Source organism: Myotis nattereri, assembly GCF_964212035.1.
Source record: "Myotis nattereri genome assembly, chromosome: 15".
NCBI classification, from domain to species: Eukaryota; Metazoa; Chordata; class Mammalia; order Chiroptera; family Vespertilionidae; genus Myotis; species Myotis nattereri.
In genome coordinates, this window is record NC_138090.1 from 55,624,727 (window position 1) to 55,759,187 (window position 134,461).

General features: G+C 62.5%; 14 protein-coding genes across 19 annotated transcripts in view; 5 read left to right on the plus strand and 9 right to left on the minus strand.

Annotated features, from left to right (window-relative positions):
* Positions 1–1,863, minus strand: part of GARIN5B (golgi associated RAB2 interactor family member 5B) — a gene marked incomplete at both ends in the record, with an annotated part of 3,980 nt that extends 2,117 nt beyond the window's left edge. The window contains 3 exons of the mRNA XM_081107416.1: positions 438–696; positions 1,395–1,549; positions 1,714–1,863. Coding sequence (XP_080963542.1) covers positions 438–696; positions 1,395–1,549; positions 1,714–1,863 — 564 coding nt within the window. The remainder of the gene's footprint in view (positions 1–437; positions 697–1,394; positions 1,550–1,713) is intronic.
* Positions 1,864–3,727: 1,864 nt separating this feature from the next.
* Positions 3,728–6,414, minus strand: IL11 (interleukin 11; the record flags this gene model as incomplete). Its single annotated transcript, XM_081108307.1, has 3 exons — positions 3,728–3,898; positions 6,125–6,286; positions 6,385–6,414. The coding sequence occupies 3 exons, from the start codon at positions 6,412–6,414 to the stop codon at positions 3,728–3,730; spliced, it is 363 nt and encodes a 120-aa protein (XP_080964433.1).
* An 8,128-nt stretch (positions 6,415–14,542) lies between these two features.
* On the plus strand, positions 14,543–16,089 carry TMEM190 (transmembrane protein 190; the record flags this gene model as incomplete). Its single annotated transcript, XM_081107417.1, has 5 exons — positions 14,543–14,630; positions 14,719–14,754; positions 15,355–15,480; positions 15,572–15,656; positions 15,891–16,089. The coding sequence occupies exons 1-5, from the start codon at positions 14,573–14,575 to the stop codon at positions 16,087–16,089; spliced, it is 504 nt and encodes a 167-aa protein (XP_080963543.1). The 5' UTR covers positions 14,543–14,572.
* Positions 16,090–17,085: 996 nt separating this feature from the next.
* On the minus strand, positions 17,086–21,530 carry TMEM238 (transmembrane protein 238). The gene is made up of 2 exons (XM_081107181.1): positions 20,928–21,530; positions 17,086–17,200 (listed from the first exon to the last, which is right to left on the minus strand). Exon 1 carries the CDS (start codon positions 21,475–21,477, stop codon positions 20,935–20,937), a length of 543 nt encoding a protein of 180 aa, XP_080963307.1. The 5' UTR covers positions 21,478–21,530; the 3' UTR covers positions 17,086–17,200; positions 20,928–20,934.
* A 418-nt stretch (positions 21,531–21,948) lies between these two features.
* RPL28 (ribosomal protein L28) lies at positions 21,949–25,837 on the plus strand. The gene is made up of 4 exons (XM_081108632.1): positions 21,949–23,246; positions 23,592–23,680; positions 23,791–23,914; positions 25,585–25,837. Exons 2-4 carry the CDS (start codon positions 23,600–23,602, stop codon positions 25,791–25,793), a joined length of 414 nt encoding a protein of 137 aa, XP_080964758.1. The 5' UTR covers positions 21,949–23,246; positions 23,592–23,599; the 3' UTR covers positions 25,794–25,837.
* A 3,650-nt stretch (positions 25,838–29,487) lies between these two features.
* Positions 29,488–34,190, minus strand: UBE2S (ubiquitin conjugating enzyme E2 S). Its single transcript, XM_081106803.1, has 4 exons — positions 33,994–34,190; positions 33,241–33,388; positions 31,786–31,976; positions 29,488–30,756 (listed from the first exon to the last, which is right to left on the minus strand). Exons 1-4 carry the CDS (start codon positions 33,994–33,996, stop codon positions 30,427–30,429), a joined length of 672 nt encoding a protein of 223 aa, XP_080962929.1. The 5' UTR covers positions 33,997–34,190; the 3' UTR covers positions 29,488–30,426.
* A 10,556-nt stretch (positions 34,191–44,746) lies between these two features.
* Positions 44,747–54,946, minus strand: SHISA7 (shisa family member 7; the record flags this gene model as incomplete). 2 transcript variants are annotated; one of them, XM_081108465.1, is made up of 5 exons in its annotated part: positions 44,747–45,378; positions 47,572–47,721; positions 51,221–51,286; positions 52,461–52,615; positions 54,252–54,946. In XM_081108465.1, 5 exons carry the CDS (start codon positions 54,929–54,931, stop codon positions 44,747–44,749), a joined length of 1,683 nt encoding a protein of 560 aa, XP_080964591.1. The 2 variants fall into 2 exon arrangements, with proteins under 2 accessions (XP_080964591.1, XP_080964592.1); XM_081108466.1 differs by lacking the exon at positions 51,221–51,286 and having other exon boundaries at positions 54,252–54,931.
* Positions 54,947–59,237: 4,291 nt separating this feature from the next.
* ISOC2 (isochorismatase domain containing 2) lies at positions 59,238–66,875 on the minus strand. 4 transcript variants are annotated; one of them, XM_081108468.1, is made up of 6 exons: positions 66,798–66,875; positions 63,640–63,777; positions 62,082–62,291; positions 61,689–61,759; positions 61,484–61,568; positions 59,238–59,643 (listed from the first exon to the last, which is right to left on the minus strand). In XM_081108468.1, the coding sequence occupies exons 1-6, from the start codon at positions 66,855–66,857 to the stop codon at positions 59,563–59,565; spliced, it is 645 nt and encodes a 214-aa protein (XP_080964594.1). In that variant the 5' UTR covers positions 66,858–66,875; the 3' UTR covers positions 59,238–59,562. The 4 variants fall into 4 exon arrangements, with proteins under 4 accessions (XP_080964594.1, XP_080964593.1, XP_080964596.1 ...); XM_081108467.1 differs by having other exon boundaries at positions 61,451–61,568; XM_081108470.1 differs by having other exon boundaries at positions 66,688–66,809.
* Positions 66,876–69,011: 2,136 nt separating this feature from the next.
* Positions 69,012–72,267, minus strand: LOC308531341 (uncharacterized protein C19orf85; the record flags this gene model as incomplete). The annotated part of the gene is made up of 3 exons (XM_081108308.1): positions 69,012–69,375; positions 69,493–69,857; positions 72,095–72,267. 3 exons carry the CDS (start codon positions 72,265–72,267, stop codon positions 69,266–69,268), a joined length of 648 nt encoding a protein of 215 aa, XP_080964434.1. The 3' UTR covers positions 69,012–69,265.
* Positions 72,268–80,924: 8,657 nt separating this feature from the next.
* Positions 80,925–84,071, plus strand: ZNF628 (zinc finger protein 628; the record flags this gene model as incomplete). The annotated part of the gene is made up of 1 exon (XM_081107418.1): positions 80,925–84,071. The coding sequence occupies one exon, from the start codon at positions 80,925–80,927 to the stop codon at positions 84,069–84,071; it is 3,147 nt and encodes a 1,048-aa protein (XP_080963544.1).
* Positions 84,072–84,394: 323 nt separating this feature from the next.
* On the plus strand, positions 84,395–87,089 carry NAT14 (N-acetyltransferase 14 (putative)). 2 transcript variants are annotated; one of them, XM_081108737.1, is made up of 3 exons: positions 84,395–84,622; positions 85,205–85,316; positions 85,937–87,089. In XM_081108737.1, exons 2-3 carry the CDS (start codon positions 85,245–85,247, stop codon positions 86,483–86,485), a joined length of 621 nt encoding a protein of 206 aa, XP_080964863.1. In that variant the 5' UTR covers positions 84,395–84,622; positions 85,205–85,244; the 3' UTR covers positions 86,486–87,089. The 2 variants fall into 2 exon arrangements, with proteins under 2 accessions (XP_080964863.1, XP_080964862.1); XM_081108736.1 differs by having other exon boundaries at positions 84,616–84,905.
* Positions 87,090–88,026: 937 nt separating this feature from the next.
* On the plus strand, positions 88,027–104,725 carry SSC5D (scavenger receptor cysteine rich family member with 5 domains; the record flags this gene model as incomplete). The annotated part of the gene is made up of 14 exons (XM_081106804.1): positions 88,027–88,051; positions 88,538–88,564; positions 88,888–89,196; positions 89,315–89,434; positions 89,607–89,720; positions 90,173–90,481; positions 91,613–91,930; positions 92,464–92,640; positions 93,510–93,827; positions 94,415–94,948; positions 95,022–95,336; positions 95,419–95,586; positions 99,100–99,264; positions 103,084–104,725. 14 exons carry the CDS (start codon positions 88,027–88,029, stop codon positions 104,652–104,654), a joined length of 4,470 nt encoding a protein of 1,489 aa, XP_080962930.1. The 3' UTR covers positions 104,655–104,725.
* An 8,291-nt stretch (positions 104,726–113,016) lies between these two features.
* Positions 113,017–117,426, minus strand: SBK2 (SH3 domain binding kinase family member 2; the record flags this gene model as incomplete). The annotated part of the gene is made up of 3 exons (XM_081108028.1): positions 113,017–113,613; positions 114,792–114,994; positions 117,168–117,426. The coding sequence occupies 3 exons, from the start codon at positions 117,424–117,426 to the stop codon at positions 113,017–113,019; spliced, it is 1,059 nt and encodes a 352-aa protein (XP_080964154.1).
* Positions 117,427–122,123: 4,697 nt separating this feature from the next.
* On the minus strand, positions 122,124–126,370 carry SBK3 (SH3 domain binding kinase family member 3; the record flags this gene model as incomplete). The annotated part of the gene is given in 5 exon segments (XM_081107172.1): positions 122,124–122,828; positions 125,441–125,643; positions 125,890–126,040; positions 126,193–126,351; positions 126,353–126,370. Coding segments are annotated over 5 exon segments (1,236 nt in total).
* Between the last annotated feature and the right edge of the window lie 8,091 nt (positions 126,371–134,461).

Genomic DNA, 134,461 nt, shown 5'->3' on the forward strand with positions numbered 1-134,461 from the left:
CCAGCCCCCAGCCCCTCCTCCCTCAGACCCAGGGGTCCAGCCCCCAGCCCCTCCTCCCTCAGACCCAGGAGTCCAGCCCCCAGCCCCTCCTCCTTCAGACCCAGGAGTCCAGCCCCCAGCCTCCTCCCTCAGACCCAGGAGTCCAGCCTCCAGCCCCTCCTCCCTCAGACCCAGGAGTCCAGACCCCCAGCCTCCTCCCTCAGACCCAGGACTCCAGGCCCCCAGCCGCCTCCCTCAGACCCAGGACTCCAGGCCCCCAGCCGCCTCCCTCAGACCCAGGAGCCCAGGCCCCCAGCCTCCTCCCTCAGACTCGCTGACCCAGCCCACACCCCCTCCCCCGCCCCATTTCTGGGGATCCTGGACTCCTGGCTCCTGGTCCATGCTCCCTTTGGACTCCAGACCCACACCTGCCTCCGGGGTCTGGGGCATGGCCCCACCTGGAGGAGCCAGGTGGAGGCAGGAGGGGCCACGTGGGCCAGGTCGGAGAGGGGTGTGTGCAGGGTCCGGGGGGCCCAGTAGGCGGTGGGCTCCTGTAGCAGGTTGATGAGGCGGATCCAGCGGTCAAACAGAAAGGCCATCTCCCTGTCGGGGGCGTTCAGCTCCAGGTAGTAGTAGCGGCCTGTGAGCAAGCGCAGCTTCAGGCACCGGCCCGGCCGGTTGTGGACACAGAGGCGAACCAGGTCCAGCGGGATCATCCTGGGGGCAGGAGAGAGAAGGTAGAGGGGGAGGGGGAGGAGGCAGAGGGGAGAGGGAGGAGGCAGAGGGGAGATGGGGGAGGTAGAGGGGAGATGGGGGAGGCAGAGGGGGAGGAGGGAGGAGGCAGAGGGGAGAGGGAGGAGGTAGAGGGGAGATGGGGGAGGCAGAGGGGGAGGAGGGAGGAGGCAGAGGGGAGAGGGAGGAGGTAGAGGGGAGATGGAGGAGGTAGAGGGGGAGGAGGAAGGAGGCAGAGGGGAGAGGGAGGAGGTAGAGGGGAGAGGGAGGAGGCAGAGGGGGAAGAGGTAGAGGGGGAGATAGAGGGGAGATGGGGGAGGTAGAGGGGAGATGGGGGAGGTAGAGGGGAGGTGGAGGAGGCAGGAGGGAGGAGGTAGAGGGGAAGGGGGAGAAGGCAGAAGGGAGGGGGAGGTGGTAGAGGGGAGATGGAGGAGGCAGAGGGGGAGGGGGAGGAGGTAGAGGGGAAGGGGGAGGAGGCAGAAGGGAGGGGAGGAGGCAGAGGGGAGATGGAGGAGGCAGAGGGGAGGTGGAGGAGGCAAAGGGGAAGGGGAGGAGGCAGAGGGGGAGGAGGCAGAGGGGAGATGGAGGAGGTAGAGGGGAGGAGGGAGGTAGAGGGGGGAGGGAAGGGGAGGAGGAGGAACAGGCAGAGGGGGAGGGGAGGAGGTAGCTGGGGCTGGGGGCACCTGGTGAGGATGAGGTTGGAGCAGTCCCGGCTCTCAGAGGGCCTGGCGATGAGCAGGAGGTCGGGCAGCACCGGGCCAGGCAGCGAGGCGGCCACACCCATGGTCAGATGGTTGGTTCTGTGGTGCACGTACACAGGGGCCCCTCGACTGGTCACCTGGGGCACGGGGAGAGGGGCTGGGGCCAGTCCTCCCTGCGGTGCCCCTGAGGCATCCCCAGCCCCCGCCCCAGCCCCCTGAGCGTCCAGCTGCCCCCGACCCCCCCAGCCCAGGGGCCCTGGCCCTGCCCCGCTCCGCCCGCGGGGCTCAGGGAGCTGGGAACCTGCACAAAGTTACTCTCGAACATGGGCAGCGGGCGGAGGGGCAGGTAGTCGCCCATCTGCAGGGTCCTCTGCAGCTGGCCCAGGATGGGGACCCACGTCGGGGGGCCTGGCAGGGGGTCCACGCGCCTCATGTTCCAAAGCCTGTTCATGGCGGCTGCAGAAAGGGGGGTGCCCCGGGGCTCCGAGTCAGGGACCCGCACCCTCCAGCCCACCGGCCTGGGCCCCCAGCTCAGCGGCTGCAGAAGGTGGGGCTCCCCAGGGCTGGGCCATGGCCCTGCGGGTGCTCTGCCCGGCCTGGGGGAGGAGCCTTCCGTGGAGGGGCTTTGTGACCTCATCGGACACACAGAGGGCTCTTCCTGGGAAGTCTCCCCGGCCACGGCTCCCCTCTCCCCTGGGGACGGGGCCTGAGGACGGACAGGGAGCTGGGGGTGAACCCCAAGGCCCTGCCCCAGGCTCCACCTGGAGACAAGACAGGACCCCCTGGGAGAGTCTGTCTGTGATGTTGCAAATGGACAGTGAACCAAAGGGTTTCTTTTATTTTCAATATATTTTTATTGATTTCAGAGAAGAAGAGAGAGGGAGATGGAGAGAAACATCCATAATGAGAGAGAATCATGGATCGGCTGCCTCCTGCACGCCCCACACTGGGGATCGACTGCAACCCGGGCCTGTGCCCTGACGAGGTGGGGGGAATGGAACTGTGACCTCCTGGTTCATAGGTCGACGCTTAACCACTGAGCCACACCGGCCATGGGCCACCAAAGGGTTTCTGACCCTTAAGAGGAGAGTCCGGAATACGGCCCCACTCACAATGGACCCTTCTCTGGAGCCTGAGTAAGACCCAGGCTCCCACCCAGCCTAGGTTTCCCCGTGTGGAACGCACTTGTGTCTGTGGTCACGGTTGCTGTGTATTGACTTACAAGGAAAGGGACCCAGCCTTTGCGATGAGCCAGAGCTGTGGCAGGGCCACCCGTTGTCTCTCTAGCTGCGTGACCTTGAACAACGGGCCCCCAGCCTCAATTTCCCTCACCCGTGAAATGGGTGCGTTAGGACCCAAGGGGTCAGAGTAAAACCCTGCCCCTGGGGCCCAGCCCAGAGCGGGTCCTCCTGGGGATGGAGCCCGCGACCTGGGCATGTGCCTTTGACTGGGAATTGAACCAGGACCCTTCAGTCTGCAGGCCAATGCTCTATCCGCTGAGCTAAACCAGCTAGGGCTGTTTTTATTGATTTCAGAGAGGGAGGGGGAGGGAGAGAGGGAGAGAAACATCGATTGGCTGCCTCCTGCACGTCCCCCGCTGGGGATCAAGCCCACCATCAGGGCATGTGCTCTGACCGGGAATCAGCCAGCGGCCCTTGGGTGCACAGGGATGATGCTCAACCAACTGAGCCACCGGCCAGGGTCTCCCATTCAGTATTTATTGGATGAACTTCGAAGTGCCGGGCACCAAGGGAAGCTCAAGCCCCTGCCCCTCAGGGTTGAGGGTCGCTGATGGTCTCCCCTCCGCGGCCTTGGCCTGGCACACTCAGGGTCCCCCCCTCTCCCCGCCCGGGGCCCCCGGCGTCCAGCCCCCAGCCATCAGCCCCATAGAAACAGCCTCCGAGTGGGTGTGTATGACATTTAATTCTCCCTTCTCCAGCTCACAAAGGCATCTCACCTGTTTGTACAAAAACCCAGGCCTCCTCTCCCGCTCCCTCCCCACCCCGTCGCAAAAAGGAATAGTTTAATAAATAACATACGCCCCTGCTCAGGCCCAGAGGAGTGGGGGCCAGACCTGGGGATCCAAGAACCCCGGGACCCCAGGCCCCTCCCGCTGGGGACCCCCGAGTCCACCTGCCTCCCACCCACCCCCGGAAATAAATAAGTATAAATAAGGCACGGGTGTCCCCTGGAGGGACCCTCTCTAAATAGGGGAGATGCGGGAGGGGTCCTCTGGCTGCCACGCCCCCAGTCCCGAAATAAATAAATAAATAAGGTCTGGCGGTGAAGGGCGAGGTGGCTTCCGGGGCCGAGCGTCACAGCCTGGTCTTGAGCAGCAGCAGGCCCCGCACGGCCCAGTCCAGCGTCAGGTGCAGGCCCCCCAGGATGGCATGGGCCGCCCGGATGCCTCCCCAGGCCGAGGCCGGCGGGGCCAGTGGGGGCGCCGGCGGGTCCGGGGGCGCCTGGGGCAGGGCCAGGCGGGCCATCTGTTGGGAGAGGAGGGTTAGGGGCAGGCCAGGGGTGCAGCGGGGGGCCAGGGAGGGGTGCTTGCAGCCCCCGCTGAATCAGGTTGGGGGTCCAGGCTGCGTATGTGCAGGGTGTCTGTGGCCTCCGGGGCGGGGGTGTGGGTAGGGTATATTTTTTCTAGGATTGCCTTTTTTTTTTTTAATCCTCGCCCGAGGATATTTTTCCATTGATTTTTCTTTTTAAATATATTTTTATAGATTTCAGAGAGAGGAAGGGAGAGGGAAAGAGAGATTGAAGCATCAGTGATGAGAGAGAATCATTGATCAGCTGCCTCCCGCACACCCCTCACTGGGGATCAAGCTCACAGCCCCAGCATGTGCCCTTCACCGGAATCGACCCAGGACCCTTCAGTTCACAGGCCAATGCTCTATCCACTGAGCTAAACCAGCTAGGGCTTTTTCCGTTGAGTTTTAGGGAGAGTGGAAGAGAGAGAGAGAGACAGACAGACAGACAGACATTGATATGAGAGAAACACATCGATTGGTTGCCTCCTGCATGAGCCCTGACCAGAGCCTGGGCTGGGGAGGAGCCTGCAACCAAGGTAGGTGCCCTTGACCAGAATCAAACCCGGGACCCTTTGGTCCACAGGTTGGTGCTCTATCCACTGAGCAAAACCAGCTAGGGCTCTAGGATTTTTTTTTTTAATATTTTTAAATTGATTTTTAGAAAGAGAGGAAGGGAGAGGGAGAGAGAGAAACATCGACGTGAGAGCATAACAGTCATTGGCTGCCTCCTGCATGCCAGGGACTTCCCAGGGACTGAGCCTCCAAACTGGGAATGTTGGGTTCAGAAAGCAACCAGAGGCTGAGCCCAGGAGGTGGGGATCTTAAGGCCGAGGGTCCAGGGCTACGTCCAGGGGGGTGGGGACCAGGTCCGGAGAGTCAGGGTGGACCCTGGTGCTGGGTGGGGTGGGCGCTGCGGCCTCACATGGGGGCCGGGCCTGGGTCTGAGGCTGGGGTCTTAGATCTCAGGACTCTGGGGTGAGGGCTGGGCCTCGATGGGTCTCAGACCTGGGAGCTGGAGTTTGGGGTCCAAGGTGTTGGGGCTGAGGCCCAGGGCCCTTAGGGTCTTAGGTCTGTGGCTTTAAAAGACCCTCAGGGTCTGGGGGTCTCAAGGGCTCACAACCAGGATTAGAAGTCCCAGTGGCTCAGGGCTCAAGGCCTGGGGTCTTTTGTTGTTAATCCTCACTCCAGTATATTTTCCCATTGATTATTAGAGTGGGAGAGAGAGGGAAAGACAGAGCATTGATGTGAGAGAAACACATCAATTGGTCGCCTCCTGCACGCCCCCTGACCAGGGCCCAGGCTGGGAAGGACCTGCAACTAAAGTACATGCCCTTGCCCTGGCTGGTGTGGTTCAGTGGGTAGAGCGTTGGCCTGTGGACTGAAGGGTCCCGGGTTCGATTCCGGTTGAGGGCACATGCCCTGGTTTCGGGCTCGATCCCCAGTGGGGGGCGTGCAGGAGGCAGCCGATCAATGATTCTCTTCATTGATGTTTCTTTCTCTCCCTCTCCCTTCCTCTCTGAAATCAGTAAAAATATATTTAAAAAAAATAAATAGCCCTGACCGGTTTGGCTCAGTGGGTAGAGCGTCAGCCTGTGGACTGAAGGGTCCCAGGTTTGATTCCGGTCAAGGGCATGCACCTTGGTTGCGGGCACATCCCCAGTAGGGGGTGTGCAGGAGGCAGCTGATTGATATTTCTCTCTCATTTATGTTTCTAACTCTCTATCCCTCTCCCTCTCTGTAAAAAAATCAAGAAAATATTTAATAAATAAATAAATAAATAAAGTATGTGCCCTGGACCGGAATCGAACCCGGGACCCTTTGGTCCGCAGGCCGACGCTCTATCCACTGAGCCACAGCGGCCAGGGCGAGGCCTGTGGTCTTACAGTCTCTGACCTCAGAGCCCAGCTGCATGGGGCCTGGGGTTTGCCAAGATAGTGCCTCTTGCCCGGGACCTGGGAATTTCGGGGGTGGGGGCTCAGTTTCAGGGGCTCGGCGTCTGGATTGCGGTGTCTTGGGCCAGGGGTCTGCCCCGTCTTAGGGCTTCAGGGTGGGGGTTTTGGGGTCCCCAGTTCCCGGACTCTCTGTTTCAGGGGCAGGATTTGGGAGTCTGGGCCTCGGGGGTCTCGGGCCCCCAGGGTCTTGGGGGTTCAGGGGGAGGGCCTCCGAGCAGGGGCGCCCTACCAGGAGCTGCAGCCGCCGCAGCAGCCGGTCCAGCCGGGCCTGCAGGGCCCCCAGCTCGGGCTCCAGGGTCCGCAGGGACGGGCCGCCCGCCCGGCGCAGCCACTGCACGTGCCTCAGGTAGGAGAACAGGTCGGCCCGCAGCCGCGTCAGCACGCCGGGGAGCTGGGGGACAGGCCGGGAGTGGGGGGTCAGGAGCGCCGGGCCCATGCCCGCCCCGGTTCCCCGGGACCCCCTCACCCCTTCCCTCTCCCGGCTCCTACCTGCAGGGCTCCCAGCGCGCCTGCGCTCATGGCCAAGGTGGGGAGAGAGTCCAGGTTGTGGTCTCCGTCGGCTGGGAACTTGTCTCTCTGCGGGGTGGGGGAAGCTATGAGGGGGGCCCTGCCCAGCTCTGGGGGTCCCCTCGCCCCCCACCACGGGCCTCAGACGCCCCCTCCCCTGTCTGTGCCCCGTTGGAGGCCCCGGTAGCATCCCCCCTGTGCTCGTCTCTCCTACCAGCTGCGCGGCCAGCTGCCGGGTGTCGGCCAGCAGCGCGCGCGTCAGCAGGATGGCGCTGTCCAGCTCGGCCCGCGGGTCCGGGGAGGCCCTTGGGGGGCCGGGGGGCGGCCCTGGCGCGGCGGCTCGGTCTGGCCACAGGCTCAGCGCGGCCAGGACCAGGCAGCAAACACCTGCGGGCGGGAGAGGGCGGGGGGCTCAGGCCCGAGGGGTGGTCGGAGGGAGGAGGACCGGGGGGCGGGGGTGGGGAGGTCGTGCGCCCCGAGGCGGAGGGCGCGGGGCCGGTGGCCGCCGGCGCGGGCTTCCCGCTCCCTCTCCGGCTCTGGCTGCCCCGCCCGTCGGAGCAGACGCGGCCCCGGGCGGGGAGACGGGCCGGGCGTCTCCCGTCCGCCCCCGGACGCCGGAATCTGGGCCCCGGGGCGGGGCGTGAGGGGGCGGCACAGGCCAGGACCTGCCCCCTCCCCGGGCCCGGGCACCGGGCGCACTGAGCGCCGGGGAGGGAGCGCGGGCCGGAGACGCGGGGGCCCCCGGGGAGACGCCCCCGGTGGGCGCGGATGGCCCCGCGCACCTGGGCGGGAGAGCGGGACCCCGCCGCGCCGCGCCCCGGGCTGGGGCCCAGGCCTCCGGGCAGCCCATCCCCCTCCGGGCCCACCCCCCGCTGCCCGCAGCCAATCAGCGCCCCCCGAGCCGCCCGGCTCCCGCCGCACACCCCCAGCGCGCCCCCGGGTGCTCCCGCCGCTGTCTGTCCGTCCATCCATCCGTCCGGCTCCCCCGTTTCTGTCTGCACCCCTGCCTCTCCCCTCTTCCTCCTCCCCCCTCCTCCTCCTCCTCCTTCTGGCTCTCACCTCCTTGGGGTCCCTGCCTCAGTTTCCCTGGGCGTCCTGGGCCCTCAGGGGTCACCTCGCTGCACGGGTCCGTCTGTGCGTCCCCATGTCTCCGCGCCTCGGAGTGTCCGTCCTTCCATCCCTCCGTCTGCCCGTCCCACCCCAGGCCCCCGGCTTCCCCGGACTCTCTCCTCCCGCCTCTGCCTCCCCATCGCGCCCTCCGGCTCCTGTGTGTCCGTTCCAGTCCGCTGTCTGTCTGTCTGTCTGTCTGCTCCACACCCTCCCGTCGACGGTCCCTCCCTCCTCCCTCCGCGGCTCCCCCCCACCCCCCGCCTCCTCCCGCCCGCCCGCCCCGTAACTTGAACCAACTTACTGTTCATGTCCCCGCCGGGTCGGGGTTCCCCGGGGCAGAGGGCAGGGAGCTGGGGGCCTCGAGCCGGTCCCTGTCCACTGCCGGGGCCCCAGGGGTCAGCTGGGCCGGGGCCGGGGCCGGGGCGGCATGTGCGGCGCAGCCGGGCCTGGCAGTGCGGCGGTGCGTTCGCCTAGGGGGTTATATAGGGGGCCCGGCGGGGCGGGCGGGGGGCAGGCGGCAGGGGAGGCGGCCTGACACATCCTGACTCACCTCCCGGCTGCCTTTTCCATTCAGACGGAGCCGGCCGCCTCGCAGGGCTCCGCCGGCTGCTCCGAGGAGGGCACGGAACGAGAAGTTGGAAAAGTTGAAAGGGAAAGGGGGGCGGGGGGGTCGGAGAGGGGCTGGTGAGGTCATTGGCGTCCCCTCCCTCCGCCGCCCAGGCCGCCGCCGCCCGCGGGGCAGACACACGAGGCTCAGGAGCCGGGGGCCCCGCTGTGGGCGGGGTGGGGGGTCCCCGCTAGACCCCCCGACAGGCAGCGAGCTGGGGAGGCAGGGGGGAGGGGTGACGGGGCTACCGAGGGAGCCAGGGGGCGGGCCCGGGGAAATGAAGGCTCTGGGGGGGCCTGATGGAGACAGACAGACAGACAGACAGAGATGGAGACACTGAGACCCAGGCAGGCACACAGGGGACACACGGACATAGGGGGTCGCTGGGGCGATGCAGAGTCTAAGACAGATGGAGAGAGAGAGAGAGAGAGAGAGAGAGAGAGAGAGAGAGAGAGAGACCACAGAGAGATGGAGGCAGCCGGGATGCACTGCAGGAGCAAACTGGACCAGGGCCACTCAGCCATCAGGGAAGGCAGGCAGCCCCAGAGGTTTGGGGTTCCCCTAGGGACCCCTTGAGGAAGAGAGACAGACACAGGGCGACTCAGAGAGAGGGGAGCAGGGGCCAGCAGACAGCGGGGAGCCACCAAGGCAGGCTGGGGAGTCAGCAGTGGAGGGGGGGGAAGAGCCTGTCTCCAGGTGACAGGCGGGGACAGGGGAGGTGAGAGCGACCTGGAGGCACCCAGCCGAGGTGGGGCCTCGGGCACGTGGCTTCCCCCCTCGGGGCCACAGCTTCCCTGTGCAGCTGGGGGGGGGGGGCGTGTGCCCCTGCAGCCCCCACCCGCCTCGGTGTGGACAGAAGTGAACTCGCTCGTGTAACGCGTGCGCGCACACACACACACACACACACACACACACACACACGCTCAGCTCCGCAAAGGCGAGCCTGTGCTGGGTTGGTGGGTTTTATTAACACATTGGAGGGGGGCAGGGGGTGAGAGAGAATAAGATGGAACCACTGGGAGACCCCGATGGGGCCGTGAGCGAGGCGGAGGGGACGGGGTGCCGCGGGGCTGGGGAGGAGCCGGGAGCACCGACGGCAGGGAGGGCGCCTGCGGAGATGAGCACGCGCTGCAGAGCGAGGCGACTCGGGGACAGCGATGCTGACAGGCGCGCAGGCGGGAGCGCCAGGTGTGCGGCCAGAGGTGGTCCCGGGTTCCAGGCAGAGCCAGTGAGGGACCCAGCTAGCGGCCAGGTCCCGGGGGCACCCCACCTCCCAGGGCGGCAGAGAAAGACGAGGCGGGAGGGAGAAGTCAGAGGTGACAAGTATTTTCAAAGGGCTCCCGCCGGCCCCCCCCTGGGCCGCAGACTGTGCAGAGCCGGCAGGGGGCTCGGGGTGATGGCAGCTGGAGTCATCCCCCACCTTTGGGGGGGCAACTCCCCCGTCCCCGGGGAGGTGAGGTCACAGCCCCCCACGGTGGGACATGACCTCATCGCCTCAGGTAGGCAAGCGCGCTCTTTCTCCTCGGCCATGGCCACCCCTGCGCGCCCCCCGGGGGCCTCCCAGCCCCTGACCACCAGGCCTCCACCCCTCAGGGGGCCTACTTCCGGCTGAGTCAGCGTGGGGGGCCCAAGGCTGCGTCAGTGAGGGGAGAACTGACGTAGCCCCCCCGGACCGGCGGGGGCCAGCCAAGGTGACTCAGGCCACCAGCCTGGGGGGTGGACGGGCCTGAGGGGATGGGGACTGGGCCTGGGGCCAGCCTGCGAGCAACAATAGGGACCTGGTCACAGCAGCCTCCTGCCCTACAGGGAGCCTGGGGTGACAGCCCCCCACCCCACAATTCAACCCAGGAGTCCAGGCCCCCAGCCTCCTCCCTCAGACCCAGGAGTCCAGGCCCCCAGCCTCCTCCCTCAGACCCAGGAGTCCAGGGCCCCTGCCTCCTCCCTCAGACCCAGGAGCCCAGACCCCCAGCCCCTCCTCCCTCAGACCCTGGAGTCCAGGCCCCCAGCCTCCTCCTTCAGACCCAGGAGCCCAGGCCCCCAGCCCCTCCTCCCTCAGACCCAGGAGTCCAGGTCCCCAGCCTCTCCTCCCTCAGACCCAGGAGCCCAGGCCCCCAGCCTCCTCCCTCTGACCCAGGAGCCCAGGCCTCCAGCCCCTCCTCCCTCTGACCCAGGAGCCCAGGCCCCCAGCCCCTCCTCCCTCAGACCCAGGAGCCCAGACCCCCAGCCCCTCCTCCCTCAGACCCTGGAGTCCAGGCCCCCAGCCTCCTCCTTCAGACCCAGGAGCCCAGGCCCCCAGCCCCTCCTCCCTCAGACCCAGGAGTCCAGGCCCCCAGCCCCTCCTTCCTCACACCCAGGAGTCCAGGTCCCCAGCCCCTCCTCCCTCAGACCCAGGAGCCCAGGCCCCCAGCCTCCTCCCTCTGACCCAGGAGCCCAGGCCCCCAGCCCCTCCTCCCTCAGACCCAGGAGTCCAGGCCCCCAGCCTCCTCCCTCAGACCCAGGAGCCCAGCCCCCAGCCCCTCCTCCCTCAGACCCAGGAGCCCAGGCCCCCAGCCCCTCACCCTCAGACCCAGGAGTCCAGGCCCCCAGCCCCACCTCCCTCAGACCAGGAGCCCAGCCCCCAGCCCTCCTCCCTCAGACCCAGGAGCCCAGGCCCCCAGCCCTCCTCCCTCAGACCCAGGAGCCCAGGCCCCCAGCCCTCCTCCCTCAGACCCAGGTGTCAGAATCCAGGCCCTAAACCCTAGTGTCCAGAAAGGCGGAGGAAGGTGCTACCACAGGGCAGTCTGGGGGATGCTCTGTCGGGGGGGGGGGGTGCAGGGCTGGAGTCTGGGCAGGTCAGTGGTCCCTGGCTGAAGACTGGTTTCCTCATCTGCCTCAACCCTCAGCCTGGGCTGTGGAGTCTTCTTCTCCCAGGTGCCCGCAGGAGGCGGAAGGAGACGGGGCGGGTGCAGGACAAGAGGGGGTGTGTGGTTCGGGACTCCTGGCCTCCCCCGGGGTGGGGGACACTGGGGCTACCTCTGCGGAAAGGAGGGCAAGAATGGCCGGCGTGGCTCAGTGGTGGGGCGTCAACCTATGAACCAGGAGGTCATAGTTCCATTCCCGGTCAGGGCACAGGCCCGGGTGACGGCTCGATCCCCAGGAGGGGGCGTGCGGGAGGCAGCGGATCCATGATTCTCTCTCATCATTGATGTTTCGCTCTCCCTCTCTGAAATCTATAAAAATATGTTTAAAAAAAATACAGCCCTGCTGCTGTGGCTCAGCATTTGAGCATCGACCCCAAGAGGTCGTTGGTTAGATTCCCGGTCAGGGCACATGCCTGGGTTGCAGGCTTGATCCCCAGCTGGGGGTGCGCTGGAGGCAGCTGATCCATGATTCTCTCTCATCATTGATGTTTCTATCTCTTTCCCTCTCCCTTCCTCTCTCTCTAAAGGTCAAGAAAGCCCTGACCAGTTTGGCTCAGTGGATAGAGCATCGGCCTGCGGACTGAAAGGTCCCGGGTTCTATTCCGGTCAAGGGCATGTACCTGGGTTGTGGGCACATCCCCAGTAGGGTGTGTGCAGGAGGTGGCTGATTGATGTTTCTCTCTCATCGATGTTTCTAACTCTCTATCCCTCTCCTTTCTGTAAAAAATCAATAAAATATTAAAAAAAAATAAAAGTCAATAAAAAACCATATTTTATTTGTTTAAATTTCTTTATTGATTAAGGTATTACATATGTGTCCTTAACCCCCCGCTACCCCCCCATCCCCGTACTCATGCCCTCACCCCCCTGTTGTCTGTGTCCACTGGTTAAGCTTCCATGAAAAAACACATTTTAAAAAATACAGTAAGGAGGGCAAGGAGGAGGGAGGCAGGACGGGGGAGTCCCAGGCAGGAATGGAGACAGAGTCCAGAGTGAGAAGAAGGCAGATGCAGAACCAAGGAACCCTAGAGTCACAGGGACCAGCTGGGAGGCTGGGGGCCAGGCACAGGGGGAGGCCCGGGGCTGAGGCTGAGGGTGGTCCTCGCCAGAGGCCAGGGAGCCCTCAGGGCGGTCTCGGGGGTCCCTGCTCCTGTGCTGGCCCCCAGGCCCCGGGCCAGGCGGGGCTGGCTGGTGTGAGGTCAGCAGGTCCGAGGCTGTGTGAGTGTGTGTGTGTGTCCGTCTGTCTGTCCCTGGGGGGTCCTGTCTGGCCTCTGGGGGGTGACGGGGCAGGCGGGCCGCAGAGGCAGCCCAAACCTGTCATTAGCGGTGAGGGCCGTGACGGTGGGGCCCCCCCAGTCCCCAGCCGCGGTCCCGGGCCGGCAGCCCCGCCCCCCACCCCCTCCTTGATCCCTGAGGAATCCCGGGAATTGGAAGTGGGTCCAGATGATGTTGACACAGGAAATGGTCAGCAGCTGCCCGGCCTCGGCCCCGCAACCCCTCTGACCCCCACCCCCGGCCCCCTGCCGAGCCCCCTCTGACCTGTGTCATCTCTGACGGAGGCAGCGCGGGGCCCACTCAGCTCCCCGCAGGATGTTTATAGAGGCCGGGACAGTCAGCCTCCGGGGCTTCCCCAGAAACGGCCGGGGCTCCTGGGCAGTTGCCCTCAGACCCACTCCCTGGCCCCCCAACCCCGGCCTCAGATCCAGGAACCCAGGCCCCCAGCCGCCCCCTTCAGACCCAGGAGCCCAGACCCCCAGCCTCTGCCCTCAGACCCAGGAGCCCAGGCCCCCAGCCCCTCCTCCCTCAGACCCCGGAGTCCAGACCCCCAGCCCCTCCTCCCTCAGACCCCGGAGTCCAGACCCCCAGCCCCTCCTCCCTCAGACCCAGGAGCCCAGGCCCCCAGCCTCCTCCACCTTCAGATCCAGGAGCCCAGACCCCCAGCCCCTCCTCCCTCAGACCCCGGAGTCCAGACCCCCAGCCCCTCCTCCCTCAGACCCAGGAGTCCAGGCCCCCAGCCCCTCCTCCCTCAGACCCAGGAGTCCAGGCCCCCAGCCCCTCCTCCCTCAGACCCCGGAGTCCAGGCCCCCAGCCCCTCCTCCCTCAGACCCAGGAGTCCAGGCCCCCAGCCCCTCCTCCCTCAGACCCAGGAGCCCAGGCCCCCAGCCCCTCCTCCCTCAGACCCAGGAGTCCAGGCCCCCAGCCTCCCCCTTCAGACCCAGGAGCCCAGGCCCCCAGCCTCCCCCTTCAGACCCAGGAGCCCAGGCTCCCAGCCTCCCCCTTCAGACCCAGGAGCCCAGGCCCCCAGCCCCTCCTCCCTCAGACCCAGGAGCCCAGAACCCCAACCCCTCCTCCCTCAGACCCAGGAGTCCAGGCCCCCAGACCCTCCTCCCTCAGACCCAGGAGCCCAGGCCCCCAGCCCCTCCTCCCTCAGACCCAGGAGTCCAGGCCCCCAGCCTCCCCCTTCAGACCCAGGAGCCCAGGCCCCCAGCCTCCCCCTTCAGACCCAGGAGCCCAGGCTCCCAGCCTCCCCCTTCAGACCCAGGAGCCCAGGCCCCCAGCCCCTCCTCCCTCAGACCCAGGAGCCCAGGCCCCCAGCCTCTGCCCTCAGACCCAGGAGCCCAGGCCCCCAGCCTCCTCCCCCTTCAGACCCAGGAGCCCAGGCCCCCAGCCTCCTCCCTCAGACCCAGGAGACCAGGCCCCCCTACCTTGTAACCCAGGTGTCCTGAGCCCAGGTCCCTCTTCCCTGCTCTGGACACACACACTCGCTACCTAGGAGAGGTGAGTGCCCCCCACTCCCTGCCTCCACTGGGCTGCAGAGCTGGGCAGAGGTTCACTGGGATGAACTGGGACTATGTCCCGCCCCAGCCCCGACATGGGCCCACCACTGCCTCACCAGAGACCAAACCAAGAGTGAGGACCTTCCATGCCCCCCCTCCGGTGTGCAGGTGGGGAGACAGGCCGAGGCTGGCAAAGGGTCTCCAGGCCCGTGATCCAGGAGCCAACCTCAGCCCTGGGCCCCGAGAGCCACCTGCCAGGCGTGGCCCAACCATGCTGCTTACCTATTCCTCCCAGGGGCCCTGAGTGCCACTGAGGCAGGGGCTCCTGAGCAAGCGGCCGACCCCAGGGGCTCCTGGCCGTCTTCGGACCCCGGGGCCACCTGGATCCCAGGCAGAAATGATGACAGAGCCCGGGCACTCAGACCCCGGCCTCGCGTTACTAACCAAGGGGCTCTCTGGCGAGGGCCCTGGTAGGTAAGGACGAGAGGCTTACACCCCAACCACCCCCTCTCCACCGGGTGCCAAGGGGGCTCCTAGCCAGACCCCGCCCCACCCCAGGGCCCCTTCCACCTGCTTCTCAGGCAGCAGCTCTCCAGCACGCAGGCGTGACCGGGCTACTGTGACACCCCTTCCTTCACTCCCAGGGCTAAGGGGCCCCCTGGCAACAGAACTTAGAACCCTGGGCGCTGGGCGGGCGGGCAGGCGGGGCCCGCTGGTTGCTGGGGGATGGCCTTCAGGGTCTCTCACCAGAGGCCCCAGGAGTCTGGGGAGGAGACATGGTGGGCTGGGGGATCCCAGCCTTGAGCCTCTTCCTGCTGATGCAGGGCTCAGTAGGTGAGGGGCCCGGGGAGAGGGTCAGAGGGCTGAGCGGGGGCCGCCTCAGCCTCCACAGGCGCCTGAAGCCGTCTATTTTCCTTCACAGATGGGAATGGAATCCAGGGATTCTTCTATCCATGGAGTGAGCAGTGGAAGGCTCCAGGGTCCCCAAGAACGGGGGCTGGGGGCCTGGGCTCCTGGGTCTGAGGGAGGAGGGGCTGGGGGCCTGGACTCCTGGGTCTGAGGGAGGAGGGGCTGGGGCCTGGGCTCCTGGGTCTGAGGGAGGAGGGGCTGGGGGCCTGGACTCCTGGGTCTGAGGGAGGAGGGGCTGGGGGCCTGGGCTCCTGGGTCTGAGGGAGGAGGGGCTGGGGGCCTGGACTCCTGGGTCTGAGGGAGGAGGGGCTGGGGGCCTGGGCTCCTGGGTCTGAGGGAGGAGGGGCTGGGGGCCTGGGCTCCTGGGTCTGAGGGAGGAGGGGCTGGGGGCCTGGGCTCCTGGGTCTGAGGGAGGAGGCTGGAGGCCTGGTCTCCTGGTCTGAGGGAGGAGGCTGGAGGCCTGGGCTCCTGGTCTGAGGGAGGAGGCTGGAGGCCTGGGCTCCTGGTCTGAGGGAGGAGGCTGGAGGCCTGGACTCCCGGGTCCACGCAGAGCCTGCACTAGGCAGTGAGCCGGGGAGTCCGGCCTTGGATCCTGCTGCCCCGTGGTCCTGGGCGCGGCCTCTGACACAGCCCCCCGTGCCTGGCCCAGGCTGTGAGGGAGACGCGTGGAACCGGGAGAGCTGTGGGGGTCAGGCGGCCATCGAGAACCCCAATCTGTGTCTGCGTCTGCGATGCTGCTACCGAGATGGCATCTGCTACCACCAGCGGCCGGACGGTGAGTGCCCGCGAGCCGGAGGGCCTGGGGCGGCGGCTGGCCGCCTGGCCGCCAGAACCCCGGGGTCTCACAGGGTCCCCGCTTTGTCCAGAGAACATGCGGCTGAAGCACCTGTGGGTGCTGAGCTGGACATGCGCAGGGCTGCTCTTCGTCATCTTCAGCGTCTTCCTGTACTGGCGAGTGGGGCTGGGCCGGGTGGGCTGCCTGGCAGGAGGAGGAGGAGGAGGGGGAGGAGGAGGAGGAGGAGGAGGAGGAGGAGGAGGGGGAGGAGGAGGAGGGGGGGGAGGAGGAGGGGGAGGAGGAGGAGGAGGAGGGGGAGGAGGAGGGGGAGGAGGAGGAGGAGGGGGAGGAGGGGGAGGAGGAGGCGGCAGTGGCCAGGGGCTGGGGCTGAGCGTGCTCCCTCCCGGCAGGTGGGTCAAGAGCCAGGACCTGCTGCACTTCTCCTGCTTCAGGCAATCCAAGCGGCGCTCCATGCCCTCCACCTCTCAGAGCTCCCAGGCGAGGAAGAAGTCCTCGGGCAGCCAGTCCGTCGCCGCCAGCCAGCCTTTGAAGGGCGCCCTGGAGGCCTCGGGGACCGAAGCAGAAGAAACAGGAGGGGAGGAGGACTAGGGGCACCCCGAGGGGCACCCCTCAATAAAGGTATAGCTTCCAGCCCTGGCCAGTGTGGCTGTGTGGTTGAGCGTCATTGACCTATGAACCAGGAGGCCACGGTTCGAATCCCCATCAGGGCACAGGCCCGGGTTGCGGGATCGATCCCCAGTGTCGGGGGGTGCAGGAGGCAGCCGATCCATGATTCTCTCTCGTCATGGATGTTTCTCTCTCTCTCTCCCTTCCTCTCTCAAATCGATAAAAATATTTAGAAAAAAGAAGAAAGATACAGGATACAGGCACCTGGTCTCTTTGCTGAGAGCCATGGGAGGTGGAGGTGGATGAGGCCTGGAGGCAGGGTGTGTGTGTGCGTGTGTGTGTGTGTGTGTGTGTGTGTGTGTGTGGTGGGGGGGGGGGTGAGTGGCAGGGCTTGGGCTGTGGCAGGGGGTCTGAGATGAGGGAATTGGGGGTGGTCTGAACCAGGCTGAGGGGGCTGTACCCTTCAACATTCTTCCTGACACCCCAGCTCCCCGCCATGGTATCCTGTGACCCTCCTAGCATTTCCCAGGCTTCCCACCGAGCACAGTGGGGGTCCCTGCAGGATGTGAGCGCCCCCCCCCCCCAGCGGACAACCTGACCTCTCAGCCCCCCGTGGTCCAGCAGAAGTTTTCTGGGACATGCGGTTCAGTTCAAGACCCACCTGAACCCTGACCCTCCTCCCTCCCTCCCCCCTCTCCTTCCTCGGTGCCAGAGCCATGTCAACCTCCCCTCCCTGTGTTTCCCCCAGTAAACATCATTGCAAGTCTAATCTGCCCCTCGGTCTGCTTCTGGGAGCGGCCCAAACTAACAGAGGGGCCTGGGAGGGGGGCGTCTGGGCGGGGAGGGTGGGTCAGGGCTGGAGAACCGGTGTCCCCAGGGGCCTGGGATCCTCAGTGCATGTGGATGTGACCTTGTCCACTCGGGCCCCCCCGCCCCCGGCCCCAGAGGCGCCCCTCTCCCAGACAGACAAGCAGAGATAGGAAGCAGTCATTTATGCGGGTGACAAAGGAGTGCAGGGGGCATCCCGGCGGCCAGGTGATGTGGGGACGGCTGCATCCCAGTCGGGTCCTCTCAGGTGCATCCTTGGCTTCGTCTGCAGGAGGGAGGGGGGTGTTAGCAGCCGCTGGGGACCCCATAGCCCTGCGCTCTCCGCACCCACCACCCAGCGGCCTCAGGGACACCGGGGAAGCCCTTTCCACCGGCTTCAGCCCCTCACCCACGCCTGACACAGTGCCCACGGTCTCCGCAGCCCTCCACGCCCTGATCGGCTGCAGCGAGCATGTGACTTTAACTCATCGGAACATAGTGGTCCAGGTGGGGAAAGAGGCCGGGAGAGACAGGTGCAGGGGCGAACAGAGATGTGGGGGAGAGAGAGAGAGAGAGAGAGAGAGAGAGAGAGAGAGAGAGAGAGAGACAGGCAGAGACTGAGGAAGAAGATAAGGAGAAAGTGACAAAGGGCGGGTGCACGGCCACTCAACTCGTTTTGGTCCCAGAGTGGGAGGAGAGGCACTGGAGCCAGGGCCTGTGGGTCCTTCTGTTAAAATTCAAGTTCTCTGTCCTTCATGTGTTGGGAGTACCTCACCTTTCCCATTGAGGAGGAGTTCTATGTCTGGATCCCATCCACCCATCCACGCATCCACCCATTCATCCACTTATCCATCCATCCACCATCCATCCATCCATCAATCCATCCAACCATGCATCCATCCATCCATCTATCCATCCATCCATCCACCTTCCCATCCATCCACTCATCCATTTATCCATCCATCCATCCATCCATCCATCCATCCATCCATCCTTCCACCCATTCATTCATCCATCCATCCATCTACCACCCATATCTCTATCCAACCATATACACTCATTCCTTCGTGGCCTACACAAAAGTCAGCTTGGCCAGTTTCTGGCAGTGGCTCCTTCAGTGGAGGTCTACCAGCTGTGAGACTTCTGGGTAAAGGATTTCCAGGGGTAATTGTACCCACAGGTGGCGGTTTCTGCATTATATGCCACATCTGTGCTAGCTCCTGCTTCACCTATTGCACAGCTGTTCATCCTCTCTTAGAATGGTTTCCTCACCTGAACCATAGAACTAGAGTGACTACTTTCTCAATTCTCAGAGAGAAGGGTACATGACTAGCATCATTCTGGATGCATAAAACATAAGTTAGTTCATGACTTATAGAGAATCTTAGGGTATCAGATTTCAATTGTGTTATGGAATCCTCATTTGAGAAAATGATTCAGTTACTCATCCATTCATTTGTTCTATTCACCATTTAAAAAACCCAACCATCCACTTATCCATGTGCCTACCCATCTCTCAAACTATCCAACCAGCCACCCATTCACCCATCCACCTATCTAATCATATCCATCCATCCACACATCTATCAACCAATTCATCCACCGATCCATATCCACCCATCAACCAACCCATTCGAGCCACCCATCCACCCATCAACTAATCCGTCCATCCACCCATCGATTCAACTATCCATTTGTTCATCCATGCATCCACCAACTAATCCATTCATCTCCTAACCAACCATCTATCCACCCACCCACCCACCCACCCACCCATCCACTCAATTACCCATTTGTTCACCCATCCAGCCACCCACCCGGGGAATCACGAATCTCTGATTTCTTGGGTTCACTTTTTTGCTGGGAAGTGCTAAGCACGTAGACACCAGGGACCCAGGCCTCCCCCACAAGGGGCTCCCTGATGGCTGGGAGTGGCAGTACCAGCACACAGAGATGCAACACAGGATGATACAAACAACAGTGGGGAACTCACAATATGAAGACCCAGAGAAAGGCAGTGAGGTTGAGTTGGACCTTAAAGGACGCATGGGAAGTGTTCTGTGGAGCAGGGCCAGTCCTGCGGCAGGGAGAGCAGGGCCAGACGCCAACGGGCGTGAGAGCCCGGCTGTCGTGGTCTGAGGGATGTTGTCATGACCGCAGGGAAGGCAGGAGATGTGGCGCGGAGACAGAGCGGGCCCACGTGTCCGTGACTGGAGTGGGTGTCACCAGAGGGTGACGGGGACCCACAGCAGGTCTTCGGGGACAGGAGTGCAGGCTGGAGAGTGTGTTTAGGAAAGGGAATAGGAGGGAGAGGAGGAATAAAGCGGAGGGAAGGACACTTCCCGTGTCTTGGTCTGTGTCACCGTCACTCTCCTGCTTGGTGGGTCATTCCCAGTTTTACCCCCTCTCTCTTTAGACTTCCTTTTTCTTTTTTTAAAATATATTTTATTGATTGTTTACAGAGAGGAAGGGAGAGAGATAGAGAGTTAGAAACATCGATGAGAGAGAAACATCGATCAGCTGCACATCTCCTACTGGGGACATGCCCGCAACCCAGGTACATGCCCCTGACCGGAATCGAACCTGGGACCTTTCAGTCCGCAGGCCGACGCTCTATCCACTGAGCCAAACCGGTTTTGGCCCTTTTTCTTTTCTTTTTTAAAATCCTCATCCAAGAATATTTTTCCATTGATTTTTAGAGAGAGTGGAAGAGAGAGGGAAAGACAGAGAAAGGTCGATGTGAGAGAAACACATTGATTGGTTGCCTGCTGCATGAGCCTCAACCAGGGCGGGGGCCAGGGAGGAGCCGGCAACCGAGGTCCGGGCCCTTGACCAGAATCGAACCCACGTAGAACCCAGGACCCTTTGTTTTGCAGGCCGACGCTCTATCCACTGAGCCAAACCAGCCAGGGCTAGACTTTCTTTCTTTTTTAATATAATGTATTCTTTTTTTTTTTTTTTTATTGATTTCAGAGAGGAAGGGAGAGGGAGAGAAGGAGAAACATTCTCATCATTGATCAGCTGTCTCTTGCACGCCCCCTACTGGGGACTGAGCCTGCAACCCGGGCATGTGCCCTGGAGCGGAAGCTAACGGGGACCCTTCAATCCGCAGGACAACACTCTATCCACTGAGCGAGCCACACCAGCTTGGGCTCTCCTTACACTTTCTGCCAGGAGAATCCGGGCTGTGTACCCTTGGGCAAGAGGTGGCACCGTTTGGGGCCTCAGCGCCCTCCGCTGGGGTGGGGCTGGGAGACTCAGGTCCGCTGAGGATTAAGTGGGACCTGATGCACCTGGGGCTGGAGCGCAGGGAGGGCCCACCAAGCTACAGGGACTCCCCTCATCTCCTGGGGGCAGCGGGGGAGCAGAGTCTCACGGCGCCTCCCAAGTCTGCGCTCCTCCCCGCCCGCTCTCTCCATCCTCGGGGTCTCTGCTGCTCTCTGGGCCTGGGCCTGAGTCTCTCTCGCTCCATTGTCTCTCTCTCTCCATCTTTCCCTGGGTCTCTCTAATTCAGTGGTTCTCAACCTTCCTCATGCCGCGACCCTTTCATACAGCTCCTCATGTGGTGGGGACCCCCAACCATAAAGTTATTTTCGTGGCTACTTCATCACTGTAGTTTTGCTACTGTGATGAATCGTCATGTAAATATCTGCTATGCAGGATGTATTTTCAGTGTTGCAAATTGAACATAATGAAAGCATCGTGATTCATCACAAAAACAATATGAAATTATATATGTGTTTTCCGATGGTCTTAGGCGACCCCTGTGAAAGGGTCGTTCGACCCCCAAAGGGGTCGCGACCCACAGGTTGAGAACCGCTGCTCTAATTCCATCTCCCCCGAAGCCCCGCCCTCTTTCCCTTTTGCCCCGCCCCCCCTCCCTTAGGCCTCTCCATCGCTCCCAGCGTCCCTCCCCTCGGTCCCTCCCTCTCTCCCCTCGGTCTCTCCATCTCTCCATCGCTCCCAGCGTCCCTCCCCTCGGCTTCTCCCCGCCCCGCCTCCCGGCCCCTCACCTCGGGCTCACTCGCTGCCGGTGCCCGGCGCCCCGGGCGCGGCCTCGAGCGTGGCGAGCTGTAAGCGCACGCGGCGGGAGCCGGCGCCGGGCTGGGGCGCGCGCGGGGCCCGGCAGGCTCCCCGGGCTCCGGGCGCGGCGCGCTGGCCGCCGGCGGCGGAGGAGGCGGGCGCCGACCAGCGGCGGGACAGCTTGCGCGCCAGGCGGGCGAGCGCCGAGGGCCGCAGGCCGTAGTCGCGCTCGAGCTCCTGGCGGGAGATCTCGATGTTGCCCGTGTACCAGAGGATCCAGCCCAGCAGGCTCATGAAGACGAGCAGCGCGCCCGAGTAGATGAGCAGGTCGCCGAAGTCGCGGCCGCGCACCTGCAGCTGCGCGAACACGCCGGTCAGCAGCGCCGCCATGCCCGCCACGTCCAGCGCCACGGCCAGCAGCAGCGCCACGCGGCAGCGGCCCAGGCCCGACGAGGGCGCGGGCGCGGCGGCCGGCGGGGACGCGGCCCCGGGCGGGGGGCCCTGCGAGACGCACACGGCCGGCGCCGCCGCCATGGCCATGCTTCGCCGCGCTGGCTCCGGCGGACAGTTTTCCGGGTACCGCCCGGCCAGGGGCGGGGTTGGGGACGGCGCCAGGTGTGCCCCGCAAGCCATCCGGTCATCTGAGCTGGGCGGCTGCGGGCCGGGCCTGGCCGGGGTTTCCGTGCAGGGCCTGGGGCTGAGGCATTAGGGGGGCCCAGGGCCCCTGCACCCCAAGAGGCAGAAGCAACACATGGTCAACATTGAGGACGCTGTAATGGAGCCAGCGCAGGGCAGGGCAGGGCAGGGCAGGGCAGGGCAGGGCGCGGGGGAAGCCTGGGCCCTGTTCCGCTCCGCCCGCCTCCAGGCGCCCCCGGTGCACGCACGGTGAGGTCAGGTGCGGTCAAAAGCAAGGCTCAGACCAGGCCCTCAACCCCAAGGAGCTGGGGGACGCGGGCTCACGCATGGCCCGTCCCCTGGAGCCTCCTGGGGGCCACTCCCAGCGGAAGGCACAGAGGGTGGACCGTTCACAGGACTCTGACCCCACCGTCGGGTTCATGAACCTTATGTTCATGGCGGTGACAGAAGGCATGGTCGCTGCTTTTGTTCAGCAGCGGTTCTGCCAGGTCCTGTGACTGAGGACTGAGAGACATCAGGCAAGGCTCCTGCCCCTTCAAGATGACCTTGAAAACAAACAGGAGGATCGAAAGGAACAGAAAGTGGACTCCCAGGAAGTTTAATGGGGTGGAACCTAGTGGACTTACAGGCAGAATGGGGAGGGGGCTGAGCGGACAGGTATGGGACCCCCTGCAGTGGTTCTCAACCTTCTGGCCCTTTAAATACAGTTCCTCATGTTGTGACCCCCCAACCATAAAATTATGTTCGTTGCTACTTCGTAACTGTAATGTTGCTACCGTTATGAGCCGTCATGCAAATATCTGATATGCAGGATGGTCTTAGGCGACCCCTGTGGAAGGGTCGTTCGACCGCCAAAGGGGTCGCGACCCACGGGTTGAGAACCGCTGCAAAGGAACGAACCCAGGGCTTTCCCAGGCCAATCTCTGTTCCTCCAAACAATTCGCCCTTAGAGGAAACCCACGCTCCCCTGCGGGGCAATCTGCCACGAGTCAGGTCTAGCTTCTCTCTCTAGACCCAGAACTTAAAGACTTTATTCCAAAAGAACCCTGGAGAGGGGAAATGAGGAGCCTGCCGGGGTTCGGAAGGGTTCCCAACGTGCCGGAACAGCCCCGAACCGGCAGGGGCCAATAAGAAAGGCTGCCACCGTTTCCGAAGAGCATTTCCGGAGAGTTCCGAAGGCGCCCGAGCGAGCCTTCGTCGGCAATAGCCGAGAGCTTACGGAGAAGGCCGGAAGCACCGGGGCTAGGCTTAAAGAGTTCACGCACTCAACATGTTCATTCATAAACATAAACCCTAAAACAAATGTCTACTGAGCGCCCATCCTGTGCGAAGCGCTGGGTGAGCAGTCCTAGGGGAGAGGCCGCTGACGAAAGGGCTGTACCCAGTTGGCAATCCAGTCGTAAAGTTCCGGAAACAAACGAGCGGTCCCGGAACGGTGCAGCTCCGCGTCTGAGAACCCGCCTTCGGGTCCCCGGCCGAAGAGTTCCGAAGGCTCCGAACGGTGTGCGACGGGAAGGCGGAAACAGCCGAACGTTGCCGAGCCGCCTCGGAGGCGGGGACGGGAGGCGACGTGCGCGTTCCCAGAGAGGAAGCGGAAATGCGTATCGGTATTAAAGGCGTCGCCCCGCCTCTTGCGTGCCTCTTTCCGTCTCCGGCTGCCGCAGAGTGAGGAGGTAAGCGGAGGCCTGGCGCCCGCCCGCGTGGCCGCGTCTTGCGCCTTCTGCCCCGTGTTTGCCCCCCTCGGCCTTTCTGATTGCGCCCCTCGCGTCCTTGGCTCGCCCCCCCGGCCCCGCCACCGGAAGACGCGGTGGATTCTCACGTTCCCCCCCGCAGTCAGTCTCGGCGCCGAAGTTCAGTCCCCTCCGCCTTAGGTCGCCCAGCCCCGGCCTGGCAGGTTCCTGGGCTCTGCCTGCCTCCAGGGTGCCCGCTTCCGCCCGGTTCCGGCTCGCATCCTCCCTCGGTTGTCCTGCTGGGGCCCGGCGTCGGCTTGACACCTCCCCGCGCCCCTCTCCCCGCAGCTGCCGCCATGTCTGCCCACCTGCAGTGGATGATCGTGCGGAACTGCTCCAGCTTCCTGATCAAGAGGAACAAGCAGACGTACAGCACCGTACGTGGGGCTGGGACTCCTGGGTCGGAGGGAGGCGCTTTCTCGGGCTCCGGGACCCCCTCCGCCCCCGGCCCACCTCTTCACGACCCCCATGCGTCCTCCCTTCCCAGGAACCCAATAACCTGAAAGCCCGCAACTCCTTCCGCTACAACGGGCTGATTCACCGCAAGACGGTGGGCGTGGAGCCGGCGCCCGACGGCAAAGGGGTGGTGGTCATCATGAAGCGGAGATCCGGTGAGCGTTCCCCCGGCTCGGCCCGGGTCGGGGCAGGGAGCTGTGGGCGGTCAGCGTTGGGCGAGGGGAGTCATGCTGCCCCTGGGACTCCTGGGGTCAGGGTACTCCCTCTGGGCAGCTGCTCCCCCCTTGGCCATCCCGCCCTCGGTGGGCGCCGGCCGGGCCTTTTTTACTTGTTTCCTCCTCTGCAAAGTGGAGGAATTAACAAGATCTGCGCTCTATGTGCTGGTGCTGGTGGTTAGGATGAAATTACAGGGTTGCCCAGGAGCCAGTGTTTTAAGGTTAAAGCCTTCAAACCGCCCAGCTGGGGGTGGGTGTCTCCATCTCCCCTGCTGGTGGGAAAATTTAGGCGAATCGGTGAGCCTCCCGCTAGCTCCCACTTGCAGGTGACAGGCTGGGTTGGAAGCAGTTTGAAATACTCCCCTTGCCCCCCCCATTCCTCTGTGGGCTCAAGGAGAGCATCCGCCCCCCTAAACTGCACCTGTAGGCATTTGGGTGTCTTGGAGGAGCTCTGGGAGTTCTGAGTCATGGGCATCGGACTGCCACCACTTCTGTTCTTTGCGGTGGTTTTTAAGAGGAATGCGCTTTTTCCGGGACCCTGGCGAGGCCAGGTTCCATTGGGTCAGGTTTCAGCGCCCTGTTCAGTGTCAGCGTGGCCTTGGCCTGCCAGCTCCTGATGGCACAGACTCCTGCCCGCCCTGCAGGAGGAGGTTCCCTTCTCGGGGTCCCACCCCCTGGCGCCAGGGGGCTTCTCGGTGTCCACGCTCCTCATTCGGGTGTGTCGGGTCCTAAAAACTTGCCCCTCTTGGATGGCGAGTGGCCTTTCCCAGACTGTCAGGAACTAGACCGACCTGGGCAGTTACTGTGGGCCCTGCTCCGGGGCCAGTGACTCCGCCATACCCCTGGCATGGAGGCGGGTCCTGGGCTGAATTCTGGGCAGCGGAGTCCGGACTCCCCCTGTGCACCAGGCTCCCCCCTCGGGCCCACGGTGACTCCCCGTCAGGGCCAGGCCTTGGCTCGGCCTTTCAGACCCTTGTTCAGAGTGGGTGCCTTGGGCCCGGGAGGGTGGGGCCGGGAGAGGAGGCAGCTACTGTGCTTGGAGGGTCACTAACGGGCCAGCACGGTGCCGAGTGCCCGCCTCACCTCTGTGCCCAGACTCGGGCGGCCTGGATTCCGGGCGCTGCGGTGTGTGTGTGACGTTGGACAGAAGTGCTCGTCCTGTGTCTGCTCAAGTGAGATGGTGGGGGTTGCTGTGTCTCAGACACAGAGGGGAGGTGCCTGTACAGTCCTGTGGCCTGGCCCTGTGGAGTGTCCCGGGAATCTTTTTCTTTTTAAATATATTTTTACTGATTTTGAGAGGAAGGGAGATAGAAACATCAATGATGAGAGAGAGCCATTGATTGGCTGCCTCCTGCACGTCCCCTACTGGGGGGTCGAGCCCACACCATGGGCCCATTCCCTTAACTGGAATCGAATCAGTGACCCTTCAGTCTGTAGGCCAGCGCTCTATCCACTGAGCAAACCAGCCAGGGCTGTCCCAGGAATCTGTGGAGATGGAGCTGGCTGCCTACCAGGCACTGGCACGCGGGTTCTCAGGATGCCATTGTGCCCTCGCACCTGGGAGTGCATTAAAGGCCCAGGCCACCTGACTGACCCTTCGCCCCCACTAGGCCAGCGGAAGCCTGCCACCTCCTACGTGCGCACCACCATCAACAAGAACGCCCGGGCCACCCTGAGCAGCATCCGGCACATGATCCGCAGGAACAAGTACCGCCCGGACCTGCGCATGGCCGCCATCCGCAGGGCCAGCGCCATCCTGCGCAGCCAGAAGCCCGTGATGGTGAAGAGGAAGCGGGCCCGCCCCACCAAGAGCTCCTGAGCCCCCTCCCCCTGAAGCAATAAAGCATCAGCCGGCTCTCCTCACCTCGCCTGGCCTCAGTGTGTGGGACCCAGGCCCTGCCGCCAGAACTGTCAGCTCGTCTCTGGGGGCTCCCGCACCCACGGGTACTGAACAAAAGTGTTGGCACTGAGGGGCCAGGTCTGGGGCAGGGAGACCCTAGCAAGTAACTAGCCCTCTAGTGACTGGCTGGCCCAGCATCCGGGCTCCCAGGGGAGGCTGGGGGCTGGTGCAAATTCCTACATTCAGTGCATCAGGTGACCACAGTGCATCAAATCAGAAAGTGCAGATTGAACAAGGAAAGTCCTCAGATCCCACACTGCTAGGAGGGCTTGACCGCTTCAAGACCTTACATGGTTTTCCATCCCTGAACATTTAGAGTGCGTTTCCTAAGGGCTGTGGGTCTGGCCTGAGCCACACACTGGGTTGGTCCGCTCGCTGCACCTCAGCTCCAGCCCTGTGGCCAGCGGAGGTTGGAGTGGTTACCATCCCAGTCTTTTTAATTGATTTCAGGGAGAGAGAAATATTGATGAGAAAGAATCATGGATCGGCTGCCTCCTGCACGCCACCTCCTGGGCATGGAGCCTGGCACCCAGGCATGTACCCTGACCAGGAGTCAAACCAGTGACCTGCCCAGCGTGGGGCATGTAGGAGGCAGCCGATTGATGATTCTCGTTATTGATATTTCTCCCTCTGAAATAAAAAATAAATTAAAAAAAAAGATTCTCCTAGCCTGTGGTCGGCAAACTGCGGCTCTTTGGCCCCTTGAGTGTGGCTCTTCCTAAGCCTTAGGAGGACCCTAATTAAGTTAATAACAATGTACCTACTATGTAGTTTAAAAAATTTGGCTCTCAAAATAATCGAACTGTTGATACTTGGCTCTGTTGACTAATGAGTTTGCCGACCACTGTCCTAGCCTCTCACCCTCTTACCCCCTGGCTGGGTGCCTCTAGTCTCTGGGTATTTATCAACCTGTGATCGATCACAGGTGTCACCCACCACCTCTGCCTCTGTGTGTCCTCGGGCAAGTAACCAGACCTGCATCTTGTCAGAATTCAGGGGGTTAAAGAACAGTGCTGAGGCCGAAACCGGTTTGGCTCAGTGGATAGAGCGTCGGCCTGCGGACTGAAAGGTCCCGGGTTCGATTCCGGTCAGGGGCATGTACCTGGGTTGCGGGCATATCCCAGTGGGACATGTGCAGGAGGCGGCTGATCGATGTTTCTCTCTCATCGATGTTTCTAACTCTCTCTCTCTCTCTCTTCCTCTCTGTGAGAAAATCAGTAAAATATATTTAAAAAAAAAAAAAAAAAAAAAGAACAGTGCTGAGACCAGAGCCTGCACACAGCAAGTTCTCCGTCATTCAGTGGAGAAAATAACCCCTGTGAGCAGCTGGACTGCTCTTTCATACATGCCCTGTGCGTGTACACATACATACATGCATGTGCGGAATGGCCACTTCTCATTCAAATGCCCCAGACAGCCCCAAAGCAGGTGGCATCCCCACTTCACAGATACAGAAACAGGTCCTGACACGTGTTTTTCCTACCTCCTCTGTGCCAGCCACTGTGCCAGGGGCCAAGGGTCTAGCATCAAGGAGACCCCCATCCCTGCCCTCGGGGACCTGTGCTCCTGTCCCACTCACAGCTTTGGTCCAGGGCCTCTGAGGACCCCTGCTGGGCTCCGGGCCCAAAGCCCTGCCTCCAGGGGCTGACTCCATGCAGAGGCAGAGTTCCTCCTGGCCGCTCCACCCCCCCAGTGAGTGCATGTGACCCTGCCCACTTCTTGCCAGAACCTTTGTCTGGCCTGTGACCTTGCCCCGAACCCTCCCGCAGCTCCCATACCTGCCAGTGAAAGGCAGACCCGTCGGTGCCATGCCTGCCTCACCTCCCTGCACCCAGATGCCCTGGCATCTGCGCTGGCGAAGGTTACACATGACAGCATGGTCAGGGGTCCGGGATGCGTGATGGGAAGGATAGCACACCGTGAGGCACACCTCTGGGTGTCAGGCAGAGGCGGCTAGGGCACGGACGGGCTGCCGTGCTGATGGGGATAGACTTCCAGGGGTGGCGTGCTGGGTACCGGACCCTGCTAGTTGCTTAGAATATGTATATACCGGTATATAACATGTATGTGTAAATGTGTGTGTGTGTGTGTGTGTGTGTGTGTGTGTGTGTCCATCCCAAGGGCCATGGTGCAGCAGACCACCTGCTGGGAGGCCAGAGAGTTCAGACACCACTATGCTCGCCTTTGCCTTAACTCGGAGATGGTGGCCCTGAGTGAGCTGGACTTGGCGGTGAGGGCTCACTCGGGGGCCGTGCCCAGTCCCTGCAGGCCGAGTATATAATTTTTTTAACAGGAAGAGAGAGAAACATCAGTTTGCTGTTCCACCCATTTATGCATTCACTGGTTGATTTTTTTTTTTAAACGTCATTTTATTGGAACTACCTTTTTTTAAAAAAATACATATTTTATTGAATTTTTTACAGAGAGGGAGAGGGATAGAGTTAGAAACATTGATGAGAAACATCGATCAGCCGCCTCCTGCACACCCACTGGGGATGTGCCCGCAACCAACGTACATGCCCTTGACCGGAATTGAACACGGGACCCTTGAGTCCGCAGGCCGATGCTCTATCCACTGAGCCAAACCGGTTAGGGCTAAATATGTATTTTTATTTATTTCAGAGAGGAAGGGAGAGGGAGAGAGAGAAATATCAATGATGAGAATCATAGATCGCCTGCCTCCTGCACGCCCCCTACTGGGGACCTAGCCTGCAACCCTGGGCATGTGCCCTTTACCAGAATCGTAAAGTCCACAGGCCCATGCTCTATATCCACCAAGCCAAACTGGCTAGGGCAAGGGAGCCATTTCTTAGTAGAAACCTTGCCCTTAAAATTAAAAATTCTTTGCTTTTTTTATTTTAGGGAGGGAGGGAGGGAGGGAGGGAGGAGAGAAACATCGATGTGAGAAACATTGATTGGTTACCTCCTGTATGTGCCCCCACCAAGGGTCAAGCCCACAACCTATCTATGTGCCCTTACCACAGCCTTCCACTGCTGGGAGCCATGCTCCAAGCAAGGGAACCATACTGGCCAGGGCTATCTTTGCCTTAAGAAAAGACATCCCTATGTATATACCGGGAATCAAACCCTGACCTCCTGGTTCATAAGTTGACACTCAACCACTGGACCATACTGGGCCAGGCTATAGTTAGGTGAGTTTTGAATTTGTGCATCCATGGGACCATCATAACAAGACTTGGAATAGCGCTGGCTGGTTTCGCTCAGTGGATAGAGTGGTGGCCTGGGGACTGAAGGGTCCCAGGTTTGATTCTGGTCAAAGGCACATGCCCAGGGTTGCAGGCTCTATCCTCAGTGGGGAGCGTGCAACCAATGATTCTTATCAGTGATGTTTCTATCTCTCCCCTCTTCTCTGAAATTAAAAAGATATATATATTTTTAAAGACTTGCAAAAAAAAAAAACAAAAAAAAAACCTTGCAATATGCTCACCTCCCCCCAAAAAACTTTCCCATGTCCCTGATTTGAACCTCCCTGATCCCAGACTGCCAGTGATTTGCTTTCAGCCGTAAGTGATTAGTTGGGCCTGTTCTAGAATTTCATACGAATAGAATTGAATGTTTTACACTTTTCAGCCCGTTAATAGTTTTTTTTTTTAAATATATATTTTATTGATTTTTTACAGAGAGGAAGGGAGAGGGACAGAGAGAAACATCGATGAGAGAGGAACACCGATCAGCTGCCTCCTGCACGTGGGGGATGTGCCCGCAACCCAGGTACATGCCCTTGACCGGAATCGAACCTGGGACCTTTCAGTCCGCAGGCCGACGCTCTATCCACTGAGCCAAACCGGTTTCGGCCCGTTAATAGTTTTGAGACTCATCCATGTTTTCTGTATCAATACTTTGCTGAGTGAGATTGCATCGTATGAATTCACAATTCCTTCTCTCATTCAACTATTGAACATTTGGGTCATTTCCAGTTTTTTCATTTTATGAGTTTTTTTAAAATCCTCACCCGAGGGTGTTTTTAAAATTGATTTTAGAGAAAGGGAAGAGGAAAACTCAGATCAGCAATCTCCTGTATGCCCTGACTGGGGATGGAACCTGCAACTTTTAGTGCATGGGATGGTGTTCATATCAACTGAGCCACCTGGCCAGGGATTATGATAATTTTTGACCCTGTGCCAACCAAACGATGGATAATGGACAAGGAACTGAGGCAGGGCCGGCGGAAAGCTCCCATGCCCTCCCCTCCCCTGGAGAGGGGCAGAACCTTAAATATTGGGTTCCTGCAGTCACGTCATCGCCTGGTTAATCCAGAGCACGCCTCATCAGCCGAGACCAGAGGTGGCCCAGAGCTCCATGAGGGGCCCCGTGCGGTGGGACTGCGTGTGGACCTGAGGGGGGGAGGCCAGCTGCTCTGAGCCCCGGCAGAGGCTGGTCTGGGCACTAACAGGCACCATAGCTGCTTGCTTTTCCAACTTTATTTAGAAAAACAAATCCGGGTCCCACTGCCCCCCTCCCCCACCCCAGCCATAACTTAAATAACTTAGAGACAGAGTTGAGGGTCGGGCAGGTGTGGAGGAAGCACCCACTACAGCCGCCGCAGAGCCCGCTTCTTGTCCGTCTTCTTCTTGGCCGCCAGCTTCTTGTCCCGCTCGCCTGCGTGCTTCTTGGCCATGGGCCCCTCAGCCCCGCCCGGGCCCCCAGGGGCCGCGGGGTCGGTGGAGGAGGCCGAGGCTGCACTGGCCGGGGAGCGGCTGGCCTCAGGCCTCCCGCCGCTGGGCCCACCGGCTCCCCCGTGGATCTCCGTGAGCAGGCGGGCGCGGGCCGCGTACTCCTCGTAGTTCTCCAAGAGCAGGCGGCCCGCCTCCTCGTTGAGGGCGGACTCGGGGTTGGGGTGGATCAGCAGGCACTTGATGGTCTGTGGGGAGAGAGCCCAGGGTCAGGGGGGCCAGACGCCAAAACGCCGTGATTGAGGAAGGGGCTTCCCCAACCTGAGTGATGGGGACAGTTCAGGACCCACACCTGGACCTGTTGGACTCAAGCTCCTTCTACAAAATCATAGAAAGGTGGGTGAACCAGAGCTGTCACTGGGTGAGCAGGAACCCCAAGTGCAGCACCACACCCGACAGGCACCAGGATGTACGGGGCCCCTCCACCTCCCTAAAAGGGAGCAGGTGCCCTGACCTGTCTGGCCTGTCATGGGGCCAGCACCTGGCCCAGCAGTCATCACTGCCACAAGCAGGCCCCCAGGCCTGACCCTCATCTGACCACTGCGCCCCAAGCCCGAGGCCCTGGTGGCTGCCTCCAGCCAAGCCTGACCCTGGCAGTCACCAGTGTCCCCTGGCAGCCAGCACTGACACCAGGGAGGAGGGAAGGGCTGGAGGTCTGTTTACCTTGGAGCTCACTCCTCCCGCAAGCCCTGCAGGAACCCAACTCCCTGTCCTCCCAACCACCTGCCCCAGGGGCTCATTAAATTCATTTTCAAATTCTTCGGCTTGAGGGGTAGGGAGGCAGCAGGCCTGCGAGGCCCTGGGAGCAGGGTGCAGTCCAGGGCGCCTCCATCTTGGCCTGCCTGTCGCTGCCCGCCCCCCCCACACTCCATGATTACACAGGTCCCCAGAGGGGCACCCCTGGCTGAGAAAGGATGTTCGGTGAGAACATTCTGGAATGACAGGCGACTGCACAAACTTTGTGGCTACTGAACAGCCAGCCAACTGTGCCCTGCAGAACAGTCACATCTCGTCCCTCACCACCACCGTTCGCCGCGGAGTGCCCGGGGCCTGAACACCCTGTACCGCGTCCGCAGTGTCCTGGGCCCACCGGGCAGGGCCAACGCCTCACTTTTCCAGAAAAGCTGGAACCTGGGTTTCCCCTGTGGGCCCCCCACTACCAGAGCCGACTTCAGAGGAGAAGCCATGCTCGGCCATCACGGGCGCCCGCGACTCACCAGCAGCACGTGCCGGATGCCCAGCTCAGCCGTCCAGTCCCTCTTGAGCACGTTGACGCAGATCTCGCCGTTGGCGCCCACGTTCGGGTGGAAGATCTTGGTCAGGAAGTAGCCCTTGGGCGGGGAGGCAGGAAAGTCCTTCCCCAGCAGGAGTTTCATTCGGAACAGGCCTCCGGCGTACGGGGTCCCCTCTGTGTGCGGGGAGGGGGCCGGGTCAGGGGGCACAGGACTCCCAGCACCCGCAAACCCCCAAAGCCCTGTCTCCACGTTCCGGCTGTAATGCAAGTCCCCTGCCGCCTCCTCCAGACTGGGGAGCAGGACGGGCTAGGCTCCCCGGGGTCCGCAGGCACCCTTGTGCGGTAGCCCCTGACCGTGGCCCCACTGGCATCACCCCAAGTCCTGGTCTGCACCCTGGACACCTCTCCTCTCCCAGGTGAAGCCCCAGCCCCACTCCCTTCCCAAGAGGCAGCGACACACCCACTTATGCTCCTAGGAAAACATCTACCTGGAAGCCCTGAGGGCAAATGACAGACAAGGCTCTCACGGCCTCGCACTTGACCAGCCAAAAAGCCGTGGGTGTTGGAGACCCAGGGCCTTCCTGTGCCCAGTCCCAACATCTGACCCCTCCGCACCGGTCAGCTCGCCTCCAGGGCCACCCACTGTCCCCACCACCGGGTCCCGCAGTGGTCGCCCGCCTCCAGCTTCTACCCCCCCCCCCCCCCCACTGGTCACAGTGAGCTCTGCAGGGACCGTCACACCTGCTTCACACCCACCAACAGCTTCCTCTCCGAATCCCTACAGAAGCCCTAAAAGGTCTGCTCCCTGAATGCTTCACGGGTTCTTCTTTGCTTCTAGGAAGTGCCCACTGCCCCCCACTCATGAAGCACATCAGGGATCACCTCCACTGTGGCCCCCGTCCCCCACCCCCAGTCCCCATTCCCAACTGGACGCTTCACCACCTTCTTGCAGTGCCTCAGCTTCCCCTGTGGAAGTTAGTAACAGAAAGGCAGTGCACCTGGAACACCATGGCAGGTCTGCACGATGGACCATTACGTGCACCACCGGATACTACTGTGATCTCCCCACGCCTGTCCCCGACGTGGACAGCAGCATGGAATCAGGCCCCAGCCAAGCCCACCCTCCAGACTGTGCTGCTGGCTCACCCCCCTGAAGGTCCCAGGGAGCCTTGCCTGCCAGCCTTGCCCCTCCCCAGGTAAGGCCCCCCTCGAATGCGCCCGTGGCCACCAGGCCGTCTCCCCGGCTTACAGAAGAGCACACGGTTGGTTACTTGTCACCTGTGATGCTCTGCCCTGCAGAGGAAGAGGCCTGCCTGTCCGTCTGCCCTTAGGTCCCCAGCAGCTGGCAGAGTCCAGTGCATATTGGGAGCTTCCTACCCTTGTCCCACAGGAGAAAAGTCTAGCAAGCGCGCCCCTCCCTGCTCCATCCCACACTCACCAGGGCCCTCGATGGTGACCTGCAGGTCCGTGAGGTCCTCTTCGTTGGGAAAGACCTTGATGCCATCGGGAGGGTCCGTGGTCAGCGTGGTCACCTCCTTGTACACCAGGCGGATGATGTGGGGGGGCAGGTTCTCCACGTTGGAGTTCTGAGCACAGAGAGGAGGAGGTGAGAGTCCGGCAGAACCGGGCCCTGCAGGACGCTGTCCCAGGCTGTCAACCACCCCGGGCTCGCAGGCCCCCTCCTGGGGTGCTGCACCCGGCCGCCCCAGGCTGAGCGCCCTCCGCAGACGAGGCCGGTTCTCCGAGGGGGGTGGCGGGTGGCTCCATGCCCCCCAGGAGCCCTCGAAGCCCGTCCGTTGCCCCGCACGGGCCGCCAATGATTCCGGATTAAGCCGAGGCCTACCCTGTCCCCCTTCCCCCTCTAATCTTGGTAAAACAGCCCTGCAAACCCAGGATCGGGCCTGGAGACGGCAGCGGAGCGTCCTTGCTCCCAGAATACCCACGGACGGGCCACAAAGCCCGGGCAGATGCCCCCCATCGCCCCACGGCTCAGCCGGGCCTTCCCTCCAAGGAACCTGCGGGCCGCCCCGGCTCCTGCCCCACCTACAGGGAGGCCTGTGGGCACATCCCCGGCCCAGGACCCCCAGGCAGGCCCTCCTACCCCCCGGCCGCCCGCGAAGGGCTCCCGAGACCCCGCCTCCTCCTCCAGGGGGCCTCCCACCGCCCCTCCGGGCCTGGCCGCGGAGCTCACCATGACTGCGACCGGCCGGGGGCGGGTCCCCCCGGCCCCCTTCCTGCGTTCTCTGGGCCGCCGGCCGGGGCGGGGGGCCCAACTGCTGCCGCTGCGGCCCTAGCGAGGCCCCGGCGGCTCCTCTCCGCTCCCCGCCGCCTCCGACGCCGCCGCGCACTTCGCCCGCAGGTACGCTCGCCCCAGGTGCCGGCCGCACTGAACCGGCCGCGCGCGCAGCCGCCCTTTTATAGCAGCCCGAGGCGACGCCCCCTCGCGGACCCGGTGGGCGGGGACTCGGCCCGTGACGTCAGCACGCACGGTCCTCGGCGTTAGGCGCGCTCGCCCCCTTTCCGTAAGTTTAGAGCGGAAGCGGGAGACGTTGGGGAGAGGGCCGGGAGCGGACCGGCCAACTGGGATGTGGGGGGTCAGAATGGGGACCCCCAGGATATAGAGGAAACGAAAAGGGGTAGAAGAGGTGAAAAGAACGCGAGAGGTGACGCGACCGCTGATTGGCCCGTTTGAATGCGACGCCGCCAGGGCCGGCGTACGCACGCATGCCCTTACGCTCGGGAGATTGCGCACGCGACTAACGGTCGGCCGGGGTTTCCGGGCAGGGCGAGGGCAGGCGGTTCTCGGGGGGTTTAAAACGGATGATGGACGGCGCTCTGGCCAATAGGAACGAGCAATCCTGGGATGGCGTCACGAGGCTCACACCGGCCAATTCTCGTAGGAAAAGGCGGTGCCAGGGGGGCGGGGAGGTTGGAGAGCGACCAATGAGGCCCTGCCTAGCGCGGACCAAGCCGTTTTTTTATATATGCAAATGAGGTGCGCGCAGGGGCCGCCTGCGCCGCCGCCTCCTCAGCCCGCGGAGGGGGTGGGCGCTGGGATGGATCTACATCCTTCCCGGAGGCGCCATTTTGTGCTGGGGATGACCTGTGACCTGCGTCGCGTGTTGTGGAGACCAGTCAGGGCGGCCTCAAAGCCTTGGAAGCCTGTCCTTCCGGTGTGTGACCCCTGACCCTGGCCAGGCCTCAGTCACGCACGACGCCAGGCCTCAGTTACCCCACGTGGGAAACGCGCCGGCGAACCCTCGCGAAGCTGAAGGAAGCGGCAGCGTTCCCGGGCCTCGGAGGGCACGGCCGCCCGCCTCCGGGTCTGCACCAGGACTCGCCTTCCCTGCCCCGGAAGTGGACGCGCAGTGGCCGGGACAGGGGAGCACCTCCAGGCCTCAGTGAACAAAATGGCCGCAGCGGTGGAAAAGGGGGGCCTGTGCTGACGCGGGGAGACGAGGCCCAAGTGGCTTCACTGGTTCATCAGAACATGGCGGCCGGGGTGCCCACGCCAGGGCCTCTCAGCGCAGCACAGCCTGGCTGAAGAGACCAATGGCGACCAGATTCCGGACAAGGAGGCAGGAAGGCCCAGGGCCACTCGCCAGGCCCCTCGGGCCCATTGAACAGACAGGGACACTGAGGAGCTGCCTGTGACCAGTCCACCCGCCCCGCCCCAGTCACGCCTGGGCAGAGGCAGTAGCTCGCAAATGCCACCACGGTCACAGGATGGGGATGAGGACAGTGGCTGCGGCCCTGGCTGGCATTGCTCAGTGGTTAGAGAGGCTGCCCGTGCATGGAAGGGCCGTGGGTGCCATTCTCGCCAAGGGCAGGCATCCAGGTTGCAGGTCAGACCTGTGTGAGGAGGATGTGTCCCACATCAGTGTTTCTATCTCAACCCCCCTCTCTGACAAGCAATGGGAAAAATATCCTCAGGTGAAGATTAACAGCAAAAATAATTGATAATAATAAAAGCATAATATGCAAATCGGCCGAATGACCGAACAGCAGAACAACCGTCCAGTATGCAAATCAGCCAAATGACTGAACAGCAGAACCGTCCAGTATGCAAATCAGCCAAATGACTGAACAGCAGAACAACCCTCCAGACGACCATACGGGGACCACGCTATGACACGCACTGGCACCAGCCCAGCCAAGGCAGGTGCTATGCAATTGGTCGGGGGGCCCTGCCATCGCCCCAGGATGGTCCTGCAGAGGGAGGCCCAGGCCAGCCCTGATAGGCCCTGATTGCCAGCCAGGCCTAGGGACCCTACCCGAGGGGTCCAAGATTGTGAGAGGGCGCAGGCCGAGCTGAAGGACCCTCCCACCCCTGTGCATGTATTTCGTGCACCAGGCCTCTAGTAATAATAATAATTGACTGTATGCTTGCCATGTGCCAAGTCTCTTCTAAATCCTTGGCGTAAAAAAACAAAAAACAAAAAAAAAAACAACAAAAAAACGAAATAAAAAAAAATTAAAAAAAGAAAAAAAAAAAACAAAGAAACAAAAAAAGAAAGAAAAAATAAAAATAAAAATAAATAAAAATAAATCCTTGGCGTGCTTGATCTGTAGCATCCTGTCCGGCACGTTTTTTATGATTCCCCTCTGGACATCTGCAGTCATTCAAAAAAAGTTTTTTTTTAAAATATATTAATTTTAAAAATTTATTTTCTAAATTTATTTTTTTAATATTTTTTATTGATTTCAGAGAAGAAAGGAGAAGGAGAGATAGGAACATCAATGAGAGAACTGATCGACTGCCTTCTGCACGCCCCGCACCAGGGATGGAGCCTGCAGCACGGGCATGTGCCCTGACCAGGAATCGAACCGCAACCTCCTGGTTCCTAGAACGATGCTCACCCACTGAGCCACGCTGGCAGGGCGATACGCTTTTTGTGAGCACCTGTCGGATGCTGTGGGGATATGGCAGAGAGTCAGTGAAGCTGCATCATGGCGAGGGAGCCAGGCAGTGAGCGAGTAGGAACATACCGTCATGTGGGCGCGTGGTAAGGGCTGAAGGATGATAGGGTCGGGGGATGGGGATGGAGGGGGCAGGGGGGGCGCTATTTGAGCTTGGCCAGGCAGAGAAGGCCTCTCTGAGAAAGGCCTGTGGGCTACAGGACGGTCTATGGGAAAAGCATTTTGACGAGAGGGCCCAGCAGGTGCAATAGCCCCGGGAGGGGTTCCTGCCTGGTGTGTTTGGGGGCAACACCACGAAGCCAGCGAGGCAGGGTCAGAGTGAGCTGGGCGGGTGCAGGGCCCCGAGGTCTGAGAGGGGAGGGGCAGCAGTATGTCCTTCTCTTCCAAGCACTGGGGAGCCATGGAGGTTTGACAGTGTGACTCCACCTGACTTTCAGGCGGGAACAGAGAAGCCAGTGATGTGAGGGAGCAATTTGTTGAGGGACCTGGCCAGTGTGGCTCAGTAGTTCAGCATCGACCTAGGAACCAGGAAGTCATAGTTTGATTGCCGGTCAGGGCACATGTCTGGGTTTCCGGCTCAATTCCCACTGGGGTGTGTGCAGGAGGCAGCCAATGAATGATTCTCTTTCATCATTGATGTTTCGCTCTCTCTCCCTTCCTCTATGAAATCAATTTTAAAGTATTTTAAAAAAACAACACAGTAAGGCCTGGCTGGGTAGCTCGGTTGATTAGAGCGCTGTCTGGATGCCCCAAGGTTTCGGGTTTGATCCCCGGTCAGGGCACATGCAAGAATCAACCAAAGAATGCATTTATAAGTGGAACAACAAATTGAGCTCTCTTTAAAAAATAAAAGATAAGTGTTGGGAGGATGTGGAAGAGCTGGAACCCGCACACACAGCTGGTTTGAAAAAGAGCCTGCGGGTTCCTCAAATGGCTAACAGTCACCGCCTGGTCCGGCAGTCCCGCCGGCAGGGATGCGTCCTGGAGAGATGAGCTAAGGGGGGTGGGCACGCAGGGCCAGGCTCTGCAGGCCAAGGGGGAGCTCACCGGAGCCCCAGGGAGCCAGGGAGGGGTTCGGACCCGGAGGCGTGAGTGGCTGTGCTGCTCCCAGTGAGACCCCAGCTCTGGCTGCCGGGCCCAGCTTGGACCAGGGGCCCAGGGAGAGGCAGTTGGTTGAGGCTTAGGCTATGCTGGTGGCCATGGTGGCTGGAGAGGAGGGAGGGCGTCTGGGAGCTGCTCCGTGGTGGGCCTTCTGAGTGGGTTTGGGGGACTGGAATTGACCGGGGTGGGGCGAGATGGGGAGGGGAAGGCGGCGGAATATCAGCGACTCACAGTCTTACTTTTGTGCAATGAAAGCCAGTTGCCCCAGCGGCTGGAATGCTAGCTTCAGAAATTAATCTTCACTTTTTCTGTTCATCTGTGTGAAATTACAAAGGGGAAGTCCCGCCCCCATCACTGAAGAGCCAGAAGAGAAAGGGGGAGTTTGGGCTCCAGTCCTCCTCGGCCCGCGTGCCCCTCAGGTGCCCGCATCTGGACAATTACACAGGCTCCTTTGCCTGCATCCCCACGCGCTGCCTCCGTGCGTGCAGATGAGCAGCTGAGCTGCTCACAGGACTGCGCCCAGCTTTCCAGCATTCGCTCCCCGCCTTCCCGCCAGCCCTGGGTGCGGCTGGAGGCTGGCAGCACGCGAGAGCTTTTCCAGAGGAGAGGTTCCTAGAAGTGGAATCGGGGATCAGAGAGTCTGTGGTTCTGTGAGCAGCCCTTGGCAGGGTTCTGCTGATTTGCATAGCCTGCCGCGGGTGCCCACGGCCTCAGTCAGTGTAAGCCTGGGACCGTCCCAGGGAGAGAAGGGATGACATCAAAAGATGTTCATTATGATCAGAATTGAAGCAGGGTCGGGGGGCTGGGGACTCTGGGGGCGAGGATTGTAGCTGGGCGGCCAGGGTGGGCCGCCATCAGGTAGGAGACAATCAAGATATAAAGGAAGCCAGTGGTTGAGCATCAGCCTGTGACCAGGAGGTCGAGATTCAGTTCCCAGTCAGGGCACATGCCAGGGTTGTGGGCTGGATCCCCAGTAGGGGGCGTGCAGGAGGCAGCCGATCCATGATTCTCTCTTATCATTGATGCTTCTCTCTCTCCATTCCTCTCTGAAATCAATAAAAAATATATATATTTTAAAGTGGAATAACAAATTGATGTTTTTTTCCCCCCCTCGCTCTCTAAAAAAATCAAAAACTGATGTTATAAAACAATATATATAATGTTTAAAAAGAAGTGGAGCCCTGTCCGGCTGGTGTGGCTCAGTGGTTGAGCATCGACCTATGAACCAGGCGATCACAGTTTGAGTCTAGGTCTGGGCACAGGCCTGGGTTTGGGGCTGGATCCTCAGTAGGGGGCGTGCAGGAGGCAGCTGATCGGTGTTTCTCTCATTGATGTTTCTGTCTATCCCTCTCCCTTCCTCTCTCTCTAAAAATAAATAAAAAAAAATTTTTGAAAAGGTAAAGCAAAAATTCAGAACTGCAAAATATTTAAAAAATAAAATGAATTTTTTCCCTCTCTCTCTCTCTCTCTCTCTCTCTCTCTCTCTCTCTCTCTCTCTCTCTTCGTTTCTGGCTCTCTGGAGAACCCTGAATGATACATGGCAAAATCGACTATTTGGGAAGCAAGCATTTGCTAGAGAGGAAGGTTTTTGTTTGATTGCTTTTTTGTTAATCCCCACCTGAGGCTATCTTTTCCATTGATTTTTTTTTTTTTTATTGATTTCAGAGAGGAAGGGAGAGGTAGAGATAGAAACATCAATGATGAGAGAGAATCATTGCTCGGCTGCCTCCTGCACGCCCCCAACTGGGGATCAAGTCCACAATTTAGGCATGTGCCCTTGACCGGAATCGTGGGACCCTTCAGTCTGAAGGCTGACACTCTATCCACTGAACCAAACGGGCTAGGGCTCCATTGATTTTTTTTTTAGAGAGAGTGTAAGGGAGGGAGAAACATAAATGCAAGACACACAAATTGATTGGTTGCCTCCCTTGCGCCCCCCAGAGCCCCTTCCAGGTCAGGGTGGAACCCACCACCCAGGTACTCTCCCTGCCCTTGACCTGGAACGGAACCTGAGCCCCTTCAGTGCGGGGCCGGCGCTCTAACCACTGACCCACCGGTCAGGGTGCCGAAATGCACTGCACACATGAGCCACACGCGGCAGGCTCTGATGCAAGGCAGCAGGCTGCAGGTTACACACACACAGTCGGATGCCCCCCCCCCCCCCACCTGGGCCGCACAGGGGATCCCCGGGAACCATAAACACGCAGGTGGAAATCCAAACCTTCCCAACAGACACTGTGAGCCTGGGAATCAGGAAAACATCTGTTTATTCCAAAAATACCAACTTGCAGCTCAGCCGGCTGTCCTCACCAAGGAACTGGGCGGGGGAGTCCGGTGCCGGTTGGGGGAGGGGTCGGGGGGGGGGCAGAGCTGGGGAGGGTCTTCTGGTCCAGACTGTGTATGTTCCTGTCTCTGCACCGCCCCCACCGCCCACGATCGGGAGGGCGGGGTGCGTGTGCGTGTGGGTGCGCGTGTGTGCATGGGAGCGGGGAAGACTCAGATGGTGAGGCCCCGGCTCCAGAGGCTTGGGGGGATTTGGCGGGGCTCGCCCACTTCCTCGCCTCCTCGGACCTTTCACTATGGCTTATTTGAGACAAGAGGCCAAAGCGCCAGAGTTGGGGCGAAATAACGAGTCCAGAAGAGAGCAAGTCGAGGGGGGCATACAAAAGCTGGAGGGCCCAGACCCCCAGTGCGGGGGCTGGCGAAAGCCGAGGGCTCGGTGGGGGTGGTGAGCAGAGGGGCAGCTCGGGGAGGGGCAGGGGCTCAAGCTGGCTCTTTTGGGGGGAAGTCACAGTCTGCTCAGGGCCCTGGGCATGGGCGGGCCCTGGAGGGACAGGGGGGTCCGCGGGAGCAGCTGTAAGCATGGCGTTGAAAACTGGCGCTGGGCCTAGGGAGGTGGGGTCCCGCTCCCTGTGTTCCCTCAGTGTTTGTGGGAGCCAAAGGCTGGTAGGGATGAACTGAGGTGCCAGTATTGGGGGCAAGGGGAGACAGAAGGAGGGAACGACCCAGAGGAGGGAAAATAGCCCCTCCCAGCTCGCCCTGGGGGCTGGGGAGGGGACGTGTAGCCCTTTAAGAGTAGGGGAATGGCTGCTCCCCCACAGCATGGCTATGTACAAAGAAAATTGGGGGCAAATTGTGCATTGGGTGTTGGTAAGTCCCCGAAAGCCCTGGGGGCTGTCCGGGGTGCGTGGGGGAGATGAAGGAGAGGACGCTGCTTCTCCAATTGGGATGATGAGCACGCCCCCCACAGATGGCCTTGGTGTGGGCAATGGCATGGCTGTCCAGCTGCGCCTGCCCAGGCTCAGGCCGGCAGAGGACATCACTGAAGGCCCCGGGGAAGTTAGCAGCTGTCGCCCAGCCCACAGGAGTCTCTGAGGGTGGTGTGGCCCACGCCAGCGGAGTGCTGCTTCCAGTGGAGGACAGGTAAGGGTCTGGGCAAGGGGCAGAGACCTTACCCAAGGGCCGGGAAGCTCACCCGCTCTGGTGAGAAGAGGCCTCCATGTTGACCCTGTCACCGAACAGATAGTTGGGTGAAGGAAGGTCAATGAGTTATCAGGAGGGGCCTGGATGTCCTCACCAGAAGGGTAATGGGGCACGGGGGGGGGGGGGGGGGGGGGCGGGGCGGCAGTCAAGGCCAAGTCTGGAGTGAGGCAGTGACATCATCAAGAAGGGCCAGAGTGGGGATGGTGTCATCGGAGGGGGTCCCTACCCTATTCTTGAGGCAATGGCAGAATGGCGCGTGTTGTGCCTGGTTCCCTATGGGAACAGCGGTAGGTGCCACGTGACCCAGAAGACAATTGAAATACAGCTGTTGCAGTTCTCGACTCCCAAGATGAGGGATCCTGGAAGACGACCCAAGGGTGAAGTGCATCCTGGTAAATGATGACACCAGTGGGGGTCCTGGTTCCTGGGAGATGATGTCATGGCTGTGGTGGATCCTGGGAGATGATGTCAGGGTTGTGGTGGATCCTGGGAGATGATGCCATGGCTGTGGTGGATCCTGGGAGATGATGGCATGGCTGTGGTGGATCCTGGGAGATGATGTCATGGTTGTGGTGGATCCTGGGAGATGATGTCAGGGCTGTGGTGGATCCTGGGAGATGATGTCAGGGTTGTGGTGGATCCTGGGAGATGATGCCATGGCTGTGGTGGATCTGGGAGATGATGCCATGGCTGTGGTGGATCCTGGGAGATGATGTCAGGGTTGTGATGGATCCTGGGAGATGATGCCATGGTTGTGGTGGATCCTGGGAGATGATGGCATGGCTGTGGTGGATCCTGGGAGATGATGCCATGGCTGTGGTGGATCCTGGGAGATGATGGCATGGCTGTGGTGGATCCTGGGAGATGATGGCATGGCTGTGGTGGATCCTGGGAGATGATGCCATGGTTGTGGTGGATCCTGGGAGATGATGCCATGGTTGTGGTCAATCCTGGGAGATGATGTCATGGCTGTGGTGGATCCTGGGAGATGATGTCAGGGCTGTGGTGGATCCTGGGAGATGATGTCAGGGCTGTGGTGGATCCTGGGAGATGATGGTATGGTTGTGGTGGATCCTGGGAGATGATGTCAGGGTTGTGGTGGATCCTGGGAGATGATGCCATGGCTGTGGTGGATCCTGGGAGATGATGCCATGGTTGTGGTGGATCCTGGGAGATGATGGCATGGTTGTGGTGGATCCTGGGAGATGATGTCAGGGTTGTGGTGGATCCTGGGAGATGATGTCAGGGTTGTGGTAGATCCTGGGAGATGATGTCAGGGTTGTGGTGGATCCTGGGAGATGATGTCAGGGTTGTGGTGGATCCTGGGAAGTGATGACACCATTGGGCTTTCTGGATCCTGTGAAAGGGTGTCATGATTATGGTGGATCCCAGTAAATGATGACACCGTGGTTGAAATGGGTCCTGGGAGATGACACTATTGGGGGTCATGGGTCCTGGGACACCCCTGACTCTCACGGTGCTGTGGGGGTGACACCATGACTGCAGTGTATCCTGGGAGGTGGTGACACCATGGCTAGGGTGGGTTCTAGGGCATGAAGACATCATGGTTGATGTGGATCCTGCAAGTTGGTGACACCACAACTATGGGGACTATGGGGAATGGTGGCATCATCAGTCCTAGCGGGTCTTGGTAGAGGATGCTGCCATCAGCCACAGTGGATTCTGGAAGGCAATGACGTCACTGGTCATGGTGAACTCTTGGAGGTGACGACCCCAGCAGCCGTGGTGAATCCGCGGGGATGATGACACAGTGGTTGTGGAGAATCATGGAAGATGGTGACACCACTGGCCATGGGCAAGCTGTGGGGAAGGTGACCCTACACGGTCATGGTAAATCCTGGAAGAGGATGATACCATAGGTGTGGTGCATCCTGGGAGATGAAGAGACCATAGGTCACAGGGAATGCTGTCATCATCAGGCACGGTGCGCACTGGACCCCAGGCGCAATGCCATCATGAGTAGGGGAGTCCTGTGGTGCGATGATGTCATTAGTAAGATAAGTAGCAGGCACCCCCCACCTGCCCCGGCCCCAGCAGGAGGCCAGGACCTGTTGACAGAAGCTGTGATGTCTCTAGGGTGGCAGAGAGGGTGACACCGGCCTTTGGGACACCTCTGAGTCTCCGGACTCCAAGAGGCTGGGGGCCAGAGGAGCCTCCTTGAGAGCAGAAGCCAGCCTGGGGGTGCCGGCCTCCGGGAATCACACAGGAGGTGACATCACTGCGCAAGGCTGGGACCCCAGCCCAGCCACCCTTTAGCGGGAGCGTCTGGTGGGGACCCCGCAGCGCATGTCACAGGGGCCCGGGGAAGTCACGGTGGGACAAGGCAGAGACTGGTGACACCATCACAAGTGATGGCCCTCCAGAGCGGGCAGTGTCTCTGGTGATGACATCATCGCATTGGGACCGGCCTCAGGCGGGAGTGGGGGTCCTCACTGTAAACCGCCTATAGACAGACCATCACCTCTGGGGAGACCTCTAGCTGGGCAGCCTCCCCAGCAACGGCATGCCCTCTGGTGACGTCTCAGGACAGGGCACTTTCTCCCGGACTCGGGGCACGCCCTGCCTTCTCGTGACGTGGCAGCAGCAGTGGCCCCTCAGAGCCGGCGGGGTCTGGTGGTGACCTCGCCGAAGGGCTCTCAGCTCTGGTGACGGACCCCCTGGGAGAGGCACGGTCCCTCAGATGATGTCATCGGGCAAGGCACCTTCTCTGGTGATAGCATCACAGGAAGGAGGCGGAGTCCCTGTGAGGATGTCGCGGAAAGGAGGCCTTCTGTCGAGGGAGGACACACTTGGCGAGGCTTTCCCCGCAGCGCGTCCCAGCAAGATGGCTTTGTCTGCAGGGATGACATCGTGGACAGAGGCCTCTTCTCTGGAGGGAAGGATTTTCCTGCGGATGATGGTGATGTCAAAAGAGGCCTTTGGGTGCCAGAGATGATGTCATAAGGGCGAGACTTGTCTCTGAATTGATATCACAGGAAGGAATCGTTGTCTCCAGGGATGACGCCATAGGACAAGGCATTGTCTCTGCCAGGACATCAGGAGAAGGAAGTCTGTGATGACATCAGGAATATGGCCTCTAGCGATGACCTCGGGCCGGGCCTCTTCCCCTGTGACGGCCTCCTGGGAAGGTTTGGCCCCGGTGTTGACATTGTGGCCAGTGACGACCTCACCGGCAAGCCTCTTCCTCCGTGATGACGTCATGGGAAGGAGGTCTTGCCTCAAACAGTGACGTAGGCGGAGGGATCTCTCTGTGACATTCTAGGCCTGGTCTCCGGGACGAGTTCATTCAAAGCAGTGTCATCAGAGGCAGCCGCCTGGGCCGCAGGCGGATCTGGTCCGGGCCCCTGGGGTGTGTCGGGGATCCAGGCCGAGGGGGGGAGGGGAGGGCCCCCGCCAGACCTCACCCCGCCCGCCCGGCCTCAGACTGTCACCTCGTTCTTGCTGGCCGTGCGCAGGTGCTGCGGCAGGTGGTGGCCGGGGATGAACTGCAGCTGCTCCAGGGTGCCCTGGCGCTGGAAGGGCGGCCGGCCGGCCAGCGCGCCCCCGCCGCCCGCGTCCGCCAGCCAGGCGGGCTGCGCCGCGTGCAGGTGGTGGTGGTGCGCGTGCAGGCCGGGCGGCGGCAGCCCGTGCAGCGGCGTGGGGGGCCCCCCGGGCCCCAGCAGCAGGTTGGAGTGCGAGGCGGCCAGGCCGGCGCGGGCGGCGGGCTCGGGGGGCAGCCCGGGGCTGCGCGGCGGCGACAGCAGGTGCTCGCGGCTCTGGCGCAGGGCCTCGGGCGACGACAGCAGCAGGTGCTCCTGCGACACCAGGCGCGCGCGCGGCAGCGTGAACTCGTAGCGCGAGCGGCCGCCGTCGCCCAGCAGGTGCTCCTGGGACATGACCCGCCGCGGGTGGGGCGCGGGCGCCAGGCCCAGCTCCTCGGCGCCGCCCCAGCCGTCCAGGCGGTAGCCGCCGCCGGTGCCCGGGCGCCGCAGCGTGTGCAGGGGCAGCGTCCCGCGGGGCACCTCCCCCAGGTGCCAGCGCTTCAGGTACGCCTCGTCCAGGTCCTTCTCGGCTGGGAGCGGGAGAAGGGCAGGGGCCCAGGTCAGCCCAGCCCGCCCGGCGCCTCCCCTCCCTCCCCTGCCTGGCTTCCCTCCATCCTACCCGCGCTGCGCCCGCACCCCACCCCCACCCCCGCGGGGACCCTCGGCATCACTCGGGTCATTAGCCAGGGCAGGGGCGCAACTGAATCAGAACAACCCGCTAGCGATGTGGCCAAAGCACAGATTCCCCGCCCCTCCTCCCATGCGGGGCGGGCTGATATGGGGACTTTTATTTTGCCTCCCAGTAGCTCTTTCTGGAGCAGAACGCAACTCCTGCTTTGGAGGGAGCACTTCCCCTCCCTCCCATCGTGTAGCGGTGCTTTCTGAGAAGTCAATTTTTTTTTTTCTGTGAAGTCAATTTTATGGGTAGCGACCAACGTTTTGATAAATGAAATAGCGCCCTGGACAGGGAGCTCAGTGGTTAGAGCTTTGGCCAGCCCCCAGTTGAGGTGCGTGCGGGAGACAACCAATCGATGTGTCTCTCTCACACCAATGTTTCTCTCTCCCCCCTCCCGTCCACTCTCTCTGAAAATCAACGGGGGAAAAAACCCTCATTCCGAGGGCGAGGACTGAAAAGCAGAGAAAATGCTATTCACCAGAAGGCACCCCCCATCAAAAGCGAGTGAGGGTGAGTGCTGGCTCACATGTTTTTTTCCGTTGTGTGTGTGATACTGAAATGTTAGCGGATGAAGTGACACAAACCCTGAGACTTGCTTTAAAATGATCCACGGAAAGATGGGATGGAGGGAGGACAGGATAACCAAGTGTTGCTCATTGTTCAAGCTGGATGACGGGAATGTGGAGGTTCACTTGACAATCTTCTCTCCTCTTGGGTATGTTTGAAATGTTCTTGTATAAAGAGAATGTTAAGCCCTAGCGGGTGTGGCTCAGTGGATAGAGTGTCACGACCTGTGGACTGAAGGGTCCTGGGTTCGATTTTGGTCAAGGGCACATGCCTGGGTTTTGGGCTCAATCACCAGCGTGAGGCGTGCAGGAGGCAGCCAATTGGTGCCTCTCTCTCATCATTGATGTTTCTGCCTCTCTTTCCCTCTCCCTTCCACTCTGAGATCTATAAAAATTTATTAATAAATAAAGAGAATTTTAATAAAAAGTTATTTGAGCCAGAGGATACATCTAGAAGCAAGATCTCAACAGACTGAGATAAATTCTTCCAAAAATGTTCTTAATAACAAGTTCCAACAGTTTCCTGTATTTAAAAATGTGCAAATATACATGCATCTCATGGGCCATAATGTTAAAAGCATTTCTTACTTGGCTCTCAGTTTAAAATGTTTGAAGGGTTGGGCCAGAAATATCCAGTAGAGTCGCAATGAATAGATCAGGGATGAGTGTGTGACATTATTTGGGCTGATGGGACCCACGCCTGGGATTGTTGCTGGAATCATTGGAGACTTTTTTTTTTAATCCTCACCGGAGGATATTTTTCCATTGATTTTTTAAGAGAGAGTGGAAGAGAGAGGGAAAGACAGAAACATCCATGTGAGAAAACACATCGATTGGTTGCCTCCTGCACAAGCCCTGACCAGGGCCCAGGCCAGAGAGGAGCCTGCAACCGAGGTACGTGGCCTTGACTGGAATCGAACCCAGGACCCTTTGCTCTATCCACTGAGCCACACCGGCTTGGGCTGGAGGGGACTCTTTTCTGCTGGTTGAATGGCAACCTGGAAATTCTCAGGTCCCTGTTTGCAGCCATGGGGGGATATCTGTCTGAAAAAGAAGCCAGCCCCCTGTTTAGCAGAGCTGAGAGATGTAGAATCCTGGAGATAGCTCCTGAGCACCTGGATCCAGCCACACCTGAAGCTCCCAGCCCATTCTCAAGCTCACTTAGTTACGTGTGTGTGTGTGTGTGTGTGTGTGTGTGTGTGTGAGAGAGAGAGAGAGAGAGAGAGAGAGAGAGAGAGAGAATATGCATGAGTCTTATTTCTGTTCATTGAAAATGCAAGTCCTGATAAATACAGTAGACCCAGGGGAGGTACACCAGGAATTTGCATTTTAAAAACCACCCCAGGTAATTCTGATACAAATGTGCTTCCGGAACAGACTTGTAGGGGGAAGCTCTAAATAAGCCCTTAGAAAGCTGTTGGGCCACTGTCCGCGGTCCTGAACCTGGGCCCTGGCCCTGACCCCGCCGTTCCGGGACTCACCCAGCCTCTTGAGGGAGGAGTAGCGGTTGAGTTCGGATTTCACAGCAGCCTCGTAGGACGGGGGCAGATGCGAGAGGTTGTGGAAAGACCGAGAGCAGGACAGCGTGGAGTAATGCAAGTTGGGGCTGGGAGGTGGGGCGGCCCTCCAGTCTGGGGCAGAGAGCACAGCCCGGGTCAGTCCAGCCCCTCCTCCCTCAGCCCCCAGCCTCCTCCCCCAGCCCCTCCTCCCTCAGCCCCTCCTCCCTCAGCCCCCAGCCTCCTCCCCCAGCCCCTCCTCCCTCAGCCCCTCCTCCCTCAGCCCCCAGCCTCCTCCCTCAGCCCCCAGCCCCTCCTCCCCCAGCCCCTCCTCCCTCAGCCCCTCCTCCCTCAGCCCCCAGCCTCCTCCCTCAGACCCCAGCCTCCTCCCTCAGACCCCAGCCTCCTCCCTCAGCCCCCAGCCTCCTCCCTCAGCCCCCAGCCTCCTCCCTCAGACCCCAGCCCCACCTCCCTCAGACCCAGGAGCCCAGCCCCTCCTCCCTCAGCCCCTCCTCCCTCAGCCCCTCCTCCCTCAGCCCCTCCTCCCCCAGCCCCTCCTCCCCCAGCCCCTCCTCCCTCAGCCCCTCCTCCCCCAGCCCCTCCTCCCTCAGCCCCTCCTCCCCCAGCCCCCAGCCCCTCCTCCCTCAGCCCCTCCTCCCCCAGCCCCTTCTCCCTCAGCCCCTCCTCCCTCAGCCCCCAGCCTCCTCCCTCAGCCCCTCCTCCCTCAGCCCCCAGCCTCCTCCCTCAGCCCCTCCTCCCTCAGCCCCTCCTCCCTCAGCCCCTCCTCCCTCAGCCCCTCCTCCCTCAGACCCCAGCCCCTCCTCCCTCAGCCCCTCCTCCCTCAGCCCTTCCTCCCTCAGCCCCCAGCCCCTCCTCCCTCAGCCCCTCCTCCCTCAGCCCCTCCTCCCCCAGCCCCCAGCCCCTCCTCCCTCAGCCCCCAGCCTCCTCCCTCAGCCCCTCCTCCCTCAGCCCTTCCTCCCTCAGCCCTTCCTCCCTCAGCCCCCAGCCCCTCCTCCCTCAGCCCCCAGCCCCTCCTCCCTCAGCCCCCAGCCTCCTCCCTCAGCCCCTCCTCCCTCAGCCCCTCCTCCCCCAGCCCCCAGCCCCTCCTCCCTCAGACCCCAGCCCCTCCTCCCTCAGCCCCTCCTCCCTCAGCCCCTCCTCCCCCAGCCCCCAGCCCCTCCTCCCTCAGACCCCAGCCCCTCCTCCCTCAGCCCCTCCTCCCTCAGCCCTTCCTCCCTCAGCCCCCAGCCCCTCCTCCCTCAGCCCCTCCTCCCTCAGCCCCTCCTCCCCCAGCCCCCAGCCCCTCCTCCCTCAGACCCCAGCCCCTCCTCCCTCAGCCCCTCCTCCCTCAGCCCCTCCTCCCTCAGCCCCTCCTCCCTCAGCCCCCAGCCCCTCCTCCCTCAGCCCCTCCTCCCTCAGCCCCTCCTCCCCCAGCCCCCAGCCCCTCCTCCCTCAGACCCCAGCCCCTCCTCCCTCAGCCCCCAGCCCCTCCTCCCTCAGCCCCTCCTCCCTCAGCCCTTCCTCCCTCAGCCCCCAGCCCCTCCTCCCTCAGCCCCTCCTCCCTCAGCCCCTCCTCCCTCAGCCCCTCCTCCCTCAGCCCCTCCTCCCTCAGCCCTTCCTCCCTCAGCCACCAGCCCCTCCTCCCTCAGCCCCTCCTCCCTCAGCCCCTCCTCCCTCAGCCCCCAGCCTCCTCCCTCAGACCCAGGAGTCCAGCCCCCCAGCCCCTCCTCCCTCAGCCCCCAGCCCCTCCTCCCTCAGCCCCTCCTCCCTCAGCCCCTCCTCCCTCAGCCCCCAGCCCCTCCTCCCTCAGCCCCTCCTCCCTCAGCCCTTCCTCCCTCAGCCCCCAGCCCCTCCTCCCTCAGCCCCTCCTCCCTCAGCCCTTCCTCCCTCAGCCCCTCCTCCCTCAGCCCCTCCTCCCTCAGCCCTTCCTCCCTCAGCCCCCAGCCCCTCCTCCCTCAGCCCCTCCTCCCTCAGCCCCTCCTCCCCCAGCCCCCAGCCCCTCCTCCCTCAGCCCCCAGCCTCCTCCCTCAGCCCCTCCTCCCTCAGCCCTTCCTCCCTCAGCCCTTCCTCCCTCAGCCCCCAGCCCCTCCTCCCTCAGCCCCCAGCCCCTCCTCCCTCAGCCCCCAGCCTCCTCCCTCAGCCCCTCCTCCCTCAGCCCCTCCTCCCTCAGCCCCTCCTCCCCCAGCCCCCAGCCCCTCCTCCCTCAGACCCCAGCCCCTCCTCCCTCAGCCCCTCCTCCCTCAGCCCCTCCTCCCCCAGCCCCCAGCCCCTCCTCCCTCAGACCCCAGCCCCTCCTCCCTCAGCCCCTCCTCCCTCAGCCCTTCCTCCCTCAGCCCCCAGCCCCTCCTCCCTCAGCCCCTCCTCCCTCAGCCCCTCCTCCCCCAGCCCTCAGCCCCTCCTCCCTCAGACCCCAGCCCCTCCTCCCTCAGCCCCTCCTCCCTCAGCCCCTCCTCCCTCAGCCCCTCCTCCCTCAGCCCCCAGCCCCTCCTCCCTCAGCCCCTCCTCCCCCAGCCCCCAGCCCCTCCTCCCTCAGACCCCAGCCCCTCCTCCCTCAGCCCCCAGCCCCTCCTCCCTCAGCCCCTCCTCCCTCAGCCCTTCCTCCCTCAGCCCCCAGCCCCTCCTCCCTCAGCCCCTCCTCCCTCAGCCCCTCCTCCCTCAGCCCCTCCTCCCTCAGCCCCCAGCCCCTCCTCCCTCAGCCCCTCCTCCCTCAGCCCCTCCTCCCTCAGCCCCTCCTCCCTCAGCCCTTCCTCCCTCAGCCCCCAGCCCCTCCTCCCTCAGCCCCTCCTCCCTCAGCCCCTCCTCCCTCAGCCCCCAGCCTCCTCCCTCAGACCCAGGAGTCCAGCCCCCCAGCCCCTCCTCCCTCAGCCCCCAGCCCCTCCTCCCTCAGCCCCTCCTCCCTCAGCCCCCAGCCCCTCCTCCCTCAGCCCCTCCTCCCTCAGCCCCCAGCCCCTCCTCCCTCAGCCCCTCCTCCCTCAGACCCAGGAGCCCAGGCCCCCAGCCCCTCCTCCCTCAGACCCAGGAGCCCAGCCCCCAGCCCCTCCTCCCTCAGACCCAGGAGTCCAGGCCCCCAGCCCCTCCTCCCTCAGACCCAGGAGCCCAGGCCCCCAGCCCCTCCTCCCTCAGACCCAGGAGCCCAGGCCCCCAGCCCCTCCTCCCTCAGCCCCCAGCCCCTCCTCCCTCAGACCCAGGAGCCCAGCCCCCAGCCCCTCCTCCCTCAGACCCAGGAGCCCAGCCCCCACCCCCCAGCCCCTTAGGGAGTTATATATCTGGGATCCAAGCCCCTCAGAGCTCCCGCTGTCCAGGCTGTCTCTGCCCACGCCATGAGACAGGCTCTTTGCTGGGGAAGGAGGAACATCACAGGAGGAGGGGCAACGGGCCCTGGCTCAGCACCTGCTGGGTGCCCTGCCCCAGGCCAGGGTGGGGGGGTGGACTCCTGCATCTCCCACCAACTCGGGTGGGACAGAGACGCCACTTCCGGTGTCCAAGTGGGAAGCGGAGGTTCGCTCGGTTACCTGGCTGGACGTGAGGACAGGCTCACGGGGCCTCCCACCTGCTCTGCCCCAGGCCCCCCCTGGGGTGCTCTCAGGAGCGGAGGAGAGGGGCCCTGTGTCCCCTGCCCAACCCTGGCGCGTACCCAGCGTGGTGGCGTGGTGCTTGGGGCTGTTGACGTTGAGGTGCAGGTAGTTGTGGTGCAGGTTATCTGTGGGGACCAAGGAGGGAGGTGGCATCACCGCGATTGCCCACTCCCAGCGGGCACTGCTGTGCCCAGCTCTGGCCCTGCCTGCCTCCTGGATCATCACACCAGCCTTCTGGCCCCTGGCCAGCCATGTCCAAGGTCAGCCCCACCACAGGACCCCTACACCCCACCTGCCCGTCCGCTGCCCGACACTCTTCCCACATCTCCGCACCACTCGCCCCCTCCTCTCAGGCCACCCTTCTCTCTGGCGCCTGCCTGAGTCCTCTCAGGCCCACCACAGGGCCTTTGCACCTGCTGTTCTCTCTGCCTTGAAACCCTGCCTCCCCTCCTTTGCCTGCAGAACTCCTACTCATCCCCCAAGATCCAGCTCAATGTCTCTTATTACTGCTCCTCAGACCCAGCTCAGGCCTGGACTGTCCTCCCAGCCTCTCCCCTCCACAGAACAGAGCTCCCCCCACTTCTGACTTTGCTCTAAACTCCTCTGTGGCTACCCATGGCCCTCAGCGACCCTTATGACCACTCAGCAGATTGGCTGGTTGACCGGTAGTTATGACACACACTGACCATCTAGGGGGCAGACGCTCAATGCAGGAGCTGCCCCCTGGTGGTCAGTGCGCTCCCACAGCCAACCTCCGGAGGCCCCTCCCGGCCAGGCCAAGGGACCCCGCCCATGCACGAATTCGTGCACCGGGCCTCTAGCGTAAGAACAGCAGCAGCTTACAGTGACACAGCGCGTGTTCTGAGCCAGGCACAGCTCTGAGACCCTCACGACAGACCTACAGGGAGCGCTGTGTGCTCCCCACCTTGTGGGTGAGGCACGGGCTTCCCAGGTCACACAGCAGCAGAGCCAGGATGCCAACCCCAGTGGTCTGCTCCCTTCACCCCCCCCCCCCCCCCCCCCCGCCGAATTCTAATTCAACAGTTAGGCGCCTCCTGGTGTGTTGTCAGCTGTCGGGTGGTCTGATGCTGAGTTTGTCCAGCTCAGGGGCTGAGAGTGTCTAAGTCACCGTGGTGTCCATGCTCCCACCCAGGGTGTCCACAGGAGGCAGGGCGGCGGTTCTCACTGCCCGTCTCATCTTGGAGGCTGTGGCTGGGGGCGGGGCCAGCCGGATGGGGCGGGGACACAGGGATGGGGGCGTGGTCAGAGGCCCCGCCACAGCTCCCAGGTCCCACTCACCTAGATTGGAGGGCTTCATGGTGTTGTAGAGGTTCTTGGGTGTCCTTGGGGCCATACTGTCGGGACCCCCGACCCCCGGGGTCAAGGAGCTGCTCCGTGCCCGGTCCGGGCGGGTCCCGGGTCCCGCCTGATGCCTCAGGATGTCCACCAGAGCCCTAGGGGGGTGCAGAGGGGCGGTCAGGGGCCTGAAGTCGGGGGCGCGGGAGGGGGGACCCGGCTTCTTTCCCCTCCCTGTCCTCACCTTTGGGGGTATCTGTCAAGTCGGCGAGGTTGGGCTTCTCGCCTTTGGCCACGCCCCTCGCTAAGGGCACTCTGAGCTCTGCCCGCCCAGAGGTTCCTGGGACCACACTTCCTGCCTGAGGCCCCGCCCCATCCATGGGGACCCGCCCACGGCTCCGCCCCATGGCCCCCGCCACGGCCTGGGAGCTCAATCCTGTTTCTTCTGCAGCTTCCCCAGGGGATAAAGGGCGCCCCATTCACCCAGCTCTGCAGACCCCAAATCTTAGGACCACCCTGGGGTTCTCTTTCCCTCACGTTCCTCAGCAAGTTTGCAGATTCGACCTCCAAAGTAGCTCCCACATGGGACTACTACTCACCACCTCCGCTGTTCCCAGCTCTCTCTCTCTCTCTCTCTCTCTCTCTCTCTCTCTCTCTCTCTCTCTCCCCCGGACCCTTGCTACAATCTGCTTCCGCCCTTGTCCTGTGCAGCCTCGTCTCCCCGCACAGCCTGAGCTCAGGGCCCTCCGTGGCTCCCCCATCGCCCCGGAATTGACCTGGCCTCCGCCTGCTTCTCTCTACCTCCTCTCGGCTCTGCCGGCTCCTATGCTGTCCTGCAACCACCACCCCAGGGCCTTTGCACGTGCTGTTCCCTCTGTCTGGGATGCTCCTTTCCTCCAAGTCTGCTCAGAGCGGCCTTTCCCGGCCAGGTCTTATAAAACACCCCCGCCCCCCCCCCAAACCCAACCCCTCATTCTGCTTTATTTAGTTACCAGTCTCTAGATTCCAGTGGTTCTCAACCTTCCTCATGCCGCGACCCTTTAATACAGTTCCTCATGTTGTGGTGACCCCCAACCATAAAATTATTTTCGTTGCTATGTCATAACTGTAGTTTTGCTACTGTTATGAATCCTAATGTAAATATCTGATATGCAGGATGTATTTTCATTGTTACAAACTGAACATAATGAGAGCATCGTGATTAATCACAAAAACAATATGTAATTATATATGTGTTTTCCGATGGTCTTAGGCGACCCCTGTGAAAGGCTCGTTCGACCCCCAAAGGGGTCGTGACCCACAGGTTGAGAACCGCTGCTCTAGAAAGCTATTGCATATGTGTTTGCTTGCTCACTGTCTCGGGCACTAAATTTTATGACAACGGTAGCCAACGTTTACTGAGGGCTTTCCGTGTGCCAGGCCTCGACGTGAATCAACCCAGTTCATCTTCATTACAGTCCGAATGGGTGGGGAGCATTGATTAGCCCCACTGTGCAGACGAGGAAACTGAGGCACAGACGGGTTAAGCAAATTGCCCGGCGCCACACAGCCCACTGGCAGCAGGCCTGGGGTGGGGAGCCAGGCTTACCCATCGGGTATCGTTCACTCGTGTATCCCCAGGTCCTGGCCCGCAGAAAGCGCTCAAGGAACATTTGTTGAATGAATGAGGCGTGAGCCTCCCTCACTCCTGGGCCTCTGACCACGCCCCCACCCGCAGCCCCGCCCCCCGGCCCCACCTGCCGTTGCCCAGGCCCCGCCCCAGGCTCCTACCCTTCTGCCGGATCTCGCACACACCTGGGCACGTTGATATCCCGGTGCGCCCTGGGCGCGCGGGACGCCTTGCTGAAGGCCACTTTGGCTCCGACGCCCACGGCCAGGGCGAAGCTGATGACCCCGCACACAACGTAGGCCGTGCTGCCCCCGGGGCCCTCGCCCCCACGCATCCCGTTGCCCCCTGCCCGGCCCCCTTCCAGCCACCCGGCCTGGCCGGGCCCGGGGCCCCCGCCCGCACCCCCGGCGCCCCCGGCGCCCCCGCCCATGGGCGGCGGCGTGGTGGCCCAGCGCGGCGTGTCGTAGTTGGAGCAGGAGGCTTGCGCCAGGCGCATGTGGCGGTGCTCGCAGCAGAAGCGGTAGTGGCAGGTGCCGCAGCAGAAGCGGTAGGAGCCGGTGCTGCAGTTGAAGGTGGCGTCGTACTGGCCCATGACGTCGTAGTAGCCGTGGCAGAGCTCGGCCGGAGGGGGCGCCCGCGCCGCCGCGCCCGCGCCGCCCGCGGGGCTCGTCCTCGTGCCATTGGCGCCCGCGCCCGCCGCGCCCCCGCCGCCCGTCAAGGCCCCGGTCAGGCGCCGCAGGTGCGCCAGCAGGGCCGGCAGCGGGCCCGGGGGCTCGGCGCTCGTGGCGTTGGACGGGCGCGCCCTGGCCTGGCCGGCGGCGGAGGCCAGGAGCAGGAGGGTCCCGAGGAGCAGGAGGGCCGGCATGGGGTGCGCAGGAGGCTGGACGGGGCCGCCAGGCTGAGCGGGGAACCGAGGCTGGAGCGGAGGGCGGGAGAGAGAGGTCCAAGGTGGGCAAGTATGGAGACGGGTGGCCAGAAAGGATGAGGAAGGAGGGCGAGGGGAGGTTGACAGAAAGGATGAGTGGAGGGGAGAGGCATGGGCCCAAGGTTGGGGGACCCACCGGGCAGTGGAGGTGGGGCGCACCGGGCAGTGGAGGTGGGGCGCACCAGGCAGTGGAGGTAGGGCGCACCGGGCAGTGAAGGTGGGGCGCACCGGGCAGTGAAGGTGGGGCGCACCGGGCAGTGGAGGTGGGGCGCACCAGGCAGTGAAGGGGGGGAGGGGGAGAGGCGAACAGAATGATAAATGATAAGGGTGGGTGGAAAGGATCCACGGGAGTGATGGATGGGAGAAAAGATTGGGAAGGAGGCATCAGACGGTGGGAAGAAACAGGACGGATATGACGGGAGTGAGTGATGGCGAGTAAGAGGGCAGATGGGGTGAGAGAGAGGAGGGGGGAGTTGGGGGGCGGGGATGAGGGAGGCAGGAGAGAGAGGTGTGGGTGGGGGAGGCGGGGGAGAGAGAGAGATTGCAGTTGAGAAGCCGAGTTTGTAGACCAGCAGGTGGGGAGAGGGGGTGGGTTCTTGGGTGGGTGCCGCTGGCCTACGGGGCCTGCTGTTCAGCCCCCGCTAGGCGCCCGGACGGACAAGATGCCTCCAGGCACCGCCAGATGTCGCGGGCACAGCTGTCCCCGCGGAGAACCACTGGCTTAGACCCCGTGGTCCCCAGTCGCCCCGCAGCTTGGTTCTTTCTCTTATCTGGACCTAGTAATCAAGGCATGTCAGTGCGCGTGCGTGTGCGTGTGTATGCACCTCTCTCTCTCTCACACACACACACACACACACACACTTCAAACGAGACACCAGCGTCCCAACAGGTCCCTCCTTTGCCTGAGCCCCGGCGCCCAGGCAGTGGGCACGGCCTGGAGCTCCGGCCTCAGGGTTCACCACCCACAGGACGCGGAGGACTTAATCCCACGCAGAGGAGCCCGCCAGCAGCGCCACGTGCACACAGCAGCGTGGGTCCTCCACTGGCTGCGGGCTGCCGCCTGTGGTCGGGTGAGGGTGCGGGTGAGGGTGAGGGTGTGTGCAAGGGGCTGGCTGGAGCCCAGAGGGGCTCCCCTCCCTCAGGTGTGCCGATTGGGCTGCGAGCATCCGGGGAAGGAGCATCCTTTTCAGGCTCAGGCAAGGGTGCCATCTACCTGCCCCACCACAGCCGCGGGGGCTGCTGGGGAGCCGCATGGGGCGGGGCAAATGCCCCACCTGTAAGAAGGCTCCAGAAGGGCCAGCAGGGCCTGCTCAGGCCCCCTGCTGTGCCCCGCCCCCTGGCTCCATGGACACACATTCCCCCTCTGCTGACAGCATCCCCCACTGCACATCGGTGCACACACTCAGGGGACACAGCTCCAGGCCACTGACAACTCTGGGGGGGGGGGAGCGGGGAGCAGCAACACAGCCCCTCAAACCCAGACACCCCCCTCCACACACAACACACACACACATGCACACACACATGCACACACACAGCCTCATGCCTCCCAATGCGACGCAGGGCAGCACCTACTGGTGAGAAGGGGACACGCACCCAGGGGCAGACAGAGTGGCCCATCAGACCCAGGATACAGGGGACCCAGTCTGTCCCTTAGTTCACACAACGAACTCACACACACAGCGTCCCAGACACAACCTGCAAGGACACCCGTGCAGCCGCCTCCCCACACACCCAGCCCCACGTGGACACAGCCCCCAGCACGCAAGACCCGGACACAACTCAGACACAACCATGACACACTGGGGCCATGCACAGCTCAGGAACACGGGCAAGGACCGGCCCAAGCCAGCTACACACGGATGGACATGCAACCACACACATCACAGCCCCAAGTCATGCAAGCTTGTGGTGCACACACACCCTCACCCAGTGGAGGAGGTTTTGGAAGCAGGCATGTGACACCCCCGCACACACACAGCTGCACCCCTGCCCCCACCCCTGCTCACTCACACACACACTTTTCTCCTCCACAGGTGGAGAGGAGGGGGGGCCCCCAGCCCCATCTCCCCACTCCCTGCACCGTGCATGCCCAGCGGCTCAGGGCCAGAGGTCTGCTGGGCCCCCCCCCCCCAGCCCTAAGAGACACAGATGGATGGACAGAGATTAGGGGAGCCAGCTGGAGGATAGGGGTGTCCCCCAGCAGGCTCCACTGGTCCTCGCGCTCCTGGAAACCCCCCTCCTCCTCCTGCAACCCTGCACTGCACTTTGCCCCAACCTCTGGCCCCTCCCCCTCCTGCCCCTGCCTGCTGGAGGTGGGAGTCAGGGCTGGGAGTGGGGGGGGGGGGGGCAGGTGAGTTGGCTGGGAGGAGCCTGGAGGCAGTGATTAGAGATGAAGCAGGATGGGGAGGACAGGGAGAAGGACGGGGGTGGGGGGGGGGCAGAGACCCAGAGAAAAAGTGCGCCCCGGCCCTGGGGAGCTGGGCGCTGGAGGGGTCTGCGGGGGCAGCGGGGGGGGGGGTGCTGAGGAAGAGGCGGGGCAGGCGGACGAAGCACAAGGGGTCCGCAAGCCGAGGGGGGCGGGGTGGGGAGGCTGGTTTGGGGCTGGGAGGTGGAAAGCTGCCAAGAGGAGGCGGACCGGCAGGTGGGGGAAGTGGAGGGGTCCTGGGGGAGTGTCGGGGGGGGGGATCCGGCTTGCCGCCCCCACTTCCCCCACTCCCACCCGCTGCGGCCGCCGGGAGGCGGGGACTGAGGGAGAGCCGTGAACTCCGATGCGCACAGCGCTCCGGCGGCCCAGACCCCGTCCCTGCGGCCCCCGGGTCCCTAGGCCCTCGGGTGGCCGTGCCCCCCGTCCATCCCCCTCGCGGGGCGGCCTCTGGTCTCTAAGGGGAGGTGCCCTGGGTCTTGGTGTCTCTCTGCGGGTGTCCAGACGCGTCTCCTCGCCCGCATCTCTGCGTCTGTCTCCGTCCCGCGGCTGCGCCTCTCGCCGCCCCTTCCCCGAGTCTCGGTTTTCTGGCCGCCGGCATCCCCCGCCCGCTGCTCCCTCCTGTCCGTCTTTCTGTCCCGTCTGTGTCTCCGGGTCCGCACACGCCCATCGCTGTGCCTCTGATCCCACGTCCGTCTCTCTCCCAGGTTTGCTGTCTACAGAGCTCTGTCCCTGTGCATGTCTCTGTGTCCGACCCCCGGACCCCCAATCTCCCTCCCGGTCCCCCTACTCTCTCTCGGCTGAGTTTGGAGGAGCGGGTAGGGGGGCGCTGCAGAGCAAGCTGTGCTCCTAGCGCAAAATAGACTCCTGTTGCCATGGCGACGCGAGCGCGGCCTCCCGGACGCGAAGCTTCTGCCTGCGGGGTGAGGAGGGGGGGACACCTGGATCCGGAAGGCGGGGACCAGGGGCGCCAACGCCGGGTCCCAGGGGCTCCCGGAGGAAGGAGCTGGGACTCCTAGGTCCCTGGGGAGAGGGTCGCTGGGTGTTCTGATGCGCGCTCCCAGCCTTCTGCGGGGGGGCGGGGGTCTGGGGTTCGGGGTTGGTGGGCTCTGGTTGCCCAGTGGGGGCGGACTGACTGTGAGCTCTGATGCCTGGATTCTTGGGGGACTCAGAGGTTGCCTTCTTAGGTCCCCAAGGTTGGGGGTGGATGGGGAACAAGGACTGCGAGTCTCAAGGGGTAGAGGGGCCTTGATGGGGGGGGCGGTATTGGGGGGGGATCAGTAGAATCCCGACTCCCACATTTCTAAGAGCTGCAGAATTCTGGGAGCCCCCATGTGGATCCCCTGCCCGCTGCGTCTTAGGGCGCAGGGACCACTCAGATAAAGGTGTCCGTCCTTCTTCCCATCCATTCATCCGCATGCCAGTCTCTTCCTTCCTCCCGTCCCCACGACCCCGTGCCTCAGTTTCCCCCTCCGCACCGGGTGCGGTCGCGCTCACCTCACTTTCCGATGCGGGACCCTTGGGGATTCTGGGGTGGCGGCGGCGTGGGGGGCCGGCCGGGGGAGGCAGCGCGAGCGCGTGTCTGCAGCCGCCGGGCTGGGCGTGCGCGCTGGCGGGGGGGGCGGCTGGCGGCGCGCGGGCGACCCTGCCGGCACTTCTTTCCCGAGCAGCTGTGATGGGGCCAGCCCTCGCCTTTTCCTGGCGCCCGCTGGCAGCTGAGAAGAGGCACCTCCCCCTCTCCACCTGCTGGGGACCCCTCTCCCCGCCACCCGCAGCCCCCCGTCGCCCCTGGGGCACCCCCCAGACCCAAGAATGGTTCGGTCCACAGCCACATCGGTGTTTATTCCGCGAGCCCAGGTCCCACACAGTCCCTGACACTCCTTCCCCCGCCCCTTCGCAACCCTTGAAGGGGCCCGGGGCCGAGCCCCGCCCCCAGCTCAGCCCAGCCAACGGCCATCGGCTGCCAGGAGCTCATTTGCATTTCCGGGAGCTGCCGCCCAATAGCAAGGCAGCACCCGCCTCCCCTCCCGAGGGGCGGCGCTCCCGGTGGACTGCACCACTCTAGGGACCCAAGGACGGGGGAAAGCGCTTCCCCCGAGGCCGGTGACAGGCAGGAGGGAGGTCTCCCCTCGGGGCCGAGCGGGGTTCAGCGGAGGAGGGGGTTCTGGCCTTGGAAGAGGCCGAGCAGCCCGCTGTCCGGGGCGGGCTCCTTGATGATCTTCTGGATCTGCAGAGGGAGAAGGGCGTCAGGGAGGACCCGGGGCCCCCATTTGCGGGGCAGACCGGAGGGGCACTGCTCCCTCTGCTCCTTTGCCCTCTTGGCAGCAAATGGCCACGCCAACCGCTCCCTCTCCTCAGGACCTTTCCCGGGGCCTCGCCCTCACTGCCCACCCGAGTTAGCTCCGATCACCGGCCATTCGCCTGCTTTGCTGGCCTGGGCTGCTAAGAGTGATGGGCTTGACCCCAGCTGGTGTGGCTCAGTGGTTAGAGCACCAGGCGGCGGACAGAAGGGTCCTGGGTTCGAGTCCAGTCAAGGGCACGTACCTCAGTTACAGGCTCTATCCCCGGAGCATGTGCAGGAGGCAACCAATCACTGTGTCTCTCTCACATCGGTATTTCTCTCTGTCTCTGCCCCTCCCTTCCATTCTCTCTAAAAATCAATGGACAAATATCCTTTGCTTGGGATTAACAGAAAGAGTGATGGGCTTTGTCCTGGGGCGTGTCCATACTTTCTTCTTCTCTCCCAACTCCCAAATCCAGCCCACACCTTGCCCCTCCACTCCAGGCTCATTTATCCACCTGCCTCTTGGATGCTGGCTGCCCCCTGACCTCTCTAACTCTCAGTTCAGCCCTTCCCCTTCGGTAGGTACCAGCCTGGAGCCCCTCTCTGGGTGCCTTCTCCCAAAGCCCCACCTTGCACCCACCAGTGAGCCCCAATAGCCTGCAGAAAGCAAACAAAAATACACAGAGCCCGCATCCTCACCGCCTCCATGTTGGTGTCCCTGGGTCCTGACACCCCCCGCCCCCTACTGCGACTCCCTTGTCCGAGTCCCCGTGGCTGCCCTCGCTAAAATCCCAAGGCCTTGAGGTCACGGCCTGGCTCCCCCGGCCTCCCCTCCTCCACACTCGCCAGCACTCAGGGCCTGATACCGTCCCTGGAACGAGGCAAGTCCAGTCCCCCCCCCCCCCCCCCCGCCAGGCCTGTGCCCCAGCTGGTCCCTCTGCCAGAAGCACTTTCTGGATGACTGGCTGCCCCTCCCCAGGCAGGTCTCCACTTCAAGGCCTCCCCCCGCCCCCCAAGGGCCGCCCTGCTGCTTACTGTCTTGTTTCTCACACTCTCTGCATGTCCCCTTCCCACTCCAGGCCACAGTGTGTAACGGGTTACTGACTGGCTTTTGCTGTTGCCCCAGGACCCGTCCCAGCGGCTGGCACACAGTAGGTGCTCAGTAAAGGCCCAGCAGAACGAAGAGAGGAAAGGGCAGAGCTCCGAGGGCCAGGAATGTCAAATCTGGGCACATCCTGCGCTCCTGCAGGCCAAGGGTGGGCACAGTGGGAGCCACCTGGTCAGGCCTGTGTGCTGGGGAAGCCACTGGGGGTGGCGCGGGGGCCAGACCTGCGAGGCAGTGACCGGAGGAGGGGAGCAGTGGAGGGTCCCAGGGCCCCACCTCCAGGGCCCTTGCTGGACGGTTCTTTCCTGTGTCTGCCTGGCGCCCTCCAGGCCTCAGTCACCTCCTCCCAGGTTTCCTAGACCACCCTGTGCAAGCCCCTCGCTGCCTTCTCCCTCCCTCTCCCTCTCTCCTCCCCCCCCCCCTCCTTCTCTCTCTCTCCGCAGTCCTCACTGCCCACCAGCAGCAGCTTCTCTTATTGATTTATGGTTGACGGGGTGTCTCCCCACGAGAACTGAGCCCCTCTGGAGGCGGCAGCCTTCTGTGTTCCAGGATGTGTATGTTCCCGGATGTATTCCGAAAAGACGTGGTGGGCGCCGAGGAGACATTTGCCAGGTGCATGGAAGGTGGGGGACTGGGAGCCAGTACCTCCTTGAACTGGGGGTGCGCGGAGTCACCCACCAGTTGCAGAATGAGGCCTTCGCTGGTGGAGAGGAAGGCGCCGCTCTGTCGCATCCGGGCAAGTGCCACCAGGCGGTCCACCTGGCTGCAGGGGAGAGGGGGTGTCAGCCCTGCGGCCCGAGCCCCGGGCCCCTGGCAAACAGGGCTCTTCCTGGGAGCCCCGTCCACACCCCATGTGCAGCCACCCCTCGGGGGACCCCCTCACCTGCGGGAGGAGCAGGCGTCCACCACCACGTGGACCTGCAGCCCCCGATCCAGAAGGTCCAGGGTTGTGTTCTGGGGGCAGAGAGAGGTCAGGGCCAACCCCAGCCAGGAACGGAGGTCCCGGGTGGGGGACTGGGATACTGGGATGGGATGAGAGAGCCAGAGCAGGGCAGAAGCCCCCCTCCCCCCCCCACAACGGGGTCCTAGAGCAGCATGGGCGCCCCAGGGGAGAGGAGTCCTGAGTGAGGGTCGCGTCTCAGCTCAGGAGGGGTCAGGGGTCAGGAAAGGTGTCAGGCGGGGAGCATGGAGGGTTCAGGGTGGGCACAGGCTGTCCCTTCGAGGATGGGGAGGTTTCAGATGAGCGGGGTTCCCGGGGGGCGGCTGGGGGTCTCACCAGGATGCAGGCCTGAGCCTCGATGCCGCAGAGCAGCACAGAGCGCAGCTGCGGCCGCGCGTCCAGCTCCTGCCGCGCCACGGGCACCATGCTGAAGCAGGTCTTGGGCAGGGGCTGCAGGCCCGCCGCCCCCAGCTCGGGCACCGTGGGGCCCAGGCCCTGCGGGTACTGCTCCGTCAGCACAGTTGGCACCTCCAGCAGTCGGGCCACCTGTGCCGGGAGGGGGGACAAAGGCCTGACCTGAGGGAGGGGCTGGACCCCCTGGTCTGAGGGAGGAGGGGGCTGGAGCCCTGGTCTGAGGGAGGAGGGGGCTGGACCCCCTGGTCTGAGGGAGGAGGGGGCTGGAGCCCTGGTCTGAGGGAGGAGGGGGCTGGATCCCTGGTCTGAGGGAGGAGGGGGCTGGATCCCTGGTCTGAGGGAGGAGGGGGCTGAATCCCTGGTCTGAGGGAGGGGAGGGCTGGATCCCTGGTCTGAGGGAGGAGGGGACTGGAGCCCTGGTCTGAGGGAGGAGGGGGCTGGATCCCTGGTCTGAGGGAGGAGGGGGCTGGATCCCTGGTCTGAGGGAGGAGGGGGCTGGAGCCCTGGTCTGAGGGAGGAGGGGGCTGGAGCCCTGGTCTGAGGGAGGAGGGGGCTGGATCCCTGGTCTGAGGGAGGAGGGGGCTGGAGCCCTGGTCTGAGGGAGGAAGGGGCTGGAGGCCAGGTCTGAGGGAGGAGGGGGCTGGAGGCCAGGTCTGAGGGAGGAGGGGGCTGGAGCCCTGGTCTGAGGGAGGAGGGGGCTGGAGGCCAGGTCTGAGGGAGGAGGGGGCTGGAGGCCAGGTCTGAGGGAGGAGGGGGCTGGAGCCCTGGTCTGAGGGAGGAGGGGGTTGGAGCCCGGTCTGAGGGAGGAAGGGGCTGGAGGCCAGGTCTGAGGGAGGAGGGGGCTGGAGGCCAGGTCTGAGGGAGGAGGGGGCTGGAGGCCAGGTCTGAGGGAGGAGGGGCCTGGAGGCCAGGTCTGAGGGAGGAGGGGCCTGGAGGCCAGGTCTGAGGGAGGAGGGGGCTGGAGGCCAGGTCTGAGGGAGGAGGGGCTGGAGCCCTGGTCTGAGGGAGGAGGGGGCTGGAGCCCTGGTCTGAGGGAGGAGGGGTTTGGAGCCCGGTTTGAGGGAGGAAGGGGCTGGAGGCCAGGTCTGAGGGAGGAGGGGGCTGGATCCCCTGTTCTGAGGGAGGAGGGGGCTGGAGCCCTGGTCTGAGGGAGGAGGGGGTTGGAGCCTGGTCTGAGGGAGGAGGGGGCTGGAGGCCAGGTCTGAGGGAGGAGGGGGTGGATCCCAGGTCTGAGGGAGGAGGGGGCTGGAGGCCAGGTCTGAGGGAGGAGGGGCCTGGAGGCCAGGTCTGAGGGAGGAGGGGGTGGATCCCAGGTCTGAGGGAGGAGGGGGTGGATCCCAGGTCTGAGGGAGGAGGGGGTGGATCCCAGGTCTGAGGGAGGAGGGGGCTGGAGGCCAGGTCTGAGGGAGGAGGGGCCTGGAGGCCAGGTCTGAGGGAGGAGGGGCCTGGAGGCCAGGTCTGAGGGAGGAGGGACCAGTACCTTGAGCATGCGGGCGGCCACAGAGACGATCTGGGGGAAGTAGGCGACGTGGCGGAACTTCTCCTGCATGTCACACAGGAAGAGGATGGACGACCCAGGGAGGACCCGGCCCAGGCTGGGCTTTGCAGCCGCCATGTCCTGAGGGAGGGCAGGGGGGGCAGCGGCCGGGGTCAGGCGGGGGGTGGTTTCTCTGCCCGCCCAGGGTCCCTGCACCTAGACCTTGCACCGAATCCCGCTCTCCACCCGCAGTTCGCACCTGCTGCTCCCAGGTCTGGAACACGCTTTTTTATTGTTTAAAATATTTTTACTGATTTCAGAGAGGAAGGGAGAGGGAGAGAGACAGACAGAAGCATCAATGATGAGAGAGAACATGGATCGGCCGCCTCCTGCACACCCCACACGGGGGATCGAGCCCGCAACCCGGGCCTGTGCCCTGACCGGGAATTGAATCGTGACCTCCTGGGTCCTAGGTCGACACTCAACCACTGAGCCAGGCCGATGGGGCCACTTGCTTTTTAACGTGTGTGTCCTCTTCAGCCAGGAGTCACGTTCCCACTCCTGGGAAGTCTCCTCAGACCCTGTCCATCCCCGAGATCCCAGACTCGCTCCCCCGGAGGCTCCCCCGGGCAGCCTCCTGCCCTCTGGGCGGGTGTGAGGGTGCCTGCATCCCCATTACCGACTGTGCCAGCAGACCTCAGGCTCCAAGGGTGACCCTCACCTATCCCTGCGCCCACTGCCGGGAGCACAGGGGGCGGGATGTGATTCTGAGAGAGAAGAGCCTGGCCTCCTGGGCTGCCCCCTCCCGCCTCGAGACCCGGTGGGCAGAGGGGCGGTGCTCTGGGAGCCTTCCGGGCGGCTCCCCACCCGCGCTGGCCTCGGAAACTCAGCCCCCCCAGGAGGAACAGCCAGCTGAACTCCTCCCGGGTCTTGGAAAGCAAGGCCGGTGTGGCTCAGTGATTGAACGTCAACCTACGAACCAGGAGGTCCCGGTTCGATTCCCCATCAGGGCACATGAGTGGGTGGGGGGCTCGCTCCCCAGAGGGCAGGAGGCAGCCGATCCACGATTCTCTGGCATCGCTGATGTCTCTCTCCCTCTCCCTTCCTCTCTGAAGTCCATAAAAATATATTTTAATAAAACAAGCAGTGAAAGGGTGCAAATGGCAGATCTGATGCCATGTGAGTTTTATCTCAAGAAAACACAGTGGGATGGAGACGCCCTCCAAAACCAACCACAGCCAGTTCACGAACGGCACAGTCACAGCCATGCCCGGTGCTGGGGTGCCCGGGGAACCTGGCCAGTCCTGGGGGGTCGGGAAGGGGCTCCGAGAGAGTGAACAGAGAAAGGGAACAATCTTTCTGAAAAGACAAAGCTGACCCTGGGACCCTCCAGTCTCCGTGGCTCCCTGACACCAGGGACCACCACACCCTGCCTGGCCTGGCCCACGCGGCTCCCTCCACTCAGAGTCGCTCTAACCGTCCGAGATGAGGGTACGGTTATGTAAGCTATGGCACATCCACGCTGTGGGGTTCTGAGCAGCCAGGACAGATGACAAGGAAGCTCTTTAAGTAACAAGAGGAAAGGTGTTCAAAGATGGTGGGGGGGGGGGGGGGGGGCGCAGAACAGCCTGTACACCGATGCTCCCATTTGTGTCCCCAAAAAAGAAGGGGAAAGGTATGTGTCCCGCTGCTATCTATAGCTGCTCCCGGCAGGCAGGAGGCGGCAGGGACTGGGGGGGGGGGGGACAGGTCACCGAGGGACAGTGTGGGCCCGATTCTCGCTGCGCTGAGCTGTCCCTTTTGAGTGCTGGACAGTGTGTAACAGGTTGTGCAGCCGGGAAAGAATAAATGGGCGCAGGAAGAGACCCACATAGAGTGAGAACTCGGCCAAACCTGCCCATGGCGTTAAAGTTACGATGATGCTGGGGGGGGGGGGGGGGGCGGGCAGTGGCCGAGGGGTATGGGGGCTCCCGGGGGGTGGGGGGTGCTGGACTTGTCAATCTGGCGACTGTACACCTGCGTGCTCACTCTGCGTGAAGTGACCTCAGCTGTGTGTCTGTGACTTGGCCATTGCCGTGCATATGTGGTGCACTTCCATTTAAAGCCGTTAGACCAGCGGTTCTCAACCTTCCTCACGCCGGGACCCTTTCATACAGTTCCTCATGTTGGGGTGACCCCCGATTTCATTGTTACAAATGGAACATAGTGAAAGCCTAGTGATTCATCACAAAAACAATATGGAATTATACATGTGTTTTCCGATGGTCTTAGGCGACCCCTGTGAAAGGGTCGTTCGACCCCCAAAGGGGTCGCGACCCACAGGTTGAGAACCGCTGCTTTAGACAGCATGTAAAATAAAATGGGGGGGGGGGATAAAGTAAAATAAAATGGGGAGGCCCCGCTGGCTGCTGGGGGGCTGGACTGGAGGCCGAGGCCCGGGAGGAAACTGGGGCTGGGACCCCGGGGGCAAGGGTGAGGGGAGACGTCACCCCGGTTTCTGGCCCACGGCTGGCAGGGCCTGCGGATTAAACTGGGGACCTGGACAGGGAGACTGGTTTGGGGGAGAAGATGAAAAATTGGGGGAGGGTGTGTGTGTGTGTGAATGTGGGGAGATCGGAGCTGGAGGCAGATCTGGGGGTGCCGTGGGGGTGCCGCGGGGGAGGGATGGGACGGTCCAGAACGGACCTCTACGCGGGGGGGCGTCCAAGGCTGGAAGAGGCGGGGCGGCCCGAGGAGGGGCAGCAACTTAGGGGGGCAGATGGGGGGCTGCTTAGATCCCCGCGAGCCCTCGGGGGACCCCCGCCCCGCAGGCGGACTTTCGGGCTGGGTGACTTGGGGCAAGTGTCACGCTCTGTCTGCACCTCCGTTTCCTTCGCGGGGAAAGGGGGTCCACCCCACCCACTCGGCGGGGACGGGGGGAAACGTGTCCCGGGACGCGGAGGGCGGGGCGGCCCGCGGAGGGTCCGAGAGCCCGGCCAGCCCGCGGGGCAGGAGGCCTCCCCGGCCGCGCGCCCTGGGCAGGGGGCGTCCAGGCTCAGCCCCGGTTCCCACCTGCGAGGAGGCGGGAAGCGCGGTCTCCCGCGGGCCGGGCGGGCCCTTCCCGGAGGCGCTGGGTTCGAGCCCGGCCCGCCGCCCTCCGCAGGTGGGTCGGGGTCACTCACCTTCCAGCGCCCGGACTTGCGCCACCAGGGCCTCCCCCCGGCGCCCAGCCCGCTCACCATTGGCAGGGTCGCGTCACGTGGCCCAGCCCCGCGGCATCGCGTCCCGCCCCCTCTGGCCCAGCCGCCCAATCGGCGTTCTCCGAGCTCTGCCCGCGCCCCCGCGCCTGGCCAATCCGTAGGCGCCGCTGGTTTTCAGTCCTGAAAGTGTGATTGGCCTACGCCGAGGGGCGGGGAGCCAGGATCTGACCAATGGGTGTATAGCTAGGACGTGAGTGGCGGGTGCGGGGCGGAGCAGCGCGCGGAGGGCGGAGTAGGCGGACTCCAGCTGGGAGGTGGGTGGCGGCGGCCAAAGCTGGGTACAGACCAGACGCCCCCCCCCGCCCCCCCCCGCCCCGAGGCTGGGAGAGGAGGGGGCGCCCTGCCCAGGGGAGGGAGGGCCTGGGGCTCCAACCCCCGAATTCTTGTCTGGACAGAAACTTACAGCGACCCAAGCACTTTCCAGGAAAAGGGTAAAGGCACGATGAAGCCTGGAGCTGAAGATCCTTCCCACCCCTGGCCGGTGGCTCAGTGGTTAGAGCCTTGGTCCCAGCACTGAAGGGTCTCGGGTTCGACTCCAGGTCACGGGCACCTATCTAGGTTGCAGGCTCAATCCCCGGCCCCGGTCGTGGCACGTGGCGGGGGGAGGGGGGTTACCAGTCTCCCAGCGGTTCTCAACCTGTGGGTCGCGACCCCTTTGGGGGTTGAACGACCCTTTCACAGGGGTCGCCTAAGACCATTGGAAAACACATAATATTATTACATATTGTTTTTGTGATTAATCACTAAGCTTTAATTATGTTCAATTTGTAACAATGAAATCGGGGGTCACCACAACGTGAGGAACTGTATTAAAGGGTCGCGGTGTTAGGAAGGTTGAGAACCACTGCGTCTCACTCTAACCAGTCTCTCTCACATGATTGTTCCTCTCTCTCCCTCTCCCTTCTTCCTCCCCCCTTTCCACTCTAAAAGCAATGGAAAAAAATATCCTCAGGTGAGGATTAAAAAACAAACAAAAAAGATCCTCCCCACCCCTCTCCCCCTCAATCTGTGTTCTCCGCAGCCTCAGGCTCCCCATCTGTACAGTACCTGCCTCCTAGGGTGGTGGTCACAGTATGTAGACTATTTGCTTGGGAATGGGGTTGAGAGGGACAGAGAGAGAACTTCCCTTCATTCTTGGAATGAAATCCAAATGACTCCTAGTTCATGGCCTGCCTCTGTCGACCTCTTCCACCTCCCCTCTCCCCGCCTCGCCCCCTGCTCCTCAGCTCCAGCCACCCTGGCCCCACTGCTGTTCCCAAGGCTCCACCCCAGGGCCTTTGCACGTGCTGTTCCCTCTGCCTGGAACCCCAGACCTTCGAATAACCAGCTTCTTCTGTCTTTCAAGGCTTTCCCTGACCACCCGGTGTCAGATACCGCTCAGTAAGGTCGAAGTTCTATCCTCTTCAGACCACTGATTCCAACCTGAAATTGGAAATTAATCTCGTGCTTAAAGATGTATGCATAGCCCTAGCTGGTTTGGCTCAGTGGATAGAGCATCGGCCGGCAGACTGAAGAATCCTGGGTTTTTTTTTGTTTTTTTTTTAAATCTTTTTTTTTTTAAAATATATTTTATTGATTTTTCACAGAGAGGAAGAGAGAGATATAGAGAGAGTTAGAAACATCGATGAGAGAGAAACATCGATCAGCTGCCTCCTGCACATCCCCCACTGGGGATGTGCCCGCAACCCAGACACATGCCCCTGACCGGAATCGAACCCGGGACCTCTCAGTCCGCAGGCCGACGCTCTATCCACTGAGCCAAACCGGTCTCGGCATGAAGAATCCTGGGTTTGATTCTGGTCACATGCCCAGGTTGTGGGCTAGATCCCCAGTAGGGGGCATGCAGGAGGCAGCCCATCAGTGATTTTCTCTCATCATTGATTTTTCTCTCTATATATATCTCTCTCTCCTTCTCCCTTCCTCTCTGACATTAATTAAAAAATACATTTTTAAAAAGTATGCATGTTTTCATTTTTTGTCAGCCCCCCGATCTGCCTCCCCCGAGACGTGAACGCCACAAACGCAGAGACCTCGCTTATTTTATTCACTGCTGAATCCCCGGCACATAGGTGCTCAATGCATCTCTGCGAATAAATGAGATGAGCCCAGACATCAGGCAGAGATGAGCCAGGGCGACAGGGGGCTGCAGTGAGGACTTGCAGAGCTGGGGATGGGTAGAAAGAAGGGCAAAGGTGGAGGGCAGAGAGAGCAGGAGGGGGCCTGCCTGGAAGAGGCAGAGGTGAGGTGGGGTCTGGCCTTGGGCCATTTTCCCAGAAGTTGCCAGGAGAGGAGTGGGAGGGTGGGGGGCTCCTGGCCGACGGTGGGGGCTCCAGAGCTGTCATGGGGGTCCCTCTGGCTGGTCCAGGGCCTGAGCTGGGCTGTGACCGCGCTCATGGGAAGCAGGCCCCCCAGCCCTCGGGGACCCCCTGAGAATGGTGAGCACAAGGCATCACCTCCCACCTGCCCACCCAGGCGCCCTCGGGGGCCAGAAGCTCGGCCCCTGCCCCCAGGCCAGGCAGGGGGAGGGGGTCACAGGGAGGCAGGCGCAGGGGGTCGCAGGGAGGCAGAGGCAGGCGCAGGGGGTCGCAGGGAGGCAGGGGCAGGGGCAGGGGGTCACAGGGTGGCAGGGGCAGGCTCAGGGGGTCACAGGGAGGCAGGGGCAGGGGGTCACAGGGTTGCAGGGCCTGCCTGGGGTCTGGCTGGCCCTCTGCGTGGTGGGAAAGGTCGGCGGGCACCGAGGGCGGCTCCGGGGAGAGCGCGATGCTCCGGATGAGGTCCAGGCTGGAGGCCTCCAGCGCGGCCAGGCTCACGCGGGGGCCAGCCCGGGGCGCCTGGGTGGGGGCCACCGCGCGGGCCACGCCCAGGAAGGGGGACGGAGGCGGCGGGGGCGGGCTCCGGGGCGCCGGTCTCCGGGGAGGCGCCTCCTGGGACAGGATGGACAGGGCCAGGCGCTGGGTGGCAGCCTCAATCCTGGCAAACTGCCTGCGGAGAGAGGGGCATTGGCTGGGCGAGCGCAGCAGGGAGCCCAGGAGCAGGGGGGTCCCTGCTCGCCCCGTCCTTCTCCTCCCGGTGCTGCCTCCCTGCCCCGGGTCCCTTCTCTGGGTCGGGCAGTTCCAGATGTGGGAGCCCATGGGGAGGGGAGCTCTGAGCAGCGTGTCTCCTCCGGCACCGGGGCCTGCGCGCTTTGCACATTTAGATGTGCGGTGACCAGGGTCCAACAGGTAAAAGCAAACGATGGCACCCAGGCCGGTGGTCCACTGGTTAGAGCATCAGCAAGGGCACTACCTCCGTGTCAGGCTCAACCCTTGGCCCCGATGATCGGGATGCGCGCGGGAGGCAACCAATCAATGTGCGTGGAGAGCGGCTACAGCAGTGGTTCTCAACCTTGGCTGCACATGAGAATCCCCTGGGAATCTTTTTAAAAAAATATATATTTTATTGATTTTTTACAGAGAGGAAGGGAGAGAGATAGAGAGTTAGAAACATTGATGAGAGAGAAACATCAATCAGCTGCCTCCTGCACATCTCCCACTGGGGATGTGCCCGCAACCAAGGCACATGCCCTTGAGCGGAATCGAACCTAGGACCCTTCAGTCGCAGGCCGACGCTCTATCCACTGAGCCAAACCGGTTAGGACACCTGGGAATCTTTTTAAAATCCTGATTTCCGGGCCTCATCCTCCGGAAATTCTGTTTCTCTGTTACTAATGTTGTGGCCCCACCCCATAAACAAAGAAACAGAATTTCCGGAGGATGAGCCCGGAAATCAGGATTTTAAAAAGATTCCTCCCAGGGGATTCTCATGTGCAGCCGAGGTTGAGAACCACTGGGCTACAGGGTTTGGACAGGTCCAAGCCTCGGACTGATGAGAGGGCACAGTCCCCTCGTGGCCACGTGCAAGTCCCAGCTTGGAGGGCAGGGCCCTCCCAGCACAGCGACAGCCAACAGCTGTGGTTGTGAGCTTGACCCTGTGGTCCGAACATGTGGCCCCACGTGCCTGAGTGATGTGGGCTCGATAGAGTTCAGGTGCATGTAACTGAGTAGGATTAAAACCCAGGAGAATGTTGTAAACATCTTGACCACGCCCTTGCTTTGCCTCCTGGAATCTGGCTATAAAATAAAGACGAGGACAGTGTCCCACCCAGATCCAGCCTTTTTCTCTTGTCTGTCTTTTCTAATCCTTCACCGCCCACTCCCAGGCTGACCCTGGGCCGTGCTGGCGCCGCACAAATGCGTCTCTCCCCCTCCCTTCCACTCTCTCTAGAAACCAATGGAGAAAATATCCTCACTCCTCCGGCGATTTTTTTCTAAAAAAAAGTAAAAAAAGTTTTGCCCTGACCAGTTTGGTTCAGTGGATAGAGTGTCAGTCTGCGGACTGAAGGGTCCCGGGTTCGATTCCGGTCAAGGGCATGTACCTTGGTTGCAGGCACATCCCAGTAGGGAACGTGCAGGAGGCAGCCGGTCCATGATTCTCTCTCATCATTGATGTTTTTATCTTTCTCTCCCTTCCTCTCTGAAATCAATAAACAATATATGTAAAAACATAAAAATGGAACCCACATGCACATCACTTAAAACGAGCCATTTCAGAGCGCACAGTCCAATGGCATTCACGCCTCTGCGATGCTGTGCACCCGCCACCTCTAATGAGTCCTGGAGCTGTTCATTGCCCTGAAAGCAAGCCCCGTCCCCACCAGCAAGCGCACCGCTGCCTCCCGTGGCCCTGCCAGCGCCCATCTGCTTCCCCCGGCTGTGGGTCCACCTGCTCTTGTTTGCAAGGTTTGTCTGCATGGGAGCCTCGCGCCCATCATCCACCCGCTGCTCCCGCTCTGGACACGCTCCCATGAAGGCAGCGTGTTCCCTGCTGGGTCTCTGGGGCTAGGCACACAGTTGGTGCTCAATAAATGCACGAGCCCAGCCGGCCTGGCTCAGTGATGGAGTATGGACAGGAGTTAGGAGGTCAGGGTCCGATTCCTGGTCAGGGCACAGGCCCAGGTTGCGGGCTTGATCCCCAGGAGGGGGTGTGCAGAAGGCGGCTGATCCATGAGTCTCTCTCATCATGGATGTTTCTCTCTCTCTCTCTCCCTGTCTCCCTTCCTCTCTGAAATCAATAAAAATATAAATAAATTCATGAGTGTTGATTGCACCCAGCCCCAGGGGCCACTTCTCTCCCCAGACTCAGGGCCCCAGCCTCTCCCCGCTCCCCCCCGGCCCCCTCACCTGCAGATCTGATTGTGCAGGAACCGCCTGTGGTTGGGCCTCCTCTTGGGGGGCCGGGTCCGCCGGGGGTGCAGGGCGCGCAGCATGTGGGCGGCCGCCCCGCTCACAAAGGCACACAGCTCCCGGGGGCTGGGCTCCGAAACTCCAGGGGCTGTGGGGGCCCCGGGGTGCATGGCCTGGGTGATCTGGGGGTGACTGTCCACTGTGTCCCCGTGGATCAGAAAGCACCCCCAAACCTGTGAGGAGGGGGGGCAGCCAGGGCTTGGGCTCAGGCTGCGGAGGACTGGCAGGGATGGCCTGGGGAGGGGCCCTGGACCCTGGACAGCAGGGGGTGGGGGGGTGGGGCCCAGGCAATGAGGACGGGGCGTCCCTCCTGTGCCCTCCTGCTCCCTGTGTCCTGGGAGCTGGACCCGAGGTTTGAGGGGCAGTAGGTGGGGGGCTGATATAGGAAGGCCGGGCTGATTCGGGAGGGGGCGTCCTGTGCGCCCCCACGGGCCCAATTAGCACATAGCTGGCCCTGGGATATGGACAGGTGGTGTGGGTGGGCGCAGAGCAGGGCGCCTGGAGATGCCAATTAAGGTGACAAAGGGCTCGCTTGGCGGGAGGCAAGGCCAGGAGCCGAGTCAACCGCAGCGGTTAGTGTTGAGGGCCCTTAATTGGAGGAGGGAGGGTGGGAGGCTGGGGTGCAGGCGGGGAGGGAGGGGGTGGGAGGCTGGGGTGCAGGCTGGGAGGGAGGAGGGGGGTGGGAGGCTGGGGTGCAGGCGGGGAGGGAGGGGGTGGGAGGCTGGGGTGCAGGCTGGGAGGGAGGGGGGTGGGAGGTTGGGAGGGAGGGGGGTGGGAGGCTGGGGTGCAGGCTGGGAGGGAGGGGGTGGGAGGGGTGGGAGGCTGGGGTGCAGGCTGGGAGGGAGTGGGTGGGAGGGGTGGGAGGCTGGGGTGAAGGCTGGGAGGGAGGGGGTGGGAGGCTGGGGTGCAGGGTAGGAGGGGGGTGGGAGGCTGGGGTGCAGGCTGGGAGGGTGTGGGAGGTTGGCGTGCAGGCTGGGGGGAGGGGGCAGTGGGAGGCTCAGGGCCCGTGTTTGGGGAGGCATAGAGTGGCTGGGGCTGGCAGGAGGTGGGGCTGCTGCCCCCCCCCCCCCCCCCCGCGCTAGAATAATAGTGGCGTCCTCATTAAAAAAACAACAGCAAACCCAACAACATACCTTTATTGACATCAGAGGGGAAGGGAGAGGGAGAGGGAGGGAGAGAAACATCAGTGATGAGAGGGAATCATGGATCGGCTGCCTCCTGCACGCCCCACACCGGGGGCCAGGCTTGCAACCCGGGCAGGTGCCCTGACGGAGAATCGAACCGTGACCCCCTGGTTCATAGGTCGCCGCTCAACCACTGAGCCACCCGGCCGGGCAGGAATGGGTCCTCTTGTCTCTGGGCGGGCTGGCCCAGTGTGGGGCGGGCGGGCGGCCGTCCGCTGTTGCTCTGAGAGGGGTCAGGGGTGTGAGCCCGTGGCTGCTGCAGCGCCCCTGGGGGCTCGGCGCACGCTCACTCCCTCTCCGTTCTCAGGTCAGGAGCCCTGGGTGGGTCTCACGGGCTGAAATCCAGGTGTTTTTCTGGAGGCACCCAGGGGAGCCCGCGTGCCCTTGCTTCTTCGGCTTCTAAAGGCGCCCCCTTCCATGGCTCATGGCCCTTCCTGCACCTTTTTTGTTTTAATCTATTTTTATTGATTACAGAGAGGAAGGGAGCGGGAGAGAGAGAGAAACATCAATGATGAGAGAATCACTGATCAGCTGCCTCTGCACGCCCCCCACGGGGACCGAGCCTGAACCCAGGCGTGTGAGCCTCGCCGTGGGCTTTCCTCTCCCTCTGACCCAGCTCTCACCATCGCCGGCTTCCCGGCCCCTCTCAACGCCTGCTTCACGTTTCTGTTCCTCTCTCCCTGTGCGTGCGTCCCTGTCTCCTTTTCAGGCAGGTGGTGTGTGTGTGTGGTGTCTGCATGGTGTGTGTGTGTGTCTGCATTTCTGTGTGTGTGTGTGTGTGTGTGTGTGTGTGTGTGGTGTATGTGTGTGGTGTGTGGTGTGTGTAGTCCTACTGGTCTCAGGTCCAGAAGGGAAGGTCCGGTTCCCTTGGCAACGGGCTGGGGGAGTGGACTGGTCTCTGGAGGATGGGGGGGGGGTCAGGCCCTGGGGACAGGCAAGGGGTCGACCCCCGGGGCTCAGGGGGGCTCCCATCCGCCAGCAGGAGCCAAGGGCAACATCCGCTGGGCAGCTCCGTGACCTGCCCGGCCTGGCCTGGAACACGCTCAGGACCCCGGGGCTGCAGGCCCTGACCTGCCTGGGACGCCCTGCCAGGAGGGCGCCAACACCCCGGCTGGCGCTGGGGGGGCCCCTCTCCTACCTGGGGTGGTGAAGGATCACCATCGCTGGGCGGCCCCCGCCTGGTGTCTGTGCACCTGCCCTTGCGGGTGGTGGGAGGTATTCCCAGGCTCCTTCCCGTGTCCCAGTCATTCAATCAATATTCACATAGCGCCTCCTGTGTGCGGAGGCTGAGGGTGCAGCCCTGAGCAAGAGAAGTCCCATCATTCCCTGGGAGGGAGTCCTTGCACAAGAAAATTCCAGCTGGGGATGGGCTGTGGAGGGGCTAAGACTGCGCACAGTAGGTCGGCGGGTGGATGGGGGAGGGGTGCTGCTTCAGGTAGAAAAGCCCGCTCTGAGGAGGTGTCCATTGTCCTGCAAGCAGAGCAGGAGAGGTGGCAGCCAGGAGCCCCCCAGAGGGCAGAGGGCACGGTGTGTGCAAAGGTCCTGAGGCAGCCTTGACTGGAGTGAGAGATGGAGCCATGCAAAAAGGTGAGGGTAGAGAAGTGAAAAGGGGCCAGACCCATAGGGCTTTGTAGACCAGGTAGGAGTTTGGTTATGAGGGCCAGAGTGAAGGGGAGCCGTGGGGGTGTGGGGCAGAGATAGTGGCCCAGAGAGGGCCCTGCCCCCGGCCTCCTTTATAGGCCTCCCTGCACCTGGGATGGGAGACCCCACCCCTCCATCCCCTTCCAATCTGGGGAGGGGGAAGCCCAGGTGTCAGGACCAGCCGGACGCCCAGACCAGGCTTGTCCCTCCCGCCTCCACCCTGCTTCTCTGCCGCGTCTCTCGCCCGGTCCCAGACAGACTTCGTTTTCTAAAAACGTACAGATGGCAGATTCCTGTTGTCCCCAGCGCAGAACGCAGAGGGGCCAGCCCTGTCGGATTTGTTTCCCATCTTTTCTTCCCGCACAGAATGCCCCTGTGTTTGGAGCGAAGGTCTTTAAAGAGGCAGTTAAGCCCTAGCCAGTTTGGCTCAGTGGATAGAGTGTCAGTCTGGGAACTGAAAGGTCCCGGGTTCGATTCCAGGTCAGGAGGGCACATGCCCGGGTTGTGGGCTCGATCCCCAGTGGGGGAGCGTGCAGGAGGCAGCCAATCCATGATTCTCTCTCATTATTGATGTTTCTCTCTCTCTCCCTCTTCCTTCCTCTCTGAAATCAATAAAAATATATCTAATAAAATAAAATAAAAATAAAATAATAAAATAAAATAAAATAAAGAGGCAGTTAAGGGGAAATGAGGTTGTTAGAGTGGGACCTGGTCCAGTCTGCCTGGCATCCTTATAATATAAGAAGAGATTAGTGACCTGCCCGGCACCCAAGGATCTCAGGTTTGATTCCTGGTCAAGGGCACGCACCTGGCTTGCAGGTATGATCTCGCCCCCCCTTCAGGGCCTGTGCAGGAGGCAACCCTTGGAGTTGGTCTGTCCCAAAAGCTGGGACACATCGCCTGTGCAGGGCAGGGCTGGCTGGTAGACCTGGCCTAGCAAGGGCCTAACGAGGGCCTAATGAGGGCGGGTTCTGAGGCCCTGCCTCTCCCGCCTCCCCCATGACACCTGGCTGGGCTCCGTTCATACTGCAGGGCCCTGGTGGGGTGGCCCGAGGCAAGGGGTGGGTGTGGGCTCTGTACCTCTGGGAAGAGGCCAGGGGCCACAGCCCACTGAGCAGCACATTCCACATCCACAGGGACTGTGGGCTCCTCCCTCCATCTGGAAGCCAAGGGTAGGGGCACGGGGCCTGGTGCGTTTGGCAGCCCCAGATGTCGGTGGGGTCAGACCCCAGGGGCCAGGGGTCTCGCTCCCTGCTCCTCCCCTGGTGCCGGCCTCTCCCCTTCACCCTCAGGAGCTCAGGTGTCCCTCCCAGGGCCTCCAGCAGCCTCCCTCCTGGCGGGGGAGGGAGGAGCAGAAGGGAAAGGAAGGGAAAGTCTGGGCTGAGCTGGCAGCCAAGGGTTTTACGGACACGAATCCACTGGGGCTTGGGAAGGCCACGCGGGAACAGGTCCAGATCCGCTCAGGTGGGGACCGAGTTGCAGCCGGCCCGGGGGCCTCAGGGAACGGCAGAGCGGGCTGAGAAAATGCATCCATGCAGCAGGGTACCGCGGCTTCTGCTCGGGCCCTGGCTGGTCGTCGAGGACACTCGGGTGGCAGAGACAGAGGAGTCCCCCTGAGCATGTGAGGGGGCCCCCACCTGGCATCATTGCAGTGGAGAAGGGATGGGCTAGGGGTAGGAGGGCCTTTGGGTCTAAGGGACAGTGTGTGGCGGGGCCCTCTGGCTGAGCGGAAGGCCGGGGAGCAGTGGCTGTCATCAGGGGCCACACGGCCATGGCTGGCGACAGCTGTCAGGTGTGAGACAGGGGCCCTGACCGGTGTGGCTCAGTGGATAGAGCATCGGCCTGCGGACTCAAGGGTCCCAGGTTCGATTCCGGTCAAGGGCATGTACCTTGGTTGCGGGCACATCCCTGGTGGGGAGTGTGCAGGAGGCAGTTGATCGATGTTTCCCTCTCATCGATGTTTCTAACTCTCTATCCCTCTCCCTCTCTGTAAAAAAAAAAAATAAATCTATAAAATATATTTAAAAACAAAAACAAACAAAAAACCCAATTATGTAATTATATGTGTTTTCCGATGGTCTTAGGCGATCCCTGTGAAAAGGTCGTTCGACCCCCAAAGGGGCCGCGACCCACAGGTTGAGAACCGCCGCCCTGTTGCCTGAACCGCAGAAAAGTCCGTGTGGCTGGAAGCCGAGGCCAGCGGGGGGCCGAGCGGGGAAAGCAGGGCGAAGGCTGGGACTCGGACCCGGAGCCTGGGCAGTCCCTGCTCTGCAGGGCGCGGGTTCCCGCACGACCGCATGCGCGTCCACAGCAGGAGGCCGGAACCTTGAACTCGCGTGACCCCCGCGGGCGGCAATCCCTGCGCTGGACTCAGGTCCGGGAAAGGGAGCCCCAGGGCCTGGGCGTGGCGACCAGGCCACAAGTGACCACACCCCGGGGGGGGGGGGCGAGGCCTGCCCGATCCACACCGCGGAAGAGGGTCTCCGTCCCAGACGAGAAGGGGCAATACTGATAAAGGGGGGCGTCTGATGCTGCACCCAGACCCTGCTTGTTCCGGCCCGGCGCTGACCCCCCACGACCCCTCGGTGGGGTTCGGAGAACTACAACTCCCAAGATGCCTCGCGCTCTGGAAGCCCGGGGAAGCGCCGCCAAGGCCAGAAGCCAATGGGAGGGGCGAGGATGAGGCTTCGGTGCACGTGGCGTCGTGACGCACCGACGGCGACGTCGGGGTTTGTGTGCGCGAGCGGCCGCCGATAAAGGTTGGGTGCCTCGCGCCGGGGGCCGTTGGGAGGGCGCGCGCCCCCGCCCCCCTCCCCGGCCCCCGCTCCTGCACTGCCGCCGCCGGGGCTCCGCCTTCCCGTCGGCCCCCGCGGGAGGTCTCTGGGTCTCCGCTCGTTCCCCGGGTCCGGACCGCAGGTGAGAGACCGGAGGGGTGGGGTGGGGGGAGGGACCGGAGGGCGGGGACGTTGGGGAAGCGGCGAGCGTGAAACCGGAAGGGATGCTTTAAAGGGAAGGGCGCTACTTCACCTCCGACTTTTATCGGCAGGGCCGGCTCCGCCCTCTTAAAGGGCAAGGGGCTGCTTTTAAAGGGGGCGGGACAGATCCTTAGCTTCCTGCTTTCACCACCCCCCTCTCCCCCCAAGAAAGGATTATCAGAGGCCGGTGACAGTGGCGCAGACATTTTCAGAAAAAGCTTGTGAATCCAGGTGGCTTCAAAGCAGCCCCTAGTTTAGCTCAACAAAGATGGAGATTGGGGTGCAGTAGGAGCACCCTCTTAAAGGGGAAGTCGGGCGTGGTCCGGCCTTTTGCAAGGGGCGCTCTTTATTGGATAAGAGAGGTCTCGGCCCTTCCCGAGCTGGATGCCTCTCGTTTAAGGCAGGCCGGGCCTTCTGAGCGGCACGTGCAGCTTCCGGGGAGAACTGTCTCTTAAAAGGACGCACTTACATTTTATTTTTTTAAATATACTTTTATTGATTTCAGGGAGGGAGAGGGAGAGAGACATCAATGATGAGAGGGAATCATTGATCGGCTGCCTCCTGCACGCCCCCTACTGGGGTTTGAGCCCGCAACCCGGGCATGTTCCCTTGACCTGAATCGAACCCAAGACCCTTCAGTCCTCAGGCTGAGGCTCTATCCACTGAGCCACACCAGCTAGGGCCACGCGCTTACATTTTAAAGGGGACGCTCATCTGTTTAATTTAATGGCCTGTCCAAAGGGGACCCCCGGACTTTGTTCAGTCAGAATACTGAGTTCTCACTCTGTGCTGGGAGTCATTCTAGGTGCTGGGACGCAGCAGCGAGTAAGATGCTGCCGGGGTCTAGTGGGCAGGGGTCGGGGGTGTTGCTAAACACCCTACAGGGCACAGTATAACCCCCCCATCCCACCCTCTGACACTGGAACAGCCCCAGGCCACAACAGTGCTGAGGCTGGGAAACCCTGATTGGAAAGCCGGTGAGAAGGGGATAAATGCTGTGCAGACAGCAAGAAGGCGGGTGCAGGTGGGCAGGAGGCCTGCTCGCCAGGTCCGAGGTGGGAAGCTGTGGGTATTGACAGCAGGTTTGAGTTGCTTTGCTGCCAAGGGGTGGAGAGAAACGAGGCTGTAGCTGGAGGGAGAGGTGGGATGAAGGTGTTTTTTTTTAATCCTCACCCGAGGACATTTTTCCATTGGTTTTTAGGGAGAGTGGAAGAGAGAGGGAAAGACAGAGAGAAACACATCGATTGGTTGCCTTCTGCCTGCCCCTGACCAGGTCCTGGGCCGGGGAGGAGCCTGCAACAAAGTACGTGCCCTTGACTAGAATCGAACCCGGATCCTTTGATCTGCAGGCCAGTGCTCTATCCACTGAGCCAGGCGAGGGCTGAAGGGTTTTTCTTTTTTTTAAACAAAACAAAACATATTTGTATTGATTCCAGAGAGGAAGGGAGAGTTAGAAACATCAATGATGAGAGAGAATCACCGATCCCCTGTCCTCTGGACGCCCCCCACTGGCAATTGAGCCTGCAACCCCGGGCATGTGCCCCGACTGGGAATCGAACTGTGACCTCCTGGTTCATAGGTCGACGCTCAGCCGTTGAGCCACACAAGCTGGGCAAGGGGTGAAGGTTTTAAAAGATGAGAGACAGCCAGCCAGTGTGGCTCAGTGCTTGAGCATCCACCTATGAACCAGGAGGTCACGGCTGGATTCCAGGTCAGGGCACATGCCTGGGTTTCAGACTTGATCTCTAGTTGGGGGGAGGGGGGCGTGCAGGAGGCAGCCGGTCGATAATTCTCTCCCATCATTGATGTTTCTATCCCTCTCTCCCTCTCCTTCCTCTCTGAAATCCGTACAGATATCTAGTTTTGAAAAAGATGAGGGACAGCTGTGGTGACACTGATGGGAGGGCCCAGGCCATGAGGAACGTTGCTGTAGGTGGGGACTCAGGGTCGCTGTGGGGGGAGCAGCTAGTGCGGGTTTCCCAGCCCCAGCCCCAGCCCCTCTGGCATTGGACCCCAGCACTCCGCCGTGGGGCCCGGGCCGGGCGCTGTGGGGTGCACTGCAGCATCCCTGGGCTCCCCCTCTAGCTGCCGGGAGCACCTTCTCCGGTCAACACCCTCACAACCAGACCCTCTCCAGGCACTGCCCATGTCCCCTGGGCCAGGCCCGTGGAGGGGGTCTCAGTCGGCCCACGGAGAACCCTCGGTGCCGGGCTTGGAGCGTGGCAACGTCTCTCCCGATTGCTTTCCTTTTCCCAATGCCGAGGCCCATGGCGGGGTCCCCTGGTGAGAGCAGGAGGGGAACGGAGAGGTTTGAGGGGGAGAGAAACGTGCAGGTGTCAGCCAGGGGGCGAATGGACCCGAGGGATGCAGACTAGCAGTCCAAGGGCATGATTGCAAGGAGCCCGCAGCCCTTATGCTGGGAAAGGGGCAGGGAGGCCTCGGTGGGGCGGAGGCACAGCCTGCAGGGCAGTGGATGGGAGAGCTCGTGGGGTTGAGGGAATTTGTGGCCGGGCACCACCAGGGCGTGTGCTGAGCGGGGGGCGGTGGTGGAGGGGGGGGAGCGCACAGGGGCCTCAGCTGCAGCAGGTGTTGAGGGCCCTGCAGTGTTGGGGGGGGGGCGGGAAAGGAGTCCTTTCAGGGAGAGGGACCAGCGGTCTGAAGCCAGGGCGCTGGGGAGACCCTGGCCTGTAAGGACACTGCGCACAGCCCTGCAGGCCAGGCCCAGCCTCCGGAGATGGCTGCCCTCAGGCTGGGACCCCCTGGTCCCACTCTGCCGGAAGTTGAGCACCGGAAGTCTTGCTTCCTGGGGCAGACGCGGAGGGGGGCCCTGGGTGGGAGGTGCCCTGCCTCTGAGCGGGCAGCACAGGTTGGAGTGGAGAGGACGCCAGGTGGAGGGGCACCGCCCTCCCCTGATCCAGAATCCCCCCCCCCCCACCCCCAGGTGTGATGGTCGGCTCCCACGCTGACATGGCGCCGGCCTCCACCGCCGAGGGCACCGGGGAGAAGCCGGGCCCCGCCGCCCCGGCCGCGGCTGCCCAGTACGAGTGTGGGGAGTGCGGCAAGTCCTTCCGCTGGTCCTCGCGGCTCCTGCACCACCAGCGCACGCACACGGGCGAGCGGCCCTACAAGTGCCCCGACTGCCCCAAGGCCTTCAAGGGCTCGTCAGCCCTGCTCTACCACCAGCGGGGCCACACGGGCGAGCGGCCCTACCAGTGCCCCGACTGCCCCAAGGCCTTCAAGCGCTCGTCGCTGCTGCAGATCCACCGCAGCGTGCACACGGGCCTGCGCGCCTTCACCTGCGGCCAGTGCGGCCTGGCCTTCAAGTGGTCGTCGCACTACCAGTACCACCTGCGCCAGCACACGGGCGAGCGGCCCTACCCGTGCCCCGACTGCCCCAAGGCCTTCAAGAACTCGTCCAGCCTGCGGCGCCACCGCCACGTGCACACGGGCGAGCGGCCCTACTCCTGCGGCGTCTGCGGCAAGAGCTTCACCCAGAGCACCAACCTGCGGCAGCACCAGCGCGTGCACACGGGCGAGCGGCCCTTCCGCTGCCCGCTGTGCCCCAAGACCTTCACGCACTCCTCCAACCTGCAGCTGCACCAGCGCACCCACGGGGCCGCCCCCGCCGCCGCGCCCGCGCCCGCGCCCCCACCGGCCAAGGTCTTCCCGGACGCCTACCTGCAGCCGCCCCTGCAGGCGCCCAGCCCGCCCGCGCCCCCGCCGCCCGCGCCCCCGCCCGTGGTGCCCGAGCTCTTCCTGGCCGCGGCCGAAACCACGGTGGAGCTGGTGTACCGCTGCGACGGCTGCGAGCTGGGCTTCGGCAGCGAGGACCTGCTGCTGGAGCACCAGCCCTGCCCGGGGCCCGACGCGGCGCCCGCGCCCCCGGACGCACCCCCAGAGACGCCCAAGGCGGTCCCGTCGGCCGCAGCCCCGCAACCGCAGCCCCCTCCCGCTGCCGCCGCCCCCAGCTTCGCCTGCCTGCCCTGTGGGAAGTCCTTCCGGACCGTGGCCGGGCTCTCCCGCCACCAGCACAGCCACGGGGCGGCGGGCGGGCAAGCGTTCCGCTGCGGCAGCTGCGACGGCGCCTTCCCGCAGCTGGCCAGCCTCCTGGCGCACCAGCAGTGCCACGTGGAGGAGGCGGCGGCGGGGCGCCCGCCCCCCCAGGCCGAGGCCGCCGAGGTCACCTGCCCGCAGGAGCCGCTGGCCCCTGCCGCGCCCGCCCCGCAGCCCCCCGCCCCGGCGCCGGCGCCCGCGTCCGCCTCCGCGTCCACCGAGCGGCCCTACAAGTGTGCCGAGTGCGGCAAGGCCTTCAAGGGCTCCTCGGGGCTGCGCTACCACCTCCGGGACCACACGGGCGAGCGGCCCTACCAGTGCGGCGAGTGCGGCAAGGCCTTCAAGCGCTCCTCGCTGCTGGCCATCCACCAGCGCGTGCACACGGGCCTGCGCGCCTTCACCTGCGGCCAGTGCGGCCTCACCTTCAAGTGGTCCTCGCACTACCAGTACCACCTGCGGCTGCACACCGGGGAGCGGCCGTACGCGTGCGGGGAGTGCGGCAAGGCCTTCCGCAACACCTCGTGCCTGCGGCGCCACCGCCACGTGCACACGGGCGAGCGGCCGCACTCCTGCGGCGTCTGCGGCAAGAGCTTCGCGCAGACCTCCAACCTGCGGCAGCACCAGCGCGTGCACACGGGCGAGCGGCCCTTCCGCTGCCCGCTGTGCCCCAAGACCTTCACGCACTCCTCCAACCTGCTGCTGCACCAGCGCACCCACTCGGCCGAGCGCCCCTTCTCCTGCCCCATCTGCAGCCGCAGCTTCGTCATGGCCGCCTACCTGCAGCGGCACCTGAGGACGCACGCCCCGGCCGCCCCCGCCGCCGGCCCCCCCGCCCCCGCCCCTCTGGCTGCCGCTCCCGCCCCACCGGCCACCCAAGATGTCCACGTGCTCCCCCACCTCCAGGCCACACTCTCCCTAGAGGTGGCAGGGGGCCCGGGGCAGGCCCCGACCCTGGGCCCAGCAGCCCCCAACTCCCAGACGTTCCTCCTGGTGCAGACCGCCCAGGGCCTGCAGCTCATCCCCAGCAGCGTGCAGCCCCCCACGCCCCCGCCCCCGCCCCCACCCCCCAAGCTCATTCTGTTGCCCTCCTCCAGTACGGGGGCTGGGGGTGGCCAGGCACGGCAGGGCCTGCGGGCAGTGGGCAAGGCCGGGCAGGGGCCTGGGGTAGTCTGGCTGCCCGGCCCTGGGGGGCTGGGGGTGCAGGGAGGGGGCAACGTGGGGGCTAACGGGGCAGGGCAGAGCCTCCTCATCCTGCAGAACGTGGGCGGTGGGGAGGGCGGGCCGCCGGAAGTGAGTGGGGTCCAGCTCCAGCCCCTGCGGCCAGCCCCGGAAGTGACCACCGTCCAGCTCCAGCCGGCCCCGGAAGTGACCACCGTCCAGCTCCAGCCGGCCCAGGAGGTGACCACGGTGCAGCTCCAGCCGGCACAGGAGGTGACCACGGTGCAGCTGCAGCCGGCACAGGAGGTGACCACGGTCCAGCTGCAGCCGGTGGCGGGCCAGCTGCCTAATCCCAGTGGTGGAGCCGTGACCACGGAGGCCCCCAACCTGCTGGTGGTCCAGAGTGGGGCAGCCGAGGACTTGCTGGCGGGCCCGGGGCCCGGGGACCCGGGTGAGGGCGAGGCCGCGGCGGGGGTGGTGCAGGACGTGCTCTTTGAGACGCTGCAGACGGACGAGGGCTTGCAGAGCGTCCTGGTGCTGAGCGGGGCGGACGGCGAGCAGACCCAGCTGTGTGTGCAGGAGGTGGAGACCCTCCCCTCGGGGCTGGCCGAGCCGCCGGCTCCCGGGCCTCCGGGCCAGAAACTGCTCATCATCCGCAGCGCCCCGGCCGCCGAGCTGCTGGAGAACAGCGGCGTGGGGGGCGGGGCGACCACGCTGCAGCTGCTGGCCCCGCCGCCGCCCAGCCCGGCCTCGGCCCCCGCCGGCATGCCCGCGGCTCCCGCCTCCCAGATGGTACAGGTGGTGCCCTCGGGAGCCGCGCCGGGGGGCATGGCCGCGCAGGGCCTCCCCTCCATCCAGATCGTCCAGACTCTGCCCGCGGTCCAGCTGGTGCACACATTTTAAGTAGAACCACTGGCCTCTTCCCGCCTCTCACACCGACCCGTCACGCTGCCTGGGCTGGGCCGGGGCAGGAGAGCCGCGGCCGGGCTTGCTAATAAAGACCAGAGTCTCCTCGCCTGCGCTTTGTTTTATTGGGGGGCGGGGGGGGGGTATGTCACGGCCATAGCCACCGCCTGGGAGCCCGGAGGCGCATCTCCTGCATGCCGCTCGCAGGTGACTTGCGAACTCTGTTTACCCTTAAAAGGCTGCAGTGTCCCTAGAATGGGGGAGGGTGGCGGGCTCTAGAATGCGGGTCCGCCTGCCCGTCACCCACACCTCCCCTCTCTGAGCAGCGGGTGGAGGATGCTTGTCCCGAAGGGCCCTGAGCACGGAGGGCGGGGACGGAGGGCCCTAGGGTGGGCGAGTTTGGGAGCCAGTGAGCTCGGGAGGGTGACGCAGCCCGTCGGGCTAGAGCCCAGGGACCAATGAGCATCGATCCACTCCCTCCAGCGCCAGACACCACGCGCAGGTTGCTTAGCAACCCGGAGAGAGCGTGCGAACCCCCTCCACGGCCGGTAAGTACCGCTCCCCGCCGGTGTCCGCCCCCATCGCCCTACGGGTCCCGGTTCTCCATCGCTCCTTCTCCCCGACCCCATCCCGGCGGAGGCTGTGCGCCCGGCCTTAGCCCTTCCGCTGCTCACACGTGCCGGGGAGCTTGGCAACAGTTGCTAAGGCCTTTAGGTACCGCTCCGCCCCCAACGTGAGCGAGTCTGACGTCACTTCCGCCAGCGATCCCCCTTCTCGACCCTGCACCCCTACACCTTAAAGGATCAGAGCGACTCGCGGGGGTGTTTGCAGGTCCTCGTCCTGCGGCGACTGGGGGAGGGGCTCCGGGGCGCGGGGAGCGCGGTCCTCGCCCGGGCAGTGGGCGGGGGTTCGCTGACCCCCCGCAGGGCAGCCCCGCAGCCCAGGAGGGAGCCCCGTGTTGGCGTCCACGTGGCGTGTCATTTGGGGGGAGATCGCTGAGCACCACGACCTCTGGGTGGGCGGGTGCAGGATCCCAGGAGATCGGACCTCGCTTGGGGGTCCCCCGAGCGTCCTCATCGGGGGCGCTTGGGGACCAGAGGGCCTTCCTGATGCTGACTTGTTCTCACCAGGTGCGCGCCTGCTCCCCGGGGCGCGGGGCGCGGGGCTGCCATGGCCCCCAGCCACCTGTCGGTGCGGGAGATGAGGGAGGATGAGAAGGCGCTGGTGCTGGAGATGCTGAAGGTGAGGGCGGCTGAGCCCCAGCCCCAGCCCCGGAGAGGTGGAGAGGCGCGCTCCTCCCGAGTCGCTTCTGGCGCGGCCCCCTCTCCCTCTAGCGCCTCCCTTCCCTCGGGGTCCGAAGATTTTCACACCCGGACTCTGGGGGACTCCGCCTACCACCCCACACTCTTCAGACCAATCGCAGGGGCCTCAGCCCTGTAATCCCCGCTCCCCGCCGGTGTCCTCTGCGGCGTCCGGAGCAAGCACAGTTTCTGGCCCCGGGGCAGGCCCCCGTCCAGTTGTCCTGTTCTGGCCTGCCTCCTGCTTGTCCCTCCCCTGAAGTGGATGTCCCCAGAGCTCCCAGCTCATCCCCTCGCTCACTCACGCCAAGCCCAGTGTGCCAGGTGTGGTGCTGGCGGGTGCCTAGAGCAGGTGGTCCTACTGTGTGCGTGACCACCTACTGTGCGCGGGCTCCTCTGCCCGTCCCTCTGCCACAGGGCCCCCCACACGCCTTCCTTTCCCCTTTGGGTCCCCCCTAGGTCCCTCCTGGCCAGGGCCCCCCTCTCCCAGTCCCCGGTGTCCACAGGGGCCCTGGTGTCATGGAAGGCCAGGCCCCTGGCTCTGACTACCCCTCCCCCCCACAGGCTGGTGTGAAGGACACGGAGAACCGAGTGGCCCTGCACGCCCTGACACGGCCGCCCACCCTGCTGCTCCTGGCGGCGGCCAGCAGCGGCCTGCGCTTCGTCCTGGCCTCCTTTGCTCTGGCCCTCCTCCTGCCGGTGCTCCTGGCCGTGGTGGCCCTGAAGCTGGGCCTGCGGGCCCGGTGGGGCTCGCTGCCTCCGCCGGGCGGCCTAGGGGGGCCCTGGGTGGCAGTGCGGGGCTCAGGGGATGTGTGCGGGGTCCTGGCCCTGGCTCCCGGCTCCCACACTGGGGACGGGGCCCGGGTCACCCGCCTCTCCGTCTCCCGCTGGCACCGCCGCCAAGGTGTGGGTAGGCGGCTGCTGGCCTTTGCAGAGTCCCGGGCACGTGCCTGGGCAGGGAGCGTGGGGGAGCCCCGAGCCCGCCTCGTGGTCCCCGTGGCTGTGGCGGCCTGGGGCGTGGCAGGGATGCTGGAGGGCTGTGGCTACCAGGCAGAGGGGGGCTGGGGCTGCATGGGCTACACACTGGTGAGGGAGTTCAGCAAGGACCTGTGACTCCAACCTGAGCACCTACTGTGTGCGTGACCACCTACTGTGCGCGGGCACATCCCCATCCTCCCTGTGCGAATCCCCAGCCCACCCAGGGCCCAGGGACTCAGGCCTGCCGAGGCTGAGACACGCCAGCCACTGCAGGCTGAGGCCCATGTGTGGTGTGTGAACTTCTCAGAGAGGGCGGCCTGCCCCGCCTCCGGCCTCCCTCTGCGCTGAGAGACCTCCCGCCTGTCTCTCGCTGCAGGTCTGCACCTCCCGAGCTCCCGCCTGGCCTGGGAGCGACTCCCTCCCAGGAGGAGAGGGGGCTGACCAAGTTTGACGCCCAAGGGTTAGGACTCCGGACAAGGGCCCCCCCACATAGGGCTGAGGCCCCTGCGAACGGGGTGGGGTTTGATGCCTATGCGTGAAGGGGGTGAGTCTGGAGCCAGGCGCTGAGCGGAGCCTTGTAGGGGAGCTGTCTCCTGGAGAAGCCGTGAGGAGGAGGAGGAGGCGGACACAGCGCAGACCGGCGCCCCCCCCCCCCGCCCCCCGGGGAAGGTGGGAGCCCAGGGCCGCCAGACCCATCTGGTTTTTTACACCCGGTTGTTAATAAAGCCTGAAACCGCTGTGGCCGGCTCCCTCTCTCTGATGCCTTTTCCAGGCTGTCTCTGCACCCCCTTCCGTCTGGCTCCTCCTTCCTCTGAGTTGACATTAATTGTCGGCGGGGGTGCTGGCCTGGGAGAAGGGGAGGTGATGAGCTCACAGCGGCCCGCTCCTAGCCAGCCGGCTGACTCACGCTCCCCATTACCCAAGTTTTCCGCCTCCCGCCGCCTGCTGCGGGGCGTGAGTGTGTGTGTGAGTGCGGCCGCCTCCCCGCCCAGGCCTCGACCTTCCTCCGTCTGCCACCCACCACCCTGCTCCCCTGGACGGGGGGAGGGTGGGACATAGAGGCTCCCCCGCTTCCCCCTGCGATGGGGGCTGTGCATCCCGGCGGAGTGGGGAGGGTGTCTCAGGCTCCTCTCCCGGCTCAGGAAGTCCCTCCTGGTGTCTGGCTGGAAGCCCTCTTGCTGCTGAACCGTGACTCCCAAGCCCAGCAAACCCCTGTGAATCCAGCCTCCGGCCCCTCCGCCAGGGTCCCCCCACGCTTCCCTGGCTGGAGAGGAGAGCAGGCAGACGGGTGGGCGCCCTGACCACGCGGCCTCCACGTGCGCCCTGTCTGTCCGTCCATCCCTTCCCTGCAGCCAGCCGGCCCCTGATCATCCCTGCGCCCTCCCGGGAGCTGGCGGCTGTGTGGGTGTTTGCAGCTGGACACCCTCCCTCCCGCCCCGCAACCCCCCTTCTCCCCAGGCCGCGGCCGCGGCCAGCCCCCTCCCCGCCCCCTCCTGTCCCCTGCTGCCTCCTCGGCAGCCTCTCTTGCTCCTGCCAAAGCATCCGGCTCCTGCCTGCTCCTCCCGGGTCCAGGGCGCCTCCGCGGGCGCGTCCCCGTCCCGTCCTCCCGTGGCCGCGGCCCTCCCCTCGCTGCTCCCACCCCCTCGCACCCCATCCCTGCCCCGGACTCTGCAGACATGAGGGTCTTGGCCTGCCTCCTGGGTGAGTGACCCCCTCCTCCTCGGGGACTCAGGGGCCTGGGCCCCGCCCTCTGACCCCTGAGCTCATCACTGGAGAGACTCAGACTTCCGGGGCCCATTCCTGGTGCCTGGGGATGCAGGACACGTGCCTCCCCGCCTGACCTCCAGGGACCCAGCCTTCTGCGCCCCGAGTCCCACCGTCTGAGGAGCCCCAGGGACCTGCTTGCCTCCCATCACGCCCCCAGCAGCCCTGACCCTTGTGGGGGTTTACCCACCATTCGACCTTTAGCCAGGTCTCTGGGGAGCACAGGGCCTGGTCCCCAGCCCTGACCTGTGACGTCTGGGCCCTGCCTTGGCCCAGAGTCCTGTGCGGGAGGGTGTTGGTTCAGAGGTGTGTGTGTGTGTCTGTGTGTGTGTGTGTGTGTGTGTGTGTGTGGCCAGGGCCCTGTGCTGAGAGAGGACCCTGGGCCTGCCCCTCACTGTGTCGCGCCCTCACCCTCCCTTCCAGCGGCTCTGATGGGGATCCAGGCGGTTGGTAAGTAACCCCCCTCCCTCCTGGCCTTGCCCAGCTCCAAGCCCACACCATTCCTGGCCTTGCCCTCCCACGGGATCCTGCCCCCTTCCCCCCCCCCCCCCCCCCCCGCATCTGGCTGTGACCTCAGGCCCTTTCCCCTCAGCACTACCCAGGCACCCGCCACCCGCCATCCACTTGCAACAGGGACCAGGGTCTCACCCTGCTCTCCTGGGCCCCAGGGATGGGGGTCCCCACAGCAGCCAGGCGCCGGCCTGCAGCCCCACCCTGAGCACAGCCCGGCCCCAGAGCCCTCCGGAGATCACAGCCTCTCCTCCGCCCCCCAGAGCGGCTGCGCCTGGCCGACGGCCCCCACGGGTGCGCGGGCCGCCTGGAGGTGTGGCACGGCGGGCGCTGGGGGACCGTGTGCGACGACGGCTGGGACCTGCGGGACGCGGCGGTGGCCTGCCGGGAGCTGGGCTGTGGGGCCGCGCTGGCCGCCCCCCCGGGCGCCTTCTTCGGGGAGGGCGCCGGGCCCGTGTGGCTGAGCGAGCTGGCCTGCCGGGGCGGCGAGGGGCAGCTGGGCCTGTGCCCACACCGGGGCTGGAAGGCCCATGTCTGCTCCCATGAGGAGGATGCGGGGGTCGTCTGCGCAGGTGAGGACCCCAAGTCCTCAGCCCCGTCACTCGAGGGGCCGGGGCTTTCCCTCCAGGATCCAGGGGCCGGCCCGGCCTCTCTGGGGCCAGCCCCCCATAGACCCACGGCTCTCCGCAGGTCAGCGTGTGGCCAACTCCAGGGACACGGATGGCCCCCCTTTGATCCTGGTTGGGAACCCCTGGCCGGGGCTGCCCGGGGAGCTGGGCCCCAGCTCTGAGGAGCCCCCAGTGACACATGGTGAGCCGCCCGCCCGAACCCGCTTCTGCTCAGCCAGGGGAGGGGCCTTCCCGGATGGCCCTGGGGACGGACAGATGCCCGGGCCTCCCCAACCCCGAGGGGCCCTCACAGCCCCCAGGCAGGAGGAGGGGGGAGTGGCTTCTGACCTCCCTCCCTCCTGTCTCCCTCCCAGCCCCCCGCCCAGCTGGGACCCCCCAGAGCAGCTCGCGGAGAAAGAGCCCCCGGCCGCCCAAGCAGGCCAAGTCCACCAGGGCCCCGCTGCTGACGTCCGGAGCCCCCCGCCAGGGTGAGTCCCCACAGACCCAGATGGGGGGCAGGTGTCCTGCTAACCTGCGGCCTCGAGCCCTGGCCGGGCTGACCCAGGGGTGGGCATCATCCCGTGACCCCAGGGGTTGCCAGTTGGATTCCCACACAGGGCACATGACTGGGTTGCGGCTGGATGGTACAGGAGGCAGCCAATCATGTTGCTGTCTCTCTCCCTCTCTCTTCCTCTTTTTCTAAAATTCAATTTAAAAACGACTAAAAGCAAACAATCAAAAAACCTGTGTCCCTCAGGACTCAGTCAGGCCGGCCCCCTACTGACCCGATCAAGGCCCCCAGGTGTCTGCTCCCGGCACCCAGGCCCCCCCATCAGATTCCCACTCTCCCTTGCGGCCTGGCTGTGGGGGGGGGGGTTGGGGGGGGTCTCAGACCAGCACCCTCCCGGCTGCCTCACCCAGGCCCCTGTCTGTCCCCCAGAGCGGCTGCGCCTGGCCTCGGGCCCCCACGGGTGCGCCGGCCGCCTGGAGGTGTGGCACGGGGGGCGCTGGGGGACGGTGTGCGACGACGGCTGGGACCTGCGCGACGCGGCGGTGGCCTGCCGGGAGCTGGGCTGTGGGGGGGCGCTGGCCGCCCCTGGGGGGGCCAGATTCGGCCCCGGCTCAGGGCCCGTGTGGATGGACGACGTGGGCTGCGGAGGGGGAGAGCAAGCCCTGCGGGACTGTCCCCGGAGCCCCTGGGGCCGGAGCAACTGTGACCACAGCGAGGACGCGGGGCTGGTCTGCACAGGTGCGTCCGCGGCTGGGAGCCTGGGTTCTCCCACCCCCACCCCCCAGGTCTCCCCTTGTCTGGTGCATCGTGGATGGCGGGGATGGTGGGGACCAAGGCCAGCCGGACAGGCCTGGACACAGGGTCGGGGGCTGGCGGATGAGAGGTCCCTCCACCTGCCCAGGGTGGGAAACAGGGGGCCCCGGAGAGGGGGAGGGGAGTCGAGGCTTCAGCTATGCTGTCGGGGAGAAGAGAGCTACAGGTGCCTTAACACCTCCAATTCTCAGACGCTGCAAGGAGCGCCTGCCCATAGGAGGGGCGGCAGGCAGGCGTTCTCTGCCCTGGAGCACTGAGTGGGGGTGACGCCCCCCCCCATATTTATATATATATATATATATATATATATATATATATATATATATATATATTTTTGTCTTTACTATCAAAGTTTTTTTTATATATTTTATTGATTTTAGAGAAGAAGGGAGAGGGAGAGGGAGATAGAAACATCAATGATGAGAGAGAATCATTGATTGGCTGTCTCCTGCACACCCCTTACTGGGGATCAAGCCCGCAACCCAGGCATGTGCCCTTGGCCGGAATCGAACCTGGGACCCTTCAGTCTGAAGGCCGATGCTCTATCCATTGAGCAAAACCAGCTAGGCCCCCCCCCCCCATATTGGCAGGTAGGGATGAACTGCGCCCCCCAGTGGCGTGCAGCTCTAACCCCAACATAAATGCTCCCTAGAACCAGAGGTTACTGTCGGGACCAGTGGTTAGTTCTCAGTGAGATGGGGGCGAAGCGGGGCGGGGGAGGGGGGGGGGGTGCGGGACATGATTGCCCCAGGGCCATCAGCCGGGTCTGCAGGCATCTTTGCTTCACAGCTGTGCGTGCCCCGCACCTGGGCGCCGGGCTGCTGGGCAGATGTGCTGGAGGGGGCCCAGGCTGCGCCCTCAGACGGGGATGGCCCCCAGCGGTGGGGGTGGGAGCCGGGCCCGGGAGGAGAATGGTGTGGCCGGGCCAGCCTCCCGCGCCCCCCTGGGCAGGCCGGGGCGGGGGCTGGACGCTCAGCGAGGGACCTCCCGGCTCCGTGGAGCCTTTTCCTCGCGTCCAGCCTCACGCTTCGTCTCTGTTCTCGCTCCCGCGTCCAGGCCCCGCCCCGCGGCTGCGCCTGGCCGACGGCCCCCACGGGTGCGCGGGCCGCCTGGAGGTGTGGCACGGCGGGCTCTGGGGCTCCGTGTGCGACGACGCCTGGGACCTGCGCGACGCGGCGGTGGCCTGCCGCGAGCTGGGCTGCGGGGGGGCGCTGGCCGCCCCCGGGGGCGCCTTCTTCGGGGAGGGCGCCGGGCCCATCCTCCTGGACGATCTGCGGTGCCGGGGGAACGAGACGGCGCTGCGCTTCTGCGCGTCCAGGCCCTGGGGCCAGCACGACTGTCACCACCGGGAGGACGCGGGGGCCGTGTGCGACGGTGAGGGGCTCCCGCGGGTGCAGGGCACCGCGTGGGGGGCTGCGTGTTTCCCTCGGGACCCCCTGCCCCCACTTCCTCGGTTCACACTTCCTACCTGCCCGGTCCCACCGGTGAAACTGCATCACCCTGGGTGGCCTGTGGCGGGGCGGGGCCATGCGGAGGGGCGGGGCCTTCTATGGAGGGCGGGGCCTGTGGCGGGGGCGGGGCCTGTAGCGGGACCGTCGGTGGAGGGCAGGGCGAGGCCTGAGGTGGAGGGCGGGGCCTTGGAAGAGGGGGCGGGGCGGGGCCTGCGGTGGAGGGCGGGGCCCTGTGGCGGAGGGGAAGTGTCCTGTGGCGGAGAAGGGCGGGGTCTGCGGTGGAGGAGGGCGGGGCCTGTGGCGGAGGGGCTGGACCGTAGGTGGGGCCGGGGCCTTGGTGGAGGGGCGTGGCCTGTGGCGGAGAAGGGCGGGGTCTGCGGCGGAGGGGGCGGGGCGCGGGCAGCTGGGGAGGTGGGTGGTGACCCCTCCTCCCCGCCCCGCCCCCGCCCCGCCCAGGTATGCCTCTTGCCTATGTCCCTCCCACCGCCTCCGCTGCGGACAGCAACACCACCAAGTCCAGGGCCGCCTCCTCCAGGCCCCCGCCCCCCACGGCGCGCCCCGCCTCGAGGACCGCAGACATCTCCCCGCCGCTGGCCTCCCCCACGGCCCCTTGGGAGCCTGGGCCGGAAGCTGGTGAGTCGGTTCTGCTCCCCAAAACGGGGTCTTAGCTTCTGTTTGCTCCCCCCCCCCACTCCGCCCCCTGGGACGCAGTGCCTTCCCCTCTGCTCAGAGGCCGTCTCAGGAGGCAGGGAGGAGGGGCAGGTGACAGGCCTGGTGCGCAGAGGCCTCGCCGCGTTACGGCCCTGCGGTCCGGTCTTGAAATGCACGATGCTTTCTGAAGACCGCCTCCTGCTCACAGATCCTGGAAGGACTGGGTCAACCATGGCTGTTTGGAAATCTAGGCATTATTATTATTATTAATTTTATTGATTTTTAGAGAGATAGAAACATCAATGATGAGAGAATCATTGATCGCCTGACTCCTGCACACCCCCTAGTGGGGATCAGCCTGCAACCTGGGCATGTGCCTTTGACCGGAATTGAACCCGGGACCCTTCAGTCCGCAGGCCAATGCTGTATCTGCTGAGCCACACCAGCCAGGGCTCCTTCCTTTTTCATGGCTGCGTAATATTCCATTGCACTGATCGCCAGGTTTTGTGTGTCCATTTACCCGTGGGTGGGATTTTAGGGCTTCCCCAGCCTCTGGCTTTGTGAATAGAGCTGCTGTGGACCTCTGCGTTCCGGGGTCTGTTTGAAAACCACACTCCCCTGTGGGGTGGGTCCCTAGGAGTGGGATGTCTGGCTCCCATGGTGATTCTGTGTTGAGCTCCCCAGGAACCACACACTGCCTGGCCCTTGATCTCTGTGCCAGTGCCAATGGCACAGCACTGGCTCCGGAAATGCTTGCTGCCCAGAGGAAGGATGGAGGGAGGGCAGGGGGAGGAGGGCGCAGAGAGCAGAGGCCTCCTCAACCCTAATTCTCTGGGTCTCTCCTGCCTCAGGCTCCCCGCAGCTGCGGCTGGTGGCCGGGCCCAGCAGGTGCTCAGGCCGGCTGGAGGTGTGGCATGCTGGGCGCTGGGGCACCGTGTGCGACGACAGCTGGGACCCGCGGGACTCCGCTGTGGTCTGCCGGGAGCTGGGCTGCGGCGGGGCTCGGCAGCCGGACCCCTCTGCAGGCCGCTTCGGCTGGGGCTCCGGCCCCATCTGGCTGGACGACGTGGCATGTGTGGGGACCGAGGCATCGCTCCTTGATTGCCCTGCCGCTCCCTGGGGGAAGCACAACTGCGCTCACAATGAGGACGTTGGCGTCATGTGCACTGGTAAGGAGCCCTTGCCAGCCATCGGCTCCCGGAGGGCTTCCTGGAGGAGGGAGCAGGAACTAGCATCCACACTAATGTCCACGGAGCACCTGCCTCCTGTGCCCACGCCCTGGGCTGGGTGTTTTCCCACCCGTGATTGCATTCACACCTCACAGTAAGGCCGGGTTGGAGGGTGCTATGTCTGGTTTACTGATGAAGATTGTGAAGCACAGAGTGGTTGAGTAACTAGCCCAAGGTCACACAGCAACCAAGTGGCAGAGTTGTCCGAGTCAGGGAGGTCTCCCACGCAGAGCGAGCTTCGTCCTCCCCAAGATGAGAGGAAGGGGACGCAGGGGCACGGACACAGGGAGAGAAGCCAGAGGAAGGTCCGAGGCAGGAAACTCTCTCCCTCTCCCTTCCTCTCTGAAATCAATACAAATATATTTTAAAAACTATGAAAAGGAAAATAAGAGAATGAATGGATGAATGAATGAATGGGAGCCTGGTGACTGACTGGGGAGGGGAGAGGAGAGGAAGGGAGGGGCATGGTGGACAACCTTGGCACCTCGAGGTCTGCCACTGCTCCCGTCTTCCCTTCCTCCTTCCAGGGACCCCCGGCCTGGACTCCATCGCAGACCCCTTCAGCTGGAGCTGGCTCCCCGGCCTGGGCAGAGACCCGGACGCCTGGCTCCCGGGGGAGCCGGCCACCAAGCCCCCCGCAGGGCTGAGCCCCAGTGCCCCCGAGAGAACCACCCAGGCCCCCGGGAAGATGCCCAAGAGCACCAAGAAGTGGGTGACCAAGCACCCAAAGAGGCCGGCCACTCCGGCCCCCGGGACGCCGACCACTAAACACTCCAGGAGCCCGGGCACGCGGGGCCCCCCTGAACTGACCTCCCGGACCACCGCAGCCCTGACCTCCGAGGCCCCCGGCAAGCTGACCTCACATACCAGCACAACGCCGCCCCCCCGAACCCCCTGGGAGCGAGCCTCTGAGACTGTGACAATGACGACCGCTCAAGATCCCGGAGAGGTAACCTCTCTGTCCCCGGTGGAGCCATCAGCCAAGACCCCAGCGGAAGGCCCTTCAGAGTCATCCAAAGACCCAGCCCCCTCCCCCACTGGGGGCTCCCCCGGGGGATCAGGTGAGTGGAGGGCACGTGAAGGGGCGAGGCTGACCCCAGGTGACCCCTCCTGACCCGGGGCCTCCCACTGCAGGCCCCTTCCGGGTTCGTCTGGCCGATGGGCCTAACCGGTGTGCCGGCCGGCTGGAGGTGTGGCACGCTGGACTCTGGGGGACAGTGTGCGATGACAAGTGGGACCTGCGGGACAGCACCGTGGCCTGCGGGGAGCTGGGCTGTGGACGCGTCCGGCCCCGCGTGGGCAAAACCCACTACGGTCCCGGGCCCGGGCCCATCTGGCTGGACGACGTGGGCTGCAAAGGGACGGAGGCCTCGCTGAGCGACTGCCCCGCGGGGCCCTGGGGACAGCACAACTGCGACCACCAGGAGGACGTAGTGCTGAGCTGCACTGGTACTGGGGCGGCGGGCGCCCCGGGACGCTGCGGGGGCACCTCCAGGCCGCACCGGGCCACACCTCTCCGATTTCTCCCAAGGCCACGCCGACGAGGAGGACTACCCCGCCTGGACCTGGGACCCCCCCTCCGGAGAGGACCTGGCCCAGGGCACCCCCGCTGCAGGGGCGCCTGGACACACTGCCTCCTGGGGCAGCACCCGGAGCCCTGGGGTCCCCTCCCCAGCGATGAGGCGCCTCCCGGGCCCAGGTGAGGAGCATGGCCAGCGGCGGCGGGGCCTCCATGCACCCCCGGCAGGGGTTCCACAAAGACCCTCCGGCTGAGTTGGCCTGGGCCGCAGGGTTGCAGACATCCCGGGCATGCTTCCTGGGCTCCAGGGACCCTAAAACCCTTCCCCCCCCCGGCTCTCCTCCAGAGCCTGGGAGAGGGGACCCTGTGCCCACGTGATCATCCCAGCCTTGGCTCCCTCAAACCCCTTCGCCAAGTGCATGCTGTGCTCGGGGTGGGGCTGTGGCTCAGAGGCGGGGGGACACCTGCATGGAGGGTGTGTCCCCAGCCTGACCCCTGCCCTGGCCAGCAGGGCCCCCCGTCTCCCCGTCTCTCGCCCTCCATCTCTGCGGCTGCACATCTCTCCGCCTCCCGCTCATTTCGTCCCCGGTCGCCCGCCTCGCACCCTCCCCATGCCTCGCAGGTGGCTTCCTCCCCGGTTCCCGGAGGACCACGCCCCTCGGGCCTTTCCCGCCTTTCCCACCACCCAGCACGCATGCGCACACTGCAGCCCGGCGCCAGAGGGGCGGGGCGGAGGATAGAGGGGTGGGAGGAGCTAGCGTCCATCGGCCTCGCGTCTTCTGACGTCACTGGCGCGCTGCGCCTCTGATTGGCCGGTTGGCCACACCCGCGGCAATAAAAACACGGGGTTAGCGCGTAGCGCGCTGTGGCCCCGCGGCGTGACTGTGGGTGTCGGGGAAAGGGGGAGAGGAGTAGGCCCTGGAGGCTCTGCCATTTGTGCGGGGAGGAGAGCGGGGCAAGTCGTGAGTTAGGGTGTATATTGTCCAGTTTCTGGAGGTGCTGCTGCGCGGTGCAGCGTGGCCTGGATTGCAGGCCCTTTGTTCTCTGCCTCCTTATCCCACGGCGCCCCCTCGTGGCGGAGACGGCCAGGTGCCGGGCGCGTGCGGCTGCGCAGGAGGCCGGTTCGGGCGGGCGGGCGGGAGTCCCTTTCCCTCCTGGAGGGAGAAGGCAGCGCTGAGCGCAGATCCGTGCAGAGCTGCACCCCGCGCAGGGAAACCCCGGACAGTCCCACCTGCGAGCTGAGGAACGGGGAGACTGGTGGGAGGGGCGGGGCGGTGTGGGGTGGCGAGTGGGAGGGACAGCTGACATGAATTCCAGCCTCACGAGGTGATCTTGAAAGGTGACTCCAGCTGAACCCCCATGAGTTGGATTGCAGAGCTCACGTGTGTGTGTGTGTGTGGGGGAGATCTGGGGGGACCCCCAGACCCCTAGCCAGTGAGCAGGGTGACCTTGAAAAATAGGACTCTGCGTCTTTGGGCCTCGGTTTCTGCTTCTGAAAGAAGCAGCTCCGGGGTCCCCGTGGGGAGTCCAGGAGAGCTCGCTGACTCCGGGGCATGCGGGTTCCCGCAACGGGGTGACGTAGCTCCTGTCCTGACGCCCAGGTTTCAGGTGGGGGGACACAGCGAGGCTCAGAGAAGGTAAACTTGAACTCAGGCGCCAAGCTTGGGATCCAGTTTGTTTTTAAAAAATACTAGAGGCCAACCCTAGCCGGTTTGGCTCAGTGGATAGAGCGTTGGCCCGCAGACTGAAGGGTCCCGGGTTCGATTCCAGTCAAGGGCATGTACCTTGGTTGCGGGCACATACCTGGGGTGTGTGTGTGTGTGTGTGCAGAAGGCAGCTGATGGATGTTTCTCTCTCATCGACGTTTCTAACTCTCTACCCTCTCTCTCCCTTCCTCTCTGTAAAAAATCAATAAAATATATTAAAAAAAATATTAGAGGCCTGATGCACGAAATTTGTGCAAGAGTAGGCCTTCCTTCCCCCGGCTGCCGGCACCAGCTTCCCTCACAGCCCCAGCTTTGTCCGGAAGGTTGTCCGGAAGGACGTCCAGTCTAATTAGCATATTATGCTTTTATTATTATAGATTTTTATTGATTGCAGAGAGGAAGGGAGAGGAAGAGAGAGATGGAAACATCAGTGATGAGAGAGAATTATTCATCAGCTGCCTCCTGCACGCCCCACACTGGGGATCAAGCCCGTAACCTGGGCGTGTGCCCTGACCAGGAATCCAACTGTGACCTCCTGGTTCACAGGTCCAGGTGTAACCATTGAGCCACGCTGGCCGGGCTTGAGATTCGTTTAAAACGATTTCACAAGCATTTAGCTCCTTGGACTGGGAAAGATTACCGAATCACTGAAGTAATTACACACGTGAGCTCTGCAGTCCAACTCACGGGGGTTCAGCTGTGGCTCCCCCGGGATTAGAACTTGGGGGGAGGGGGGGCTCCAGGTCCCAAGCCAGTGAGCAAACTGTGTGTGAAATTGTGGAAAGCCGCAAGCCACTGGTTGTTAGTGATTTACCGTAAATGAGCAACAGCTGCGGGTCCGGGGGAGGGTGATGGTTTAGCTGGGCAATCAGGGGAACCTCACGCTGGAGATGTAGGGTTTGCACCGTGGACACCGGCAGGGAGGGCGCTCCCAGGGGAGCAGAGGCGGCAGCTGGACGGCGGCCCTGCCGGCCCAGGACGCTGTCCTCTCCCCCAGACGCAGCTCGGCCTGTGTTTTGCTGGTCGGTGCCTGTGGCTGCGGCACCCCCTGCCCCCCCCCCCCATGCATAGTGGCTGCACACAGCGCCAGCTCATTCTGTGGGTCTGTGGGTCCGAGGCCCTGAGCCTCGCGGGGCTGCATCCCTGCGGGGGCTCCGGGGAGACGGCTCCCTTGCCTCCTCTCTCGTCCGGAAGCCACCGCACGCCTTGGGCCATGGCCCTTCCTCTGTCCGCGACTTGCCTCTCTGTCTTGCCCTCCTTCTGTCTTCACGTCTTCCTCTGTCACTACAGCTGGGGGAGTTCTCCAGGTTTAAGGCTGTGTGTGATTACATGGGGTCCACTTGGTTACTGTTATTATTATTATTTTGGGGGGGGTTAATCCTCACCCGAGGATATTTTCCATTGATCTTTTTTTTAGAGAGAGTGGAAGGGAGGGGGACACCCAGCTCTCCATCCTGGGGGGACCCAGCTCTCCATTCAGGGAGGACACCCAGCTCTCCATCCTGGGGGGGCTCAGCCCTCCATCCAGAGGGGGATCCAGCTCTCCATCCGGGGGGGGGGACTCAGCTCTCCATCCAGGGGGGACCCAGTTCTCCATCCAGGGGGGGACCCAGCTCTCCATCCTGGGGGGACCCAGCTCTCCATCCTGGGGGGGACTCGGCTCTCCATCCAGGGGAGATACCCAGCTCTCCATCCAGGGGGGACCCAGCTCTCCATCCTGGGGGTACTCAGCTCTCCATCCAGGGGAGATACCCAGCTCTCCATCCTGGGGGGACCCAGCTCTCCATCCTGGGGGGACTTAGCTCTCCGTCCTGGGGGGATACCCAGCTCTCCATCCTGGGGGGACTCAGCTCTCCATCCAGGGGGAGACCCAGCTCTCCATCCTGGTGGGACCCAGCTCTCCATCCAGGGGGGACCCAGCTCTCCATCCTGGGGGGGACTCAGCTCTCCATCCAGGGGGGATACCCAGCTCTCCATATCTCCCCAGGCGGAGATGATGGTTCCAAGCCTTCCTGGAAAAGGGGCACGCCTTCAGGAGGGGCCGTGGCCACGGGGACCCCCACCACGGGCGCGCCCGGACCCACTCTTACCACCGGCACCACCAGGAGCCCGGGTGAACCCCCTCCAGCTCCAAGGGTTCGTGGAGACACAGGTGAGGCCTGTGGCTGGGGCGAGGGGACAAGGACGCTTGTGTGGTGGGGTAGGGAGATGGACCCCAAATTCCCCAGTGGAGCCCAACCTTACCCCAGAAAGACCCGGCAGAAATGTATCCCGAAACAAGGGGCTGCTGCCTACACCAGGTCCTCACCTGGCGGCGATGGGCACTCTCGACGATGGTTTGGATTGTCATAACTTGGAGCCTCATTGGGGGGGGGGGGCGGCGCAGGGATGTTGTCACACAACCACAGTCACAGGGCAGCCCCCCACCAAGACTCATCCCATCCCAAATGTCAGTGATCCGAGGTTCAGAGACCCTAACCTATACTGTGCAAGTCACTCGGACAAATCAGTAAGAAAATGGTGGGCTCAGTGGTTGAGGGTCAGCCTATGAACCAGGAGGTCATGGTTCGATTCCCAGTCAAGGGCACATGCCCGGGTTGCAGGCTGGATCCCCAGTAGGGGGCGTGCAGGAGGCAGCCGATCAATGATTCTTATCATTGATGTGTCCGTCTCTCTCTCCCTCTCCCTTCTTCTCTGAAATCAACAAAAAATATATTTGAAAAACACACACACACATATGTTTAAGGACGTATGTTAAGTACATTCGCGGAGGTACCTATGGGAGAAGGTGAGAGGGATGGAGACTGGGGACAAAGAGGAGAAGAATAAAACAAGAAGAGACAGTGTAGCGGCTGTTGGTGACAACATTCAGAGGCGGACCACTTAGCTCTCTGCACCCTGGGTCTGAGAAACGAGACATCAGTAAGACCGCTCTGGCCCTGGCGGTGGCTCAGCTGGTCGGAGCAGCATCCTATGCACCAAAGAGGTTTCAGGTTCGATTCCCGGTCAGGGCACACGCCCAGGTCTCGGGTGCAACCTCTGGTTGGGGCAGGTACCCGAGGCATGGGACTGATGTTTCTCTCACCTGGATGTTTCTCTCCCTCTCCCTCTCCCTAAAATCAATAACAACATGTCCTTGGGTGAGGATTTTTTTTTTTTTAATCAGTATCACTTTAGGCATCTGAGCCCTGACAGTATCTCAGTAAGCTGGGATTCTCGAAGTAATTAAAAACGATGACACCGTACTGAGCGATATGCTGTCTATCAGGCACTATTCTAAGTACGTGGTATGTTCTACCCCTTTAATCCTCGTCACACCCACATGGGCGCTGTGGTGGAGGGGCTGTAATGATGCCCATTGCACAGGTGGGAGAAACTGAGGCACCGACGTCAGGCCTCTGACGGTATTGTTAATCACAAGAGGGCGTATTCCGTGCTAGGCATCGTGCTAAGCGCTCTGTACACACACAGTCTCCCCGAATCCTAATGACAGTTCTACGTGGAAGGTTCGAGGACCATCTATGGTGTCTAGATGGGGAAGAAATGAAGTCAAGGCAGTAAAGTAGCGCGCCCACCGTCACCCAGCAGGGAAGCGAGGAGCTGGGGTTTACACCCAGGCGGCCTGGCTGGAGGCCGAGCCCCCCCCCCCCCTGCCTCCCCTGCTTCTCACCCCTGCAGATGAGGGCAGGGCGCCTGGGATGCCCAGAGCAAGCGTGTCAAACTCACAGGCTCCCTCGGGCCGAATAAACAAGGTATAAGTGGATGTGTCCGCAAAAAAACAAAAGCTTCCATTTTCATAGAAACATAGGTTTATGTCGATAGAGACATGCTGAATGCAAAGGGCTGAAATAAATGAGTCGTCGTTAACATAAAATAATAGAACATTTTAATAAAAATTAATTTTTTTCTTGAACACGAACTTACCAGACACGGAAGAACTGCACAAATTCATAAGCGTCACGCAGAGAAACCTATTTTTCTTGTTCTCCAAAAGCGAAATAGTTCTTGTTGTGCACACCCAACAAGTCAGTCCTAGACTAAGGACGTGGCCATCGGCTGCTAGAATATTCGCTGCTGGTGTTAGTGGAGAGAAATGGTGCCCTGTAAGGCACGTAAGGGAAATGAATGCAACACAATTATAGTCATCAGTCATTAGCGGACGTTGTAGTTTGTTGTTAATAATTATGTATAACAGGATATTGTAAACATTAAGTTACAAAATTTTTATTGAAACGTTTCTGACATACCGTTCTATTGGCCAGGCCGCAAAAATATTCGCTGTGGGCCACGAGTTTGACACGCTTGCTCTAAGCTTCCAGCACAGGAGGTGATTCAAACTTAACTGAATCAAAAGTGTGAAAAAGGAAACTGCATTTCTGAGTGGGATGAGGCGCATGTGAAGGGCTCAGTAACCACACGGGACCACACGGGACCACACGGACCACACGGACCACACGGGACCACAGAGCACCCCCATCACCAGAAAGTGATACTTAATGGCTTTGACTCTGAGTACAAAGGACCTGGGTTCAAATCTTGTCCCTGCAACATGCAAACTGCAAACTGTGTGTGTGTGTGTGTGTGTGTGTGTGTGTGTGTGTGACTTTGGGCAAGTTACTTACCTTCCTGGCCTGACTTCCCTCATCTGGAAAAAAGCGTTAACTTTTTCAAAATAGTTTATTCATGTTTAGAGAGAGAGGAAGGGAGAGGGAGAGAGAGGAAGAGACAAACATCGATGCGAGAGCGAAACCTCCACCAGCTGCCTCCTGCACGCCCCCTAGAGGGGGTCAAGCCTGAAACCCTGGCCTGCGCCCTGGCGGGGAATCGAACCAGCCACCTTTCTGAGCGAGCAGGGCTGACGCCCAACCTGGACCAGGATGAGGCTTCTAATCGGGTCCTACCTTTAGGGGGCGCCCAAACTCTCAGTAATCGGGATCAATAAAATCTTCATACAATAGTTTCAAAAGTCAAAATTAATGGGAAAATAAGCCACAGCGAACGAAATATCAGCATTTTAAATAAAGACAGGATCCCACCGACCTCACCGGGCTCCCCCTAGTCTCGGCTCCGTCAGGTCTTGTCTTGGGTTGAAATGTTGAGGTTTTGTTCATCGTGGATGTTTCCCATTAATTTTTTAAAAATATATGTTATTGAATTTTTACAGAGAGGAAGGGAGAGGGATAGAGAGTTAGAAACATGGATGAGAGAGAAACATGGATCAGCTGCCTCCTGCACATCTCCTACTGGGGATGTGCCTGCAACCAAGGTACATGCCCTTGACCAGAATCCAACCTGGGACCCTTCAGTCCGCAGGCCGACGCTCTATCCACTGAGCCACACCGGTCAGGGCTTTCGCATTAATTTTGATTGTTTTAAATTCGGCACAAACACATGTACCTTGATTACTGAGATGACCCTCTGAACCTCCTGCACCATCCCTCCTGCTTCTGCACCTAAAGGCACCTCTCACACCCTCCCCCTTACCCCCTGCATCCCCCCTGCCCTCCGCCCCCTCCATCCTGCCCACACCCTCCACACCCCCACATTCCCCAACTCTCCCTGATTCCAGATTCCGCTTCTTGCATGCTCCCACACCCCTTTCATCCCCCCACCATCCAGCATCCCCCCACGTTTCTGCCCCCTCCCGCATCCCATCCCCCCACCCCATCCTCCCCACCTCCCATCCCTCCGTTCCCGCACCCCCTCATTCCCCCTTCCACCTCCCATCTCCCCCACTAACCCCACCCCCGCCCCCGCCTCCCACCTTCTCACCCCCCTGCACCCTCCTGCAGTGAAGGCCGCCAGGTGGCGCTTGGCGACAGGGGCGGGGGAAGGGGGAGCAAGAGGGCGGGGTGAATCTGCCGGCGACCGATGACGTCACGAGGCTCTGCGCCTTCCGATTGGCCGTCCGATCCCTGGCCGTGGGGTGGGCGGGGCAGACTGACCTCACTGTCCATCTATCCTCCTGCAGGTCCTGGGAAGAAACCGGGGCCCGAGCGCCGGCTGCGGCCCACGGCGGCCAGGACGGCGCCCCCCGCCCCTTCCCCGGGCCCCCCAGTGACCTCCCAGGCGGCGCCGCAGCTCACCCCCCGCGCAGCGTCACCGTCCACGGAGGCGACCTCGCCCCCCGCGGACACTCGGCCGCCCAGCCCAGACCCCGCCTCCTGGGAGAGCGCTGACCTCACCTCGACCCCCGGCCTGCCTGTGTCCACCCTGGAGGCCACCGTGGGTGCAGCGCTGACCCCTGAGCCTTCTCCCACCCCGCCGCCCACCTCGCCCAAAGAACTGACCTCTGACCCCTCTGCACCAGCTGCTGCGACTGGCCTTTCCCCCACCTCGGAGCTGACCCCCGGACCTGGCACCCCACCAGGCCCGGACACAACTCTGTACCCCGACACAGTCCCAGAACCTTCGGGATCCCCAGGCCACTCCACAAGCCCTCCCCCCACCACCCCTCCCTCCACCACGACCTCTCACCCCCCCATGACCCTTAGCACGACCACTACCCCTCACCTCACCACGACCCCTCACCCCACCACGACCCCTCACCCCATCACGATCCCTCACCCCACCACAACCCCGCAACCAGCCACAGCTGCTCACCCAGCCACAACCCCTTTCCCCACCACGACCCCTCACCTCCCCACGACCTCTCACCCCACCACAACCGCTCAACCCACATCAACCCCTAATCCCATCACAATCCCTTACCCTGTCACTGCCCCTCACCCCACCACGACCCCTCACCCCACCACGACCCCTCACCCTACGACCACTCCTCACCCCGCCTTGGCTCCTGGCCCTACCTCAGCCCCTGTGGTCACCACTAAGTCCCTTCTAACTTCCCTGGAGACAGAACTCCCCTTTCCCACTCCCGCACCGACAGCCAAGCCCAGCCTGCACCCCCAGTGGACCTTCACGGGGGCCCCTCATCCCTCCCCATCCCATGTGTCGAGCCTAGAGCCCTCTCCAGACTCAGAGTCCAGCCCCTCCAGCCCCTCCAGCCCCTCTCCAGCCCCAAGCACGGACGCCCCATGCACGGAGGACTTCAAGCCATCCAGCAGCCAGAGCCACGGACTAACCCCTCCACCTCCTCAGACCCCGCACGCAGCCCCTGACCCCACTGTGAGGCCGGACCTCCGCCTGCCCCCCATGGCCCACCCCGTAGAGCAACCTCCTCCTGACAATCTCACCCCGGGGCCAGTCCCCGGCCAGAGCCCAGGCCCCCTTGGCCCCTGCGCGACCCCGGTGCCACCTGTCAGGGTCATGGCTTGCGAGCCGCCTGCCCTGCTGGAGCTGGTGGCTGCCGTGAGGAACGTGGGCAGCCAGCTGCAGGGGCTGACCCAGGCCCTGGAGCGGGACCAGCGGGAGCGCCAAGCCCTGGGACTGGGGCTGACCCAGCTGGTGGAGGCTGCCCAGGGCCTGGGGCAGCTGAGCGAGGTTGTGAAGAGACTGTCAGAGGCCGCCTGGCCCCCCAGCACACCTGCCCCAACCACCACCACCCCAGAGGAGGAAGAGAGGCCTCTCCGGGGAGACGTGTGACCCTCTCTGGGACCTGAGGGGCGTGAGACATTCCCAACCAAAAAAGGAAAACCAAAGTGTCAAATTAAAAACCAGATGTGGGTGACGTTTCTGGGGGACTAGAGGAGCCCCGGAGAGATGGAATCACAAGGCTGATCAGTTTGTGAATAGCACAGGTACCGTGCAAGGCGGTGAGGGGGATGGCGATCATGGTGATGGGCGTGATGATGGTGATTCTGATGGTGAAGACGATGCTCGTGAGACTGATGGTGATGATGATGGAGATGATGATGGTGATGAAGATGGTTATCATGGTGATGATGGTGGAGATGATGACAATGATGATCATGGTGATGGTGGTGGAGATAATGATGGTGGTGATGGTGATGAAGATGATCATGGTGATGGTGGTGGTGATGGTGATGTAGATAATGATGGTGGGGATGGTGATGAAGATGATTATCATAGTGATGATGGAGATGATCATGGTGGTGGAGGTGATGCTGGAGATGAAGATGATGGTGGTGATGATGGTGATGATGGTGATGGAGATGATCATAGTGGTGATGGTGATGAAGATGATTATCATGGAGATGATGATAACAATGATGACCATGGTGATGGTGTTGATGATGATGGAGAGATGGTGATGATGATGATGGTGGTGATGGTGTTGATGGTGGTGGATGATTGCAGTGGTGATGATGGTGGTGATGGCGACGATGATGATCATGGGGATGGTGGTGATGATGGTGTGGAGATGATGATGGTGGGGATGGAGATGAAGATGATTATCATAGTGATGATGGAGATGATGATCATGGTGGTGGAGGTGATGATGGAGATGAAGATGATGATGGTGTGATGGTGGTGAAGATGATCATAGTGGTGATGGTGATGAAGATGATTATCATGGTGATGATGGTGGCGATGATGGAGATGATGACAATGATGACCATGGTGATGGTGATGATGATGGTGATGGTGTTGATGGTGGTGGAGATGATTGCAGTGGTGATGATGGTGGTGATGGCGACGATGATGATTATGGGGATGGTGATGATTGTGTGGAGGTGATTGTAGTGGTGATGATGGTGGTGATGGTGATGATGATGTTGATGGTGATGGTGTTGACGGTGGTGGAGATGATTGCAGTGGTGATGATGGTGGCGATGATGGAGATGATGATGATAATGATGACCATGGTGATGGTGTTGATGATGATGGAGAGATGGTGATGATGATGGTGATGGTGTTGATGGTGGTGGAGATGATTGCAGTGGTGATGATGGTGGAGATGATGGTCTTGAAGATGATCATGATGGTGATGGCCATGATGATAACAGTGATGTTGATGGAGACGGTCATGACGTGATAACAGTGCTGACGAAGCCCCCCGAGGGCAGACATCCTCTCTTATTTACGGATGTAAACAAGGGAGCCGGCCACAGACTGCACACCCAGTGAGGGTCTGTTGAATGCATGAGTGCCTCAGTTACAACAATGACTGATGCCCGTCGGACACCTCCCATGGCTCTGTGTTCAGGACTTTGCTTGTGTGATGTCTTTCTTTTTACAGAGGGAGGAAGAGAGAGAGAGAAACGTCCATGTGAGATACATCATTGGTTGCCTCACGTACACACCCTGACAGGGGATTGAACCTGCAACCTAGGCACATGCCCTGACCGGGAATCGCACCCGCGCCTTCTGGCGCACGGGACACTGCTCCAACCACCTGCTCCAAGCACCTGAGCCCGGGCGTGTGAGGTCACCTCACCTTCACGATCACACACTGTTCCCGCGACTCAGCAGAGAGGTGTGAGCGTGGGAGAAGGTGCCTGAGTGCCTGGGCTCGAGTCCTCCTGGGTGTGAACCTGAGCTGGTTGCTCAACCTCTGGGTCGGCGCCTCCCCCGGTGTACCAGGGGGTGACCTCGGGTTCCTGTGACGGGGAGGTGATGAGTGGATGCGAGCGTGAGAGCCCTCAGCTCAGGGCTGGCGCTGGGTGCGTGCTCATCATATGATGGTATCGCCGTATTTACCCCCATGTCGCAGCTCAGGTCATGGAGAACGTGGGTACCCAGGCTGGTCTGACCCAGGGCCGTCGCTCGTAAGATAGCCGGTGCCCAAGGCCAGCTCCCCGGGGTTCAAGGCCACGTCCTGGCCCTGCTCCTGTGTGCCTGACGCAGCCTGTGCCCTCCGTCCCTCCGTCCTCCCACAGCCCTTCCAGGGAGGGAGGGACTCGGTCCCCACTTCAGGAGGCAACAGAGAGGGTGAGCTCCTGCCTCAGGCCACACAGCAGAGTGGGAGCTCAGCCCCAAGGGCAGGGGTCCTCAAACTTTTTAAACGGGGGGGCCAGTTCACTGTCCCTCAGACCGTTGGAGGGCCGGACTATCGTTTTAAAAAAAAAAAACTATGAACAAATTCCTATGCACACTGCACAGATCTTATTTTGAAGTAAAAAAACACAACGGGAACAAATACAATCTTTGTATTTGCATGTGGCCCGCGGGCCGTAGTTTGAGGACCCCTGCCCAAGGGCGTGAATTCCCTGCTGGGACTCTGGCCTGGGTTTCCAGGGATGGACTTCCCAGCCGGCCCCTCTCTGGGTGGCCCCTGGCCCTCCCCGGACCTCAGCTCGCGTCCTGGGCCCCCGGCTTGGGAGGCCCCCACCTCTGGCCTGGCTCCCGCAGCCTCAGGCAGCAACCTGTGGCCTGTTTCTCCACTCGCCGCCGGTCTGAGCCTGGCTCACAGGTCTTGGAAGGTCAGGGAGCTGGCGCCCCTGCAGCCCTGCAAAGGCCAACGGGGTCCAGTTACACGCTGTGGGGGGGGGCACTGTCTGGGGGTCCTGATAGATGGACCGTCCGCCCCGCCAACAGGCGAAGGAGCACGCAGTGGGTGCCTGTTTCCCGGGCCTCACTAAGCCCTGAGACTTAAATAACTGCTGACCTGCAGGCCGGGGGGCCGCTCCTGCCCGCGTTCCCCTCGCCCTCCTGGGTCCTTGGGGCTTCCAGGATGCGCCCCAGCTGGGGAACTAAAGGTCTCCTTTCCTGTCTCCAGGGGAGCAGGCGAGCCCTGGCTCCCGGTCACCCCAGACAGCCCTGCCCAGGGGGAATGCGGGCTCCGGGCCCTTCTCCAGGAGCCGGGGTCGCCGAGGCTGGCAGCACTCAGGCCCCAGGTCCCCCGCCCCTGGCACCCTCTGCCCGCCCCGAGGAGCGGCGCTCAATTAGCCGGTCACTCTATCCCTGCTTGGCCAGGCGGCTAAGCCCGAACATCTGGCCCCCGGGCCCGCGGCCAGGCTGGTCGCCAGCCCCCACTGCTGCTGGCTCTGACCCGGACACCTCCCACGGGACAGCTGAGCCCGGCCGTGCCCGCCAGCTCGCAACAAGCTGGGAACAGTAGCCGCGCAGGCCCCGCGAGCCGTGGGCAGATGCAGAGAACACACCCAGGAGCAGAGGGCGCGCCCCTCACCGGAGACCCAGAGCCACGGCGGGCGACCTGACCTCCCCACAGGAAAGCCCGAAGAGCCCTGGCTGGTGTGGCCCAGTGGATAGAGCATCGGCCTGAGGACGGAAGGGTCCCAGGTTCGATTCCGGTCAAGGGTACAGGCCCAGGTTGCGGACTCGATCCCCAGTGCGGGGCGTGCAGGAGGCAGCCGACAGCTCCCTGCGCCCAAGGGCAGCCCGGCGGCCAGGAGCGAGGGCCTCCCAGACCCACTGGGTCAGGCGCTGCCTGTGAACAACGTGGGTGGGCAGTTCGCGGCGGCTGCTGATGTCACTCGCGTGACTGCACCACACTGCACCCCGTGAGCTGCCGGCAAAGAGAGTGTCTACAGGGGCCCGCCCTCCGGTCCCCCCCAAACCCTCCCCCGCAAGCAGGGGCCGCTGCGGGTTTGGTGCTCGTCTGACGTTCTGGCTTTTGATTTTGTGTTTTGTACGAAGCCTGGGCCCGTGTGCGCTGGTGGCCGGGTTCCTGGCCTCCCGCCCTCTGGCAGGTGCCCGGTCCGCGATCCCCGCGCCCTTGAGGACCAGCCAGCGACAGCTGCGCTCAACAACAAATATTTATGTACATATGGAGAGAGACAGAGACGGAGAGAGACGGAGGAGACGGGGTGGAGACGGAGAGGGGAGAAGGGAAACACTTTTTATCTTTCATTTTTTTAAATATATTTTTATTGATTTCAGAGGAAGGGAGAGGGAGAGAGACAGAAACATTGATGTGAGAGAAACCCATCAATTGTTTGCCTCTAGACATTGAACCTGAAATCCAGGTACATGCCCTTAATCGGGAATCCAACCCGAAACCCTTTCGTGCACAGGCCCACTCTCCGACGCTCTAACCACTGATCCACACCAGCCGGGGCCTACAATTCAGTGTTGTTTTTTTTAAACCCTTGACCAGAATCGAACCTGGGACCCTGCAGTCCGCAGGCTGACGCTCTATCCACCGAGCCAAACTGGCCAGGGCCACTTCAGTGGTTTTTAATATCTTCTGAGAATTGGGCAACATTCATCACAATTTAATTTTATAACTTCTCCACCCCATCACCATCCCTATCACCACCCCCAAAGAGAAAACCTGTACCCATTAGCCATCGCTCCCCATCTCCCCTTCCCTCCTCCATTTCCCCCCCCCCCCACCCCACCCCACCCCCCGCCTCAGTCACTAATCTCTCCCTATGGATTTGCCTGTTCTGGACCTTTCACATACATAAGTGGGATCCTGCAACAGACTGTCTCCTGTGATTGGCTTCTTCCCTTTCGAGGTTCGTCCATGCTGCAGCGCATGGCAGGGCTTCCTTTTCAGGGGGGAGTACTGTTCCATTGCTGGGGGGGGACCCCACTTTGTGTACCCACCCATTTATCGACGGGCATTTGGGTTGTTTCCAGTGTTCGGCTACTGTGAATAATGAGAACGTTCATGTGGATGTACGTTTTCGTTTCCGGTGGGTAGGCGCCTAGGAGCGGAATTGCTGGGCCATATGGGAACTCTGCCTCCCGCGTGTAGAGGAAGACAGCATCGTGCTGCCTTCCCCAGCGGCTGCCCCGTTTCCCACTCCACCAGCTTGTTCACGTCCTCGCCAACATGCACCATCTGCCTTTCTCCCCTTACAGCTTAAAAAAAATTTCCCCATCACCATTTATGCCCTCTACGCCCTTCCGCCTCCACACATACCCCCGCCCCTCACCGTACTCCATGGTTGGCCTTTTGGTGATCACCCTTCAGTGCGTCTGAAGGCTTCGCAGCCCCATTCTCTGTCTTTTTTTTTTTTTAATATATTTTATTGATTTTTTACAGAGAGGAAGGGAGAGAGAGAGAGTCAGAAACATCGATGAGAGAGAAACATCGATCAGCCGCCTCCTGCACATCCCCCACCAGGGATGTGCCCGCAACACAGGTACATGCCCTTGACCGGAACCGAACCTGGGACCCTTCAGTCCGCAGGCCGACGCTCCATCCGCTGAGCCACACCGGCTTCGGTCCCATTCTCTGTCTTCATTTAGGTGCCCCCATCCAGTCTCCTCCAAGGGCGGTGTGACCACCTCACCAACACACAGACACATGCTTGCACGACTCGCACACACGTGTGCCCACACACACTCCTCAGTTACGCTCACACTCCCTTCCATCCACATGCTCACACCCACTCTCACATTCTCACAAATGCACACGCGCACTCACACTCATAGCCTCCCATTCACACCCTCACACGCTCACATTCTCATATGCACGCTCACTCACACTTACACACTCACCCTCTCATACGCTCACACACAAATGCACACTCAGGCTCATACACTCACTTCCACACTCACCGCAGACTCACGCTGTCACACAAACACGCGAGCACACTTGTGGTAACACACTTACACTCGTACTCACACTCCCAGCCTCCCCACCCCCGCACAGGGCCCCTTCACCCACTGATGGCAACAGGACGTCCCTGCCATTTAAGAGCTAAGGCCATGCCCAGCCGGCGTGGCTCAGTGGCTGAGCATCGGCCTCTGAACCAGGAGGTCACGGTTTGAATCCCGGCCAGGGCACATGCCCGGGCTGTGGGCTCGATCCCCAGTGTGGGGTGTGCAGGAGGCAGCCGATCCATGATTCTCTCTCATCATGGATGTTTCTCTCCCTCTTTCTTCCTCTCTGAAATCAATCTATATATATATATATATATATATATATATATATATATATATATATATATATATTAAAAAATAGCTGAGCCCTGGACAGGAGCCAGCCTGGGGTCAGGTCCCATCTCTGCCCTGACCTTCCGCGGGCACAGGTGGGCATCATGGCAGCACTGGGCCGGCACTGTCCCCCCAGGGCTCAGGCTCGGAGGCTGTGCTTCCTGGGCACTAAGTATTACAATCAGTGTCAGGTGTCACTTAATCAACGAATATTTAATTAGCATTGCACCCCCCTCCCCCCCAGGTCCCTCCTGGGCATCTCTGTCCTCCCCTGCCCCTGGGCCATCCCAGTCATTGTCACCTCCCAGTTAAGCCTCAGCTGCTGCTCCCAATTAACACCGTCTGCAGCCACCTCTGCCCCCTGCCCTCCGCACTCGTCTCCGCCCAGCCTCACCGGCTTCAGAGGCGCCTCTGGCTCTTGGGGACACATTCTTGGTCCAATTGCTCAGGCTATTTCGGATCTATTTCAGATTCACGGATAAGGCGGCAGGAGGCCCCGATCATGCTCTTCCGCAATGCACCCCCCACGACCCCTCCTCCAGGAAGCTCACCGGGGTTGCCCGGGACAGGGGCCCATGTCCCAGTCCTCGGAATTGAACCTGGATTCAAAGGGCCCTTGGGGTCACTCACTCCACCCATGTTGTCACCCCCCCCCCCGCCCCATGATGCCTCGTGGGCACAGCAGGGGCACCGGGCGTGTGGACGGGCCAGGAGAGAGTGACACCGGATCCAGCTCTAGTTGTAGCCTCGCGCGGGGCTGGCGGCCAAGGAGGGCGCGGAGAGGAAGACAGAGTGTTTGCAAACAGGGCGGCTGCCAAGGGGGCTGGTGCGAGGGGAGGTGTGAAGGGGCAGGGGCCCAGCTGGTGACTGGCGGTGGCGCCTGCCCGCTGACCGCCTCCCCCCCCTCCCGCCCCCACACCCCTCCCCCGCCAGGCACACAGGCGCTCAAGGCCTCGGGGACACAGGGATCCCACGGCCACAGAGTCAACGCACCACAGCTTCCATGCCGGTCCCTCTCGCTTGCTCACACACACACACACACACACACACACGCACACACAGGCTCAGGGGCTGGTGCGCACGCAGGTTCACGGGAATACACGCTCCAGCCCACTCCCACTCCTGTCGCGACAGCGGACACCTAGGAGCTCCCGGTAACCCGTCTCCTTGCACACACGGCCGGGCGGGCAGAAACAGGCCCTGAGGCCCTGAGACCCGGCCCACGCAGCCGGGCCCACACCCGCACCCAGAGCCAGTTCACACACACCCAGCTGTGGGCGCTTGGCCTTCACCCGTCTGTCTGCCTGTCTTTCTCTTTCTGTCTTTTTCTTTCTCTTTTGTCTATGTCTGCATCTATCTTTCTCTTTCTCTTTCTGTCTCTATCTGTCTCCCTTCCCCTCTCTCCCTGCTGCACATGTTCTCTCCTGTTCGAACACACACACACACACACACACACACGCACGCACGTGCAGTGTCCTCCACTCCCCTGAGCTGACAGACTAACAGCCTCACGGAGCCCAGGGGCCAGGTGGACTTTATTTGCAGGGAGGGACTGGGGTGCAAGGAGAAGGCGCTTCACCAAGAGGGCGCCCCCCAGCACAGGGAGGAGGGGAGGGGCCCGGGAGAGAGGGAGACCCAGGGGGAGCAGCGTGTGAGGGAGGAGGACAGGCCGGGGCACAGCTACAGGGGTCCCCTCACTCCACAGGCCTCTGCCCCCTGCTCCGGCCAGGGTGGCCCGGCCGCAGCTGCCTGGGACCCACGGAGCACAGGACAGGCCGGGCCCGCCTCCAGGAGCTTACGCCCTGCTGGGGACTGGGTGTCACAGAGCACAGGGGGGTGGTGATGCCAGGCTGGGGCCCCCTGCAGTGCTGCCTGGGGGTGTGGGGGGCGGGGCGGCCCCAGGACCCGGGTGGAAGCATTTCAGGTCCCCAGGAGGTGAGGGGAGGAGCCAAGGGCACCGCAGGCAGCGGAGGCAGCAGGTGCAAAGGCCCTGGGGTCGATGGAGGCAGGTGTGCACACACACAGGGAGCCCGGAGAGCCCGCAGGACAAGGCAGGGAGGTGGAGGACAGAACCGGCCGGTGATGAGACAGACACAGAGGCAGAGGGGCAGCCAAAAGCCACCACAGGAGCCTCAGGATGTGGGACCCGGTGTCCCCGCGTCTCCGGGGCAAGCGGGGGCCAGGCTGCCCCTCACTCTCCGCCCCCCTCCTCCACCTCCCCCAGCGCCTCCGCCTCCGCCTCCCCCTCCCGCTGCCTCCAGGGCCGGCCCAGGTAGCGGTGCACGGAGCTCACCGGACTCCGCTTCCGGGGCTGGGGGTCCAGCAGCCCCCACAGCAGGGCGTCGGCGGCGGGCGCCAGGCCCACCCAGGGCTGCGGCCGGTCGGCGGGCTGGCCCGAGGCCTGCCAGGCCAGGAAGTCCTCGAAGAAGGGGTCGGCCTCGGCCCGGGGCTGGTCCCAGGGGAAGTAGCCGGTGAGCAGGCAGAAGAGCAGGACGCCCAGCGCCCAGGCGTCCAGCGCGGGCTGGATGGGCAGCCCGTCGGGCAGCGGCGGCGGCGCGCACAGCTCGGGCGCCGTGTAGGGCAGCGGCGGCCCGCGCAGGCGGAGCAGCGTCCCGCGGGGCCGCGTGTGGCCGAAGTCGGCGAGCTGCACCCGCCGGCAGTCGGGGTCGCGCACCAGCACGTTCTCGGGCTTGACGTCCCGGTACACGAGGCCGCGCGCGTGGATGTGGTCCAGGGCCGAGGCCAGCTGCGCCGCGCAGCGCTGGGCCGCGGGCTGCGGGAGCCCCACCTGCGGGCGCGCAGCGAGGTCAGGGGCGAGGTCAGGGTCAGAGGCGGGGGCGGGGTCAGAGGCAGGAGCAGGGGCGGGGTCAGGACAGGGCGGGGGCGGGGTCAGGACAGGAGCGGGGGCGGAGTCAGGACAGGAGCAGGGGCGGGGTCAGGACAGGGGCAGGAGCAGGGGCGGGGTCAGAGGCAGGAGCAGGGGCGGGGTCAGAGGCAGGAGCAGGGCGGGGTCATGACAGGGGCGGGGCGGGGTCAGAGGCAGGAGCAGGGGCCGGGGCGGGCGCACGCCGGGGTCAGGCTGCAGTCCCTCCCATAGAGGGAAGGGGACTCGGGAGATTCAGCTTCTCTCCCCCTCTCCCCAGGGAGCAGGCCCAGGAGAATCAAGAATCTCAATTAGGTGAGCCCCTGTGTGACCCCATGAGCCCCAGTGTGACCCCACGAGCCCCTGTGTGACCCCATGAGCCCCAGTGTGACCCCATGAGCCCCGGTGTGACCCCATGAGCCCCCGTGTGACCCCATGAGCCCCAGTGTGACCCCATGAGCCCCTGTGTGACCCCACGACCCCCGGTGTGACCCCACGAGCCCCTGTGTGACCCCATGAGCCCCGGTGTGACCCCATAAGCCCCCGTGGGACCCCATGAGCCCCAGTGTGACCCCATAAGCCCCCGTGGGACCCCATGAGCCCCAGTGTGACCCCATGAGCCCCTGTGTGACCCCATGAACCCCGGTGTGACCCCACGAGCCCCTGTGTGACCCCATGAGCCCCGGTGTGACCCCATGAGCCCCGGTGTGACCCCATAAGCCCCCGTGGGACCCCATGAGCCCCGGTGTGACCCCATAAGCCCCCGTGGGACCCCATGAGCCCCGGTGTGACCCCATAAGCCCCCGTGGGACCCCATGAGCCCCGGTGTGACCCCATAAGCCCCGGTGTGACCCCATAAGCCCCGGTGGGACCCCATGAGCCCCTGTGTGACCCCATGAGCCCGTGTGACCGCGTGAGGATCGGTGAGGGCTGCGAATCTGAGGGTGTAGGGGTGACTCTGTGGGTCACGGAGCCCCAGGAGGACTAGCCGTTCCATGAGACCCGGGGCCGGCCAGGGGCCTGGGCGGGACGGGGGGGAAGGGGGGGCGGTGGAGGCAGTAGCAGCGGGTCCCCCAGGCGCGCAGGGAGCTGCTGGCGCCCACCTTGGGCTGGATGAGGCGGATGAGGTCGCCGTGCAGCACGGGCTCCATCAGGAAGCTGTAGGAGTCGGCGGACTCGATGCCGATGCCGTAGGCGGCCACCACGGCCGGGTGCGCGCCCAGCGACAGGCCCACGCAGAACTCGTACAGGAAGCCCCGCAGGGACGTGGAGGCCTTGGGCAGCTGCTTCAGGGCCAGGGGCGTGCCTGGGGCGAGGGCGGAAGGAGGGCGCGGTGGGGTGGGCCCGGCAGCTGGGAGTCCCTTCCTTCTACCACCTCCACCGGCTCCGTCCGCCTCCCAGCCAAGCCCACCCGAACACACACATGGCCACCGGGCAGTAATAACGACAGCATGGCCCTGGCCCGTGTGGCTCAGTGGATAGAGCCTCGGCCTGCAGACTGAAGGGTGCCGGGTTCGATTCCGAGCAAGGGCACATGCCCGGCTTTCGGGCTGGATCCCCGGGGAGGGGCGTGCAGGAGGCAGCAGATCCACGGTTCTCTCTCATCACTGATGTTTCTCTCTCTCTCCCTCTCCCTTCCTCTCTGAAATCAGTAAAAAACATATTTTTAAAAATGCAACAGTATTCTGAGCAGTTCCGCTCTGCTCTCCCCAAGTCTGCGGACTTGGAGCCCACGAAGGGACTCCACGAAAACTGAACTCAGAACCTTCGGGGGCCCAGGGAGGGCCCCCCCCCAGAAGCTGGGTGCTGGGCCTCAGATCCCACTAAGGCAGCGGTTCTCAACCTGTGGGTCGCGACCCCTTTGGGGGTCAAATGACCCTTTCACAGGGGTCGCCTAAGACCATCGGAAAACACATCTATAATTCCATATTGTTTTTGTGATTAATCACTATGCTTTAATTACGTTCAATTTGTTACAATTGAAAATACATCCTGCATATCAGATATTTACATGACGATTCATCACAGTAGCAACATTACAGTTATGAAGTAATAATTTTATGGTTGGGGGTCACCACCACATGAGGAACTGTATTAAAGGGTCGCGGCGTTAGGAAGGTTGAGAACCACTGCTCTAAGGAATTTCCAGGAATTCCATCCGCCTGGGAACGGCCCCAGGTCCCTAGAACGTGAGCCCTCCGGGACCGCATTCCTTTCTCTCCCATTTTACAGCTGCCACCTGCCAGGCCCAGCGCCCATCTGGAGCTGCCTGGGGCACAGAAGGTCCCGCCTCCCCCATGCGGCTGCCCCTCCCTCCCTCCCCAGCTGCGCCCGCCCGCATTGCCTCCTGTGCCGCTGAGCCCGTCCATCTGGGCGCACCGAGCTTTGAGAGCGCGCCTAGGACTGCGACACTCCGTACCCAGCCCCGCCCGGCCCAGGCGGCCCCCAGGGACATTCAGACACAGACACACACAGAGGGCCGGCCACAGAGGACACAGGCCCAGGAGGGACAGCCCAGCTGACACCGTGACCCTGGACTCCCAGCCCCCAGGATTGGGCGAGAAGACAGGGTGTCCCAAGGAAATAATACACACTGCCCTGGCCCGTGCTGCTCAGTGGATAGAGCCTCAGCCTGTGGACCGAAGGGTCCTGGTTTCGGTTCTGGTCAAGGGCACATACCCGGGTTGTGGGCTCAATCCCCAGTAGGGGCGTACAGGAGGCAGCCGATTCATGATTCTCTCTCATCATTGATCTCTCTCTCTCTCTCCCCCTCTGCCTTCCTCTCTGGAAAAAAAAAGGCAGAGTTTATTAACATACACCTCATTGTCAAGACCGAGCTGGCAGCCGTTAATGTGTGACTACATCTTGCGGACATTTCTTTGGGACGCCCTGCCCCTGGTCCTGCGTGTGGCAGCCCCAGGACGCCCTCCTTGAAGGGGGGCTCACAGACTCCTGCCTGGGTCCCCTGCAGCACCCGGATGGGCCCAGCCTCCAGGGGAGCTCGGAGGGGGAGTCCCGACTGACATGGATTCTAAGCTCCATCCAGTGTCCTGCTCCGTGGGGAGGCGGTGTGTGTGTGCGTGTGTGTGTGTGCACGTGTGTGTATGTGTGTGTATGTGTATGTATGTGTGCATGAGCGTGCGTGTGTGTGTGTGCGCGCGTGCGTGTGTGTGCACTGAGCAGAAAGACACCAGATTGCTGGGTGCCTGGCGCATGGCCTGGCTCCGAACCATCCCCACGGTGACCGATAAGCTGTCTACATGCTGGGCCCCAAGGGGGCACCTCTCTGCACCCCGTTGTCCTGGCAACCACAGCCCTGCCAGGCTCACAGCGGACTTCCCGACAGCGCACACAGCCTGGAGGGCACGGGAACCTTGATTCAGGTCTGCAGGCTCCACAGCCAGCTGGCCACCCCTGGGCCCAGCCACCCCCACCCCTGCCCCCCGGCCCTGCCCCCGCCTCTGTCCCCAGGCCCCTACCTTTCTGCCGGTGCGTGACCAGCAGGACCCGGCCAAAGCGGCCCTGGCCCAGGGGACGCACTTCCTGGTACAGGTCCTCCACCTCGGCTCGGACCAGGGTCTGGGCGCTCAGGGTCATCATGTCCTCCAGGGCCAGGGCCGCCTCCTGGCCCTGCCACAGCTCCTCCAGCGTGAGGCCCCCCAGGTCGTCCACAGCCTCAGCTCCATTCTCGGGGGTCCCCGCCTCCACCTGCTCCTCATCGGACTGTTTCCCGGGCATGTCTGTGGCCAGAGCACCAGGCTGACCCAGGGCCAGACCAGGGTCCGAGGGAGGAGGAGCTGGGGGCCTGGGCTCCTGGGTCTGAGGGAGGAGGCTGGGGGCCTGGACTCCTGGGTCTGAGGGAGGAGGGGCTGGGGGCCTGGACTCCTGGGTCTGAGGGAGGAGGGGCTGGGGGGCTGGACTCCTGGGTCTGAGGGAGGAGGGGCTGGGGGGCTGGACTCCTGGGTCTGAGGGAGGAGGGTCGGGCACTTTGGTGACTCAGTCTCCCTCATCAGTAAAGGCATTGAGGAGCCAGAAAGGAGTTGCGAGTTGGGGTGAGGTCAAGTCTAAGATCACAGGTGTCCCTCGCCCCCGCCCCCACCGTCACCCAGTGGCCCACGGGTGAAAGATGAACCAGATAACTCGAGACACCCCCATGTTGTTTCCAAAGCAAACAGATTGGGCCCTGGGGGTGGGTGAGCAGCTTCAGGCTCCTAAGCACAAACAGGTGTTCTCTGTCCCTGGGGGCTGGCGGCGGGGCACGGGGGCCCAGATGCGAGGGAGGACCTGGAAGCAGCCCCAGCGCCTGAGCGGGCTGGGGTCCCACAGCCCCAGCCCCTCCTCCCTCAGACCCAGGAGCCCAGACCCCCAACCCTCCTCCCTCAGACCCAGGAGTCCAGGCCCCCAGCCCCTCCTCCCTCAGACCATGGAGCCCAGGCCCCCAGCCCCTCCTCCCTCAGACCCAGGAGCCCAGACCCCCAACCCTCCTCCCTCAGACCCAGGAGCCCAGGCCCCCAGCCCCTCCTCCCTCAGACCCAGGAGCCCAGGCCCCCAGCCCCTCCTCCCTCAGACCCAGGAGCCCAGGCCCCCAACCCCTCCTCCCTCAGACCCAGGAGCCCAGGCCCCCAGCCCCTCCTCCCTCGGACCCAGGAGCCCAGGCCCCCAGCCTCCTCCTCCCTCAGACCCAGGAGCCCAGGCCCCCAACCCCTCCTCCCTCAGACCCAGGAGCCCAGGCCCCCAGCCCCTCCTCCCTCGGACCCAGGAGCCCAGGACCCCAGCCCCTCCTCCCTCAGACCCAGGAGCCCAGGCCCCCAGCCCCTCCTCCCTCAGACCCTGCAGTCCGGGTCCCGGTCCATCTCTCCTGGAACCTATACAACTCACAAGTCTTGGGACCCCCTAGACTCTGTCCCTAACCCTCAACCACTCCACAGCCCTAAGGTCCAGTCCTGCTCTCCTTCGGGACCGGGGTCTCTGGCCACCTGCCCAGCTTCACTCTCAGGTGCCACCCACCTCAGGCCTTTCAACTCTTGCCTCCTGCTGACCCGGGTCCCGACTCCGGACCTCACCTTCTCCAAGGCTGGCCTGACCCTTGGGCTGCCCGCTGTGGTCAGTGTCCAGCACTTAGAGCCCAGGCCAGCGGAGGCCTGCCCAGGAGCGAGGCCCCGCCCCCACCTAGGGTCCTAAGCCCCGCCCACGGCCCCGCCCACTTTATCCCACTAGGGATGGAGCGCCCTCGTGTGTTGGCTCCCAGAACTGGCTGTGGAGAAACAAATGTCCCACACCCAGACCCCAGACCCTCCTCCCTCAGACCCAGGAGCCCAGGCCCCCAGCCTCCTCCCTCAGACCCGGAAGCCCAGGCCCCCAGCCCCTCCTCCCTCAGACCCGGGCCCCCAGCCCCTCCTCCCTCAGACCCAGGAGTCCAGGCCCCCAGCCCCTCCTCCCTCAGACCCAGGAGTCCAAGCCCCCAGCCCCTCCTCCCTGGGACCCAGGCTCAGGACCACCTGCAGAGGGTGAGGTCATTTCTCTGTGGATCCCCTGCCCTGACCCCAGCTGCCCATCAGCGGCCCATTGACGGGGCAGGCGCAGGTGTCGGGTGAGGGTGTCCCCGGGACAAGACACTGGGGTCCTGTGGGAGAGGATGAGACAACGGATTCCAGACCGATGCGGTGAGGGATGAGCTCAGACTTGGGACCGAGGGGCGGCAGGTGGCGGACAACTGGGAAGAGGGGCCACGGGGAGGGCGTCACGGACATCGCCCTGGGGAGAAGCCTGCAGGGACCCGGGTCTCACTCAGCGAGGAAGCCGGGCGCCTGGGCCAGGCACCCAGCCCTCAGGTCGCCGGCCAGAGGACAGGTGTGAACACAATGCTTTTATTTTTTAAAATATATTTTATTGATTTTACAGAGAGGAAGGGAGAGGATAGAGAGTTAGAAACATCGATGAGAGAGAAACATCCATCAGCTGCCTCCTGCACACTCCCCACTGGGGATGTGCCCACAACCCAGGTACATGCCCTTGGCCAGAATCAAACCCGGGACCATTCAGTCCGCAGGCCGACGCTCTATCCACTGAGCCACACCGGTTAGGGCCGAACGCAATGCTTTCAGAATAAACTTTTGTTCCGGAATAACGTTATATTTTTGGGGACAGTTGCAAAGATGGTGCTGAGCGCTCCTGGGTCCCCTCACCCAGGGCCTGCCCGCTCAGCTCAGCGTCTCCCGGCCGATGGCCCACGGTGCACGATGCCCCATGTTTCCCCCAATAACCCCCTTCTGCCCCAGGGCTCAACCAGGACACCACCTAGCTGTGCAGAGTGAACCCACTCTTTTTTTTAAAGTCTGTTTTTATTGATTTCAGAGAGGAAGGGAGAGGGAGAGAGAGAGAAACATCAATGATGAGAGAGAATCATGGGTCGGCTGCCTCCTGCACGCCCCACACTGCGATTCGAGCCCGCAACCAGGGCCTGTGCCCTGACCGGAATCAAACCCTGACCTCCTGGTTCCTAGGTTGACGCTCAACCACTGAGCCACACCGGCCGGGCTGAATGCACACAGGACAGAGTCCCGGGAGGAAGCACAGCCCCCCTGCCTGACCCGGGCGGCCCCTGGGACGTGGCCCCAGAGGAGGCAGCACTGGTCGCTGCAGACCCGCCCCCACCAGGGGGCCCTGAGCCGGGGCGCCCCCACCGCGCGCTCCACAGGAGCCGCTCAGGGCGGTGGAAGGTGGGCGCGGAAGCTGGAAGGTCGTAGATCCCTTTCAAGTCTCCGCCGGAGCCCCTGAGAGGGAGCCGGGGAACATGGAGTCACGACCACTGGATCCGATCCAGTCCGTGGGGCCAAGAGGGCGCAGGCGGGGGCATCTGGGCGACTCCCAGGGAGGACACAGGAAGCCCTGTGCGAGCCTGCGTGTGCGTGCACGTGAGTTCCTGCGTGCGTGGTGCGTGCGCCTGCGTGCACGTGCGTGCGTGGTGCGTGCAAGTGCGTGCGTGGTGCGTGCACGTGCGTGCGTGGTGCGTGCACGTGTGTGCGTGGTGCGTGCACGTGCGTGCGTGGTGCGTGCGTGCACAGATACAGGTCCTCAGGGGCTGCGTGGCTCCCTCAGTGTCAGGAGCCCAGGGACACGGAGAGGCGGCGCAGGCTGCGGTTCCCCGTGGCGTCGGGTCCTGAAAGCCCAGGTTTGGTGCCGGGGTCGGTGGGAGCCGTGCGAGGTCTTAGAGGAGAGGAGCGCCCGCACAGGAAGTCCACGTCCCCACATCCGGCGAGGCCCACAGTGCAGACAACGGATCCACAGGGGGAGCAGCGCCTTCCTCCATGGAGACGCCATCAGGGCAGAAGGAAGAAAGAGGAGGGGAGGGAGCTGGAGGGAGGAGGGGCTGGGAGCCTGGACCCCTGGGTCTGAGGGAGGAGGGGCTGGGGGCCTGGACCCCTGGGTCTGAGGGAGGAGGGGCTGGGGGCCTGGGCTCCTGGGTCTGAGGGAGGAGGGGCTGGGGGCCTGGGCTCCTGGGTCTGAGGGAGGAGGAGCTGGGGGCCTTGACCCCTGGGTCTGAGGGAGGAGGGGCTGGGGGCCTGGACTCCTGGGTCTGAGGGAGGAGGGGCTGGGGGCCTGGACCCCTGGGTCTGAGGGAGGAGGGGCTGGACCCCTGGGTCTGAGGGAGGAGGAGGCCGGGGGCCTGGACTCCTGGGTCTGAGGGAGGAGGGGCTGGGGGCCTGGACCCCTGGGTCTGAGGGAGGAGGGGCTGGACCCCGGGTCTGAGGGAGGAGGGGCTGGGGGCCTGGACCCCTGGGTCTGAGGGAGGAGGGGCTGGGGGCCTGGACCCCTGGGTCTGAGGGAGGAGGGGCTGGGGGCCTGGACCCCTGGGTCTGAGGGAGGAGGAGGCCGGGGGCCTGGACTCCTGGGTCTGAGGGAGGAGGGGCTGGGGGCCTGGACTCCTGGGTCTGAGGGAGGAGGGGCTGGGGGCCTGGACTCCTGGGTCTGAGGGAGGAGGGGCTGGGGGCCTGGACTCCTGGGTCTGAGGGAGGAGGGGCTGGACCCCGGGTCTGAGGGAGGAGGGGCTGGGGGCCTGGACCCCTGGGTCTGAGGGAGGAGGGGCTGGGGGCCTGGACCCCTGGGTCTGAGGGAGGAGGGGCTGGGGGCCTGGACCCCGGGTCTGAGGGAGGAGGGGCTGGGGGCCTGGGCTCCTGGGTCTGAGGGAGGAGGCTGGGGACCTGGACCCCTGGGTCTGAGGGAGGAGGGGCTGGACCCCGGGTCTGAGGGAGGAGGGGCTGGGGGCCTGGGCTCCTGGGTCCTCATGTGGGGAGGAGGGGGTATAGCGGCCACATCCGGCCTCGGGAAGGGAGAGACCCGATGGGCTGCGTCTGTCCTTCGGGAGCAGCTGTCTCTCCGTCCAGGTGGCCGTGGAGGCTGCGGGAGGGGCCTCTGGCTCAGGCCCGGCCACCTGCTCAGTCACCTGGTCCGGGGGTTCCCCCATCTGTCCCCACCCTCACGCCGCCCGGGTCCCCCTCCTCCTCCTCCTCCTCCTCTGTCCACTCCTCCAAGCTGGATCCCTCCTCTTCTTCCTCCCCATCCTCCCCAGAGATGCTCCCTGAGCCCCCAGGTCCCCCACTGTCCCCCTCCAGCCCCCAGTCGTCCCCCAGGAAGTTCAGGACCGCCAGTGGGGGGCTCCTGGTCTCGGGGTCCAGGTCCAGCAGGCCCTGGAGCAGAGCCAGAGCCGGGGGCGCAAACCGGTCCCACGGGCGGGGCGGTCGAGGCGGCTGGGGCCGGGTGGTCAGCCAGCCGGCGAAGGCCTCGAACTGGGGGTCCGGGGCCAGGGCCACGTCCCAGGGGAAGCAGGCCGTGGCGGCGCAGAAGAGGAGCACCCCCAGGCCCCAGGAGTCCAGGGATGGCCGCAGGGGCAGGGTGTCGGGGGGCAGCAGGAGGCAGAGCTCGGGCGGGGCGGAGGGCAGCGGCCCGGGGGGCGCCGGGGTCGGACTGCCCTCCGGCCGGGTCAGGCCCAGGTCCCCGAGGGCCACGCGGCTGCAGGCGGCGTCGAAGACCAGCACGTTGTCCGGCTTCACGTCGGCGTGCACCAGCCCCCGGCTGTGGAGGAAGTCCAGGGCCCCGGCCAGCTGGGCCATCACCCGCTTCACCAGCAGCTCGGGGAGGCCCTGGGGTCAAGGGGAGAGGGTGAAGGTCAGGGGGCCTTGGTTCCTTCTTTTTTCTTTTAAATCCTCACCTGAGGATATTTTTCTATTGATTTTTAGAGAGAGTGGGAGAGAGAGGGAAAGACAGACAGAAACATCGATGTGAGAGAAACACATCGATTGGTTGCCTCCTGCATGAGTCCAGACCAGGGCCCGGGCTGGGGAGGAGCCTGCAACCGACATACGTGCCCTTGACCAGAATCAAACGCAGGACCCTTCGGTCTGCAGGCTGACGCTCTATCCCAGTGATGGCGAACCTATGACACGCGTGTCAGAGGTGACACGCAAACTCATTTTTTTGGTGGATTTTTCTTTGTTAAATGGCATTTAAATATCCTATATAATAAAAGCCTAATATGCAAATTTCCCCCTTGACTGGGATTTTGACCAGGAGTTCAACTGTTTGCCATGATGTGCACTGATCATCGGGGGTGGCACAGAACATGGCAGATGTTGGCAATGCAGTGCTGACAGTGGGCAGCAGTGGAGACCCTGCCGGGCCCAGTGGGTCCCCAACGAGAGCAGGACCACGGTGGGATGGTAGAGCAGGTGAGCGGGCGGCATCAGGCCAATGAGGGTGCCAGTGGGGGCCCGAATGCTCTGCTGATCACTGCACAGATGGTGACCAGTGGCAGCTCTGACACTCCCATTACAGAGAAAGGGCAAATAGCATTATTAAAATATTTCTTCTAATTATTTTCCTTTCAATGTGCACGAATCTGTGCACCAGGCAACTAGTATACAATAAATATCAAAAATATACATCTTTGTTTTACTATGGTTACAAATATCAAAAAATTTCTATATGTGACACGGCACCAGAGTTAAGTTAGGGTTTTTCAAAATGCTGACATGCTGAGCTCAAAAGGTTAGCCATCACTGGTCTATCCACTGAGCCAAACTGGCTAGGGCTGGTTCCTTCTGTATTTGGCTCCTTGGGGTTCAAGAATCCAGAACCCCAGACCAGTGGCAACCTCTGGTGTCCCCATAACCTCCCCCAACACCTTCTCCAGATCATCTTCAACCCCAGCGAGCACCCCCTTCTTACGGCCATAGACCAAACCCCACATTGAACCGGGAGCTCTTTTAGCTTCCACCAAATGTGCCCCTAACCCTAACACCCGAAACCATCCCTTCCATTTCTTACTAACCTCCTCTGAACGCACTACTCAGATCTCTAGTGAGAACACAAGCCCCACACTCAATTCTGTCCTTAGTCCCATACTGATTTAGGTCCCATCTCCAACTCAGACCTTGCTCCAGATGTCCACAGTGCCCTTCCTCAGTCAATTGATAAATCCATCCACCCAGCTAGCCAGGCAGCTGGCCAGCAACCCATCTGTCAAACCACTTTTCCACCCAACAGTCTATTCTGCAGTGTTTTCATTCAATGTCCATCCCACCAGACAGTTAGCAATCCAATAATTTATGCAGTTATTTAATATCCAAAATCCATCTCTTCTTTTTTTCATGTACCTCTCCTTCCTTCTACCCACCCTTCCTTCTTGTCTTTCTTCCTCCCGTCCTTCCATATACAATTCCTTCTTTCAGTCCTTCCACCCTTCCTTCCATCCGTCCATCCATCCACCCATCTTCCTTCCATCCACCCACACATCCTTCCTATCTCCCTTCCTTCCTTCCTTCCTTCCTTCCTTCCTTCCTTCCTTCCTTCCTTCCTTCCTTCCATCCATCCATCCATCCTTCCACCTACCCTTCCATCCTTCTATCCATTCTTCCATCTTTCTTCCTTCCATTCACCCTTCCTTCTTCCCTTCCTTCCACCCTTCCTTCCACCCTTCCTCTCCTCCCATCCACCCTTCCTTCCTTCCTTCCTTCCTTCCTTCCTTCCTTCCTTCCTTCCTTCCACGTTTTCTTCTTGCCTTCCTTTCTTCTACTCATCAATTACCCATCCTTCCTGCCTTCCTTCTTTCCATCCATCCATCCATCCATCCATTTATCCATCCTTCCTATCACCCATCCTTTCTTCTTTCCTTCCTTCCTTCCCTCCCTCCTTCTGTTTTTTCTAACCCTCTCTCAAATCTAAAGCCAATTCCCAAAAAGATGGTCCCACCTTAACCATTATGCTCAAGTCCCCCTAGAATCTCATGGATTCGATCTTTGTAGAGGAAACCTCGCTACAGCCCATCTCGGACTCAATCTATATGCATATCCTCTGCCTCACGCTCCAACCCCATCCATGCTCTTCTCCACACGCATTACCAATCTATAAACAACTCTAAACTCAGCCCACCCGCTCCACGCATGCCCACACTCCCGATCTCAGTGCCCACTGGAATCCCAGCTCTGTCTCCGTCCCCACCGCCGTCATCAGACCTAATCCGCCCTCCGTCCCGACCCCACCTCCCTGCCCCTCCAAGCTTGTGTTTGGATGAATTAGGGTTGGGGTCCGACATGAAATTGCATTGAGAATTAGGAATCAGGAGGTCGTTTGGGGCCTTTGGGGGGAGCTAAGATGGGCACTGATTTGGGACTCAGGGTTGGAGATAGCAGTGGGCTTTGGGACAAAGTGGCACCTGAGATGAGCAGTCCCAGCCTTTGTCCCCTGCCTGCCTCACCCGCTCTTGCAGCAGCCCGCTGAGGTCCCCGTAGGGCGCGTACTCCTGGGTGAAGGCGAAGTGCCGGGGGGTCTGCAGGGGTCCCGCCAGGGTCTGGAGCAAGCCCGGGTGTGAGGAGACGCAGCGGCCCACGCAGAACTCCCTCAGGAAGGTGGATCTCGGGACCGAGTCCCGACGCAGGAGCTTCAGAGCCACAGCCGGACCTGCCGGGGAGAAAGGGGCAGAAGGGGACTCAGGGCGCGCCCACCTGGCTGTGTGGTCTCAGGCAAGTTCCTTACCCTCTCTGGGTGGGCTCTGTTCCTCAGAAGATCACAGAGCTCTTAACATCTGGGGAGCCCTGATTGAGAAGGGTCCCCACCTTCTCTCCCCAGGATGTCCTCTGTCTCAGGGGCTTCTGAGAACCCTCCTACGGGGAGTCCCCGAGGCTGCCTTCCGGTGGCCGAACTCACCCCCTTGGCGGGGCCGGGCGAGGAGCACTTTGCCGTAGGAGCCCGAGCCAAGCTTTCGGATGAGGCGATACTGGGCCCGCAGATTCCTCACTGGGGTCACCCTGGTGGCTGTCAGCTCCACAAGCCGCTGGAGGGCTGTGGCTGTGTCCTCCTGCCGGTGAGGGACACAGTGGGGAGGGAGTGAGCCTGGGACCCACTGAGAGCGCGCGAGGAGGTTGGCGGCCAGCCCCAGGGCTGATGTGGGGGGTCAGGGGATGGTGGGGTCACTGGCCCCAGAAAGGAGGATGAGTCAGGGTGACTCACCAGGCCTCGGGCCACCTGTTTTTGTGTCCTGGCAAGGTTAAGGGTGATTGTCTCAGAGACCCCACCCACGGCCATCTGTGGGAGCCCCAAGAAGCCCCCAGCTTCGACTGGGGCTGCGTCTGCACCCTCACAACACGCCCCCCCCCCTTCCACTGCACCCATCTCTCTCTCTCTCCATCCTCCTCTCTCCCTGTGCTCCCCATTCTTGGCTCCTGAGCGCCTTTCTCTGGGGCCTCGGTCTTGCTGTGTGTCCTTGGGTTTGTATTATTCTGAGTCTCTGATGTTTCTCTGTTTCTCAGGCTCTTCTGTTTCCTTCTCCGTCCCTCTTGCCTGCCTTCTGCCCCGTGCCCCTGCTCTCTCTGACTCTGTTTCTCTCCGCATCTACCTCTTTGTCTCTCTGTCTCTCTCTCTCTTCTTCCCTTGTTTCCATCTCTCACCTCTGGGTCCCCATCCTCCTGGTTCTCGGGGTCCCTGAGCTCCATCTTGGGGTTGCCTGGTGTCATCAGGCCCTTGGGCTGCCCCTTGTCTAGGTTCCTCTAAACCCACTGCGTGGTCTGGGAGCTCGTCTGAAGGGCTCCGGCCCGGTCTGCCTCTGCGCCTGAGCCCACAGATTCCTCTGACGCTCGCTCTCTACCTCACCCCTCTCCCCTCTTTTAGCCTCCGGGTGTCGGTGGGTCCTGCTCTGTTGACGTCTTTCACTCCTTCTCACCTCTTCTTCCCCTCCCTCACCTCCACACCACCCTCCTGTCTCTGTCCGGCCCTGGTCCCAGGTCTCGGATCTCTGGGGTAGGACTCCCTGTCCTGTCTCTGCTGGTCCCTGGCCCCTCTCTCTCGTCCCCGCGCTGTCTCCACTGCTGTCGCCACCGTCTGCGACAGGACGGCCCCACTCTGCTCGGCCCTCCCTCTCTCTGTTTCTCTGGTTTCCCCTCAAGCCGGCTTCCCCGGGGCCGCCTCTCCTGGGAGTCTCGTCTCCCTCCTCCTGTCTTTGTTCCTGACTCTCTCTCTCTCTGAGTCTTTTGTCCCTCCCTTTTCCTGGGCCTGGGACAGGGGTGTGTGTGACAGCCTGGAGACATCCCGTCCCCCCTCACACCCCTCCCTCACCCCCTCTGACCTGCGGCCCCCCCTCCCTCCCCCTTCCAAACTTAGACCAGCCTGGAGTCTGGGCTCTAGTCCCAGGACAGAGGGGACAAAACACATTGTGAACCCCCGGAGGCCAGGCCTGAGGCTGCGGGAACAGGGGAGACAAACCCCTCCACAGGCCTAACCCGGGGCGCATAGCATAGAGCTCTGTGCATTCGGGTTCCTCTGTGCCTGGCAGTGCTGGCTCTGGAGCCAGGGAGAGCATTCCCAAGGCCCAGCTTCCAGCCTCCTCCCTCAGACCCAGGAGCCCAGGCCCCCAGCCCCTCCTCCCTCAGACCCAGGAGTCCAGGCCCCCAGCTCCTCCTCCCTCAGACCCAGGAGTCCAGGCCCCCAGCCCCTCCTCCCTCAGACCCAGGAGCCCAGGCCCCCAGCCCCTCCTCCCTCAGACCCAGGAGTCCAGGCCCCCAGCTCCTCCTCCCTCAGACCCAGGAGTCCAGGCCCCCAGCCCCTCCTCCCTCAGACCCAGGAGCCCAGGCCCCCAGCCCCTCCTCCCTCAGACCCAGGAGCCCAGGCCCCCAGCCCCTCCTCCCTCAGACCCAGGAGCCCAGGCCCCCAGCCCCTCCTCCCTCAGACCCAGGAACCCTCAGCTCAGAGATGGGTGGGGAAGGGCCTTCTCCCACACACTCAGCACCTGCTCTGAGCCTGGCTTAGGGGTGCGGTGGGGGGCGTTGCTTTACAGGGATCCTCCCAGCCACCCGATAAAAGTGGAGATTTATCCCCAGTTTGCAGAGGCCAGCGATCTACCCACTGGGCTACCCAGCCAGGACCCGCTGGAGCATTTTAAAGCAAACATCAGGCAGCGTGTCCTTTCAGCCCCCAATTTTGCCACAGGCTGTCGTTGACTTTAAAATACTTCATCCCACCCCCACCCCCACCCCAGAAACCAGATAAGGTGAGGATGGCGCAAAGTCTAGCTGGCGAAGTCTGGTTACCGGCCCGAGGGTGTTCATTGCGGCCCTTTTGACTTTTCTGTATGTTGGCAGCTTTGCACAGTCAAACCTCCCAAAGGTCAAAGAGCAAAGGAACTTCTCCCTCTCACCGCCCCCCTCCCCCAGGGGCAACACCGCGCTGGTTTCCGGGGATCCTTCCAGAGCGTGGGCGAGGCTGTTGCTGTCTTTATTAATAGCAGCTGTAGTAGCGTGAAAACCGATGCCTGCGGGCGACAGCGCCCTGAGTCAGCCTGGCCCCCGGCCCGGCCCGCTGACACCTCTGCCCCTCTGGCCTGCGGAAGGCCATCTGTGTCTCGGAACCTCAGTTTCCTGGCCTGTGGACTAAAGAGTTCTGGGTTTGATTCCGGCCAAGAGCACGTACCAGGGTTGCAGGCTCGATCCCTAGTAGGGGGCGTGCAGGAGGCAGCCGATCAATGATTCTCTGTCATCATCGATGTTTCTAACTCTCCTGTCCTCTCTGAAATCAATAACAAATATATATTTTTATTTTTATTTTTTTAAAATTATATTTTATTGATTTTTTACAGAGAGGAAGGGCGAGGGATAGAGAGTTAGAAACGTTGATGAGAGAGGAACTGCGATCAGCCGCCTCCTCCACACTCCCCACTGGGGATGTGCCTGCAACCCAGGTTCATGCCCTTGACCAGAATCGAACCCAGGACCCTCCAGTCTGCAGGCCGACGCTCTATCCACTGAGCCAAACCGGTTTTGGCAAATACATATATTTTTAAAAAGCTCAAAGTGATTGCCGTGACTCAGTGGTTGAGCATCAACCTCTGAACTAGGGGGTCACGGTTTGATTCCCGGTCAGGACACATGCCCGGATTGGGGGCTGGATCCCCAGTGGTGCGGGGGGGGGGGGGGCGTGCAGGAGGCAGCTGATGGATGATTCTCATCATTGATGTTTCTCTCTCCCCCTCCTTTTTACCCCCTCTAAAAATAAACAAACAATGAAATAATGTGATGATGTGGATTGCAGGCCCAGGCTCTATTTTTTTTTTTTTTTTAATTCATTCAGGACCTCCTAGGACGGGTCCTCCCTGCAAAGGGTAGAATGAGGGTTCCCATGTTAGGGATGGGGACACTGAGGTACTGGGCAGCAGCCCGCAGCGGAGGCAGAGCCGGGATCCTAGGAGGCTCTGGGGTCCGGGGCTGCCCCCTGTCCCCTGCCCCCTGCTCCCTGCTCCCTGTCCCCCGCCCCCCGCCCCCTGCCCGGGCAGCTGTGAGGCAGACCCAGTGCCTGCCCTCCGGGGGCTGAGTTCCTCCCTGGGGGCTTGGCCGCCGGGTTGGGGGGCTGCAGACCTCGGAGGTCAGGCTGCAGGCCCGCACCTGGGCCTGCCCAGCGCGCCCAGCACACACCCACGCGCAGGCTCCCGCTGATCCCGGGAGCTTTGCACGTCCCCATTTAGCAACGCCACTGCCACTTGCGGGGTCACCCGGAGTGACCTGGAGGGGGGGGGAGGCTGCAGTCCGGGCCCAGCGTGGACACACCCCTCACTACAGCTGGCCGCCTGCCTCCCGCCTCGCCTCCGCCCCGTGCCTCCTGCCCGCCAGCCCGAGGCCGCCTCCTGTGACCCCTCCGCCTGTCCCGCTGGCCAAGTGAGCGCTCCCTGCGGGCCTCGGTTCCCCCTGACCGATCGGGCAGCCCCTGCCCAGAGCACGCTTGTTAAAGAAACAGGCGCATTTTTAATGCCAATAGAAATAAAGAAGGAAAACTTCACAATGGAAGACATACCTCGCTTTATTGCGCTTCACAGGTTGGTGCAATTCTTTTTCCTCCCAGTTGAAGGCAAGACCTTCCAGTAGCAAAAAGCACAATTGTTTGGCCCTGGCTGGTGTGGCTCAGTGGATAGAGCGTCGGCCTGCGGACTGAAGGGTCCTTGGGTTCGATTCCAGACAAGGGCACGTGTTCGATTCCGGGTTGCGGGCTCCATACCCAGTAGGGGGCGTGCAGGAGGCAGCCGATCAATGGTTTTCTCATCATTGATGTTTCTAGTTCTCTCTCCCTCTCCCTTTCTCTCTAAAATCAATAAAAATGTATTTTAGGGGACTCTTTCCCCCTCCCCTTACTGGTTCTTCAATAAATTTTCACCTTTGCTAAAAATATATACATATATATATTTAATAGGGTGGGAGGTATGAGATCAACCAAAGGACTTGTGTGCATGCATTTGAGCATAACCAATGGACACCGACACTAGGGCAGTGATGGCGAACCTTGTGAGCTCGGTGTGTCAGCATTTTGAAAAACCCTGACTTAACTCTGGTGCCGTGTCACATATAGAAATTTTTTTATATTTGCAACCATAGTCAAACAAAGATTTATATTTTTGATATTTATTTTATATATTTAAATGCCATTTAACAAAGAAAAATCAACCAAAAAAATGAGTCATAGGTTCGCCATCGCTGCACTAGGGGGTGAGGGCATGTGCTGGGGTGTGGGAGTGTCAGGGAGAGGTCCATGGGGAAAAAGGAGACCGATGCCATACTTTCAACAATAAAGAATTAAAGAAAAAAATACATATTCTAGAGGCCCCGTGCATGAATTTGTGCACAGGTAGGGTCCAGCCGGCCCTGGCCCTGATCGAGGTTGGGGGGGCTGATCAGGGCGGGGCTGTCCAGGGGGAGGGGCCGAGGGAGGTTGGCCGGCTGCAGTGCATGTCATAGCGACCCGTTGCTTGGCTTTTGTATATATTGATATTTACAAAAATAAAAATAAAAAATGCCTTTGCTACCTACGCATAAGCCCTTAACCCCTATGGAGCATCGCCTTGCGTGTCGTTCAATGTATAAGCAGGATCACGTCTGTGACGGGAGGGAGAGGGAGAGAGAGAGAGAAACATCCAGGATGAGAGAGAAACATTGATCGGCTGCCTTCGTCCTCATTCGCTCAACACTGTGTCTTCCACTGTGACATGGAGTCCGAGTTCCCTCCACGCAAAGACGTCGGATATCCCGGCGTGTGGACGCGCGTTCTTCATGGATTCGTACTTCTCGGGACGGTCATTTTCTTTTTCTCCCACATCCTGCTCTTACCAGCCGGCTGTTCGGCTCCTGTGCACTTGTGCTAAGTCAGTGGTGCTCAATCTTCCTAATGCCGCGACCCTTTAATACGGTTCCTCATGTTGTGGTGACCCCCAACCATAAAACTATTTTCGTTGCTACTTCATCACTGTCATGTTGCTGCTGTTATGAATCATCATGTAAATATCTGCTATGCAGGATGTATTTTCATTGTTACAAATTGAACATAATGAAAGCATAGTGATGAATCACAAAAACAATATGGAATCCTATATGTGTTTTCCGATGGTCTTAGGCGACCCCTGTGAAAGGGTCGTTCGACCCCCAAAGGGGTCGCGACCCACAGGTTGAGAACCGCTGTGCTAAGTGGATGCTGCCTCTTGGGGGGGCGTTGGCCCCGCGGGAATTCCTGGCTGGAGGAGAGAATGGGTCCTCCCTGTCCCCGCCCCCAGCTCTCCGCGGGGCTCCGTCTGGCCTGGACCTCTTCTTTTTCCTGCTTGAGTTCCTAGGTCCCTCTGAGGATGGGAAGAAAGAGAGAGGCGCGGGCGTCTGAGAGGGAAGCCGCTCCCAGGCCCGGCTCTCCAGCGCTGGCCACGTGGCCCGCCCTAATTGAGACGTGAGCACAAAATAGACCGGGGATTTTAACAACTTAGCACGAAAAAGGGAAGGTCAGCCACCGCCCGCAGGGACCGTGTATTAATTACACGGGGACACCATGGTTCGGACGCGCAGAGGAGCTCCGTCTCTGCGGACTCCCTGTCCGCACACCCACCAATGCTGACGGGCTGCCCCCAAAGCTGTGATCGCAGCACCGGGGGGAACCGGTGGGTTTTTAAAAAGATTTTATTGATCTCAGAGAGGAAGGGAGAGGGGGAGAAACATCCATGATGAGAGAGAATCATGGATGGGCTGCCTTCTGCACGCTCCCCACTGGGGATCGAGCCCGCAACCCCCCGGGAATCGAACGGTGATCTCCTGGTTCATAGGTCGACGCTCAACCACTGAGCCACATGGCCGGGCAGGAAATTTGAGTCGCTGACACACAAGTCCCGGTCCAGGAGGAAGGAGACAGGGCCCTGCCTCGTTTCCACGGTCCCCTGACCTAGAGGCCCTTTGCAGCCTGGCTAGCACCAGGAGTTGTCCTTTGTTTAGCCCAGCGGTTCTCAACCTGTGGGTCGCGACCCCTTTGGCGGTCGAACGACCCTTTCACAGGGGCCGCCTAAGACCCCCCTGTATATCAGATATTCACATGACGATTCATCACAGCAGCAACATGACAGTGATGAAGGAGCAACGAAAATAATTTTATGATTGGGTCACAACATGAGGACCTGTATTGAAAGGGCCAGAAGGCTGAGAACCACTGGTTTCGGTGGTTTTGTGCTTTTCTTTTTCTTTTAAAGATTTTTTTATTGACTTTTAGAGAGAGAGGAAGGGAGAGGGAGAGAGAGAAACATCCATGATGAGAGCGAAACATGGATCGGCTGCCTCCTGCACGCCCCCCACTGGGGATGGAGCCCACAACCCGGGCAGGTGCCCTGACCGGGAATCAAACTGTGACCTCCTGGTTCCTAGGTCAGCGCTCAGCCACTGAGCCACACTGGCCGGCCGGGCCGAAGGCCTCCTCTGACAGATGCTTGTCCCTCCCCTTCTCTGGAGCCTCCCGGGCGGAGTCCGTGCTCCCCTGGCCTGGCCTGGCCTGGCGCCCACGCTGAGCTGGCTCCTGCCTCCCCGCCCGTCTCCCCCGACACCCCGGCCACCCGAGGGCCTCCCAGCGGGCACAGGGCACCCCCCGTCCTCGGGAAAGGTGTGCGCAACAGTGAGCCGGATGGGCGGCCGAGCGAGGGCGAGCTAATGGCCTCTAAATCCCGCGCGATTAAGGGTAATGACTCCGTGTTCCCGCCGCGCTAATCCCGCAGCAGCCCTATTCTTAGCCCCGTTTTATAGCCGAGGAAAGGGACACCCGTGGAGATGCAATCTCTCGCCCGTGTCCCCATGTGGGACGCCGGCAGGGCTGGGACCTAAACCCCAAGGGGTGGAGTCCCCGCTTCACACCCCCAGATGTGTGCAGGTGTGTCCAGGTGTGTGCAGGTGTGTCCAGGTGTGTGCAGATGTGTCCACATGTGTGCAGGTGTGTGTAGGCATGTGCACATGTGTGCAGATGTGTGCAGGCATGTGCAGGCCAGGAGCCAGGACCAACATACGTCCAGGTTTCCGTTCCAACTCAACACACCGTTCCTGGGACCTGAGCTGGGGGGAGAGCTGGCTGTTCCCCGGGGAGGGATGGGGGGATGCGGAAAGGGGCAGGGACGCGGAGCAGGCGATCCTTAGGCAGGGCGCTCCCTGCTCTAACAGGGGTGACAAGGGGGGCCAGAGGCGGCCCTGGGAAGTCCTGAAGGGACAGAGGCTGCAGGGGAAGAGGCCAGTCATAGGTGGGGGTCAAATAAAAAGGAACCTTCGTGCCCTGACCAGTGTGGCTCAGTGGGTAGAGCGCTTTGCCCGCAGGCTGAAGGGTCCCGGGTTCCATTCCGGTCAGGGGCATGTATCTCGGTTGTGGGCTCGACCCCTCATTCGGGGAGCAGGCAGGAGGATCAACATTTCTAACTCTCCATCCCTCTCCCTTCCTCTCCATAAAATCAATAAAAAAATATATTTTTAAAAAAGGAAAGGAATGTAGCCGGCGTGGCTCCGTGGTTGAGCGTCAACCTATGAACCAGGAGGTCTTGGGTTCGATTCCCAGTCAGGGCACAGGCCCAGGTTGCAGGCTCCGTCCCCAGTGGGGGGCGCGCAGGAGGCAGCTGATCCATGATTCTCTCATCACTGATCTCTCTCTCCCTCCTTCTCCCTTCCTCTCTGAAATCAATAAACAAACAAAAACCACAAAAGAACAGGGACTTTTGCTAAATAACTGTAAGCGCCATCTGCTCCCTAGGGTAGCGTTGCACGTTCTACAGCAGAGAGAACCGAGCCAGCTGCCCCCACCTTCCCAGGCGACCCTCAGACACAGGAGGCCAGGGGGCAGGGCCAGGGGGTGCGGTGTGTGTGTGTGTGTGTGTGTGTTGTGGGTGGGGGGGGGGGCGTTTCTTTCTGAGCTGATGGGAACAGCCGAGGTGACGGTCACACAGCTCTGTGGCCGCACCACAAGCCACTGC

Bases quoted from the DNA above. Each gene is read 5' to 3' on its own strand.
- RPL28 (XM_081108632.1), top strand. From the start codon at position 23,600: ATGTCTGCCCACCTGCAGTGGATGATCGTGCGGAACTGCTCCAGCTTC. The intron at 23,681-23,790 runs GTACGTGGGGCT...CTCCCTTCCCAG, and splicing joins ACAAGCAGACGTACAGCACC to GAACCCAATAACCTGAAAGC. The intron at 23,915-25,584 runs GTGAGCGTTCCC...CGCCCCCACTAG, and splicing joins CATCATGAAGCGGAGATCCG to GCCAGCGGAAGCCTGCCACC.
- UBE2S (XM_081106803.1), bottom strand. The intron at 31,977-33,240 runs GTGAGTGTGGGA...CCCCGCACACAG, and splicing joins GGTCACCATCGAGGGCCCTG to AGGGGACCCCGTACGCCGGA. The intron at 30,757-31,785 runs GTGAGTCGCGGG...CTCTCCCCACAG, and splicing joins GCATCCGGCACGTGCTGCTG to ACCATCAAGTGCCTGCTGAT.
- NAT14 (XM_081108737.1), top strand. From the start codon at position 85,245: ATGGCCCCCAGCCACCTGTCGGTGCGGGAGATGAGGGAGGATGAGAAG. The intron at 85,317-85,936 runs GTGAGGGCGGCT...TCCCCCCCACAG, and splicing joins TGGTGCTGGAGATGCTGAAG to GCTGGTGTGAAGGACACGGA.
- TMEM238 (XM_081107181.1), bottom strand. From the start codon at position 21,477: ATGGCCATGGCGGCGGCGCCGGCCGTGTGCGTCTCGCAGGGCCCCCCG.
- ISOC2 (XM_081108467.1), bottom strand. From the start codon at position 66,857: ATGGTGAGCGGGCTGGGCGCCGGGGGGAGGCCCTGGTGGCGCAAGTCC. The intron at 63,778-66,797 runs GTGAGTGACCCC...GCCCTCCCTCAG, and splicing joins GCAAGTCCGGGCGCTGGAAG to GACATGGCGGCTGCAAAGCC. The intron at 61,760-62,081 runs GTGAGACCCCCA...CTCTGCCCCCAG, and splicing joins AGGCTCAGGCCTGCATCCTG to AACACAACCCTGGACCTTCT.